The sequence below is a fragment of the Mytilus edulis genome, chromosome 5 (genome assembly GCF_963676685.1).
Source record: "Mytilus edulis chromosome 5, xbMytEdul2.2, whole genome shotgun sequence".
In the NCBI taxonomy this organism is placed as follows: domain Eukaryota; kingdom Metazoa; phylum Mollusca; class Bivalvia; order Mytilida; family Mytilidae; genus Mytilus; species Mytilus edulis.
Window position 1 is genome coordinate 31451638 of NC_092348.1, and position 144179 is coordinate 31595816.

The 144179-nt window shown below is 32.3% G+C and overlaps 2 protein-coding genes across 4 annotated transcripts; both read left to right on the plus strand.

The window, feature by feature from the left end:
* The first annotated feature begins 8232 nt into the window (after nucleotides 1-8232).
* Nucleotides 8233-13539, plus strand: LOC139523429 (ubiquitin-ribosomal protein eL40 fusion protein). Of its 2 annotated transcripts, none has more exons than XM_071317471.1 (5): nucleotides 8233-8251; nucleotides 9208-9320; nucleotides 10595-10681; nucleotides 12856-12958; nucleotides 13392-13539. In XM_071317471.1, exons 2-5 carry the CDS (start codon nucleotides 9218-9220, stop codon nucleotides 13483-13485), a joined length of 387 nt encoding a protein of 128 aa, XP_071173572.1. In that variant the 5' UTR covers nucleotides 8233-8251; nucleotides 9208-9217; the 3' UTR covers nucleotides 13486-13539. The 2 variants fall into 2 exon arrangements, with proteins under 2 accessions (XP_071173572.1, XP_071173573.1); XM_071317472.1 differs by having other exon boundaries at nucleotides 8244-8286.
* A 13426-nt stretch (nucleotides 13540-26965) lies between these two features.
* Nucleotides 26966-106822, plus strand: LOC139523445 (vitamin D3 receptor B-like). Of its 2 annotated transcripts, XM_071317492.1 has the most exons (5): nucleotides 26966-27053; nucleotides 33774-33959; nucleotides 86128-86283; nucleotides 98911-99028; nucleotides 104220-106822. In XM_071317492.1, the coding sequence occupies exons 1-5, from the start codon at nucleotides 27009-27011 to the stop codon at nucleotides 105593-105595; spliced, it is 1881 nt and encodes a 626-aa protein (XP_071173593.1). In that variant the 5' UTR covers nucleotides 26966-27008; the 3' UTR covers nucleotides 105596-106822. The 2 variants fall into 2 exon arrangements, with proteins under 2 accessions (XP_071173593.1, XP_071173594.1); XM_071317493.1 differs by lacking the exons at nucleotides 26966-27053; nucleotides 33774-33959 and adding an exon at nucleotides 60898-61131.
* Nucleotides 106823-144179: the final 37357 nt, after the last annotated feature.

Here is a 144179-nt window from a genome sequence, read left to right on the forward strand (position 1 = left end):
TACTGTAGTGTTTATCTGCCGTTAGACTTTATGTTCTACTGAAATGTGTATCTTACATTAGACACTATGTTCTACTGAAGTGTTTATCTGCCGTTATACACTATATTCTACTGAAGTGAATATCTAACATTAGGCACTATGTTCTACTGAAATGTTTATCTGATAATAGACACTATGTTCTACTAAAATGTTATTCTGACACTAGACACTGTATTCAACTGTCGTGTTTAACTGACATTAGACACTATGATCTACTGAGATGTTTATCTGACATTAGACACTATTTTCTACTGAAGTGTTTATTTAACATCATACACTATGTTCTACTGAAGTGTTTATCTAACATTATGCACTATGTTCTACTGAAGTGTTTATCTGATACTAGACACTATATTCAACTGAAGTGTTTATCTGACATAAGACACTATGTTCTATTGAAGTGTTTATCTAACATTAGGCACTATGTTCTACTGAAGTGTTATTCTGCCACTAGACACTAAATTCAACTGAAGTGTTTATCTGACATTAGACACTATGTTATACTGAAGTGTTTATCTGCCGTTAGACACTATGTTCTTCTGAAGTGTTTAACTGCCGTTAGACACTATGTCCTACTGTCATGTTTAACTGACATGAGACACTATGTTCTACTGAAGTGTTTATCTAAAACTAGACACTATGTTCTACTGAAGTGTTTATCTGATATTAGAGTCTATATTCTACTGAAGTGTTATTCTGACACTAGACACTATATTCAACTGTCGTGTTTATCTAACACTAGACACTATGTTCTACTGAAGTGACTAACTTACACTAGACACTATATTCTACTGAAGTGTTTATCTGACATTAGACACTATGTTCTACTGAAGTGACTAACTTACACTAGACACTATGTTCTACTAAAGTGTTTATCTGACATTAGGCACTATTTTCTACTGAAGTGTTTATCTAACATAAGACACTATGTTCTACTGAAGTGTTTATCTAACATAAGACACTATGTTCTACTGAAGTGTTTATCTAACATAAGACACTATGTTCTACTGAAGTGTTATTCTGACGTTAGACACTAGGTTCTACTGAAGTGTTTATCTAACACTAGACACAATGTTTTATTGAAGTGTTTATCTAACACTAGACACTATGTTCTACTAAAGTGTTTATTTGACACTATATGTTCTACTGAAGTATTTCTCTGACAATATGTTCTAATGCACTGTTTCTCGGACTTTATGCTCTACCAGAGATATAATATTGTATTATGTGTCTCTAGTTCTACTAAAGGGTTTCAAATTGAGACCATATATTTATAAATGAAAAATGTGATACAAAAACTTTGAATACGTGAATATATTGAGACATTATAAATATATATATATATTTCCGTTTTGCAATCGTCAATTTCGTTTAGATATGACCGTGAATTTGACCTGTGTGAAGTAGTTTTGCTTGGGTGATAGAACGCTAAGAGATACCAATTGGTGACATTAATACATAAAAAGATAATAATAAGTTATTTTATTAAAGTGTCACATACTTGTCTACAGATTTTTGTACAGGTTATATAATATACATTGCACAATAATAAAATAAGACAACTACCCAACCTAGATAGGCTTATGAGACATCATGGACTGACTGCGATAACCACTTATTAGCATCTCAAATAAATGTTTAACAGACCAGGACCTTTACAATGCTTTTGGTTATGAAAATTAAAACACCGAAAACTTCTTAGCTGATGTCTTAACTGGTTGCTGATTTTCGCTAATATATATGGTGGCCGGTTAAAACCATTTCGCGTTTATGCCCTTCTTATTCAGGCCAGTCTATGAGGCGAAAATGCGAAAATGCGAAATCGCAAAACACGAAAAACGCCAAATCGCAAAAAGACGAAATTGCGAAAACGCGAATTCGCGAACACGATAACACCAATCGCAAAAACTGACGATAACGCGAAATTGAAAAGGCGAAATCGGAAAGAAAAAAAATACACTTTTTCGCGTTTTCGCGTTTTCATCCTAAAGAACATGAAAAGTGAAAACGCAAAAACACGAAATGGCCTTAACCGGCCACCACAAATATAGTATATTCATTGAAACAAACATCATGGAATCCACTCTGTGTCTTTGTTAGATGCATTTCTATTTGTATCGACCTGATAACGGTAAGCCTTTTTCGACTGATTTTTATAATTTGTTATTATGTTGTACTGTTACACCACTGTCCCAGGTTTGAGAAGAGTTGGGATCCTGCTTACATGTTTAACCCTGCCACAATCTGTTTGTATGTGCCTGTCCCAAGTCGGGAGCCTGTAGTTCAGTCGTTGTCGTTTGTTGGTGTGTTACATATTCGTTTTTCGTTATTTTTTTGTACATAAATTAGGCTGTTAGTTTTCTCGTTTGATTTGTTTTACATTTGACATTTCGTCGCCTTTTATAGCTGACTATGTGGTATTGGCTTTGTTCATTGTATAGAAGGCCGTATGGTGACCTATAATTGTTAATTTGTCAATTGGTCTCTTGCGAAGAGTTGTCTCATTGGCAATCTTACCACATCCTTCTTTTTTATACTATGGAAACTCATTTTACAAAATATCATGTCATTCCAAAATAATAATACAATGAAGCATTATACCTGTAGCTTTCCTTTGAAACTAAAAAAAATTAAAAACAGTATAGGAGAAAAGTCTGTTGATCGAGTAAAGGCTACGATTTCGTCAATATTGTTTGTAAAAAGAGGCTATAATTATTTTTTATACATATCCACATATTATTGAGTATCTAACCACAATGTTCAATACTAACTCACAAAAAACAAAAAAACAAACAATATTTCAAGAGTTAGATATTTGCTATTATATATCTGAATGAAATTGAAAGGCTTCAGTCTTCATATAAGTCTTTAAACAAGGAATTGTACAATACGAAGGAGCGGATATTAACGAACTCTGCATCTGATCATGACAAGAAAATGCACTGGAAGACCTTAATTGCACATGTGATGCATATTTATCATTTCCTTAGCAAAGTATACAAAATACAACACATCTTCATGATATTACAACTAAACTGTCCTGGTGATGAGTAAAATACACTTAACGCATTCCGATCATGATCAAAGGTATCGAATTTGATATTCAAATTTCCTCACGTGTTCAGTCAATAATACATGCAAGCTTTAGATGACATATACGAATTAAAATGACCTCTCTGTTCATCCGGCAAGATTTCTATCAGGATTCGTCTACACGAAAATGATTAATTCCGCATTCAGAATTCATTAAAAATAGTAAAACTCTCACTCAATGTTTATAGTCTCTCCTTTCGTTTCCCAGCAATCGATTCACATGAACAAAAAGAACATGTTACCTTTAAAATAATTAGCTTCTAAAAGTTTATTATATATTAAACAAGGTCACATATATTTCATTGCGTTCATATTTTTGTTTGTTTTATATTAGACAGGTATTTTTCTGGTTTAATTGTTTCACATTTTTCATTTCCTTCGAAGCCTTCTATAGCTGGCAATAGGTGAATGGTATGGCAAGCCGTTCTCGTCAAACTATGTTTAAACCATTTTTCGAAAAATTTACACACTGAGAATTACAACAAAGCACACTGAGATTTTAAAACTTCAAAACGCACACTGAGAATTGAAAATTACACACTGAGATTTCATAAAGACGCACTGAGATTACAAAAATGAAAAACGCACACTGAGAATTGAAAATTACACACTGAGAATTGAAAATTACACACTGAGATTTCAAAAAGACACACTGAGAATAAATAAACTGAAAACACACACTGAGAATTTGAAATTACACACTGAGAATTTAAAATTACACACTGAGATTTATGCGCACTTTTTATGCGCACATATCTAATTAGCATACTTAATCTGAATCTATTACAAGCTTAAAACAACAAGGGGACAGAACTCGTTAGTCAACCAAATAAAAAGACAAATTGCTAACCACTGGGTCAAAGAAATATCAGTTATTGCCAACCTGTACCAAGGACTAAAATACCTTCAAACAGACAACTTCACGGCAGGCAGAATCCACAACATACTGAAGATAAAAAGATACACCAACAAAGACCGTTTTAGAATTCCAATCAAACTAAAACTCCTCACTGGAACCTACTCACTGCAGCCCCTGAGATATAAAATCTACAAAGAAGGAAACCAGGAGATATGTAACGCCTGCAGTCAGGAAGTGGAAACTGTTGAACATCTTTTGGTCAAATGTAAAGCTTGGGATAACATCAGAAGGCCTGTAATTAAAGAGATAGAGAATATACTAACAAGCAACAGCAAAATAGAGTGGGAGTCTCTAAATGAAGGGACCAAAATACAGATATTGATGGACATAACCATGGTACAACGACAACTTCGTCTGAACAGTGAAGAAGTCTCGAAGATAGAACACCAAGCAAAACGTCTCATATTCCTTATACACAGCGCCAGATGTAAACTCCTACTTCAACCATAGCTGATTGGAAGATGCCTTGGTCAGGGTCTATGGTAGGGTGGGGTCTGGGTGTGTAGGGCAGCCAATTCCAAATAGGTCGAGCTCACTGTGTAACATCATATAAATCTCAAACACTTCGGAGTTCCTGGGTGTATTTTGCCCATACGTGCAAAGAACATTATGCAGAATGCTGCAACAGATACGTAATATGTGTGTGCCGGTGCCAATATAGATGTGCGATAAAATCTTTTACCTTTTAAAGACAAGTTTTAGAACTATGTAAACAAACATATGACAATTGCCATTACATATACAGTGCGTGCCTAGATCGTAAACGTCGCACAAAGTGCTAATATATAGATACGACGAAATCTTAAAAATCTTGTTTGTTTTTAGATTTTATGATGTGAAAAGACAATTTCTATGCGTGGAATAAACTTTTAGACAATATGAACGTTTTATTCAATTTTAAATTAATGAAAAGAAAAGAAAGTGTTTTTAGCTTCTTTTAGATCCTTAGTCCATATTACGAAAAACGTACTATTTTAGATTTTACTGCTGCAAATCTGTAATTCTTTTTACCAGTGCGAAACGTGATAAAAGTAATTTATTTTACAACATTTATCTTTTAAGAATGAACTATTTTACTACGTAAACATATATAATCCCCCTGTATATATGTCCGGTAACTAGCCTAACAATTTTAAACGCAACTAAGAATACATACAACAAGATACATGTGCAACTACAAAAGTGATCCTGTATATATATTGGTGGAGGATAGCATTATTCAAAATATAGTGTACATATATTCCTACATTTATGGTGGTGGGTTTTGTTCTACATGCCTTAACGGTGTGGTTGTCCTACAAAGGATGTGAAGATTTGGAAGAAGTCTAAGAAGAAGAAGTTAGTCCTTCGATTTGGTCCCAAATTATTAATAAAAAACTTTAGAAATACAAGAACAAGAAAAATACCCACTTACTCTTATTACAAAATATAACCAAATGGTGAAAAACTTTATTAAAATCATAAGAAGACTTGGAACAATCTGCAAAAGAATGCAGTGAAATTTTTACCCAAGTGTCTATTATAGCATATAAACGTAACAAAAATATAAAACATTAACTAGCGAAACCACGGAAACAGTTTTTGAAAGGGGACCCACGGTTTTAAGTAAAAAAAAAATCATCCCGATACACTGGTAGTAATGATCTGAATTATAGGCAACAAACTTATGAATATGAGCGATGTTAAGTCTAGAAATATATTACGAATGTTGGTTGAAGGAATCGCATTTCATTATAATGACAAGAGTTTTTGAGATCAAGATATTAAACTGTTGAATTATTCATCTCATGAATATTCATTAGTAATTTGCATATTAATCTCAGTGTGTATTTTTGAAATCTCAGTGTGTAATTAACAATTCTCAGTCTGTGTTTTTCAATTTATTTCATCTCAGTGTGTCTTTTTAAAATCTCAGTGTGTAATTTTGAATTCTCAGTGTGTGTTTTTCATTTTTTTAAATCTCAGTGTGTAATTTCGATTTCTCAGTGTGTTATTTTAGGTTTTTAAATCTCAGTGTGTATTTTTTTTCGAAAAAAGGGTTTAAACATAGTTTTGACGAGAACGGCTTGCCATAGAATGGCTGTCTTATTGCATGGTAATCATATAACTATGCCTTATTTTTATATAGGGGAGGAGTGTTGCTCTTTGAAGAAGACCTTATACTGTGACCAAAGAGGATGTATGCAACCTTCTTGATGTGACCTATAATTGTTTATATCCACGTCCTTTGAACTCTGGTAGATAGTTGTGTATTTGACCATCATAACACATCTCCTCATTTATACATAAAAATAAAATCATGTGTAAATTCCATCATGGAATATTCCAAAAATCAACAAGCTGCGTCTTATTCTTATAATCACATATCTGTATATAAATATACAAATTACTCTCAAATGACAATATATATATATATGTTTAGTAGGCGGCACGTGTTAAAAACAAATAGTATATTTAGAAGGCTCAATTACTAAAAGAATACCATATCAGTGGCGGATCCAGAAATTTTCATAAGTGGGGGCCCATTGGCTGCCTAAGAGGGGGCCCGATTTCGTCACGCCTCGGTGATTCCCTATAAAAGCAACCAAACTTTTTCTCAAAAGGGGGGACCGGGCCCCCTGCCCCCCCCTAAATCCGCCTCTGCATATGTATTCTAAATGTAAAAATGAAAAGTTGTATTTTTTCCAAATAGAACTTAAAATATTTCAATGCTAGACCATGTCTTGTGTATAATATGTGCCTAATAACACACATTTATTTTCTCACACGATTTTTCCCCCATTGAATAACAAAAAATATTAAAAAGAAAACAAACTTACAATAACTTCATTTCAAAGACAGAATGTCAATAAATGTAAAAATATAGAGTATCAAAGAAAGACTGTTTACATTATTTTCTTTATTTACGAACCTTTACCGGAATTAATTGGCGCTAACATCAAAAGTACAAAATTGTTACGTGATTCCGGTTAAAGAAGAGGTGGTTTCATAGAGGTCCGTTTGTTAAATAATGACACTAACGTCAATTATACGAAACGTAAGATACAGTTTTCTCATTAGTGTTTCCTTAGATGATGTTTGAAAAAAAACCATTGTTCAGTCATATTACATTTATCACTTGTGCACCAAGGTCCATATACTTACCCAACAAGACTAAAATAAACATGATAACACAAATCTCAGCTTCCATGCGAAAGAAAAACCAACAAAAAAACTTCTAATTATGTTTTAAAAAACGTAGATAAAGAATGTTTTTTTTTTTAAATAAAATATACATAACTATTGTGCTAAAACGACCGGCGGAATGACACAACCTGTGCATAGTATAGGCGACAGCGGCAAGTGCATGTCACTGAATAAAAGTCAAGGTAAATAAAGCATCGAAAAATTTTCAGTTTTTATTTGAGAACATGACTATGGCGGCATACAGCTGCCATCGAAATGACCAGTTGCCCAGATAATTATTTCGGTAAACTAATATATTATCACAAGAAGTCGACATATTAGCACGAGAAGTCGACATATTATCACGAGAAGTCGACATATTATCTCGATATGTCGACTTTATTATCTCAACAAGTCGACATTATGGAAGCATTAAATCGAGATAATAATATGTCAACTTATCGTGATAATATATCAATTTACCGAAATAATTATATGGGCAACTGGTTATTTCGATGGCAGCTGTATGCCAACACTTTTAGGCATCTATAAAGTATTTCTCTCTCCTATAGTAAACATGTATGGTTTTCTTTGAGTATTCAGTGAACTTCAAGATAATACAATTTGATTGATTTTTTTCTATCATGCACATTTTTTTTACCCAATGCACGTCCTGAATTTCTGGGTATTTTATTGTTAAAGGTGTACATATTTTCAATAATGTATGTACCTAATTATGAGGCTCTGCTGTCCTATATGGTAGTTTTCTTGAATTAATCTTAGGAAAATACAAGAAACTTCAAACTAAACTGAATTGAACTTAAAAAATATATCTCCCAAAATATGCGCTTCATTATAAGATATAAATTATTTTTGAAATATACCTATGCGACACTCGAAACCTGCTATTACAATTAACAAAGGGTAGGTAAGTATAAAAAAGAACCCGAAAAAATGTTTGACGTGTCCACATTTTACAGCATATCTTTACAGCGACATCTAACGACAATCACGTGTTCTTCCTTTTCCGCAAAGGTAATGGCCGATACATGCTCCAAAAAATACACGTGGTGTTTATCACGATAAATTATACATATATCGATGTTAGAACTTAAATTCCTTATAACAAACGACACAATTTATATATAAGAACTGTAAAACATTAGAAAGTTCTTGTCTATCTGTCCTACTTTACGTCGTCTTGGCTCTTTTGAAGAAACCGATAAAAAAGGGGGGATAGAAACTGTCATCTGCGAGGTGAAATTTACACCATCCTTTGGATACTTAACTTACTACGTGTACCCAAACATACTTTTCTTACAGGCAGAATTATTATTTCCTTACATTGTATTTTTTCCTAAGACTTGAGTTAAATAAAAGCTTTCAGGAATTGTTGGATTATGCAAAGTATGTTTACACCATAATGGGAACATGTCAATAATACACAATATATATTCCTGCACCACACTTCAATGTAGTTACTTCTACTAGTCGCTATAGTCCGTATACAGTTATTAAGTTCACGAAAATTGTATAAATGCACAAAGTTTAAGCTGCAGTCTTCACGCTTGGCCGCAAGTCCTACAGCATTGGTGTATAAAATTGCTTTTAGTCTTGTAAGATTCTTCCCTTCAAGCCAACAGAAAACAACTAAAATTTTCAAACAAATGGTCTATTAAATGTTAATCGTGAAGGCTAAAGTAGGAATAGAATAATAGATGATTAAAAAGTTTCATTATCTTTTATGTTGACTGGTACTTGCCACGTTTCTAGATGGTACTTTTCAATTTATTCCATGAATATCTTGTATAAAAATTCCTACATTTAGGCGGTACTTGTCAATAGCATACATTTGTGTAGGAGGGTAAAAGTACCGGGTACCGCCTCCTAATGAATGGCCTGAGTATTGTATATTTATCTTTTTGTCATATATATATGGTATTTTTGGAAATTCTTGTTTTCCAATTTAAAAGATTTTATTTTACTTTTAGAACTGGCAAGATGCAGATCTTTGTTAAAACATTAACAGGGAAGACCATAACCCTAGAGGTCGAGCCCTCTGACACCATAGAAAATGTCAAGGCTAAAATTCAAGATAAAGAAGGTATTTAATTGATTTCGAAAAAAATGTAATTCCATTTCTATAGTGAGTCGATGACATTTTAGCTACATTGTTGAATCTGGGTCCGTTCGCGCCCATTCACGTTCGCACCCACTCATGTTCGCCCCCTTTCATTTTCGCACCCTACATGTTCGCACCCAAAGTCCTTTCGCACCCTACATGTTCGCGCCCAATTTTAATTGGTTTTGTGTTTAATAACTTTGTAATCAAGTTTTGGCAAGTAGTATTCTTATAAGTATAATTGTTTTCATGGTCTCAAAATAAAGTGAGACAGCATTTTTTTTGTGTTGAATAAATCTTAATCATGTTTTGGATAGTGTATTGTTAAATTTTTTTATATTCCTTTCTAAATAAAGTGGGATTCTGTCAACGTTTTATTTTGTGTTGAATAATTGTTTATCATGTTTTGGTTCGTGTATTGCTATAACTTTTGTTTCATTGACTTGTTTCAAAATGAAGTGAGATTCTGACTACGTACGTTTCTTTTTTTCTTTTTTTTGTGTGTGTTGATTAAATTTTATCATGTATAGTGATATATAATAGTGTATTGTTTCATTATTTCAGATCAAAGGGACCAAGCTGTTAAAAACAATAATCTTTTGTGTTTTTCATTTAAAATCTTTAATCTTTTACTCATACCAAGCTATAAATACATTCAGTATTTACACGAAAGCAATTAAAAACAACAATCATGATTTTCCAATTATTCAACTGGAATTTGAATTAAAATTGGGCGCGAACGTGTAGAGTGCGAACGGACCTTGGGTGCGAACGTGCGAGGTGCGAACGTGTAGGGTGCGAAAGTATATTGGGCGCGAACGGACCTGATACCTACATTGTTTTACAACTTCAATAACAAAGGAAGTGAGAAGAGTAACTTGCCCAATTTGGTTGTGAAATTTAAAGCATGTCAGTAGGTTTCTGATGAGCATTATTTTTTGTAAAATGTTGAATGAAGAGTAAATTTTTGCTTTTGCCTTCCAGAAGTATTTGCTGGTCATGCTCCCAATTGGCACAAAATGGTCTATTATTGGTCACTGGTTATCAATCAAACAAAAGTCAATCTAATAGTGGTTTAAATCATACATGTAAAAGTTGCAATTACATGCTTGATCATAATTGATCAAATAAAACTGGAAATAAGTTAAAAATTCTCTGAATGAGAGGATGATGTAACTGTTATGATAGATATTAGTAACATTATTTATATAAAAAATAAAGTAGCACTCATATTCAGTTTTTGTTATGATTTTCAGGAATTCCTCCAGATCAGCAGAGATTGATTTTCGCTGGAAAACAGTTGGAAGATGGAAGAACCTTGTCGGATTATAATATCCAGAAGGGTAAAGATAATTCCAATATTTGTTTTATTTTAAATAGAGAACACACCATTCGTAAAAAGCACATCTAAACAACTGATCATAACAGACAATTAAGGACACTTGATAAAGTACTGAAACATAGAAAGGTTTCTTGTATGCAGAGTCTTAAAGCTTTTAAAAGATTGAAAATGTCATTCTGTTTTGTGTCAACTTCAATCTCACTTTAGGTACATATGATGTCTTTCCCCCATCTTGGAATGTAAAAATATTAAAACATGATCAGTCTAGATCTTTTATAGAATAGAAACACTTTAAGATAGGCCTGGTAGCACTTTTCCTTTTTATTCAAGCGTCGCTGACAAGTCTTACGTAGAAAAACATGTTTGGTGTGTAATCCTCGTATCCACAATGAGTTTATTCATTGGAAATACTTTAAAAGATTAAATAGATAGAAATGTGTGTCTTATCTTTTTATCTTGAAAAATTCAGATTGAGAACATTCTATTTTTAACTTTGCCATTCAAGGGGGAGATAAGTTGGTTAAATTCAGAATTATGTAAAGTAAAAGCAAATAAAATTGAGAATGGAAATGGGGAATGGGTCAAAGAGACAACAACTCTACCAAAGAGCAGAAAAAACAAACAAAAGCAATCAATGGGTCTTTAAAACAGCAAGAAAATCCTGCACTCAGTGTGAGCTTCAGCTTACCCCTAAACAAAAATGTGTACTAGTTCAGTGATAATGGATCTCATACTTACCCAGAAATATATAAATGAACTCAAATTAAAAATCATACAAACAACTTTTTACAGAAAGTCCTGCAATTAACCTGATAGCAAAAATGCCAAACATCATACGGTAAAATTAACCCCAAACATATTGAAAGTAAGCCCTTTATACCTTAAAAACTTGACATCCCTTGCTTTCAAATTTTTGGGTTTGGGCGTTCCTGACGAAGAGATGAATGTAAATTTTATTATGATTTTTTTTCTATGATGAGAATTAATTCTAAGATTATTACAAAATTTGCAGAAAAAGGTTGATCACACATTACTGCTTGCTTTATAATAAATTCTTCAATCAGAAAAAAACCCAGTGAAAAGTTAGTTTGATGAAGTGTTCAAAGGGAAGTTACTTTGCATCAACTAAATTTCATACATATGTGCAATAAGGCCAGAATTTTTTAATTTGTTGGTTTACGGATCCGCCGATCCGATTTTGCCGATTTCCAGAATAAAAATAAAATTCACTTTTCATGCTTTTTTATTCCCGCCGACCGTAACAAATGCATTATCCCTAATAAATAATTAAAATACTCGTTTTTTTATGAAATGAAATGCATTAATCACTATCAAAATTGATGACACTTTCTGTAGTGAAAAAAATAAAACTTCCAGTTTACGTTTCTAAAAATAGACAAATCAATTATAACTGACCTTGAAATGTGGTTTGCGCAAATAATTTTGCGAAACGAAACCTGTGTTTAAAACCAATTACAAAATCAATTCGTTTACCGTATTTGTCATCAGTCCGTAAGATGCATCATCTGATAGAAATAGACTTGTCCAAATGTGGACAGGTAGAAGATGTCAAGTTAAAGTACTAAATATTAACAAATCATTTGAAATTTTCTTGCTTCATAGATCATAGAAAAATATCGTCCATTTGGCCAAAAAAACGGGAATGCATGACAACAAATTAATCCGATGTTCTCGTTTTTCCAGTGGACGAGTCCATTACGTTTGTTGACATGTGTGTTGAAACTTATTTTCGTACGAAGTTTTTACATTTTTTCTTCTTTTATATCAGTTTTCTACTTGAAGATCGTAATTCACCAAGCCCACCAAATTATCGGAAATTGATTAAGAGCTACGCGAATCTGTTTTTCATGTTTGTGAAATGACGATATCCGTGCAGTCCCCGTCCACTTTTTGTTTACGGGAAATTATTAGAATGTCATGCGATGTTTATGACAGCTGATTTCATCGAACTAAATCTAAGAAATGATGACAAAATAGCATATATTTTTTTCTTTTTTTTGCCAACCGACCGACCCGACTTTTTCATTGGTAAAATCCGTAAACCAACAAATTAAAAAACCCTGGCCTAACAAAATAAATTTAATAGTATATTTAAGAAAGGTGACCCAGAATAAAATTATTATGTTTAAATGTATGAATTTGACTTTTTTGTAGAGTCTACATTACATTTGGTGTTGCGTCTGAGAGGAGGAATCATTGAACCATCTCTGAGAATTTTGGCCTCCAAGTACAATTGTGACAAGATGATTTGCAGAAAGTAAGTTAATAGTACTAAGCAATGAAATATTTATTGGTACTTCAAAAAGGATTTGTGTTTACTGATTAATTGACCTTAATCATTTTCTTGCTCATCAAAATAAAAACGTTTTGAGAGGCTGCATAGTATAGATATATATCAAAACATTAAGTACCATAACTATCTCATGTGGCGCTTCTGTCAAATTTTTTTTTCTATTTTTCAATGCGTTTTCTGAAAGGAAAAAACCCAGACTTGATAGTATTAATGTTTATATCTAAAAAAAAAAAACCTGAAAAAAACATAGATCTGTTTTCATCTTTCAAGAATATTGATATATTAAACTTTCTGTTTTGGATGATACTTCTTCATTTATATTAATAAATAAAAAAGTTATTTTGAATTCCTGCAGCTGTCATAGCAAAGTATAACTGAATAAAAATTTGTTTTTCAGATGCTATGCTCGTCTTCACCCAAGGGCAACAAACTGCCGTAAGAGGAAATGTGGCCACACCAACAACATTAGACCAAAAAAGAAGTTGAAGTAGACAATGAACTGTTCTTGTATTTATTACTATATTGTAATAAATTTTTCCAGTAAATTGGGATAATATTATTTTTTTCTCTGCCCATTGACATAAATACTGATTGTTGTTTTCATTTTAATAGATTGAGGTTTGGTTAATGGAAGAAGAGAAAAAACTTGCTTGTCAAGTTTAGAACAGAATCTTAATACACAGTAATTAAAACCAACTTTATAAATAAAAAAATGGTGTGATAATTTAAAATCTCAGTTCATGATGTCTGATACATTAATACTTTTAAAAGAATCCATCCCCCTGTCAGATTCATAAATCAGAGGAGAAAACAGCTCCCTATATATTCCAATCATTCCTTGTTAGTGAAGAAATGACATAGGTGTGTGTTGCTTTTCTGGTATAGACATCGTTGATTGGGTTGTCATCCATTGTGAAGTTTTCTAACAGTTTGATAGGAAATATATGTGATAGATAAATGATATTTTCTATGCAGTTTCATCAATATCAGCACATCCAAGTTTGACGACCATTTCAAGATCCTGGTCCGGTGAATTTCAGTTAATTACCAATTTCCAATGTCAAGTTTTCTGCTTAAGTTAGTTTGACAGGATCTTCTTCTATTAAAAAAAATTAAGATAAAAAGAACTTTGAGAAAAATTTTGAAATGGAAAGTCTGTTAGCAAATGGCAAAACCAAATGCTCACACATCAAATGAATAACAACTGTCATATTCCTGACTTGGTACAGGCATTTTCTTCTGTACAATATCGTGGATTTAACCTAGTTTTGTAGATAGCTTATCCTCTCACTTGTATGACAGACATAATAGGTAAAAATGTCTAAATTGGGGTACAGGGGTACAGCAGCCAGCATTGTGTTTAAACCTTTATCAGTAAAAAAACGAACAGATATGTCAACAAAGATAAACAAAAAAGCATAATTTAGAAGCACATGATGAGCAAAACGAAAGACAAGAATTGATATGATGTACAAGTACCAAGCCACATCCAAATGGATATTCCCAAAAAAATACAAACAATAAAAGTAATAATTTACAAATAGTAAGTTAGAAAATATATTTCCATATGCAGGTGAAGTTGGTATATTGCTACTGAAGTTGCATTATTATTAATTATACTTAGTTTGATAATTTTTTACGCAATGCTGTTTCTATAGGCGAATTCATCAATGTATAAGGTCAACGATATTTGACCAGCAGTTTACCTAGTATTGGCATGTCTAATTTTCATTTAAAAACTTGTATTGTTTACATAATAGTTTGTTTAGGTCAGCTTATAGAGAACTACTTTTGATAAGTCGATGGTATTTGATTTGCAGTAAGTATAGATTATAACATGGCCTTTTCCATATTGGCCCTGGTATCAACTTGACCCATATCGGCCCTCGGCTAAAGGCCTTTTCCATATTGGCCCTGGTATCATCCCGAGACTCCCATATCTGCCTCGAGGGATGATACCAGGGCCAATATGGAAAAGACATGTTATAATCTATTTATCACATATTTAAGTTCTGCAGAATAGAGACACAAAGTTCAATTATTACAATTTAATGAAACATAACAGGTAAAATTTTAAATTTTGTATCACAAAAGTGTCAAGGACGCAATGATGTGACGTCATTTGGAATCGGGGCACAATATCAATATCTTCTTTTTTGCCCCGGGGAATTTTGAGGTTATTGCATATGCAAAACCCAACGTATTCGTAACAAACATGTGATAATAAGCAGTTACTTCTTTCTAAGTGTTGACGGTACTCATTGTGATGGATGTTATTGGAGTCTGGGCCTTGCATTTTAGTATTGCGATGTTTACTCTTGCCAAAATGAACAGCCTGACAAACTACAAATAAGTCTATTACCAAAATTGACCCGACTCCAAAAAGGTGTATTTGTACAAAAATGATTGCCAGGACTCCTCAATAAATAATATATCCCTAAATGGTAATTTCCATGCCCCACTTAAGGTTGATGTTTTTCGGTCAGTCCCTACACTGGCCCACTTCAGGTGATTGTTTTTTTTATCAAGGTGGTTTTTGATGAAGTTGCAAAGTCTAATAACATTGAACCTTAGTATACAAATATTCCCTATGATATGATTTTTCTAATATTAATGCCAAATAAGAGTTCTGACCCTTATTAGAATTTTCACGTTTTACAGTGCACTGAACATAGATTTGATAATCCGGATGGGACATCCGTGTACTATAAACACAGTTTTGGTCCAGTTCATCGTTAAAAAGATATAAAAAAACAACAACAAAAAACCCAGCCAAAACATTACTTTGACCTATAATTGTTAAAGGGGCACTAGCTACGAGATATATTAAAATCTAATATACGATTTTTTCTGGTTCAATCATTAATGAATGTGAAATAGTGAAATGATTATTCTTTTTTGGCAGCCAGTATGGTTCAATTTTGTCCAAATAAGCTAAGAAACATTGATGATGAATTATTCATTTGCGAGTGAATAATGCGACCTTATTGATTCATGTGAACTTCAATTTAACCCCTTAGCTAGAGATGATAACAAGTGAATAGTATGTGTAAAGTTATTTTTATACGACCGCAAAAATTGAATGGTCGTATATTGGTATCACGTTGGCGTCGTCGTCGTCGTCTGAAGACATTTGGTTTTCGCACTCGTAACTTTAGTAAAAGTGAATAGAAATATATGAAATTTAAGGTTTATGATCATAAAAGGAAGGTTGGGATTGATTTTGGGTGTTTTGGTCCCAACAGTTTAGGAATTAGGGGCCAAAAACAGGTCCTAAATAAGCATTTTTCTTGGTTTTTGCACAATAACTTTAGTATAAGTTAATAGAAATCTATGAAATTTTAACACAAGGTTTATTACCACAAAAGGAAGGTTTGGATTGATTTTGGGGTTTTTGGTCCCAACGAATTGGGGGCAAAAAGGGTCCAAAATTAAACATAAAAAAATGAATTATTGGGCTTCTTTGATATGCCAAATCTGACCGTGTATTCAGATTCTTAATTTTTGGTCCTGTTTTCAAATTGGTCTACATTAAGGTCCAAAGCGTCCAAAATTAAACTTAGCTTGATTTTAACAAAAATTGAATTCTTGGGGTTCTTTGATATGCTGAATCTAAACATGTAAAATTGAGAAAGGAAATGGTGAATATGTCAAAGCGACAACCACCCGACCATAGAGCAAACAACAGCCGAAGGCAACCAATGGGTCTTCAATGTAGCGAGAATTCCCGCACCCGTAGGTGTCCTTCAGCTGGCCCCTAAAATATGTACTTAGATTTTTGATTATGGGCCCAGTTTTCGAGTTGGTCCAAATCAGGGTCCAAAATTATTATATTAAGTATTGTGCAATAACAAGAAATTTTCAGTTGCACAGTATACCGCAATAGCAAGAAATCTTCAATTGCACAGTATTGTGCAATAGCAAGAAATGTTCAATTGCACAGTATTGCACAATAGCAAGAAATATCCAATTGCACAGTATTGTGCAATAGCAAGAAATCTTCAATTGCACAGACGTTACGCACGTTATTGCGTCAATACTGTGTATTCAACAAGTCCACCCTTATAAACAGCTTTTCTATAAAATCAGAACAGTTAAGATATATAAAACTTATATCCATAGACTAGACAGGTAAATACTATTTCGAAAAAAAAGTGCAAATTTTTTTATCATACATTACTGTAGTCTAAAATAAGGACAACATATTGACAAAACGTCAAAAATATGCGTGTCAGACGTAACAGACTATATACGCATAATAACTTTCGCAGGGGTGTTTGTGTTCTTCAAAACAGTGTTATATCCACGAAAATTCGAATGAATGATATGCTTTATATATAAAATATTACAATATTACTGAATATGCGTTCCTGTAACGATCAACGCTATTTTTTTGTAAAAACAAATAGTGGTCATTATGGTCAGATTTTGGAAAATGTTAAGTTATTTAAAATTTATAGGTTTTAAAATATAAGATTATATGATATTTCGTTTGTGTAAATTATGCTCACAAAAGTACATACATAGAACATATCAGAATCGATTTTTTGCAGCACTCACACTTCATATAAAAATGCAACGGCTTCTGGCAAATGTCTTGCAAGATGTCCAATGTCGGATTTTGCCGCTTTTTACAAATAAATTGGCATTTGCGACACTATTCATTGAAAAATTAGATTAGTTGCATGCTACATAGTGCTTTTCCGTAATTGTGCTTTAACTTTGCAAAACAGCTATATAGTTTTTAATAATTTGCGTAGTCAAAACGACTTCGTTTTCAAAGAAATGAAATGTCTTGCAAATTTGTCCACTGGACGATTTTCATACGTTTTCAACGTTGTCTATTCGGGGTACGCTATTTATGGTGGATCATCTGTATATTTACTCAGACAGAATTTTCTTAATGGTCAGATACTATCCGCATAAGACCACAAAATATTAAAAAAAATCCGATGACTGGGGTTGTTCGTTTAGATGAGGTTCTTTAGTTGAGAAAAAGTCAGTATCCTGAGAGGATAAAAGAATCCTCTTTTTCAAATTTTCAAATTTGGGAAGCGTAAAACTTTTATTACTCTGCAATAAGATTCATATGTATAGAACTTGAAAGTAAAAATGAAATTGGGCATAAAACGTGCCATTGGCCATATACACTTCTGCACATCATACAAAGCTTGTAAATATATGAGATGAATTATAGTAACCTTTTATTTCTGACAATCGTTTCATTTCTTAATCTAATTGTACCGCTATCAGTAAATTGAATTTTATAGGCAAGACCCGTTTAACTTGTAATTCCCGACAAACTTTTTATAGTTAAGCAAAATGTATATCTTCCTCCTTTTCGGATCTAAATGGGGAAACATTGCATTTTATTACGTTTTATGTCAATTGGTCTCTGGAATAGAGTTGTCTCATTGGCACTCATCATACCGTATATATCTTCTCATTTCATATAGATTTATGCATTACCCAAAAAATACGATATATTTTGTTGTTTGTTGCTTACGTTACTTTCAGTGGGAAATATTACATGCATATTCAGTACAACTAATCATTAAGAGGTATCGATATTGATATGAAAAACAAAAATTACAAGCGAAATAAAAAAAACTTATCCCAAATAATCATTAATCGCCGTAAAACGTAAAAAATTGACGTTACCATTTGAGACGCAATATCGTGCTTAACGTCACAGTATTGCGCAATAGCAAGAAATATCTAATTGCACAATATTGTGCAATAGCAAGAAATTTTCAATTGCACAGTTTTTATGAAATATTCTTTGAAAATTGGAGTTATCTTTCTTTGTCCAGAATAGTAGTTGAGTCAACTTAAATCATTGTTTTATACAACATACAATGTATATTCACTTTTACTACCAACTAATAAATTAAAACAATCTTTACCATTCAGTGATTACAATCACTTTTTTACATTTTAATATTTTATGATGTATTTAGATGAGTAGTTATTGTTGCAAACTCCATTAGAAATTTGAATTGAGATCAGTTTTGGAATAAGGGAAAGGGGGATGTGAAAAAAAGGGGGGGGGGCAATTTTTCTCATTTCAGATTTCATAAATAAAAAGAAAATTTCTTCAAACATTTTTTTGAGAGGATTAATATTCAACAGCATAGTGAATTGCTCAAAGGCAAAAAAAAAATTTTAAGTTCATTAGACACATTCATTCTGTTTCTAAAACCTATGCTGTGTCAACTATTTAATCACAGTCCAAATTTAGAGCTGAATCCAGCTTGAATGTTGTGTCCATACTTGCCCCAACCGTTCAGGGTTCAACCTCAGCGGTCAAATAAAGCTGCGCCCTGACAATATGAGTATTTTGACCGTACGCGTACGTGCCGGACCATATACGTATACTTTTTTGTTTTCTGTTTTGCTTTTTCCAATCATATTGTGTTGTAAAATGATGCCCTTTATGGGTTCTTGATTAGATTAATAAAATTCTTATCTCATCTTACTCTTATACTCGTACGGTCCGACCATACGCGTACGGTCGGACCGTATGAGTATACGCGTATGGTCCAGTACGAGTTGACCATACATGTGACTGATTGGATCATATGGGTTATATTTAAACAATTGATCACAATCTTTATTTTTAGTTTTACAAATTGTTATCATTACAATTAGATCACAGGCACTTGATTCTATCCATGCATGGAAGACCCACCATCAACGTATAGTTAGTGCTTGTGAATTAGATGGATAAACTGAACAAACGAACAATTGAAATAAAACATTTTGTTAAATTGTATATCTGAATCCTATTTTGGTACACTCGCCCAAGGTGACACTTGCTACAATACGTAACGTAATACTTTTTACATTTAAAAATGAACATGTTTGCAGTTGGGAAATTGTTTATTTCTATGGACATGAGCTCCCCTTCGGTTTTTTTTTATATACATTTCAGATTTTTAGTTTCTGGGTAATGGGGTTTTATTCAATAAAAATTGTGTTTTTTTAGTTTTCTGGTAATATCTCAAAAATGATCCTTTTACAAATTTGCAAGGAATTTTGATTAATTGTTTATATCTCTTGATATGAGCTCCCTTTGAATTTTTATAAATTTTAGAGTTAAGGGATTTTATTCATTAAAAACAGTGGTAGTTTCCAGTTTTCAGACAATAACTCAAAAATGTTTTATTGAATTCTTTTTTCAGCATTTATTTTTATACAGTTATAGAAACTCACACATGCTTGAAATTTAAATAGTGTGTAATCAAATTGAGAATGGAAATGAGGAATATGTCAAAGAGACAAAAATGATATCTAGTAAAAATCATAGGCGGATCCAGGTGGGGGCCTGGGGGGCCCGGGCCCCCCTTTCGTGGGAAAAATTTGGTTGATTATATAGGGAATCACTGAAGCATGACTGGAGCGGCCCCCCCCTTTAGGTCTGTCAGCGGGCCCCCCTTAGGCAAAGTTCTGGATCCGCCACTGAAAATTCAAGGGCAGTTCTAGTATCAAAGTAGGTCTAATTGACATAGTTCTTATGTTTGTTGCTACTAAAAAGTAAAATCACAAAAATACTGAACTTAGAGAAAAATTAATTCGGAATGTCCATAATCACATGGCAAAATCAAATAACAAAGCGCATCAAAAACGAATGGACAAGAACTGTCATATTCCTGACTTGGTACAGGCATTTTCAAATGTAGAAAATGGTGAATTAAACCTGGTTCTATAGCGCTAACCCTCTCACTTTAATGACAGTCTCATCAAATTCCGTTATATTTACATTGATGCCTCGAACCAATTTTGACACTCCAAAAGTAATTTATTACACTATTTTCAAAGGCTCAATTTGAACAATTTTTTATCAGGCTTTTGATTGCACCAAGTGTACTAGTAAGTAGAATACATAGTTTAGTAGGGGAACAATGGCTTGAAGACAACATAAATCTTAGTTTGTAATGAGCTATGAGCAGCTTTGGAACCCAGTACATGGATGGAACTTTCATTGTACAACGTGTTTGGTTCTGCTTTGAAAAGAATCACAGAGCTGAGTCAATGTACCATATTATATAAAAGGTTAACTGGTTGTAAGGACCTAGTCCTTAATTTAGATTCTTGTCAGATATTCCTGGCCATATATAATTTTCCTTTTTGCCATATTAAGAATTGTTCTGCGATGATTTAATATGACCGTACGGGAAACTAGGAACATTATCCTCAAGAGTCATACAAAACAGTAAGATATTTCTAAATACATGTTCAAAAAAAAAAAATGGAATTTATTACAAAGGATAATCATGAGATATACTCGAATTGTCCTAGACCTCATTTCTGTGATGGGTATATGTTAATGAAATCCTTTTTTTGAATACAGGACCAACATATTAGTAGTGGTAGACCCCAACGTCCAATGATCTTCAATTTCTACCAAAAATTTGCTGTAAAAAAAATGCTAACCTTCCAGTTTTCTGGCAATAACAGTTAACAGCAAATGCATTATCACAATAACAGATAACAAAAAACTAAAAGCCCAATAACAGCTAACAAAGAATAAGACAATAGCAGCTAACATCAAATATATTTTCAAAATAACAGATAACAAAGAATTGAATTGCCCTATAACAGCATAACAGTTTAACCCCTTGCCCCCCTCATGGTCCTTTGCATTTGCATTTTTTTGTAAAGTTGCTAAACATTCTAAAACAACTGTCCTCCCATAATATGTTTACTTCAGATATCTTCAATTTCAGGGATCATAATTCAATTAATGTATATAACTGACCGACATGCTTTAAAATACAAGAGATTATAACAGAGTTGATTAGCGTGATTTTTTTGAAATAGTTAGAATATAATATATAATATACAATTTAACTTTTTTTATATTGATTTGAAAGTTAAGTTATGTTGATCTGTAATATGCATTTGTATCTAATAAACTTGACCAACTTCTTAATATTAGTCAGACCCGTACGCGTACGGTCGGTCGGACCGTACGCGTACGGGTCTGACTAATATACGGTCCAGACCGTACACGTACGGTCCAAATACTCATACGGTCTGGAACATTTACATCGCTTATATATGGCCATCGGATGTCGAGTAGACAGTTAATTAGATGGCGTCTAGACTCAAATACACATGAAACGAAGCTACGTACATTATCATGCATGTGCCCTGTTAATTGTTTATTGTAGACTTTTAATAGTTGGGATAATTGTTAGACATGGTTATAAATCAAATATGAGAATTTGAGTCGAATTGGTGAACACAAATTTGACAGCTAGTGCCCCTTTAACTTTTTTTTCACATTATTTCTTCTATAAAGAGTTGTCTCGTACCACATCTTATGCCTCGGTGACACTTTATAAACTTACTTAAATTGTTTGCTAATTTCAAAAGATTTCACTATTCGTTGAAATACTATTTACTTAGAAATATTCGCCATATCGTTTATATAGATAATTAATGTTAATTCTGAACACTATTTGTCTTGGTCATTCATTTTTTACTGTTATTGCTATTTTTTCTAATCTGACAGTTGTCTTCTTGTATAAATTGGCAATTAGCAAACGTTTTAAAATGTTATTCTTTTAGTTGTTGTAAATTGGAAAATACTGACATAATTATTTATGAGATAACAAAATGCTGTATGATGATAACAACGCAATCGGCATAGTTGAGAACCTGTGGAATTTGGGCTCTATTCTTCAAAAGTCGAATACATGATTGCATGTGTTGTGATGTATATAGCTGTTTATAAAACTTTGAATTTTGAAATACTTCTTCAGGCGTTAAATTTCTACTACTGGAAAATTACCTTAGTTGTCTTTGGCAAGACTTTTAGGGATTTTGGTCCTCAATGCTCTCCAACTTCGTACTACTTGATCATGTTTTGGCATTTTTAAGGTGTTTCTTATACAACAGCAAACAGTTTGCGGTAATTATATTTTGGTATCAAGTCGTCGTCGTCAACATTTGGTTTCCGGACAATAACTTTAGTATAATGAAATATAAATATATGAAAATTAAACACAAGGTTTATTATAACCACAAAAGGAAGGTTGGGATTGATTTTGGGGGTTCTAGTCCCAAAAGGAAGGTTGGGATTGATTTTGGGGGTTCTAGTCCCAAAAGGTTAGGAATAAGGGTCCAAAAAGGGAACCAAATAATAAAATTGAGAATGGAAATGGGGAATGTGTCAAAGAGACATCAACCCGCCCAAATAAAAAACAACAGCAGAGGGTCACCAACAGGTCTTCAATGTAGCGAGAAATTCCCGCACCCGGAGGCGTCCTTCAGCTGGCCCCTAAACAAATATATACTAGTTCAGTGATAATGAACGCCATACTAATTTCCAAATTGTACACAAGAAACTAAAATTAAAATAACACAAGACTAACAAAGGCCAGAGGCTCCTGACTTGGGACAGGCGCAAAAATGCGGCGGGGTTAAACATGTTTGTGAGATCTCAACCCTCCCCCTATACCTCTAACCAATGTAGTAAAGTAAACGCATAACAATACGCAAATTAAAATTCAGTTCAAGAGAAATCCGAGTCTGATGTCAGAAGATGTAACCAAAGAAAATAAACAAAATGACAATAATACATAAGTAACAACAGACTACTAGCAGTTAACTGACATGCCAGCTCCAGACTTCAACTAAACTGACTGAAAGATTATGATTTCATCATATGAACATCAGGCACAATCCTTCCCGTTAGGGGTTTAGTATCATACCATCATAACATATATGAGAAGAACATAACCCGTGTCATGCCAACAACTGTTTTTAGAATAAATGTGTTTAGTTCCGATGCAAAGACCTTATCAATGACTCAATATTAACGCCAAAATATGCAATCTTTAATGACTTGACAACAGTATCGTAATTATATCCCTTCTTGATAAGTCTATTCAAAGGTTTTGTAAGTTTCTGAGGTGAATACTGACACATTTGTGCTTTATAAAGAATATTACCATAAAAAATTGGATGTGAAATACCTGAACGTATTAAAAGTCTGCACGTTGAGCTATATTTACGAATAATGTCTTTATACCGCAGCATTTTCTAGTTTCCAGACAATAACTAGTGGAACGGTGTATGGATCTCTCTGAAATTATACCACAAGTTTCCTTATCACAAAGGGATGGTTAGGATTAGCTTTGGATTATGGCTCAAACCGAATAGGAATAGGGACGAAAAAGGGGGAAAACAAGAGTTTCCTGGTAAATGGACAATTACTTAAGTACAATACTTAATGTATAAGCAGTGCAAGGGAGGTCATTCAAACATAGCATTTGAAGTTACTATTAAAAATGTTGATTAAGGTACACATATTAAGTTAAGCCATGATTATGTATGTCATTTTCTATTTTAAGACTTTTATGAAGGACCTCGATCTGCGCCGGGTCGTATTCAGCTGCGCTAGGCGCAAGGATTGGTGATGTGGTTTTTCCTCACTTCTTTTCCTGCATTTTATTTAGTTGTAATCTCAGTTCAGCTTTTTTCTTTTCTTTTTCATTCTATTCGCAAAATAAAATTATTTGTATTCGGTCATGCCTTTTTTGTTAGCTATTAATATAATAAATTCTGACTTTTTAAATTGTCATCCTGCATTTTTTGTCAAGTTGCTCATCCTGCATTTAAAAAAAACTCAAAACTGATTATTAAAACTCCTGCCTTGCCTTTTTCAAATTTCATCCTAGCCCACACATACCCTCAAAATCAATTGCATGGTAGCTGAGACCACAGTCGCTTGAATTTTAGTGATATATGCAGTGGCGGATCCAGTGGGGGTGCGCACCCCCCTTTATTTTTGCCGATCAATGCATTTGTATCGGGACATATGTTTTGCACCCCCCCTTTGCCCTGGGTGCCCTGGGTTAGCACCCCCCCTTTCGAAAATTCCTGCATCCGCCCCTGATATGTATGGGGAAAAAACCAACTGTTATATGTATAATATAGGGGCATATAACAGTGTTTTTTTTCATACATATTATATATGTCGTGTACATGTTGCGATTTTGTACAGGTTATAACATGTACAAAAATATTGTACATGTTATAACTTGTATAATGCAAACATACAAGTTATAACATGTACAAAAGTACCTCATACATGTTATAACCTGTACAAAATATTGCTTAAAAATGGTTTTAACTTGTACAAAATTTAAGATAAATCTTAATGAAGTAAAATATACATTTAAATTCACCAATGCATAAAGAACAACAATAAATAGGCCAGAACGTGTCTTTTTCTGTAGAGGATAATGCTCACAAAGTTTTTGAAATATATGTTTCATGACTTATGTTGGCAAAATGTGTTTTCATGTAACTGTATGTTTTATGCAGTCCATCATGGCTTAAATAAGTGTGACACTATTTACTAAAAGCTTGCATTCCCTCAATGACAATTACATTAGATACTAGTAACTAAATTCTTCCAAAAAATTTAAGAACGATGCCTAATAATTTTGGGTAATACTCCTCCCTGTTGTTTTATAGCATGCAAAGACTAAAACAATGTCTTATATGCTTACTCTGTAAAAGCAAGAGAGAGCTGAAATAGTTTTCATTGGACCACGCTTCATTATCAATATCTTTGGATCTACTCTTCAACATTTTTGGCCTTCAGCATGACTTGTGTAAATTTATAACTCAATTTTTTTTATATAAACTATAAGATCATTGCATGAGGCGAATGTCATTTTGATGTTTTAAATATATATCCTCTCCTTTGAAAGCATGTATTTGTGGCCTTTGATTGTTGTGTGCTCCATGGGCGGTTGTTGTCTTTAAAACACATACCCCATTTCCATTCCCAATTTTATTTGTAGACACATCTATCCTGGCTATTCTCTTATGTCTTTTAGTGTCACGGCACTAGAATGAAAGTATTTTACTATGCCTTTAAAGTGGACACTCACAATTATAATTCATCAAATAAAGATATGTCCATAGATAGTCATAAGAGGATCATAAGACATGTCCTAAGATATATCTTATGACAGGTCTTAGGAATGCTTCGTAATACCAACCCCTTGACATTAACTGTATCAAAAAAGGACAAAACACACTAACAAAGTTACATGAAGGAATAATAAAAAAGTTATGAAAATCATATTGAGGTCAATAACATCTGTTGCAATAATAGAAACATATCCTTATTTTTCGATTTTGTACAAGTTAAAACCATTTTTAAGCAATATTTTGTACAGGTTATAACATGTATGAGGTACTTTTGTACATGTTATAACTTGTATTTTTGCATTATACAAGTTATAACATGTACAATATTTTTGTACATGTTATAACCTGTACAAAATCGCAACTTGTACACGACATATATATCACTAAAGATTCATAAAAATTAAAAGATCTTAAAACGACTGTGCTGAGACTAGCTCCCTAAGGGAGCTACCATTTGATTTTTATGGGGGGGCTAGGATGAAAAATTTTGTCCTGCATTTTTTTTTAGCTGTAATTTCTGTCCTGCCTTTTTATTTTTCAATCTGTTCGGTCCTGCCTTTTTTTTTTTTTAGTTTATCCTGACTTTTTTTACCTAAATTGTCGTCCTGACTTTTTTTTTTTGCAAGTGTCTCATCCTGCCTTTTTTTTTACTCAAAACTCCTGTCCTGCCTATTTTTTTCAAATTTCATCCTAGCCCCCCCCCCCCCATAAAAATCAAATGGTAGCTCCCTAATTTAACCATGGAACAAATTGTTCCAAAATGCAAACATTTGTTTTTCGGTTAACTTTTTATTTAGTTTATTATTAAGTTCTTGAATATATTTATGAATATTTTAAAGAAACTGTAAGGGTTGTAATGTAAATGGGAAATTTATATGTTTTACGTGACTTACGTTTGACTAATCGTATTTGTGTTAAATTATGGGAAAATCCCCTTTGACGTCACTATACGTTTTTCAATTGACGTCGCTTTTCATTGGTTAATTGAAACTAATTACAGACTTCCGTCAACAGGAACATGCCACTGTGAGCAGCGAGAAACTGAAGATTTGATAAAATGGACAGTCATATGAGCAATGATTTCTTGATGAATTATTCAGAGGTATTTTCACTTGATTGAGAGTATTCGGATCACATATTTATTTGTTAAACACAGTGAAAGATAGAAATGTAGATGGAAAAACCGAAGAAATTCTGGACCATTTCATAAATTCAACCTCCGACGTTCCCTGTCAGTCACAACGTCCTCCTTATTGACTTGTGCTTGAAGTGCACTTAATTATGTTTACAAATATTACCTTTTCATTGATAAAATTTCTACGATATGGTGGTGCATTGAAACGTGAAAACATTATTAGACTCTATACGAAATTCTCAAATGCCATTTCTTTTTTTGTTGATTTTGCTTTCTGTCTGTGTGTGTTCACTGTTGGTAAAATATGCATTTAAAAGGCTATATGCCGTAATATGAACAATATGATATCAATAAAAAATTGCGTCTAGGCTTTCATACTTTTTTTTTGCTTTTATATCACTTTCAGAAGTTAGCACTCCTTCCTTTCTGTCTACTCCTGCGCCACTGACTGAGGTCTCGTGCATTATTCTCAATTTCAATTTATTAAACTTTATTTTCAAATACTTTAACGTGTGATTTAATAATATATGTTAATTTTAAAACTTAATTGATAAACTCGTGATTATACTAAATCCATCAACACCCAATGATGTAAAAGCACTTGTTTCTTTTATGATTTGTCAGAGAGTCATTAGAACTGATCACGAGGAAAGGAGACCAATGTCTGTTATTAATATATATATGTGTATTTGTTATTGCTGAGTTTTTGTTATTTTTGTTTTTGGATTGAAAGCCATCAACCAGTATCGCGGCCACCTTCCTGTTGCATATAGATGTCTATTTGGCATTGTTTGACTTGAAAACCACCAACCAGTATCGCGGCCACCTTCCTGGTGCATCTAGATGTGTATTTGGCATCGCCGCATTATCTGGCTTGAAAACCACCAACCAGTCTCGCTGTCGACTTTCTGCTGCATCTAGATGTGTATTTGGCATTGCCGCATTGTCTTGCTTGAAAACCATCAACCAGTCTCGCTGTCAACTTTCTGCTGCATCTAGATGTGTATTTGGCTAATGGTCTGGCTTGAAAGCCACCAACCAGTATCGCTGCCATCTTCCAGCTGCATCTAGATGTGTATTTAGCTTGCTTTGGTTTGAAAGCCATCCATCAGTCACGCTGCAACCTTCTTGCTGCATCTAAATGTGTATTTGGCTTGATCTGGTTTGCAACTTTCCTGCTATATCTAGATGTGTATTTGGATTGGTCTGGTTTGAAAGCCATCAACCAGTCTCGTCGCCACCTTTCTGCTGCATCTAGATGTGCATTTGACATGATTTGCTCTTTTAAGCCATCAACTATTCTTGCTGCCACCTTGCAGCATCCAGTGTATTTGGCTTGGTCTTGTTTGAAAGCCACCAACCAGTATTGCTGCCACCTTCCTGCTGCATATAGATGTGTATTTGGCATGGTCTGGTCTGAAAGCCACCAACCAATATTCCGGCCACCTTTCTGTACCATCTAAATGTGTATTTGGCTTAATCTGGCTTGAAAGCCACCAACCTGTCTCGCTGTCGACTTTTTTTTTCTGCATCTAGATGTGTATTTGGCTTGGTCTGGCTTCAAAGTCAACAACCACACTGTAAAAATTGTGCTTAGAATGTAAAGGTGTTGCAAGACATATGTGCTTATAGGAAAGTGTTTAATTTCAAAGCATAAAAATTGAAATATGTTTTGGCTCTCAGCATTTCGCACTATAGGCGTGTTGCTACATGCTAACTTGACATGTTTAGCTATTTCGTCAAGTATATAAAGCTTAACGTGTTTTAATTCTAAGCACTTTCAATATTTTAACACTTTCCTAAACACGTTTAGAATTACAACACATTTAGATCAAAGACAGCATTATCACGTGAAAATTTTGAGCGGGAAGAAAAAACAAAGAACCCGAAATCAAAGGCCACTTTATTTACTACTGACCATAACTGACCGTAACTTGACTGTTTCAGAAAGGTAAGGAGTTATGATTATGCTATCTTTTATTTTGTACTGCTAATTTTGATGATTATTGACAAATATAAGCATTGTTTATGTAACGGACCCTATGTTCCGTCAGTTACTTTGTTCCGGCGGAACTTTTCAACTAGTTTATATTTCGTTCCGATGGAACTTTCCAACTAGTTGTTTTATTCCGAGTGCAGTCGAAAAGTTCCGGAACAAAGTAGCTAATTGAAAAGTCCCGGAACAATGTAGCTAGTTGAATAGTTCTGGCGAAACAGAACAACTAGTTGCATCGTTCCGAATATACCATATTTCGTCCTTTTTGTAGAAAGAGAGGGAGGAATGAGTATCAGTATATATATATAAGAGCAAATCATTAATTTACAAGAATACCCAACGCACTGAAAGGGGTTTCTTTGGGGAGAAATATGAAAAAAGGGGCATGGAGCTTTATTTTTGGGGACATAATGAAACTGGATTTAAAATCAAATTCAAATTAAAATGTACTGAGGGGGAAGAACAAACTCCCCAGCAAAATTTAAGGTGTATTTCATAGCTCACATAAAACGGGATAGGTTGTATTATCATGCAAATTTAGTATTCATAGTACGCTCAAGAGAGGGAAAAATACCCCCCCCCCCCTTTTTTTTCCTCATATGGGTCATTGCATCAATTTTCCAAATAGGACTTTGTGCCTGGTTGATAAGTTCCGTTGGAACTTTAGTGCTAGTTGGTTAGTTCCGGTTTTGACTAATTTGGCAAAAAGGTACTTTCTAACTAGTTGATATGTTCCGTTTGAACTTTTCAACTAGTCACTTTGTTCCGGTGGAACTTTTAAACCAGAGGAAGAACAAAGTAACTAGTTCACAAGTTCCTCCGGAACTTTTCGGCTAGTTAGTTACCTTAATACCTTAACTCTGTATCTTTACCCCCTTCAAAAAAGAACCACACAGTTTCTGTGTGTTGAACAGGTGCTTTGGGTGGCGGTGCTCATCATTATTAGTTCTTTCCGCCCGGAACTTTCCAACGTCCAACAAAAAATAATTTACATTTACAAATATACTACCGTGTAGTTAATTCAGACAAAAAAGGGGGTGGGGTACCATCTCACGAAACAAGTGCGTGTAGAAGCTTTTATTGTTCAAACTATCTTGTGTAAAGCTATTAAGAGTTGTCAAATGTTCTATCATGCAAGTTTTCGATTATTTTTAATTTATGTGCTGGGAAAAGGGGTTTGTTAGGATATTTTTTTTTCGGTACCCCTCGTCAGATAACTACACGTAAGTTATGTAACATGAAGGGTAGCGGCCCCTACTGAATCTTACCAGGATAAGGTGCATCATTTGCATATCCAGCGTCATTTTGAGTTCATTGTTTTCGTAAGTACTCTCGAGAGGAACAATAAACACTTTTCTTCAAAATAAATAGATGATACTTGTTTAAATCAATAGTTAGATGAGGTTTTGCTTTTCTTATAATAATTTTATATACATGTTTTGTTTTATTCTAGATTGGTGAGAGAAGTGTATAGTAAATTGTCATTTATCTTGACCTACTATAAGTGGAGATAAGAGCAGTGACAAATCTGTTGCCAGGTGAGAATCAGAAGTGTATTTGATTTTTTAGAATGCCAATATATATATTTGAACAAATGAATAATAATTTATTGTGTTAAGCATGGCCATAGGTTTTATACTAAAGAGTATATATCAATTACCATCAGTTAATGTATGCTTTTATGCCACCTTGGTCTAAACGTTGTTATCAGGATCATAAATCCTGCTTTTACTTTTCGGTGATATAGTTCGTATACTTATATTTTAATATTTATTCTACTTAGTTGCTTATCTTTTTTTCTATATTCCAGGCCTGTGACCAGCAGTTGAGTAGTAAGAAAGGAAAAGCTCCATGATTTATTGTCCAGTAAAATGAAAATATCACAAATTGTTTTGTTGGATGGGATGTTGAAGTAGAAGAGAGGGACGAATGATACCAGAGGGACAGTCAAACTCATAAATCGAAAACAAACTGACAACGCCATGGCTAAAAATGAAAAAGACAAACATGAAAACAATGGTACACATGACACAACATAGAAAACTAAAGAACAAGCAACACAAACCCCACCATAAACTAGGAGTGGTCATTGACAATTTTCTGTACATGTACATATTATGTTCAAATTGATTGTGTTTTATGATTAACTGGAAATAAATGATAACATAAATTCCTTTGTTAATCATGTTGTTATTTTGTTTTAAAGCTAGGTATGGAAACCTGTTCTATTGATTATCTTTCATAAGAGTTTGACAGTCTAGCCTTCCGAAAAAATAGTTAAATTTAGGCCGAATCAAGTAATCCCACACTAAATGATAAGCATGTTTCGCCATGGATCTTTATGGTCTAAACATGTTTACATTCAAAACACTTCACAGCTGAACGTGTTTCCAGACAAAACACTTCACAACTAAACATGTTTCAAGACAAAACACTTCACAGATAAACATGTTTCCAGACAAAACACTTCACAACTAAACATGTTTCAAGACAAAACACTTCACAGATAAACATGTTTCCAGACAAAACACTTCACAGCTAAACATGGTAACAGTCTAAGCACTTTTCAGCTAAACGTGTTTCTGGTCTAAACACTCTACAGATAAACATGTTTACAGTCTAAGCACTTTAAAGCTTGATACGTTAAGGCTGTTACCACATTAAATATTAAACATGTTTAAATTTAAAACATATTAAAAATCGGTTTCATAAATGTGTTTAGGAAAGTGTTTAGGCTCTAAACACAATTTTTAGAGTGCAGTATCGCTGCCATCTTCCAGCTGCGTCTAGATGTGTATTTGACTTGCTTTGGTTTGAAAGCCATCAGCCAGTCACACTGCAACCTTTCTGCTGCATCTAGATGTGTATTTGGCTTGGTTTGGTTTGCAACTTTCCTGCTGCATCTACATGTAGATATGAATTTAGCTTGGTATGGTTTGAAAGCCATTAACCATTCTCGCTGTCACCTTCCTGCAGCATCCAGATGGGCCTTGGCAGATGTGTATTTAGCTTGGTTTGGTTTGAAAGCCACCAAACAGTATCGCTGCCACCTTCCTGCTGCATATAGATGTGTATTTGGCACGGTCTGGTCTGAAAGCCACCAACCAATATCGCGGAAACCTTTCTGTACCATCTAAATGTGTATTTGGCTTAATCTGGTTTGAAGGCTATCAACCGGTATCGCGGCCATCTTTCTATTGTATCCAGATGTGTATTTTGTATGCCCTGGTTGGAAAGCCATCAACCAGTCTAGCTGCCACCCTCCTGCTGCATCTTGATGTGTATTTGGCTTGGTCTGCTCTAGTTAGAAAGCCATCAACCAGTCTCGCTTTCACCTTTCTGCTGCATCTAGATGTGTATTTGGCTTGGTCTGGCTTGAAAGCCACCAACCAGTATCGCTGCCACTTTTCTGCTGCATCTAAAAGTGTATTTGGCTTGGTTTGGCTTGAAAGCTACCAACCAGTATCGCTGCTATCTTCCTGCTGCATCCAGATGTACATTGGCATGACATGGTTTGAAAGCTATCAACCAGTATCGCAGCCATCCCTTTGCTGCATCAATGTGAGTACTAGTATTTGGTATGATCTGGTATGAAAGCCATCAACCAAACTAGTCGCTACCTTCCTGTTGCATCTAGATATGTATTTGCCTATTTGGCATGGTCTGGTTTGGAGACCATCAACTAAACTCGGCGCCACCTTCTTGTTGCATCTAGAAAGTATATCAGGCCTGGTATGTTCTTTAAGCCATCAGAAACAGTTTGTTGCTTCTAGGTGTGTATTTGTCATTATCTGGTTTGAAAGCCATCAACAAGTCTCGCTGCCACTTTTCGCTGTTTTAAGATGTGTATTTGGCATGATCTGGTTTGAAAGCCATGCATCAACCGATGCATAAAGCATCGCAGTCATTGTAAGATCTAATTAGTCTGTAGGTGATAATAGTACTCAGTATAATACTATTATCAGCAAACAGTCAACACTCACTGAGTGTTAGTTTTTTTCGATGATTTCGGAAATTCAAGGCCGTGTAGGTGATTAGTTTATAATTATCAGGATTACCCACATCATCCATTTGGAAAAAAATTGACGTCCGGATAGTGACGATACTGAGTGAGATGACCACTGATGATGAGGATGATGATTATCGTTATTGTTATTGACTAATATCAGAGGGAAGACAGACAACTGCTAAATCAAACCAAGATCAAATCACCGAACTTTTCCACTAACTCGTCCCTCTTTCTAACCACTCATTTAAACAACCTCGCCCCAACTACGAAAATGAATAAATGTCTGCCAACCCGCCCCAACTATGAAAGATTGGCTAATCCACACTATTTCACCACCAGCTCATAGAAAAAATACCAACAATTGTCATACAAATTAAAAAAAAAGTGTAATGCATGATCATTGAAATTGAATTATGCTTTCATAAGTTGGCGAGTTGGTAGACAATTTAATTCTGTTTTCATTAGTGGGGCGAGTTGGTGAAAAAATGTGGCGATATGATCTGGAACGAGCTGTCATAAATTCGTATCTGTATAAGAAGTCCCTGTTATTATTATAAATTCTCTTCTAAATCTATTTTGTCCTTAAATGTAAGAATATTTTAATTATACCGTCGATTCATTGTGTCACTGTCAATTTTTAACATTACCCTACAAAATTATTTTGTAACTCTTTTTATTAAAGGTAGAAAGAGTTCTAGTCAACAATTTTCCAGAGCAATGCCTACCACCTGACTACGTTCTTCAACAGTTTGGTCATGTAAACAACGAGGAAATTTTATTTGAAGATGTGATTCTTGTACCTACACATTCTAGCTTGGTTGATTTACCATTCAGAATGAGTATGGAGGATGTAGAAGGACTGTATGAGGTAAGGAGAATATTGACCTACTTTGACGGGCACCTGTCAGCCTGCAGAACGTTGAATTTTTACAGTTGACTGGATAACAATTCAGTACATCGAGAACTAAAGATGTAATTCAAAAGAATTTATCAACCAACCATGAACGTATTAATTACTAACTTTTCCATTCTACCTATGAACGAATTTCTCCATTTTAATGACAATCAGACAATATTTAAAATTGATCAACATCTAGCTTCCTTGCCGTCTGCTACATGCACATGTATATGACACAGGTCAGACAAAAATAAGGCGACATTATCAACCTAAATCAGTTACCAAACTAATAAACATATTCAAATTTATTACAGATTTGATGGACTTTTATGCAAAAGTATTTATATTTCGCAGGAAATGTGTATATCCTTTTCAGTATGTTAATTAGGTACATTAAATTCAAACTGTCTACAAAAAAAGACTACTCAAACGAGACTCAAACTTTCATTATGTTCATAAGAGACAAATACATGATATAAATGTATTATATATGTCTCTGCTTTGAAATACCACTTAGACTGTTAGAGGATGTGACCATTTTCATTGGGGGGGGGGGGGGGGGGGGGGGGTAGACTTCTAAAATGAATATCTTGATCTGGAAAAAAGATAATCTTACAAACTTTAGACAAAATGAAAGTGATTTTACTGCATCACAAGCTGCATGAAAAATAATTGTCATGTGTAGTAAAAGATTAAAATGAATGCTCAGTATGCATACATGTAACATCCTCCTGTCCTTACTGTCCTATCATGTCTATATTGTGGCTTGATTAATTGTTGCTTGAAAGAGATCAATGAAGGATAAACAACTTATTCAAATAGTTTGGGGGTGGGGAGTAAAAATTTTTGCAAGTTTTGTTTAATTGACATCGATTTTACATGTATCCTTAATGGTCAATCAATTTTTCCCAAATTAAGTTAGTAGGGGGGTCAATGAAAAAACTGTGTGAATTAAGTTTTTTTTATCCTACATTGAACTTTTGATGTCTTCCCTTACCCTAATTTATAATAGATATCTCTTTGAATGAAGCACTTTAAAAAAAATATGAGAGGAAATTAATTCACGTTACCCCGCAAAAGATCAGTCATCTAAATGTAGGTTAGACAAGATTTCAGTGTCTGATATGTGTTTTGTGCTTTAATGGGGTTGAATGAAGAACATGAATAAATTTAACGAAATATACAATGTATTGTGTATGATGCAATAGCAATTGCTATTAAACATGTATTGGTGTATACACTGTGTGTTTAGCACGTCCAGAAGTAAAACATATTTTTTTTCTGTACATGTGTGCTATGGATTATCATGATTATTATTTATTGAATACCTATTTTCATGGATAAGTGGGAACTATTGATTTAAATATTTATACAACCTTTTACAAATTTTCTATATGACTGTGAGTGGGAAGAATATAAAATAATTGTGCAGAGATATTGAAAAAAATGGTTATCAAAGATACAAATTGCAAAATAATTCAACATGTAAAATGTAAATAAACAAATTCAGCTATTCCCTCTTTTCATTATGGAATGTAAAGTTTTTAAACATTATGCAATGAGTTGATATCAAATTTTATTTTTAAGAATTTAAAATCCCCATCAAAGGTGGATTTAGGGGGTTTTGTAAGAAAAAAAATGGTTGCTTATATAGGGAATCACTGAAGAATTACTGCAGAGTTCCCCCCTCTTACGCTGTCAGTGGGCCCCCATTTCTGGATCAGCCACTGCCAATGATAATTTAGGTTCTAAGAATGACAGATTTGGTTCTGCATCATTTGACATTTATGTTTCTTTGATTTTATTTTCAGATACATTTTTTCCAAACACCTTTTCTGCATATTTTTTTTGATTACGCTGAAGATGGATGAACATATTAAACTTTTACTAATTATTATTTCCTTCCTGTTGTCACATCAAGCATGTCAAGTCTGGCAGAGTTTATTTTTAAATTAAAAGTATTTTTTTACATTGTTTTAAGCAAACATCTCTGGACATTATTTTAAGTCACCACGTTTTTGCAGCCACTGGGCTGACACTAACTTTTTGTATACATTTTATTGGTCTATAGAAGAAGTCCTTACAAGGTCTGATATTTATTTTACAAGCCTAGGCTGCTGGCTAGCCATCAAGCATTGAGATGTAGTGTTCTCCACAGACATTTCATTTACCATCCTGTTAAACAGGGAAATTTAAAATACCATCTTGTTTCTAAAAACTACAGCATCAGGATTCACATTCGTAACACAATCTATAAGAAAACCAATTCAGATAGCTTCACATTCTAGCAATATAGCATCACATTACTATGGGGAGAACACTGATGATTGTATATATATGTCAGTATCATGAATGGTTAAAAAAATCATAAATTTGCAGAAATTATGTGTGTGACAATATTGATCATCAGTCCAGTTTTTGAATTATTTAAAATTTTAACAAATATATATACAATTTATAATATGTATTGGTGACTTAGGATTACTGAAAAGAATTATCTTATATAAAGTGGTCATTAAAACACATGTCAAAAGACAGTGTTCATTTTTCTTGTTGACTTTGTATTTGATTTGTTGTCTGTTTGAATGTATTTATATTTTTTTTTCGAGTTAGATTTGTTTCTTAAGTTCTCTGTGAACTTGAAATATTTTATAAAAATGAAGAACTGAGGAGTTATTTAATTGTGTGGGAACCAATATTTGTGGAATGAGGAAACCTTGAATTGTCAAAGATACGTTATTTAATGGTTTTGCCAAAATCTGTATACAACCTTATAATTAGAAAATAAGTGATTTGTGGAACATTTAAATTCTCGGTTCACCTGCACCAAAGAAATCCATGAAAATTGATATCCAACGAATTATGATGAATCCGCAGTAATTATATTTTTTTATATTCTGTCAGTACATGTATGCTACATTTGTACATGTACATGTAGTATGTTGTAACAAATGTCTTTTTAATGAAGAGTTTGTTTATGCGCCATGACATTTCAGAGGTACATACATTTATAAATAACCTGAAGTAAGTTGAAGGGTATAAAAAAATTAAATACCCAGATTATTTATAATAACAACCTCAGGGTGGGCTGGATGGATCACTGGACACTGGTTAATTAGTCGCTCAGTGGACAATTATAATTATATGGTCAAAGATCAATAATTTAATGTGAAAAAAATGAAAATAAGGTACTACCTTAGTCCATAATTTTGGTAAACTTCTAGCTGTTTAAAATGATTAACTAAAAGCATGGGATAAAATTAGGTTACTGAGCCCCTGCCAGTTTTCATCCCAGCAATAAAACTACCTTAAGGCTTTGGAAACCAATTAAATTGACAAGTGTATAATTTGAGCATAGAAACTATTCATTACAGGTTTATAAAATTTCATTTGCAATGTAACTTTAAGTTGTTTAAAATTCAATACTACATTTTCTAAATGTGGCTATATTAAGCACGAATTTTTAAACTGAAATTAACACCCATTCACAATACTGTTTTTGATACACATAATGACATATGGACAAGAACAAACAATTTTTATACCAAATAATCCGTTTATTATAGTAGGATTATGTTTAAAATGCATGCAGCATGGCTACAAATTATTTCCATTTGAAATCAATAACATGATTTTGGAGTGATCTCCCTTTATCCACATGTTGCTGCAATGCACATTTGACCATTCCAGCAAACACACATATTTTGTCTCTTCTGTGATGAATTTTCTGCAAAAGGGGAATATTGATAGTAAACATCTCTTTTCCAGTAGCAATGATATTATTACAGAAGTGTTGTAAAGTGTTTGGCTGTCTTGCTCCTGGCAATCTGATAAAAATCAAACCTCTCACTTGCTATCATTACTTATCCATGCCACATATCAAAAACAGAGCACTGAGAGGTTTTATTCTAATCAGACTATATTAATGAATTCACTTAATTATATTTTTGCTATTCTGTCAGTACATGTAGTATGTTGTAACAAATATCTTTTTAATGAAGAGTTTGTTTATGTGCCATGACATTTTAGAAGTACATACATTTATATATTATCTTAAGTAAGTTGAAGGGTATAAAGAAATTAAATACCCAGATTATTTATAATAACAACCTTAGAGTTTATTTAACTTAAAAGGGCTGGATGGATCACTGGACACTGGTTAATTAGTCGCTCAGTGGACAATTAAAATTTTATGGTCAAAGATCAAAATTTTAATGAAAAAAATAGTAAGGTATTTTTGTGCACTACCCTAGTCCATAATTTTCGTTAACTTCTATTACTGATTAACTAAAAGCATGAAGAAAAAAAAAATAGGCTCCTGAGCCCCAGCCAGTTTTCATACCAGCAATAAAACTGAACATGTACCTTAAGGCTTTGGAAACAAATTAAGTTGACAATAGTATAATTTTAAGCATAGAAACTATTCATAACAGGTTTATAAAATTTCAATTGCAATGTAACTTTAAGGTGTTTAAAATTCAAAACTTTTTTTACATGTGGCTATATTAAGCACGAATTAACTAAAGTTGGCATCAATTCACAATACTGCTTTTGATACACATACATGTATTAGTAAAGAATATTGTTTTTTACCAAATAATCTGTTTTTAAAAGGATTATGTTTGAAACGCATGTTTTTTTTCAAGGCTACAAATTATTTCCATTTGAAATCAATAACATGATTTTGGATTTATCTCCCTTTGTCCACATGAGCTGTATGCACATTTGACCATTCTATCAAACACAAGTTTTGACTTTTCTGAATTTTCCACTGATAGTATATATCTATGAATTTCCCTTGACTACGCTCATAGGGAAATACCCAAAAATTGTACCCCAAGAGGGAAATTCCAAACACTTCTTTTTTTTAACAATATTTTTTACATATTTTTTTTATTTTTTTATTTTTTTTATTTTTTATCAATTTCAGTATAAAGACAATATACGTATAGTGTCTTGAAATATGAAATTTATTTTTATGAGGCTTAGAAACAGGGGAAAATGCTCCGGTAAAACCTCGGATTTTTCCCCCGTTTCTAAGCCTCATACAAATAAATTTCATATTTCAAGACACTATACGTATACATGTATTTTCTAATTATCTGATTGTAGCAGTTTAAGATCTGTCACTTATCTACTTAATGTTTGCTACATACATGCACATGATGTATGTGTACGCTGATACTTTTGACATTAATGCAATTAGGCCAAATGAAGATGTATTGTGTGGTTCTGGTTTCCCCAACCACCTAATGTTAACCTCTTTGCACTTGTCGTTACCCGTCTCATAAAAATCAAAACTTCAAATTGTGATGGACTCTATTTTTAATTCAATGAACAGAAAGATTGAAATGATTCCTATATAACATTTGAGTTCAATAGCAAAATTAAACATTTTTTTTCTCAGTGACTGCAGGGCAAATTAAAGCTTCTTTATATTTGGTACCAATTCAAGTCTCATATAACAATATGTACCTAGTAGCCATAATGCGTGAAACATTTATAAAGCATGAAAAATCATAAAAAGTGAATGTAACTTATCTTCTTCCCTGTGTGGATATAAAACAAAATCAGAAAATGAAATTGTGTGGCTTATTATATGGAGTCAAAGCCAGTCCTTGATTTCTGCTTACTCACATCTGTTTTTCTTCTTCCGCATTCTTTTACTCAAAAGCAAGAGCAGGAATATAATCAAGGGAGCAGTAGCTCATAGAATATGTTATTTTTTTACATCCTCTATTTCCTGTGTCACTAAACTGTAATGGCATGTCTTAGGTCATTCTTGTAAACTATAATGACAGGTCTTAGGTCATTCTTGTAAACTCTAATGACAGGTCTTAGGTCACTCTTGTAAACTATAATGACAGGTCTTAGGTCATTCTTGTAAACTCTAATGACAGGTCTTAGGTCACTCTTGTAAACTGTAATGACATGTCTTAGGTCACTCTTGTAAACTCTAATGACATGTCTTAGGTCACTCTTGTAAACTCTAATGACATGTCTTAGGTCACTCTTGTAAACTATAATGACATGTCTTAGGTCACTCTTGTAAACTCTAATGACATGTCTTAGGTCACTCTTGTAAACTCTAATGACATGTCTTAGGTCATTCTTGTAAACTCTAATGACAGGTCAATGATTCTTGTAAACTATAATGACACATCTAAGGTCACTCTGGTAAACTATAATGACATGTCTAAGGTCATTCTTGTAAACTCTAATGACAGGTCTTAGGTCACTCTTGTAAACTCTAATGACATGTCTTAGGTCACTCTTGTAAACTCTAATGACAGGTCAATGATTCTTGTAAACTATAATGACACATCTAAGGTCACTCTGGTAAACTATAATGACATGTCTTAGGTCATTCTTGTAAACTCTAATGACATGTCTTAGGTCATTCTTGTAAACTCTAATGACAGGTCTTAGGTCACTCTTGTAAACTCTAATGACAGGTCTTAGGTCACTCTTGTAAACTCTAATGACATGTCTTAGGTCATTCTTGTAAACTCTAATGACAGGTCTTAGGTCACTCTTGTAAACTCTAATGACATGTCTTAGGTCACTCTTGTAAGCTCTAATGACATGTCTTAGGTCATTCTTGTAAACTCTAATGACAGGTCAATGATTCTTGTAAACTATAATGACACATCTAAGGTCACTCTGGTAAACTATAATGACATGTCTTAGGTCATTCTTGTAAACTCTAATGACAGGTCTTAGGTCATTCTTGTAAACTCTAATGACATGTCTTAGGTCATTCTTGTAAACTCTAATGACAGGTCAATGATTCTTGTAAACTATAATGACACATCTAAGGTCACTCTGGTAAACTATAATGACATGTCTTAGGTCATTCTTGTAAACTCTAATGACAGGTCTTAGGTCATTCTTGTAAACTCTAATGACATGTCTTAGGTCATTCTTGTAAACTCTAATGACAGGTCAATGATTCTTGTAAACTATAATGACACATCTAAGGTCACTCTGGTAAACTATAATGACATGTCTTAGGTCATTCTTGTAAACTCTAATGACAGGTCTTAGGTCATTCTTGTAAACTCTAATGACATGTCTTAGGTCATTCTTGTAAACTCTAATGACAGGTCAATGATTCTTGTAAACTATAATGACACATCTAAGGTCACTCTGGTAAACTATAATGACATGTCTTAGGTCATTCTTGTAAACTCTAATGACAGGTCTTAGGTCATTCTTGTAAACTCTAATGACATGTCTTAGGTCATTCTTGTAAACTCTAATGACAGGTCAATGATTCTTGTAAACTATAATGACACATCTAAGGTCACTCTGGTAAACTATAATGACATGTCTTAGGTCATTCTTGTAAACTCTAATGACAGGTCTTAGGTCATTCTTGTAAACTCTAATGACATGTCTTAGGTCACTCTTGTAAACTCTAATGACAGGTCAATGATTCTTGTAAACTATAATGACACATCTAAGGTCACTCTGGTAAACTATAATGACATGTCTTGGGTCAAGCCTGTACTCTATAATGGTATTACTAATATACACAAATATACTTGGCTTGCTATCACTGTCATATGAAATACTTGAGAGAAATACTCATTAATGACTACAGAGAAACAGTTTTCATCTCGCCTAGAGCATCTTAGCTGTGTTAATGACCTCATTTTTCCATTCCACTGGTTTCTGACTGGAGAGATCTAACTCATCTAAGCAGTTTTCCTCTCACCCAGAGCACCTAATCTTTGTCATAAAATGATGGCCTCATTTTTCCATTCTAGTGTTCAAGTTTTATATTATAAGGCCTTTTGGTACCATTAAAACATTTAATCCCGCTGCAACTGTTTGCACCTGTCCTAAGTCACGAATCTGATGTTCAGTGGTTGTCATCTGTTTATGTGGTTCATTAGTGTTTCTCGTTTCTCGTTTTTATATAGATTAGACCCGACGTTGGTTTTCCCGTTTGAATGGTTTTACACTAGTAATTTTTGGGGCCCTTTATAGCTTGCTGTTTGGTGTGAGCCAAAGCTCTGTGTTGAAGGCCGTACCTTGACCTATGATGGTTTACTGTTATAAATTGTGACTTGGATGGAGAGTTGTCTCATTGGCACTCATACCACATCTACTTATATCTATTCTACAGTCAGTCTTCATAAAACGTCAGTGGGTAGTGGTAGCTTTCATTCCTCTTGAGAAGCTTATGTATCAAGCTGTACAATTGACACTACACTAATGAATAAGTATGTAACTTGTTGTCCACTAATTGACACATGGAAATGATACAGAGAGAATAATAATATTATTGACTTTGGTTCCCTATCAATTATTGTAGTAAATAAACAATCTGGTCAAAGTTATACCTAACTGTCCTGACATGTTGGGTGTTTATCAAGAAATTGGTTAAGTACTTGTGACCCTTGCAGTGAAAAAAATATATATGCAGAAACTGACATACATGTATGGAATTGATATAGAGAATATTAAAAACACAGTAAATGAAAACAAGTCTAGTAAATTTGAAATAGGCTATGCTTCTTATGCTTGTAAGCTGCAATTGTCTTTGTTAGTAAATCTGAGATTGAAGTACCCTGGTCTGAATTGCCCCTCATTTAGATTAATAGTGATTTTTATGCCCCAACTGTTAAGCAGACCGGACATGGAGTTTTATCCTTCCCTCTTTTTTTGTCTATATGTCCCAAAATTGCTGAATTTTTTGTTTCATTTCTCTTACTCTTACCAAGTCTGCCTCAACCAAATGTTATGAAACTTATATTATACACAATGCTTATTTATATCACAAAGTAAGATCTAGTATTAATTTTGCTAAAGTCACATGTACTGTTCTTGAGTTATGTCCCTTTATAACATTATATGCAAGCTGGGGCATCATCAGATTTGCTCGTCCATGTTATATTTTAAAAAACACTTTTTAAGGTAAAATGATCGTGTAGCATAGGGTTATAACTGTAAAAGGAGTTGCCAATAGTTATATTCTATAAGGTAATCACATGGCTTCAGAAAACACAACATAGAAAACTAAAGACTGCACAACAAGAACCCCGCCAAAAATTGGAGGTCATCGCAGGTGATCCAGAGTGATGGCAGATTCTGCTCTTGATGTTGAACCTATATACTATAAAACTGAATAGTCTTAACCATGCTAACTTTTGATCAGTATGTGACGATACTATTTTTCTGATGTTTTAGGTTTTCAGTTTAGTATCAAAATTCTTTTAAAGTTTTGTTACTGAACCTTTTTCTTGTACTTTTTCTAATTGTATAATTCTGTGGATGATGATAAAACATTGATAACCTATAACCTATGCGGCAGGTCATATGTCCCTAAAGATATTTTGTTTCTAAATAATAAAGCCTATGAAAAAACAGGTGATGAATTACTTGATTAATCTACATAAAATATATGTATACCACAGAATTTAAATTAAATTCTGCAGCCCCAAAAAATAGTCTTTAAATATTTTTTAAGGTCTATAACCATGACTATTAAAAAACAATGAAAAAATAAATTATGATTATTGATATCAGAAACTATCAGAATTTTTTTTTCCTCAAATGGGTTCACAAATTTTCGGCTCTCCCTTGACACCGTCTGCGAGTATGGTCTTGAGGAAACGATGATAGTCCGTCGGTAGGGGACGATAAATGGCTGACCCGTGTAAAGAGAGAGCCATATCTTTTGCACGTTAAAGACACTATTGTAGATTTAGAAAAAGAGTAGGCTAATGCCGCTACAAGGCAGCACTCGCACCCGCAAAGTGGAAAGGGATTAATATAAGTTGCAAAACTTGTTTCCCAATCCACTATAAGTAAATATGTTTAAACAAATTTGTAATTTCAAAAGTGTTTTGAAGTGTCTGTTTTCTCTTGTTCCCCATTAAAGAGTTAATGCTGTAATAATTTTTTGACTTCCTTAGTTTAAATTGAAATAAACCCTTAGTGATGTTCTGAAGTACTTGTAAATTTTAATGATTATTTGAGAATATAAGTACACGATTTTTACTTATTTAGGAAAACAACAAGTTGAGTTAATTTATGCATATATTTCATGTGTCATATTGACTTTGTGAATCAGTTTGAAAAGTCAATAATCTATATATATATAATTAGTGTGATCTGTACATGAGTATGAAATGAATTAAAATTCTGTAGATACACGTGGTTAAACTGAATATGTAACCCTTCCATTTTATATATATTTTGTACATGTATTTGTATATTTGTATAATACTTTTTTCAGTATGTTGGTTTTAAAAATTTTGTAATAGGAAAGATATACGATCCTGACAATTTTTATCATTTTAGGGCCAGTAAAAAGACCAACATATTGGTTTAGAAAAAAGTAGTTAATGTTATTTTTCACTGTTACTTTTCATGAATTTAAGAATATGTGATTTTGTCAGTGGAGATAACTCTATGTTCACAGTGAACTAGGGGAGGTAATTCGTTTTTGATGTGTTTTGTCATTTGATTTTGCCATGTGTTTAGGGACTTTCCTTTTGAATTTTCCATGGAGTTCAGTATTTTTGTGATTTTTCTTTTTAAGTTTGATACAACTGCTAAGCTTATGTACTGAACTATTCTGTTAAAATTCAAGAAGCAAGAATAGGGCACTCATTGTTTACTGTTTCATGCAAGCAATTTATTTATAAGACCAATTCAGCAAAAAATTATCAATATGTAGTGATAAAATTTTTCTTTTTATTCCAAAGATTGGTTTAGCCTTCTGTGATGCGGCAGCACATGAAAACACCTTTAATTTTTGGTGGACTTAGTGTTGCTTTATCTTTAGTTTTCTATGTTGTGTTTATAGTGTATTTAAATGTCTAAATTTTTTCCCATTGATTTTTGTTTTTGACTTGTGATCTTGAATACCCCATTGATATCTTTAGCCATTTTTTTTCTGCAAATCATATATATTTAAAAAAAAGAATGAATATATATATATTTATTTACTAAATATAGATTTATATTATATCATCTTTTTTCTAATTACATCATTTTCATGGTTAGACACAGTTTGATCATTGTGGTAAGATGGTCGTACAAACCATATTTAACAGCTCAGTTGGAGGTCTTAAAAATCAATTTTTCATGTTATACACCAAGTTCTTAATGGAAAATCTTTTAAAATTTTATCATTCATTTTATCAGTTATTCCTGTTAATTTGGTAATTTTCTGTGTCAATTTGGACAATGCATGGGGGATTATTAAATGGATCTAATGATATTTGTCAGTGGAAAATTCAGAAAACTAGAATTTTTCAAAATGTCATTTTTTTGCTGTTTCGTTTGAAATTTCTACCATATTTAGAATAGTGTTCCATATATTATCAATCTCTGTGAAATCGATCTTTGTTATTTTGTTAATTATCCCTTGTAACGAGTGATTTACAATGCATCATGAATGATTTAACTTAATCAAGATAGATTGCTTCTGAGTTTCAAGATTTCCGTTTATACTTTATAGTGCCATATTTAGTCAGTTCTGGTCGTTTGCAACTCAAACTTTTCTTTGGTTGCCACATTTGATCTTCTTAGGTGAAAGTTGTTGCCTTGATAATGATTTAAAGTATTATCATTTTTCAGTACATGTATATGTAGATATGATAGTCAGTAAGTGAAGATTTTCGAATAGCCACATTGCTTCTACAAACAGAATTCATGGGGTACTGGACCTTTGCTTATATTATCATCCCTGGTGTTTAAAGAGAAAAAAAAAGGCTGTTGGGGGAAGATAATAAAACAGATATGTTAAAAAGTAAGAAAACATTAAAGTTCATAAGGTATATATCATATGGACTGTAATGCTGCCCTCTAGATGTCTTAATGTATATATCATATGGACTGTATGCAGTCTAGACGTCTTCTGGTTAATATTTTGGTCAATGAGTTGTTGTCTCTTTCTATCTCCTTTTATTTATAATTTATGAGACAAGCAATTGTTATTGGTACTGTAAATTCATAAATTATTGCAAGGTTTGTACTAATGTGAACAATGCACCTGTCAGTGAGTACATGTACATGTAATGCAATATTAAGAACTATTAACATTCTGATGCTGCATGCACCAGAAAGTCTTTGGTTTAACCTAGTTGGGGTATTGACCCACAACACCCTGCACTCAAGACAAGCACGCAACCCTGACACCACTGAGTCAAACAGAGTATGGTAAAAAAGGGAGTGTAAATTTACATGATGATAGTGATTGATGGCTACTTAATGTCCAGTTATTCTGACTCAGAGCCTTCCAATATTTGCTCGAACTTATAATTGCTGCATGCTTAGCAGAAAAGCAGCAAATACCTTTTAAAATACTTTCATACATTAGTAATTCTAACTAGTTAGGAGTCTTCCAATATTTGCTCTTACTTATAATTGCTGCATGCTTAGCAGAAAAGCAGTAAATATTTAGTTACCTTTCAAAAAACTTTCATATATATTAATTAGTAGCCTACCAATATTTGCTCTATCTTATAATTGCTGCATGCTTAGCAGAAAAGCAGCATATGTCCATTCAAAAAACTTTTAAATCTTTAGTTTGACCTTGTTTAGGGTTAACCCATGTCCTCCCGCACTTTCTGAGTAGACACACTTCCACAAGACGAAGCCCACCTATGAAGGCAATAAATTATAATGCTTGTAATGTGCAATGATTTAATATCTCCTGTACTTGAATATTAATAATACATCATTTGTTTTGAATATGAAAAATAAGTAGATCTAGCGTGCTTAAATATATTTGTACTTTAAATTTAATATATACATATATACCGGTACATCAATGCTGCACTCAAGTGATTTTGTATTTTTGTGAAGTAGGAAACAAATTTTGAATTGGTTAAACACAAAGTTCTTTTTTAAATGGAAAATCTTTTTTTTTGTTGAATTTGCATACATATTGAAAAACTACCAGCCAGCTCAGCATATTCATTATATAAGGCAATGCTTTACATTTAAATATCATATTATCCATTTGATTAATCAAAATCAATGTAAATGAAATGCTTCATTTCTACTTTATAAATCAATAGGAAGTACGTATATGTACAAAACGAATAAATGTACCAGATTTTTGCTGTCAACGTCTGGTTTTAAAAATCAGTCAAGCTATGCAAGGTGATTGAGTAAGCTCTTCTTCTAACAAGGATGTTGAATATTAATATGTCTTCTGTAAATCTAATCAGTGCAACCGAAAGGATTAAAATTAAAACTGATTTTGACTTTACACTTATAATTCTATTTGCTGCATTAAATTACCTTATAAGTAATTTTCCTAAGTCAGTAGCTGATTATATTAATGGTTGATGAATTAAGGCAGATCATTGGTTTCTTCATTAAATATTGATTTTTGATCAGCTTTGTGTCAGTAAAAACTTACAGTCTTATCAGATTTTTTTCCAATTTCTGACTCTGTTGAGGGGATAAGCACTGAATCAGATATCTTAAAATATCTTTGTGACATGAAGGCTTTCAGTAAAGTCAATGACATCAGTTTACTTTTTTTCTGTATTAGACATTTAACGCTAGAAGCTACATGTAACATATATTATATATATATATATGTATGTAACAGATTTTTTACCTTCTAATCAAGAACTCAGAAGTCTATTCTAAAACAAGATGTCTGAACAATCTTTTAGTTATGCCTGCATGATTGAAAACTGGCAAATTAAATTGCTTCCCTGAAATAATAGTAGTTTGTTGATTGTCAGTACAAAATGTACTAGTTCCATTTTTATTGTCTTAATTCAACATCTTGTATGGGACATACAAATACAGGGTGCCCAGTTATAAATATGGTCTTGCAGTTAGCACTCTCACATGTAAATTCTTGGCATAATTTTTAAAACATGTTGTCATAATATTATATCAGCATTGACATTAGATGAATCAGTGCCAATCAATAATTATAGAGTAATGCCCCTTTGAAAGATCACTTATATGGATAATTGCATTTATGAGTGCTGACATGTGAAAATTTTATCAAAATTAATGTCAAATTAAAATTAATGTCAAATTTGAAAATCAGTCATAGGGCTGATCAAATATTTTTAAAAGAGTTTATAATGCCCCTTGAAAATATCATTTATATCGGAAATTGCATTACATATATACTCTCAAGGCTTCGTTTCTCTAAGATATTTCTAAAATTTTGAAAAACAAAACAATTGTACAGATAAAATATGTGCAATGTGGGGGATCACAGTATTTGAACTCTGTTCTTTTATTTATTTGTATGTTTGTATATTATATAAAGTGTTGGCCTTCTGAAAGAAAGATTTAAGGTGATAGACCTATGTGAAGGGAAATAACTCTTAAAATCATCAGTACGTTTGTGTCAACCATTTTCAAAAACATATTCTAAGCTTCTAGGTTACATAGATTATTTTCAATCTGTTTCAGGTAAATGCTTAAAATACATTGGCGAACTTTACTTTTACAAACGCTTGACTGATTTAAAGAGTTATCTCCCTTAACCTAGGTCCACCTCCTTAATGAATACATAAATAAATTAAAAAGATTGCAACAAACGGAAGACATAAACCTTGTAATAACAATGTAATCCTTCTTTTCATTGCATAACTTTATTATCCCTTCTTTGCATATATTAGTACTAAGAAATATTCAGGTCTCTGACAGATAATGCACTAAAATATTTTACTAAAATCTAGATGCTCATAAAATGTTTTTCAACTGTAAGAAATTTAGAATTAAAGCATCCATATGAAGATATAGTATATATGTACTATAGCTATATAAACCAATGTTATCAGCATATAAAGGTGGTTTCACAAGAAAATCACTGAATGGCCGTTACTCATCAGTGTAACTGTTAAAACCCTTTTTAGCTCACCTGGCCAAAAGGGCCAAGTGAGCTTTTCTCATCACTAAAAATAGAACATAGGGGTAAAATGTAGATTTTGGCTTATATCTCTGAAACGAAAGCATTTAGAGCAAATGTGACGGGTAAAGTTGTTTATCAGGTCAAGATCTATATGCCCTGAAATTTTCAAATGAATCCGACAACCCGTTCTTGGGTTGCTGCCCCTGAATTGGTAATTTCAAGAAAATTTTGCCGTTTTTGGTTATTATCTTGAATATTATTATAGATAGAGATAAACTGTATACAGCAATAATGTACAGCAAAGTAAGACCTACAAATAAGTTAACTTGATCAGAATGGTCAATTGATCCTTTAAGGAGTTGTTGCCCTTTATAGTCAATTTTTATCAATTTTCATAAATATGTTAATTTTTTTTTTATACTGTAACTACTGGGCCAAGATCATTACAGATAGAGATAATTGTAAGCAGAAAGAATGTACAGTAAAGTAAGATCTACAAACACATCACCATCACTAAAGCACAATTTTGTCATGAATCCATTTGTCCTTTGTTCAATATGCACATAGACCAAGGTGAGCGACACAGGCTCAAAGTAGCATTTAAAAACACCAAAAATCAATAAGTTATTACATCTTGTTTACCAAAATTATAATTGATTTTATCCATAATAATAAGATGTCTAAAATTACTGACAAATAAAGTGAATCTAGTTGTTTGTTTTAATTTTTTTGAAAAGGAGCAATCAAATTCATGAGTTCTGCAAGACCTTCTAACCTTATATTACGCACCTGAGAACACCCCCAGTTTTAAGTGGGATTCGTGTCACGTAGTCTTTAGCTTTCTATGTTGTGTTTTGTGTACTGCTGTTGGTATTTTTCTTTTCTTTGCCATTGCATTGTCAGTTTTTTTACTTATAACTTATGAATTTGATTCTCTTTTTGGTATCATTTGCCTCTCTTTTTACAGTATTTGCTCACGCTGGAACAAATATTACAGTATTGTTCATTACAGAATAAAGGGTAAAGAATATTTGTTCCAACAGGAGCAGATAATATGGCATTGTTTATAACAAAGTTCGTATCAGAGATTTTTTTTGTTATGGGGAATATGTATAAGTTGACAATACAATAGCCAAAGAAAAACAGATACATGTACCTAACATCATCCCACTGTTTAGTTGCTAAATAAAGCAGTTTAAATTCAGTATGAACAATAACAGGAAATGTGAGTGGTAAACATCTCTAATTATCAGGAAGCCTTACAATGTCATCATGACAGTTAGAATAATAGGTGATTGGCCTTCTTATTGACAATGTTGATCAATCTAAAGCCTGAGATTTTACATTAGTGCTTCTGAACACTACTTATAATATCTCTGTAGATTATACATTCTAATGTAAATTTTTGTTTTTTCTTCTGATCAGCCTTTTTATTGACAATGTTGATCAATGCCCTGAGATTTTAACATTAGTGTTTCTCAACACTACTTATATCATTGTAAATCACATTCTAATGTAAATTTTTGTTTTCCCCTGATTAAAGTAAATTATCTTGTTAAGCTGTGTAACATTCATCAACTAATTCAAATCTCTATTACTTCCTTGTTCTCCGATCATTAACTTGTCTATTTATATATGGACAAGATTGAAACTTTTACTTTCAGACATTGTCATGTTACCATAGCGACCAATAATCCAATTAAGGCAAAGTGTACTTCAATACCTTGAATGAATATTATAAACCGCTGAAGCTATGTGCTATTTTTGGTTGTCAGAAAGGCGGAAAATTGATGATGTCTTTATACGTTCTAATGTACTTCAATTCTTATTTTAGTTCTACTTTAGAAATGGGTTTGATGTGTTTGTTGTCAATGCTTGCAAATTTATGCAATAGAACTGCAGCAGAAGCTTGTATTAGGTACAGATTTCCAGGTGAACTCTAATCATGGTGCAGCATATAACCAATCAAGTGTAAAAAGCTCTTATTCCTTTTGAGCATTCATTCTTTGTGATTAGAATAATTAAGTATGATTATAAAAAAAAAAAATGACAGTTTAAATCTATATTGCATAATTTAGATTAAATGTAAATTTCATTAAAACTTCAGTAACATTCTGCATGGAGAGAATATTAGTGTAGCTATAACTGAAATTAGACATGTCTCAACCAAAATGCTTGTACCTTGCCAATTTGTGTTTAATTTTGTCAAGAACCAATTACTTTTGATATCAATCATGAATGAGAGACGGCTTTGTCTCCAGTTGACTATAATCCTGAATTCTGTGTGACTAATTTTGGCTTCAGCATCTGCTCTTTAAAAACAGGTTTAGTAAATAAAAAAAATAGATTTACCAACTGCAAAGAAATTGGTAAAACCATGTACATTTTGGTAAAATCATGTACGTTACAGATTAAAAGAAACATTTTAATATTTCCCCAAAACCTGCTGTTGGTTACTTCAGCTCATTAACAAAAATTGCTGTTTGTTTCTAGCTCATCAACAAAATTGCTGTTGGTTTCTTGGATTCACCAACAAACAATTGCTGTTTAAGGTTTCTAGCTCATCAACAAACATTGTTGTTTAAGATTTCTAGCTCATAAAAAAAACTGCTGTTGGTTTATAACTCATCAACAAAAAACTTTTGCTCAAGTTTATAACTCACTAACAAAAATAAATGCTGTTTGACTTTTGCTCATCAACAAAGATTGCTGTTGCTTTTTAGCTCATTAACAAAACTGATGTTGCTTTTTAGCTCATCAACAAAACTGATGTTGCTTTCTAAAGTTCATCAACAAAACTGATGTTGATTTCTAAAGTTCATAAAAAAAACTGATGTTGCTTTCTAAAGTTCATCAACAAAACTGATGTTGCTTTCTTAAGTTCATCAACAAAACTGATGTTGCTTTTTAGCTCATCAACAAAACTGATGTTGCTTTCTAAAGTTCATCAACAAAACTGATGTTGATTTCTAAAGTTCATAAAAAAAACTGATGTTGCTTTCTAAAGTTCATCAACAAAACTGATGTTGCTTTCTTAAGTTCATCAACAAAACTGATGTTGCTTTTTAGCTCATCAACAAAACTGATGTTGCTTTCTAAAGTTCATCAACAAAAAACTTTTGCTCAAGTTTATAACTCACTAACAAAAATAAATGCTGTTTGACTTTTGCTCATCAACAAAGATTGCTGTTGCTTTTTGGCTCATCAACAAAACTGATGTTGCTTTCTAAAGTTCATCAACAAAACTGATGTTGCTTTTTAGCTCATCAACAAAACTGATGTTGCTTTCTAAAGTTCATCAACAAAACTGATGTTGATTTCTAAAGTTCATCAACAAAACTGATGTTGCTTTTTAGCTCATCAACAAAACTGATATTGCTTTCTAAAGTTCATCAACAAAACTGATGTTGATTTCTAAAGTTCATCAACAAAACTGATGTTGCTTTCTTAAGTTCATCAACAAAACTGATGTTGCTTTCTAAAGTTCATCATCAAAACTGATGTTGCTTTCTAAAGTTCATCAACAAAGCTGATGTTGCTTTCTTAAGTTCATCAACAAAACTGATGTTGCTTCTTAAGTTCATCAACAAAACTGATGTTGCTTTCTAAAGTTCATCAACAAAACTGATGTTGCTTTCTTAAGTTCATCAACAAAACTGATGTTGCTTTCTTAAGTTCATCAACAAAACTGATGTTGCTTTCTAAAGTTCATCAACAAAACTGATGTTGCTTTCTTAAATTCATCAACAAAACTGATGTTGCTTTTTAGCTCTGCTTTCTTAAGTTCATCAACAAAACTGATGTTGCTTTCTTAAGTTCATCAACAAAACTGATGTTGCTTTCTAAAGTTCATCAACAAAACTGATGTTGCTTTCTTAAGTTCATCAAATAAACTGATGTTGCTTTCTAAAGTTTATCAACAAAACTGATGTTGCTTTCTAAAGTTCATCAACAAAACTGATGTTGCTTTCTTAAGTTCATCAACAAAACTGATGTTGCTTTCTAAAGTTCATCAACAAAACTGATGTTGCTTTCTTAAGTTCATCAACAAAACTGATGTTGCTTTCTAAAGTTCATCAACAAAACTGATGTTGCTTTCTAAAGTTCATCAACAAAACTGATGTTGCTTTCTTAAATTCATCAACAAAACTTATGTTGCTTTTTAGATCTGCTTTCTTAAGTTCATCAACAAAACTGATGTTGCTTTCTTAAGTTCATCAACAAAACTGATGTTGCTTTCTAAAGTTTATCAACAAAACTGATGTTGCTTTCTAAAGTTCATCAACAAAACTGATGTTGCTTTCTTAAGTTCATCAACAAAACTGATGTTGCTTTCTAAAGTTCATCAACAAAACTGATGTTGCTTTCTAAAGTTCATCAACAAAACTGATGTTGATTTCTAAAGTTCATCAACAAAACTGATGTTGCTTTCTAAAGTTCATCAACAAAACTGATGTTGCTTTCTAAAGTTCATCAACAAAACTGATGTTGCTTTCTAAAGTTCATCAACAAAACTGATGTTGCTTTCTTAAGTTCATCAACAAAACTGATGTTGCTTTCTAAAGTTCATCAACAAAACTGATGTTGCTTTCTTAAGTTCATCAACAAAACTGATGTTGATTTCTAAAGTTCATCAATAAAAATATTGCTGTTGCTTATGTGTAAAGTTATTATGTGTGATTGTTACGTGATGCAAGTTGATTCTTTTTTGAAAATTTTATATTTCTATATTTGTAACTCATTGCTTGGGGATAAAAATGAGTGCACTTAAGAGTCATTTCTAAGGCCTCATTGTAGCAGTACAATAAACTTAATACAACATTTGAAAACAGGGATGTCAAACAGTACAGTACTATTATCAATACTAGAATTTCATAATTATTCCATATGCAACCACTTCAAATTGTCACTCTCTTCAAGCTTTATAATCATTTAGATTGTTAAAGAAAAATGTGTAGTAAATACCAGACTTCCTGGAGGAGCATTCTTTTCTGCAAATATTGTTTTTCTAACAACAGTTAGTTCTTAGACAAAAACAAACAAAGACAATTGTTGATTTCAGAAAACTGGGAAGGTAAAGAATGGAAATATTTTAAGTCATGAGTCTTAGTTTGTTGTTGGTTTTGTCCTCTGCATCAGTTAAAAATACCCATGGATCTTAGGGAGGAACATACATACAATGTCAGAGTAAATTATTAAAAGAAGATTCTCTTTTATATATGAAATTTAGTTTCCTTTCCTTTGATGTGTTTGAGCTTTGATTTTGCCATTTGATTGGGGACTTTCAGTTTTTGGTTTTTCTCAGGGTTCTTTCTGTATTTTTGTTGTTAATTTACTTTTGAGTGAGATCAGGGATTGAGGCAGTTGATTCAAAGGAGATAGTTCTCATTCTAGCTAGACATTAAAACTTATAACGGTTGAAAGAATGGATCCAACTATTTTTCATAAAAAAGAAGGATTGCCAAAAGACATGTAAATGTTATAAATATAAAGATCTTTATTTTAGTCAAAGCCAATCATACTTGTCGGTTATGAAAAACAACTCAGTTAGCATGGTTAGGGTTGGTTTAGTCAGTAATGGAACTTAACTATGACAAATGAGTTATTTTTAAATTTTCATAATGTACTTTCTTGTCTTATGTCAGAAACATTGTAGAAACACTCCAGCACAGATCATGCTATTTTGAAAAGGGTGGGCTCCTTTTCCCAAGAACACCACATAACACTGTGATAATTATAATAAAAAAAATATTAAAAAAGGTGTGTGATTCTAAACACCCCTGAATGACTGCCAATGGCACTTGTTTCTATTTCAAAACCTAGGTGCAGAGTAAGGAAATACACAATAACAGAACATACTGTGGTAATCTAGATAGTACAAGTCAGATATTGGTACCTTGAATAAAAATAAGAATTGAAAAAAAATGAGATTTAGTGACACTTCATACATTATGTTAATGTTGAAAGATTTGTCACGTTCAGTATACTGTAAATTCAGAAATTCATTGCGAGATTTTTATACGACCGCAAAATTTGAAAAATTTTTCGTCGTATATGTTGCTATCACGTTGGCGTCGTCGTCGTCGTCGTCGTCGTCGTCGTCCGAATACTTTTAGTTTTCGCACTCTAACTTTAGTAAAAGTGAATAGAAATCTATGAAATTTTAACACAAGGTTTATGACCACAAAAGGAAGGTTGGGATTGATTTTGGGAGTTTTAGTCCCAACATTTTCGGAATTAGGGGCCAAAAAGGGTCCAAATAAGCATTTTCTTGGTTTTCGCACTATAACTTTAGTTTAAGTAAATAGAAATCTATGAAATTTTGACATCAGGTTTATGACCACAAAAGAAAGGTTGGGATTGATTTTGGGAGTTTTGGTTCCAACAGTTTAGGAATTAGGGGCCAAAAAAGGGCCCAAATAAGCATTATTCTTGGTTTTCGCACAATAACTTTAGTTTAAGTAAATAGAAATCAATGAAATTTAAACACAATGTTTATGACCACAAAAGGAAGGTTGGTATTGATTTTGGGAGTTTAGGTCCCAACAGTTTAGGAATTAGGGGCCAAAAAGGGACCCAAATAAGCATTTTTTTTGGTTTTCGCACCATAACTTTAGTATAAGTAAATAGAAATCTATGAAATTTAAACACAAGGTTTATGACCATAAAAGGAAGGTTGGTATAGATTTTGGGAGTTTTGGTCCCAACAGTTTAGGAATAAAGGGCCCAAAGGGTCCAGATTAAAACTTTGTTTGATTTTATCAAAAATTGAATAATTGGGGTTCTTTGATATGCCGAATCTAACTGTGTATGTAGATTCTTAATTTTTGGTCCCGTTTTCAAATTGGTCTACATTAAGGTCCAAAGGGTCCAAAATTAAACTTAGTTTGATTTTAACAAAAATTGAATCCTTGGGGTTCTTTGATATGCTGAATCTAAAAATGTACTTAGATTTTTTATTATTGGCCCAGTTTTCAAGTTGGTCCAAATCGGGGTCCAAAATTAAACTTTGTTTGATTTCATCAAAAATTGAATAATTGGGGTTCTTTGATATGCCAAATCTAACTGTGTATGTAGATTCTTAATTTTTGGTCCCGTTTTAAAATTGGTTTACATTAACGTCCAAAGGGTCCAAAATTAAACTAAGTTTGATTTTAACAAAAATTGAATTATTGGGCCTCTGTGATATGCTGAATCTAAACATGTACTTAGATTTTTGATTATGGGCCCAGTTTTCAAGTTGGTCCAAATCAGGATCCAAAATTATTATATTAAGTATTGTGCAATAGCAAGAAATTTTCAATTGCACAATATTCAGCAATAGCAAGAAATCTTCAATTGCACAGTATTGTGCAATAGCAAATATTTTCAATTGCACAGTATTCCACAATAGCAAGAAATATCTAATTGCACAATATTGTGCAATAGAAATTCCAATTGGATTTCAATTGGAGTTATCTTTCTTTGTCCAGAATAGTAGTTGAATCAACTTAAATCATTGTTTTATACAATATACAATGTATATTCACTTTTACTACCAACTGATAGATTAAAACAATCTTTACCATTCAGTGATAACAAGCACTTTTTTTACATTTTAATATTTTATGATGTATTTAAATGAGTAGTTATTGTTGCAAACTTCATTAGAAATTTGAATTGAGATGAGTTTTGAAATAAGGGAAAGGGGGATGTGAAAAAAAAATTGGAGGGTCAATTTTTTTCATTTCAGATTTCATAAATAAAAAGAAAATTTCTTCAAACATTTTTTTGAGAGGATTAATATTCAACAGCATAGTGAATTGCTCAAAGGCAAACATTTTTTTTAAAGTTCATTAGACCACATTCATTCTGTGTCAGAAACCTATGCTGTGTCAACTATTTAATCACAATCCAAATTTAGAGCTGAATCCAGCTTGAATGTTGTGTCCATACTTGCCCCAACCGTTCAGGGTTCAACCTCTGCGGTCGTATAAAGCTGCGCCCTGCTGAGCATCTGGTTATTATTGCGAAAAAATCCACAGAGTTGTAAACACAATAATTTAAATCGCAGTTTGAAATACATGTATTTTATTTGATTTAAAAAGGATTTTCCTAAAAAAACATAAATATTAAAATCGCAAATTTAAGTCTAAAAATTACTAAATCGCAATGATAAATAAATTCACACAATAATTTCTGAATTTACAGATTGCTGCCTATTTGTATAAAAAATCTCTGTCTAAAGATAGAAATCATCTGTTTTGAGTAAATTTTTGTTCTCAGATGTTACAAATGCATGTATGCTGACGTCATGCAGTTTTAATTTATGCATTATATCGATTTTAAAACAAACATGTTGAAATAATACTTAAATTGTAATAATTCAATTGTAGTGAAAAGTTATGTCCTGTTTGTGGTAGTTAAATATAAAAGTGAAACCAGTCTTGTACCAAAGCGATATTCAACTTACAACTTACAAGCATATATATAGTTAGTTTCCTGGGAACTATTTTTTAGTACAATTACATCTTTTTACAAAATAATTCACTATTATATACTCATGATTCCATAATCAAATAATTTGTCTAATTCCCAATTCCAAAGACTAATTTACAATTATTTATAAAAGTTTAATCTAACATCTAATTTTATATTTTAAAAGTATTTTTTGCTGTCTGAACTCATTTATAGATAATCTGACTAAATTTACATGAAAAACTGATTGAAATATGATTGCAATTTAAAGTGTCATGGTTGGAAACATTTTTTTTGTAATAAATCATAGAAGCTGCAATTATGATACATTTGTAATTTTTTTTTTATATATAGCTATTATAAATAAGTCCTATGTATTCAAAAAAAAATGCATATTAATTTCTTTGTTAGGGAAACCTGGTTGCACTAATAACTATTTTAGTGGGTGTATTAAAGTCGAAATGGACCAGCTGCTTTCTTTTTTTTTTACCTAGAAATAATGTTTGACCTATATTATCAAAAAAAATAGAAATACATTTCCAGCTGGCTTTAGGTTTTTTGGTCTTTTGTGTACCTGAAGCAGGTGAAGGAAGTCAATTTTACAGTACTGTGAATTTTTTTGGGTTAATTCATTTATACAGTCTTCACGCTGAATGGCAGCCCAGACTTGTTAAATTACTCTCGGGCCTGCAAAAATCATATCTACAGGCCAACAGAATCTAACTGAAAATTTTCAAAAATTGAGCTCCAGTTCTGTAGATTTAACAGTTCATCGTGAAGACTGTTTGAAGAGATGAATAAATGTCTTGTGATACTTGCAATATGAATTTTGAAACATGGACATATTTTCCTCAAAATTAATATTACTTCCCTTTCAAAAAATAAAAATAAAAATTAGAAAGCTTTAGTGACACATCTTTTTCTTGTCTATCTATCCTATCAATTCATTCATTTGTCTGTCAAAATCACATCCTTTTCTTGTCTATCTATCCTATCTATTCATTCATTTGTCTGTCAAAATCAAAAAGTCTTGTTACCAATTATTAATAATCTTGCTATTTTGGTGAATTTGTAGGGAATTTTTAATAGCTATATATTATATAAAGGTCATATTATAAGGAATAAATGCATATATATTAATGTCTTTGTTAGTGAAAGCATAAGGTTGCACTTATAACTAATTTAGTGGGTGTAATTAGTTCAAATGGACCAGCTGCTTTCTTTTTTTTTTTTACTTTGAAACTCTATGACTTGATGCAAAAAAAAAGTAGTATTACATTTTGATGGCTTAAGGTTTGTTGGCCAATTGTGTACCCAAAGCAATATTTTCTTGTGGCAAGACCTTGGAAAATTACTGTGGAGTCATTATTATTCTTCATGGTTTTCAAGTGTACAGGTGAACCACAAATTTAAATGTTGAAAGAAGTACAAATTTTCTATCAGTTTGTATGCAAAACCACAAAATTATATATCAATTTTCCACAATCCACGAAAATTGGTACCCAAGAAAATAAATGAAAACACTTAACATTCCAACCAAAAAAAAAAATAAAAAAACTAAAAAAATACTAGACAGCATATTATAGCAGCCTTTGCTTGTCTATCTAGTAATTCATTTAGTTTAAACATTTTTATTTATAGTAGATTGGGAAACAATGTATCACAACTTATATTAATCCCTTTCCACATTCATTTGTCTGTCAGAAACAGAAAGTCTCCTTACCAGTTATTTATATTAATTTTGCTCTTTTGGTAAGTTTGTGAGGGACTTAATTTCTACTATAAAATGCAGGACTTAATTTCTACTATAAAATACAGGTTGATGCACTGTTGAATGTTGCAGGGATTAAATACTTTCCTACACTATTTATTGATTTAATCAGTCTAGCTAAGTGTTCAATATATGTAAGAGTTTGAATATACTTTAGTAGCTATTTTAAGATGTCAATGAACTTTCATATAGTTTAGGCCAAACTTTAAAAATATTTTGGTTTGCCCAAACCCTACCAGAAGCCTGAGAAGGTGAAGACAGTCGGTAGGTAGGTAGGCATTTTCTCTTTTTTATTTCAACAAAGAGAAATTTAAGTGTCAGATGTTTAGTCATGACGATCTAATTAAAAAAAACTTCTTCAAATCAAGGCAATAAAAGATTTTGAGTAAGCAGCTATTTTCTGGGTAGGTTGAGAGTTAGGGCAAACATTTATATTCTTTTTATGGCCTTAAATAACAGTTTTTCTTGTATAAGCTTCCGGTACAAAGGTTTGAAAATTTGTAAAAATATATGAAAATTTTAAAGATCTATTTTTTAAGAATGGATATATCTTTTAATAAAAAATCTATTGCGTTTTATTGTAAACTTGTTGATTTTGAAAATATCTGGGCTATTTTTTTTTCTCAAATCATTTGAATGCATAATAATGCACAATGAAAGGTTTTAACTAAATATCTGTCTAGTAATGCATATCACCTTGTCTTTTGACTTATTCTTAGATTTAGGACATTAATCATGATTAACTATATATAGCATTAATCACCTTTCCTTTTCATCTGTGCATCTTTTTTCTCAAGGTTGTTTTGGTCTTGTTGATTTTTTACCATAATAACATGTAATTTTTTTAGTTATAAGATATAGCATTAATCACCTTTCCTTTTCATCTGTGCATCTTTTTTTCTCAAGGTTCAGTTTTGGTCTTGTTGATTTTTTACCATAATAACATGTAATTTTTTTTAGTTATAAGATATAGCATTTTATTAATCACCTTTCCTTTTCATCTGTGCATCTTTTTCTCTCAAGGTTGTTTTGGTCTTGTTGATTTTTACATGTAATTTTTTTAGTTATAATTTATTGCAATGCATTTTATTATGATCTTACATTACAGCTTGGGTTCATGGCTCTTGACTTTTCTATACCTAATGGATCATACCCTGTGAGACACCTTGTGACAATCTATGACAAGATTAATCTGTTGTATTTAGCAGTCTCTTTTCAATGGTTTCTCAAGATGAGGTGACATTTTGTTGCAATCAATTATTTTTTCAATGTCACCAGGTGTCTCTGAATGTGTATGTTTTTTTTCCAAAAAAAAAAAATATTCTGATCCTCAATTTGATGAAGTAAAAAATGTTTTGGTCAAGCACTTAAATGACAAAAAATTTATCTTAATCCATTCCAGATATCCCCCCATACCTTATAGTATTAAATTTGAAAAAAAAAAATTATTTATCAGATTGATATTAAGCTTGGAAAAAAAAAAGTGCTATTGTATTAAAGCTTAAAAAATTCCTGACTCATACAAAAACCATATCCCCCTCTCCCTTGAAGTTAAATGGTTGCTCCCTTATATAGAGTTTATATACAAATTTGTTAGGGGAAAATTAAATATAGCGCTAGGATTAAATTAGCATTTACAATTTCTCGAACTCAGATCAGTCATAACGAATAATGATTTTTTTTTAACCTTTTATCACTATTTTTTCTAGAATTCACAGATTTAGTAATAAATTATATATCGTCATGGATATATATTCACAATATCCTGATATAGATGTTAAAATACATATAAATGGATCCATATTATTAAGGTCAATGTCCTCAATGGCTGAGTGAACTAAATTATGTATGATTGCATCAGGACACCATCTTTAAGCTAAGGAATTCAGCTAATACTAACGGAGACCTACACAGCTGATGAGGAAAATAGTAACAATCAATAGTGAAATATTCTGTGGTGTTGTTATTTACCAGGTCACGGAGATATAGCAATGTAAAAGATGTGGGGAATTTTTCCTTCGCAATCGACATCATATTCCTCTTATATTAGATCTAAGGTAAATAATTTTGTCAACTGTGTCTGGTGGGAAATTATAAGACATACAGAAGGTTATTTACCGTAGTAAAGTTATTTATAGTGTGATATTAAGGTGTTAATTGTATTCTATGGTGTAAATTGAGGTATGTCATTTTTATTAACGCTTGCTAAGATGTTACACATCAGAAGTACTTTTACTCATGCGTTTCTTTTAATTGATGTATATATATATAATGCTAAAAGATAATAATCATAAGAATAATTCATTATCTTGGTGAAGTTAAATGAACTATTAAGATATGATAACCTTGGTAATAATAATAGCATAAAGTAGACTTTGTAATTGGAATGGGTTTATTACTGTATTGTAATAACTTCATATGATTACAAGATGTCAGGCAGTACATTTGTTACAGCATTTGTTACATAAATAGTAAATACATTTGTTACTAAGTAAGATATGAGTACTGCTATTTGTTGTGTATGCATCAGAATTTTGAAGTGAAAAACTTACATATAGTACAGGAGAAAAGATTAGCAAATGCTACTAGCTGAAAATTGGACATGGTCCTAAAACCTAAATTCCCATAGTGCTTACATTAACTCTAATATTGTGGCTGGTTGTGCCCCTTGTCCCCTTGTCAGAAAATGTTTATCTTATTCCCTGCATATAGTATGATGATTTCGGGGTGGGGGTTGACAGATATGTAGGCAGGTAGGGGAAAAGGGTGTACCTGTATTGTGTTAGGTCTGAACCAATACCTTTTGTTTCTGGGGTATAAACTTATAATCCTGGTTTTTTTGATAGGCTTCTACAGAACCATTCGGGCTGAGGTGATGCCACTGCTGGTGGACATTTCATCCCCGATGGTCACTATCAACAGCCCTGTAGTCATGTCAGTTATCAGATCGTTTATGTTGACATGAAATATCATTGACAGTTCATTTTCTGTAAATTTTCAGGTAATTTTAGCATTATTCCAAATTAAGGAACTTAAGCCAGTTTCAGCAAATTTACGTACATGTCCAGAATTATCTTGGGTGATCTTTCAAAGCTAAATGATGCTATATAGATCAACTATAATGTTTCCAGTAATTCATTTCTTCAAAAGTATTTTTACATTTACATGTAGGTGTTAAAATTTATTTCTGTTGTTTTTCCCTCAAAACAATTCATCACTGGTAATTTTTTGCCTACATTTGATTCACCTAAGGAAATAATCCAGGCTTGTGAGTAAATGTTAATAAATATATTGGCTACATGCTTACATGTGTGCTTGTCTGACTGGTTGAAAAGTAAAAATGGTTACATCAAGCAAAAACAAACCAATGTTTAAACTTTAATCATGTTAATTTTGATTAATTTTTTCTTATAACTGTTTTTCATCTAAGATTTATTAAGGAAATGCACTCTTTCATTATTACATAAATCGCACCTACTTTTATGTGCATTCATTTCAGAAAGAAAACAAAAATAGCTCACATGTAATTTGTCATTATTAAGACTACAACTTGTAGACATGAAATCAGAAATGGTCACACATGTAAACATTTTTTTCCAAACTTGACATATTATTTAATCTTGTACATTTGTACATGTTTCTAAAGGCAGGTTTATCATAAAATCAAAATGTGTGCATCAAAAATATTTAATTACAGGTTTTGATGAAATTCCTAATTATCATGCCAACAATATCAAATATATAATTAAATTTTGTAGGAAATGGTAATTAAAACAAAATATCATTAACATGCTTTAAATTTGCAGCAGCACTTTTTGCTTTTTTTTTGTTGCTGAAAATGTCTTTTCTGCAGTCATCAAAAATTCTAGCTTTGTCATGATGAATTATAACTTTTCTTCTTAAATTTCATATTTTTGTAAACATTTGTCAGTTCATTTGATTGTTTTTTGTTATTCTGTTGGATTGCAGTTCTCTTGCAAATATTCCTTGCGCTTTTGTGTACCTTGTAAGTTTTGACAACTCATTTAATGGTGGTTGATTAGAGCATGGTCGTTACCATGGTCACAAAAGTGGGAAACCATAGTTGACCATGCATGGTTATCAATGGTCAGCGATGGTAACCATGGTCAACCATGGTTGCATTTTGACATGGGTAATATGTTCTAGGCCCTGAAATCAAGAACAAATTGTGTTCTAGAACAAATGTTCATGAACTTTCTTAGTTATTCAAGAACAGTTCTTAATGTTCTAGAAAAGTTCTACAAAGTTCAAGAACTAGAAACCTGTTCTAGAACATTTTTGGCAGGGGAGGAGATTGGTCTGTTTGATAGTTATTATTTACTGGTCCAAAAACTTAAAATTTCTCAAAATACATGTAATCATAAAAATATAACTGTAAAAATATCTATATTATTTAATGGACTTAAGTATAAATCTCCTTTTACAAGTCCATTATGCATTTTACTGATTTCAATTATTGGACCTTTCGCAAATTCAGCTTTTGTGCTAAAATGTACTTGATGACTGCTAGTGGATTTGAATTACTATACAAACCCTTGATGACAGTAATGATTCTATTTTTAAAACAAAGAAAACATCTGCTTGAAAAATAAAAAAAATAAAATAAAATGGAAGTGTGCAACATGTGAAGAAAATATAGATGAAAAGTTTTTTTTTATTATATAGGTTTTAAATGTCAATTCTACAACCTACTCTGAGCCCCTGGCATTTAAACTTTACTGCTTTGTTGCCACAAAAGTACTGGCAATAACTGATACATAGATATAGCTTTTTTGTGAGGTATTGGGCATTATATCGGACATCACTTTTTGATACTTAGGCACGTTCATTTTTGTCTGACCATCTTCTAAATAAGTGAAAGTTTCCACTCATCAATACCAGAGATGACTTTAATAATCAGAAAAAAATCTTAAATGTTGTTTTTTTCATGAGGGGGACAAATGTGAAAGATATGAGCTGCGTCGGATAGAAATCGACCTTATGCAAATTAATATCAATACTATTTGCCTCATTTGGGTTGAAATAATTCTCATGTGGAAGTCTCTAACTGTTTGAAAACTGATTTGTTATAAGAGCACTTCAAAATTGACCAATATTCACCTTTTAATTTCTTATTGAAGTGTACCAAAATCATTCAAAGTCGTATAGATGTACATGTTAATGTACACTTGCATAAGGTCGATTTCTATCCGACGCAGCTCGTATGTTATACTTATTATATTTGGTATTGAGAATGAGAGCTTGCTTGCTAAAGGTTCTTTCACATACATTGTTACATGTTATATCATGCTGCATAAAAACTCTGATATAATACAGATATATGTCAAATTTGTATTTGTAAGGAATTATGCAATATCAGAATGTTAACCGGAATCACGGGTATTGGCATTGCACAAGACAAGTCTGATTAACAGATCAAATGCATGGCTATGACAAGATTGTGGTTCTTAAGTTTTACTGAAATGGATGTTATGGTTATTTAACACATACATGTATGGGGTTCACTATGTTTGGCTTTGAATTTTTATTCTAGCTTACTTAAAGCTGCTATCATCAGTTACTCCATAGGATTTATTTGTGTGCTTTATTGTGTGTTTCTCAACAGTTGTTATGTCTGCAACAAATTGTGTGATATTAGATTCAATCCCTCCAGTTTTTAGACAGATATCTACAAATTTTATATGTATATCCTATTTATCAGATCATGAATGTCATGTCAGATGGACATTATAAACAGAGATGTATCAGAGGCTTATTGCTTTGTATCACGGTGCGGAGCTATTAGTTTCAGTAGACATACATGCCATCTTGAAATAATTACTGATCACTGATTGGTTACGTTATGATGCGACTGAGAATCAGCAACAGCCATTGGTTTAAATGAGATAATTAATGAATTACAGACTTTTCTCGTTCAGGATAAGTCATTAAAAGCCGGGAAAATTAACTATGTGTATATCAGTCATTAATTCATGTTTGTTTTATTATACAAATATAGCCTTTGTATGAGGTCGATACAAGGATATGTTGACCTGAAAGAAGTGTATTGACTGAGGATGATCTGGGAATTCTTTTTTCCAATTTCAAGATGTCAGGAGTTAGATTTCTTTAAATTCAGGTCCTCAGGATTTCATGTTTTTAAGCCCTGGATTTCAGGTTCTGAGTGAGTGAGGAACCCCCTCCCCCTGGGATATATATCTCAAGTATTATGTCATGAGTTATGTCAAATGAACAGATCTCTGACTTATGTCATGAGTGTTATAAACAGATCTTTGACTTAATATGTCATGAGTGTTATGTCATATAAACATCTCCAACTTATGTCATGAGTGGTATGTCATATAAACAGATCTCCAACTTATGTCATGAGTGGTATGTCATATAAACAGATCTCCAACTTATGTCATGAGTGTTATGTCATATAAACAGATTTCTGACTTTTGTCATCTGTGTTATGTCATACAAACAGGTCTCTGACTTATGTCATGAGTGTTATGTCATATAAACAGATCTCTGACTTATGTCATGAGTGTTATGTCATATAAACAGATCTCTGACTTTTGTCATGAGTGTTATGTCATATAAACAGATCTCCGACTTATGTCATGAGTGTTATGTCATATAAACAGATCTCCGACTTATGTCATGAGTGTTATGTCATATAAACAGATCTCTGACTTATGTCATGAGTGTTATGTCATATAAACAGATCTCTGACTTATGTCATGAGTGTTATGTCATACAAACAGATCTCTGAGTTATGTCATGAGTGTTATGTCATATAAACAGATCTCTGACTTATGTTATGAATGTTATGTCATATGAACAGATCTCTGACTTATGTCATGAGTGTTGTGTCATATGAACAGATCTCTGACTTATGTCATGAGTGTTATGTCATACAAACAGATCTCTGACTTATGTCATGAGTGTTATGTCATATAAACAGATCTCTAACTTATGTCATGAGTGTTATGTCATATAAACAGATTTCTGACTTATGTCATGAGTGTTATGTCATATAAACAGATCCCTGACTTTTGTCATGAGTGTTATGTCATATAAACAGATCTCTGACTTATGTCATGAGTGTTATGTCATATAAACAGGTCTCTGACTTATTTCATGAGTGTTATGTCATACAAACAGATCTCTGAGTTATGTCATGAGTGTTATGTCATATAAACAGATCTCCGACTTATGTCATGAGTGTTATGTCATATAAACAGATCTCTGACTTATGTCATGAGTGTTATGTCATATAAACAGATCTCTGACTTTTGTCATGAGTGTTATGTCATATAAACAGATTTCTGACTAATGTTATGAGTGGTATGTCATACAAACAGATCTCTGAGTTATGTCATGAGTGTTATGTCATATAAACAGGTCTCTGAGTTATGTCATGAGTGTTATGTCATATAAACAGATCTCTGACTTATGTCATGAGTGTTATGTCATATAAACAGATCTCCAACTTATGTCATGAGTGTTATGTCATATAAACAGATCTCAGACTTATGTCATGAGTGTTATGTCATATAAACAGATCTCCGACTTATGTCATGAGTGTTATGTCATATAAACAGATCTCTGACTTATGTCATGAGTGTTATGTCATATAAACAGATCTCTGACTTTTGTCATGAGTGTTATGTCATATAAACAGATTTCTGACTAATGTTATGAGTGGTATGTCATACAAACAGATCTCTGAGTTATGTCATGAGTGTTATGTCATATAAACAGGTCTCTGAGTTATGTCATGAGTTTTATGTCATATAAACAGATCTCTGACTTATGTCATGAGTGTTATGTCATATAAACAGATCTCCGACTTATGTCATGAGTGTTATGTCATATAAACAGATCTCCGACTTATGTCATGAGTGTTATGTCATATAAACAGATCTCTGACTTATGTCATGAGTGTTATGTCATATAAACAGATCTCTGACTTTTGTCATGAGTGTTATGTCATATAAACAGATTTCTGACTAATGTTATGAGTGGTATGTCATACAAACAGATCTCTGAGTTATGTCATGAGTGTTATGTCATATAAACAGGTCTCTGAGTTATGTCATGAGTGTTATGTCATATAAACAGATCTCTGAGTTATGTCATGAGTGTTATGTCATATAAACAGATCTCTGACTTATGTCATATGTGTTATGTCATATAAATAGATCTCTGACTTATGTCATGAGTGTTATGTCATATGAACAGATCCCTGACTTATGTCATGAATGTTATGTCATATTAACAGGTCTCTGACTTATTTCATGAGTGTTATCAGGCTTTTTTATGAGTACTGTTTCAGAGATCTCAGACTTGAATCTTGAGTGTTGTGTAAGATATAATTAGAGATATCAGGCTTATGTTATCAATATCATGTCAGATTGACAAAACATCACACTTGATTGAACATGAATATTCATAAATCTGATGTTAATTTAAAACAGAATTTAGTTTGATTATAGTCCTCACTTCTACTTTATTATCATAAAAACTGAATTATAACATAAAGAGGGTGTTGTACCATGACTTTTAATTGGTTCAATCACCTTCATTTAAATAGTTACCAATATATTACCAAATCACACATTAGGGTGAAGGCTGGTGAAAAACTGTTAATGAGAACTATTCATAATGTAACAGTAGATACCTCACATATAGGAGGATTATATTACATGTAGTAATTGTTTACCTTCCTTAAAATTTTGATAAATGGCTTTAAAACCTTCATCTTTAACATGTTGAAGGAAATTTGTTGTATTTATAGTTTATGGAGTGAAATTTAATGAGATGAAAGTTACTAGACCATTATGAAAAAAATGAAGGCATGATTATCGATTTCATGGCAGTTAGGCCATGCAAAATTTTTTTATGCTGTCCCCTGAACCCTGCCGTCTCTTATTATCCTCTGAGTCAATATATTTTTTTAAATAGATGAACAAAATAAAACAAGACTCTGAAAGACTGTTATAATTTAAATGATGCTTTCATTGTCTGACAATTTCTTAAAAAAGGTTTCGTGTATGATTTTTATAAGTTAAGATTAGCTTATATCAGATATTTATCAAGATCAATCATTGTCACATAAGTTTTTTTCTAAAATTTCCTGTCAGGGGTTCATGAAGTTTTTTTCTGTACAGCAAAACTCCATGTGCGTTTGTTAAGTTTGTCACGAAAAAAAATACATGTAATTCAAATAATAAGTATTTCCTGTCTAATTGAATTTAAAAAAAATTGTGTTTGGGGAAACATTTTAGCATTTGATGTCACTGGCCTTACTACGATTTGTCACAACTTTGGGATTAGCTATCAAAATTTGAAAGGCCTTGGTGGCATCTGGCTTTATTACCATGTGCAGAATTATTATATGTTAATGGATTTAACATAATTTTCTACTTTTATTATGTAATGGCTTTTTTATTTTAATATAAATCTGAAATTAAAGCTTTTAATTTGATTTTGTGAAATAGTCATTCAAGAACTGTCATTATTCCTTAAGTAAAATTTTCTAGATTGAAATATAGTATTCCCTAAAAATATAGTATATATACCAATACACATAATTAACAGCGCCTGGAGGCTATGAAACATCACCACACGCTGTTAATTATGTGTATTGGTATATATATACTATATGTTTATGCTTTTACATTTCTCTCACTGATACACATACTTAATATGGCTTCTACTAAGGAAATCTCCATTTGGAGCTAATGTGTTTAGAGACTACTTATGTCAGTACACCTTTCCTATATTGCCTACTGAAATATAGTATTCCTTCATTCTAGTAAATTCATTTTTTAATGTTTTAGGTGGGCCTTTTAGACAAACTGGCTACTAAGACCAACATGTAATGTAACTTATATTGAATATATTCATTTGTAAAAGGAATCAGTAAAGTTTATATTGTATTGTACTTACTGAAATTTTGAAATTAGATAATTTCACAGTTTGGGGTTTAAAATGAACTTGATATTGCTACTGAAGAAAAATAAAAGTGGGAATAAAAAAACATTTCAATTTCAAATATTAGAAAAGATAACTCAAGATTAAATATTAATGTATTTAAAACTATAAATCTTAAAGCTTTCAGGAAATATATGCTTTCGTGACACAATTTTAAAGGAGATTTTCTTGATATATATTTAGCCAAAATGGGCTGATTTCAGTATTAATTTGACTATAATAGTAACATTGAACTTATAATTGCAAGATTATTACTGTTTTGTAGAAATGATTCCTTAAATGGATATTCATTAAACACACTGACTGAATATCTTTTGGGTAAGAATAATATGCTCGATCTATATTATTTGACCTGTAAATATTGATGTTGTTGTTTTGAAGGTGAACAAACTATTATCATCCAAATGAAGGAGAACACATTATCATAAGTTTCAGTCAAATGTTTTCAGGTGACCTTTAGACATTTCTCAGGTTAATTTCAGTTTATACTGCCACATGACCATGACGACTGAGGTATGAGAATGTTGATATAACCCTTTTCTGTTGACGATCTAGCTTCCATGATTAAAAGATATAAAGAAGGTTGGGTTGACCTTCTGAAGGTTGACCTTCTGAACAGATGACTTTTAATAATGCTAAAGGTGGAAAATGTACATATTTCCCGACCTACTTTAACCCCCCCCCCCCCTTTTTATACGACCGCAAAATTTGAAAATTTTTTCGTCGTATATTGCTATCACGTTGGCGTCGTCGTCGTCGTCGTCGTCCGGCGTCCGAATACTTTTAGTTTTCGCACTCTAACTTTAGTAAAAGTGAATGGAAATCTATGAAATTTTAACACAAGGTTTATGACCACAAAAGGAAGGTTGGTATTGATTATGGGAGTTTTGGTCCCAACATTTTAGGAATTAGGGGCCAAAAAGGGCCCAAATAAGCATTTTCTTGGTTTTCACACTATAACTTTAGTTTAAGTTAATAGAAATCTATGAAATTTTGACACAAGGTTTATGACCACAAAAGAAAGGTTGGGATTGATTTTGGGAGTTTTGGTTCCAACAGTTTAGGAATTAGGGGCCAAAAAAGGGCCCAAATAAGCATTATTCTAGGTTTTCGCACAATAACTTTAGTTTAAGTAAATAGAAATCAATGAAATTTAAACACAATGTTTATGACCACAAAAGGAAGGTTGGTATTGATTTTGGGAGTTTTGGTCCTAACAGTTTAGGAATAAGGGGCCCAAAGGGTCCAAAATTGAACTTTGTGTGATTTCATCAAAAATTGAATAATTGGGGTTCTTTGATATGCCGAATCTAACTATGTTTGTAGATTCTTAACTTTTGGTCCCGTTTTCAAATTGGTCTACATTAAGGTCCAAAGGGTCCAAAATTAAACTTAGTTTGATTTTAACAAAAATTGAATCCTTGGGGTTCTTTGATATGCTGAATTTAAAAATGTACTTAGATTTTTAATTATTGGCCTAGTTTTCAAGTTGGTCCAAATGGGGGTCTAAAATTAAACTTTGTTTGATTTCATCAAAAATTGAATAAATGGGTTCTTTGATATGCAAAATCTAACTGTGTATGTAGATTCTTAATTTTTGGTCCAGTTTTCAAATTGGTCTACATTAAGGTCCAAAGGGTCCAAAATTAAACTAAGTTTGATTTTAACAAAAATTAAATTCTTGGGCTTATTTGATATGCTTTATCTAAATATGTACTTTGATTTTTGATTATGGGCCCAGTTTTCAAGTTGGTCCAAATCAGGATTCCATATGAAATATTGTGCAATAGCAAGAAATTTTCAATTGCACAGAAATCTTTAATTGATTTGTAAAATCTTGACATTTGTTTTGTGTAAAAAAAAAACATGTAATGTCAAAAATTTGATCACAATCCAAATTCAGAGCTGTATCACGCTTGAATGTTTTGTCCATACTTGCCCCAACTGTTCAGGGTTCGACCTCTGCGGTCGTATAAAGCTGCGCCCTGCGGAGCACCTGGTTTTTTTTACCTTAACTTTCATACATACCCTACATAGGCATCTTCGTAAACCATTGGTAGTTACACAATTTTTATGAAATCGCTTCACTTATCCTAATCATTACCTAACCCAATCCTCATGTATTCATCTGGACAACAACAATAAGAATACAGTGGTTTCATTATTATTCTTTGGATACCAATTTCCATGGATTTTGTGGGTTCAGGTTAACCATGAAATTAAACGTTCAACGAATTTCAAATTTTATATAAATGGTTTTATGAAGAATAAGGCAAAATCACAAAATCAAATATCAACGGAGTTTTCTTCAGTTCACCAAAATGGTACCCACGAAAATAAATGAACCCACAGAAGTATACAAAAATATTAAAACAAAATTATAATATTTATTTAATATTTAATATAAAAAGTATATTTTGGTATTAATATCTCAAGTAAATCAATGTTGAGCAGCATACATATGTAGGACTTTTAAGTGTGATGGTCACGCTAAAGTGCGATTGTCTACGCTAAAGTACAATGGTGTCTTACCAGTGGCGGATCCAGAAATTTTGGGGGCCCACTGACTGACCTAAGAGGGGGCCCGCTCGAGTCACGCTTCAGTGATTCCCTATATAAGCAACCAATTTTTTTCCTAAAAAGGGGGGGCCCGGGCCCCCTGGGCCCCCCCTCTAAATCCGCCTCTGCTTACCCTTAAGTGCGATGGTTGTTTGTTTAATGCTAAAGTCTAATGTGAATACCTCCTTACAGTCATCATTTTAAATTACAAATACAAAATTTGTTCATTGTCGTGATGTGTAAAATTTATTTGTATATTTAAATGCAAGAGAAAGGTGATGTTCGCCGAGCTTTCTCAAGTTTCTTAGTGAGTACAAATACTAGTTATATTTTCTACAATGTACAAACTGAATGTTTTAGCCGACAATTTATAATTTACGCTTGAAAACATGTACCTTTATTTGAAGGACAGCAAAGTAAACTGCAACTTAAAAAATGATTGTTTTTAAAATGTATTCGTTCGCCAATAGAAAGCAGGATACAGAATACCTATGTGTATATACTAGTTTGTATCTGCAGCTCGTCTAAACATCAACCCAACAATGTTAGATCTGTAAATTTGCTTTTGCAAATTTTTTGTTCTTCCCTCGCCGGGATTCGAACCCATTCTACTGAGATATTGTGACACCAAATCGTCTGCACTGTAACCGGCGCGCTAGACCACACGACCACCTTACGTCTATACATTCACGGACCATCAGACTTTAGCATATGGCGGCATCACACATTAGTGCAGAACATCACACATTACCATGACCAGCGTACTTAAGGCTTACTTTAGTGTCCCCATTGCACTTTAGAGTCCTACATATATAAGTAAGAAATCATGAATATTGTATATGCTCTCAGAACAGTTCAATCAAGCTAAGACTCAAATTATGCCATAGAAAAAACCCAACTGAGGGAATAAATTAATCTATATTGCAATCAATGGAATATTATGTTCATGAACAGTGAATGTCAAAAGGTACTTAACACGAAAGTTCATTTTAACAATATTTTGTTGATGTTTATTATAGCATGGCCTATACATGTATTCATATACATATACCTTTATGGAAATTGGTACATCATGTAATGTTGTTATTGTAACATAAGGAATTTTGTAAAATGTTTTTTATGGATGAATGATTGCTATCAAGTCTAGCATTAAATGTATTTTGCATTATACAGTTTCAGTGCAGAAAGGTCAACCAGTATATTTATTGTTATGTACTATGGAGTATATGGCCAGTGGCCAGATTTTGTAATTGGAAAACAGGTTTGTAATTATATAAGAGTACATTGATGAAAAATGACAAAACTTTTACATGTTATTGTTAATTTATCATCCACAAAAATGTATGCATAATTAAAAAAGAATAACGTGAGAAGGTATAGGTGAAATAAATTGGCTTGATGTCCTTCATCACACAGCTAGCTTGGTATGTACCTTTGTTATAGATAAAGCCTATTGTTATCCCAAACTTGAATAGTTAACTTAAGAAAGACCATTGGACTCTGACCACTGTGAGGGGGGAAATGAGTAGAATTTAATGCTTATAATTTTTTTTATTCATACTCAGGGATGTGTGAGGGAAATTTTAAGTTCGATCTTAGGTATTCATGCTATTGTGGATTCATTAGTTCTGGCCCAGAACCTGGTTACCAAATCGTGGATTCATTAGTTTTGGCCCAGAACCTGGGTCCCAAATCATGGATTCATTAGTTGTGGCCCAGAACCTGGGTACCAAATCGTGGATTCATTAGTTCTGGCCCAGAACCTGGGTACCAAATCGTGGATTCATTAGTTCTGACCCAGAACCTGGGTCCCAAATCATGGATACATTAGTTCTGGCCCAGAACCTGGGTTCCAAATCGTGGATTCATTAGTTCTGACCCAGAACCTGGGTCCCAAATCATGGATACATTAGTTCTGGCCCAGAACCTGGGTTCCAAATCGTGGATTCATTAGTTCTGGCCCAGAACCTGGGTCCCAAATCGTGGATACATTAGTTCTGGCCCAGAACCTGGGTACCAAATCGTGGATTCATTAGTTCTGACCCAGAACCTGGGTACCAAATCGTGGATTCATTAGTTCTGACCCAGAACCTGGATACCAAATTGTGGATTCATTAGTTCTGGCCCAGAACCTGGGTACCAAATCGTGGATACATTAGTTCTGGCCCAGAACCTGGGTACAAAATCGTGGATTCATTAGTTCTGACCAGAACCTGGGTACCAAATCGTGGATTCATTAGTTCTGGTCCAGAACCTGGGTACCAAATCGTGGATACATTAGTTCTGGCCCAGAACCTGGGTACCAAATCGTGGATTGAGGAAAAACTGAAATTTTTGTGGATAATTGATTTCATGTTAATATATGACAAATTCTAAATACAAGCCTAAGAAAAACTGTTAATTTGTTGAACTTTTGAACTCATAGTTCACCTGTATCCAAGAAATCCACCAAAAATTGGTATTCTACAAATTATAGTGAACCCACAGTATTTAAAAATTTAGATTTAATCAATTTTGCCATCCAAAGTAACAAGAATAGAAATATAAATGTTGTACAATAGAGAATAAGCCAAGAATGCAAAATTCTTTTTTTTCTTGACACAAGTTATGTGATGATTTAAACAGCATGTCTGGACATGAATTATTTTGATTTTGAACACAGTTAACTCTCATTATATCATTGTTAAACTTTTCTCCTCAATTTCTTCTGCTTAAAGTGGTGTATGAGGTACAGTGTTTCCAGTTATGCATTGTTTAATCCTTATGATAATCAAGTTTGTTGAAATAATATTGATTTAAAATAGTCTGAAATGTCAATCACCTCAAATTCGAATAGAAATTTCCTGACAGCTACTTCCTTAAAATAACTGAAGAATATAAAATTGAATTATTTAGTAATGTCTCGGTAAGTTCTTTGATCAAGTGAAGTTTAACATGATAATAAAGTCTATAGTACACGGAAGACATGTTTCATGTACTTGTAGGTACACATAAAAGTCATTTTCTTTACACACTGCAACATTTCTTGAATTGTGACTCTGAGGCTGTCCATTAAACCCTTTTGCTATTCATAACAGCAGTCTGTTTTTTCATAGAAATCTTCTACTGGTTAGTTTGGGCAGTTTGCATCAGAATTGACTTGGTTTTTTTTCAGTTTTTTGTAACACTATATATCTTTGAAGCTCCTCATAAAAAAAAATCATAATTACTTATTTGTGCTTATTCAGTAGGCTTTGGAGTATTACAATAGCAATGGATAAAACAGTTTACAAAATTGCAGTTTAATTTCTTCTCCCACCAACTAATCAACTGGTAATATATTTGAACTTTAAGTCAAAAGTTTTAAGTATGAAGTGAGTGCTGTGAAAAAAGTAATGCTTATCCAGCTCTAGTTAGCTCATACCCATAGCCAGGGGGTAGGGGTTTATGGGGTTTGGACCCCCCCTTGAAAACAAATAAGCACTGTTAAAGTCAATGTTCTGTTTGAATTGTGACTGTTAAAGTTGAGTTTGTGAGTCCAAATAACCCCTCCTTGGAAATTCCTGGCTACAGGCCTGTAGCTGATGTCTTTGTCATGGATACAGAGTTTACCATATTTTATCAGTCAAATGTCTCAATTGTTGCTGTATTGAATTGTTGACCACTCAGTAAGACCTCATTATGTTTTTTTTGTTTCCATGCACTTGTTGTCTAAACTTATCTTTCTGTTTTAATTAATTCCCTCTCTACAATTAATTAAAGCATTTAAACTTGAGCTACTTATTCAATTTTGTAATAAATCATATAAAAATGATGAAATAAATCATTTTTGGAGTGTTTTAGATAAATCGTGTGCTTTTGATTGTCGATTCAATTAGTTTGGCATAAGCAGAATGTCTTTTTAACTGTCTGCTCTTTTCTTCTACACAAACTTTATAAGTATCAAACAGACATTTTCTTGTTTAATTGAATGGTCCTACTAAAAGCTGATTGCACATTTATTTGCTGCCACTCATAATTTAAGCCTTCATCTGTAATGAAAATGGTAAATAAGCTAGATATACTGACTGAATCTATGATGGATGATTAAAGCTGTAAAATTTCTACTTGACAACATCTATGTATGTTTTCTGAAGAAATTAAACTTTGTTTATCAACAGGTTGTAGGTGTTTCTATGGGCACCAATTGTGCCCCTTTAATAGCAGACTTGAGTTCTGGAGCTAGCATGTTAGTAACTGCTATTAGTCCTTTGATTTATGTTTATCATTGTCATATTTTTGCTTAGTTTCTTCTGTTATCTATTCTAACATCAGACAACTTAAAAACTTCTTTCAAAATGAATTTTACTTTGCATATATATGTTTTTTAATCTACATATATGGCTAGAGGTATAGCGGGAGGGGATAGATTTCACAAAACTGACAAAACATGTTTTGCACCAGTCCTGAGTCAAGCACCTGAGTGACCTAAAATAATAATTAGTCTTGAATTTTTTTTTAATTTGAGTTCAATTATACATTTCAGTGTCTAATGAGTAGTTCAGTTTTGCTAGACTATAGTTCAATTATTTACGGGGCAGCTGAAGCCCACCACTGAGTCTGACCAGGGTTTGAGTTTTTCTGAAGATCCATTAGTGACCCTTGTCAGTTTTCTGCTCTTTGGTTGGGTTGTTGTCTCTTTGACATTTTAGACTTCAATGAACTTAATCTTGAGTGTTACCATTTAATTTTCAAATTGCGGTTCCATATTTTCCATATAAGATCAAAATCTCTACTTAATTTGTTCAAAGATACAAAGAATTGGTTTCAAAGTTTTTACCTTAAAAACCTTATTACAAACAAGATATCACATTATAATTTTGATGTAAATGACTTTTTTCAAAGGAGCCTATAAATTTTTATTAATAATTCACATAGACTTATTGACATTTTCAATGAACTTTATTTTCAATTTATTGCTGAATCCGTCTTGAATCTATATCTGTCTAATATTGTGCTGACCGATATATTTGCTTGGAGAAAAACATGACTTGTTTAAGGTAAAAACTGAAATTGTCGTTTAACAAATTTTCAGTAGGAACAGTTGCAACTTGTCTAATAAAATTGAGAATGGAAATGGGGAATGTGTCAAAGAGACAACAACCTGAACATTTAGAACAGATAACAGCCAAAGGCTACCAATGGGTATTGTACTTTGTGTCTTTTGTCTTATTGTAAGATATTTTTTGTGCTTTTGGTTAATCTAATAAGTTTATCCTTTTCCTCTTTTTTTTTTAGTTTTATCTGCCAACATCTTTATGTTTCTGTCCCAAGTCAATTGTGTGTATTGTTGGTTGCTGTCTCTGCCAATTTAGTTTTTAAAAACTTTTTTTTAGCATAAATCAGACGGTTGTTTTTCTCTTTTGAAATGTTTGCCAGTGCTTTTTAACAGCTGACTTTATGGTATGTGATTTGTTTATTGTTGAGGGTCGTAGAGCAGCCTATAGTTGTTAACATTTCCATCCTTCGTTATTCCAGATGGATAGATCATAATGCTTGATAGTTGTCATTCCACATTGTATTTACTATGTGTGCACCATATTGGGCCATTCCAGTTAATTTCTGATAGGTGGGGATGGATGGGGAGATTTTTTTTTTATACATATCAGAATTTTTTTTATAAACTACCTATCAGATCTTATGATTAAGACCTATCAGATGTATAGTTTGCTTAGATGTAATTACTTTTACCCTGAAAACTCTACTGCTGCAAGACCCCCTTGAAGTTTTTTGCATATGATTGTATCATGTAAGATGAAAAAAAATAAAAAAAATACACCCCTCAGAAAGGACCATCCATCCCCCTTTAACAGACATTAACTGGAATGGCCCATTAAGAGAAAATTGGTACTTAAATTATCTGGGATATTTGATTAAAAAGTTTTACATTTAAAGTCTTCATAGACGAACAGTCTTGTAGAAAATGTGTTCTTAGTTGAACCTATAAATTTGGGGTGCACCTAGCTGTCCTGATATCTATATCACAGGAACGATAATAAATCCACAGTACATTATAATCTTACATTAACCTATATCTCCTTTTATCCCTTTTCTGACTTAAATCAAAGTTAAAAAAAATGCATAGAATTAAATGATGGAGTTTATTGCATTGCTGACTGTGTAGTACATTTTAAGAGTTGTAATATTTATTCTCTGTTATAAAGATACCTGTTGTGTTTGTGTTATGTATAATACCTACATGATGGAAAAGAAAATGCATTGAATAATTTATTGTTATTTTGTGTTTGAAGAAATATTTACAATAATAACACAAGGATTATAAATGTACATGTGAAAAATCTTTCAAGAAATTGCATTTACATAAGAGTTGCATTCATGATTGAACTTGGAATAAAAGCTTGGAAAAAGGTATAGATGTTAATTTGAAGATAGAAGTATCAAAGGCTTTGTAAGTTCTTAGATTCCATTTTCTGCTTCCTTTAGTTATATACAAGCTTTGAAGAATAGTTGAATTTTACACAAAGTCAATTAAAAAAAAGTTGATAAAAAAACTATCTTTGAAAGATTATAAATGACTTTCAGTACTTTTTCAACATTTTAAAAAGAAAATATTTAACTTGTCTGAGTCGGAACTAGTTTAGAGTTAGACTCTATATGATGTTCAAGAACTTGAGATTTATTATGAGGTCTCTTGCCTATTGTTTTAAACAGCATTTTGATCATTTATTATGAGATCTCTTGCCTATTGTTTTAAACAGTATTTTGATCATTTATTATGAGATCTCTTGCCTATTGTTTTAAACAGCATGTTGATCATTTATTTGCAGTAATTTGAATAATATTGTCTGAAAATTATTGACTATCAAAATCACAAAGAAATATGATTGTCTTTGTGATTTTTTTTAATAACAATTAACCAATATACATATATCAGTCTGTGGCAAAAAATTTTGAATTTATAGTGAAACCTGACTAAACCGAACCCTTTCGGGACTTGAGATTTTGTTCGGTTTTGGCAGGTATTCGGTTTGATCAGGTTCACAATGCATAAAATGTCATATGATTGGTCTTCAGAACAAGTTTGGATTAGACAGGTTTCCGGTTTATTCAGGGTTCGGTTTTATCAGGTTTCACTGTATATGGCTTGTGAAGACTCTGCATGATAATTTCACTGACTCAACAACATTTTAATCGGCCTTGGCCGTAGGGCTTGTGGTAAATCATGAAGGTAAAATTATTAAAAATGATTTTAACGGATTTGTGAAGACTTTGAAGTTTACCTTGACATGTATGTTATACAGACGTTACATAACAGTCCTTATCTGTTTTCAATCATATATATTGGACAGTAATTGCATATTTATTTATAGTTTACTGTTATTCAATTGTAGTGTAAATATAATGTGCAGCAGATAATTTAGAATAACAGATCATTTATTAAATTGTGACTGATTAATAATGATAAACTTTGTTTTTTTTTTCATAAATGACTTTCTGCATTCTGCACAAATGTGCATGTTTTTCTATGATATATACAGACCAACGACCGACTGGTGATTAATAATGATAAACTTTGTTTTTTTTTTCATAAATGACTTTCTGCATTCTGCACAAATGTGCATGTTTTTCTATGATATATACAGACCAACGACCGACTGGTGATTAATAATGATAAACTTTGTTTTTTTTTTCATAAATGACTTTCTGCATTCTGCACAAATGTGCATGTTTTTCTATGATATATACAGACCAACGACCGACTGGTGATTGATAATGATAAACTTTGTTTTTTTTTCATAAATGACTTTCTGCATACTGCACAAATGTGCATGTTTTCTATGATATATACAGACCGACTGGTAATGTGTACAAGATAATGGAGGTATCAAGCTATATCTTTATTGAACATATCTGACAAGCATAGTTGCATGAAGATTGGTTGAGATTGCTAAATTGTGACGAATTGTAATTAAACTTCTAACAGTTTGCAATGACATATTGACATCAGATTTAAGAAAACATATTTGTTACTTAGCTAATTTGAAAAGGATGTTATTTTGGAGGAAAAGACATATTGAATTTATTGAATAGAATTACTGTTTATAAATTAATCTAGCTGTGAGCGACATTTATGTCACATGTAGGATGGCAATACATATATTTGTTCGTCTTTTGTAGTGAAAAAGAGATAAAATTGTGTTTACTTGCAGTCAATTAATTTGTTTTTTTAGAGATTAAGGAAAGAGAAGATGGTCTGAGCTTTTTTTTTTAGAGATTAAGGAAAGAGAAGATGGTCTGAGCTCCTTTTTTTTAGAGATTAAGGAAAGAGAAGATGGTCTGAGCTCCTTTTTTTAGAGATTAAGGAAAGAGAAGATGGTCTGAGCTCCTTTTTTTTAGAGATTAAGGAAAGAGAAGATGGTTTGAGCTCCTTTTTTTAGAGATTAAGGAAAGAGAAGATGGTCTGAGCTCCTTTTTTTAGAGATTAAGGAAAGAGAAGATGGTCTGAGCTCCTTTTTTTAGAGATTAAGAAAAGAGAAGATGGTCTGAGTTCCTTTTTTTTTTAGAGATTAAGGAAAGAGAAGATGGTCTAGTTCCTTTGAAAGATTAAGGAAAGAGAAGATGGTCTAGTTCCTTTTTTTTTTAGAGATTAAGGAAAGAGAAGATGGTCTAGTTCCTTTTTTTTAGAGATTAAGGAAAGAGAAGATGGTCTAGTTCCTTTTTTTTTTTAGAGATTAAGGAAAGAGAAGATGGTCTAGTTCCTTTTTTAGCTCACCTGTCCCGAAGGGTCAAGTGAGCTTATGCCATCACTTGGCGTCCGTCGTCGTCCGTCGTCTGTCGTCGTAAACTATTTCAAGAATCTTCTCCTCTGAAACTACTGGGCCAAATACTTTCAAACTTTAACTGAATGTTCCTTAGGGTATCTTATTTATAAATTGTATCCGAAGTTTTGATCTATCAACAAACATGGTCGCCATTGCTAAAAATAGAACATAGGGGTCAAATGCAGTTTTTGGCTTAAAACTCAAAAACCAAAGCATTTAGAGCAAATCTGTCATGGGATAATATTGTTTATCAGGTCAAGATCTATCTGCCCTGAAATTTTCAGATGAATCAGACCTGTTGTTGGGTTACTGCCCCTGAATTGGTAATTTTAAAGAAATTTTGCTGTTTTTGGTTATTATCTTGAATATTATTATAGATAGAGATAAACTGTAAACAGCAATAATGTTCAGCAAAGTAAGATTTACAAATAAGTCAACATGACGGAAATGGTCAGTTGACCCCTTTAGGAGTTATAGCCCTTTATAGTCAATTTTTAACCATTTTTCGTAAATCTTAGTAATATTTTACAAAAATCTTCTCCTCTGAAACTACTGGGCCAAATACTTCCAAACTTTAACTGAATGTTCCTTAGGGTATCTAGTTTGTAAATTGTATCCGAAGTTATGATCTATCAACAAACATGGTCGCCATTGCTAAAAATAGAACATAGGGGTCAAATGCAGTTTTTGGCTTATAACTCAAAAACCAAAGCATTTAGAGCAAATCTGACGTTGGGTAATATTGTTTATCAGGTCAAGATCTATCTGCCCTTAAATTGTCAGATGAATCAGACAACCTGTTGTTGGGTTGCTGCCCCTGAATTGATAATTTTAAGGAAATTTTGCTGTTTTTGTTTATTATCTTGAATATAATTATAGATAGAAATAAACTGTAAACAGCAATAATGTTCAGCAAAGTAAGATCTTCAATTAAGTCAATTTGACCAAAATTGTCAATTGACCCCTTAAGGAGTTATTGCCCTTTAAAGACTTTTTTTCACAATTTGTTCATCATGTTGACTTACTTTAAAAAATCTTTTCCTTTGAAACTGCTGTATCAATTTCAGCCAAACTTAGGCTAAATGAGTTTCAGAGTATCTAGTATAAATTTTATATTTTATTTCCTTGTATGTCAAGAAACATAGCTCCTATGGCTAAAATAGAACATAGGACAAAATGATTATTTTTTTTGGCTTTTAAAGAAAATAGGACGATCCAAAAAACATTTAAATAAATTGAAAAGCCAAAATAATCATTGATGAGAGATTTAACCAAAAGAATTAAGGTGAGCGATTCAGGCTCTTGAGAGCCTCTTGTTTTTTTTAGAGATTAAGGAAAGAGAAGATGGTCTAGTTCCTTTTTTTTTTTTTAGAGATTAAGGAAACAGAAGATGGTCTAGTTCCTTTTTTTAGAGATTAAGGAAAGAGAAGATGGTCTAAGTTCCTTTTTTTCATATTTAAATGTCTGTACATTGGCAATCAATTGTCCTTCATAGAATAATCTGTTACAAGTGTATAATCAATGCATATAGTTGCTTTTGTCCCTTGGTATTTGGTCTCTTGAGGATATTTGTCAATTTATCAATCACATTACATTTTCCAATCTATGTTATTTGGTTTATGACAATCACACTATATATATAATTTTTTTATTATGGTTTCTGGCATAGATAGTTTACATAAAAATATACATGATGTATAAACTAAATGTATGTCAATGGGACAGCAATCCAAAAACCAATGAAAGATTAAAGTCGATGCCGTATGAAAAGTTATTGCTGTAAAGGAATTAGGCAAAGAGAGTCGACTCAACTAATTTAGATTGCATTTATAGCAAGTAAAAAAAAGACAAACAAGTTGTTGAAAGTTAGAAATATCTATTCTGATATAGATAATATGGATAAATTGGTTTTATGTCTTTCTTGTCCTTCAATTATGCAGTATGCTGCTTCATTTGTTAAAAAGTCATGGTCACTGAGGAGGGTGGACTCAACAGCTGCATGATAGATACATATATGTATATAATGTTTTGTTCTTTTGTTGGTTTTTTTTTGTATGATGTATTGGAAAATTATTATGTTGATTTATGTATGCCTTCAACCCATATGGGTAAAAATGTGCATTTATATATATTCAATAAAGTCTGTAACAATTACCATTTGGCAAAGTTTTAATGGTATTTGTTAATTTGTATATATATTGTATATTATAAACATTTGTTCTGTACAAATTTAGTTTCTTAGCCTGATTGATTAATTTTTGGTTTACTGTTTTAGCAAAAGTTACATTGTCATTGTGTAAATAGAGTTTTCGCCCCTATCAAAATGCAACCATGGTTGACCATCATTTTATCATTGCTTACCATTAATATTGGCTGGATGTGCTTTACACCATAGTCAACTATGGTTCTCCACATTTGTGGCCATGGTTTATACCATCATTGGCATCAAGCTCAAATCTTATGTAGATGGCCACTGTCAAACCATTGTTGGTTGTGCTTTACACCATGGTCAACTATGGTTTTTGACCTTTGTGGCCATGGTTTATACCATCAAGATCAAATCTTAAGTGGTTGGCCGCTGTCAAACCATAGTTGGTTGTGCTCAACACCGTAGTCAACTATGGTTCTCCACCATTGTGGCCATTGTTTATACCATCAAGATCAAATCTTAAGTGGTTGGCCACTGTCAAACCATAGTTGGTTGTGCTTTACACCATAGTCAACTATGGTTTTCGACCTTTGTGACCATGGTTTGACAAAAAACTGGGTAAATTTTAATGTGCTAGTTTACAAGAATATGACCAATTGAATGAAAGAAGATATGACAGAGTACTCTTTGGACATTCTGACCTTTCTTTTCGCTTTATATATAACTTCTAAATGTTGTGTACATCATGCAGTACTTGACAAAAAGACACAAACAGTCGATTTTTAAAGGTTTTACTTAAACCCTCAATCTCCTTCTACACTCAAGGATGGAAAAGGCAATAGTTGCAAAAATATTCCTGTATGGATTTGAGCCCTAATTATGCGTATATGAATGTTTTGGTTGTGTTGGTTATTTGGCATGCAATTTCCATGAAATCATTCAGGTATCTCCTTCACTCAGTGATCTTAATATCAGGATATCGCTTTGCAATTATCAGGATTATTTGATATAATTTATATAGAAGAATTATGACTCTACTCAAATATAATACAGCCATCTAAAAAATCATAAGACAAATAATGGGGATGAAGATTTTCTGAAGGAACATGATTAAAAGATTTATAACCTATTAAAGCAATTTATCTCCCTTTGGCTTTATAAGGTGATAAATATTGAGGATTGTAAAAAAATAAAATCTTTTTACATGTTTTGCCAGCAGTCTGGAAAGAAAAAAGTGGGTGTTTTAAATGATTGAAAGTGAAGGATAAATATCACTTAGTACATATGTACTAGACTTTTTAAATGTATATATCTTATTCTATTTTGTGTCTAGAAATTTTGTTTAATACAAAATTATAAGATCTCTAGAGGTATAGAGAATGCTAATATATACCAGGTCCTAGCTTTATTGAACCGGCCTACAAATATCTTAATTGAAAATACAATATTGAATAATATTACATGATATGATATTTAATGTTTTAAAATGTTTTAGATTAGCTTTTCCCTATCAAACAGGAACAATTTATAGTGTATACACTTTTTATAAGGACTTATAAAGGAAAATGAAAGAAAGATTACAAAGGTCTAGTTTATATGCCCCATTTATGGGCATTATGTTTTCTGGTCAGTGTGTGGTTTGTTCTTCCTTTTGTTCATCCATTTGTTCGTCTGTCTGTCTGTCCCACTTCAGGTTTAAGTTTTTGGTCAAGGTAGTTTTTGATGAAGTTGAAGTCAAATCAACTTGAAACTTAGTACAGATGTTCCCTATGATATATTCTTTATAATTTCTGTTGAATACCAAATTGACTCTAATTTCATGGTCCACTTTACATAGAAAAGGATAGTGTTAGTTGGGCATCCATGTAATATGAACACCTTCTTGTATATGTTTGCAATCTACATAGAGCAGATTATTAAAAAAAAAGACAAACAAAAAATTGGGAGAAATGGCAGATGGCAAAGGTACTTTTAAATATAAAAATAAGATGATGTGGTATGATTGCCAATGAGGCAACTCTCCACAAGAGACCATAAATGACATAGAAATTTACAAATATAGGTCACCATACAGCCTTCAACAATAAGCAAAACTAAAACTGTCTAGTTAACTTTAAGAGGCCTTAAAATATAAAACAACTGAAACAATAAAACCTAATAGCCTGACTCAGTTCTATACAAAACAATGAACAAACGAAACATACAATATACAGCAACAAACAACAACTGAATTACAGGCTCCTGACTTAGGACAGTCATATACAGCAACAAACAACAAAACAGGCTCCTGACTTAGGACAGTCATATACAGCAACAAACAACAACAACAGGCTCCTGACTTAGGACAGTCATATACAGCAACAAACAACAACAACAGGCTCCTGACTTGGGACAGTCATATACAGCAACAAACAACAACAACAGGCTCCTGACTTGGGACAGTCATATACAGCAACAAACAACAACAACAGGCTCCTGACTTGGGACAGTCATATACAGCAACAAACAACAAAAACAGGCTCCTGACTTGGGACAGTCATATACAGCAACAAACAACAACAACAGGCTCCTGACTTGGGACAGTCATATACAGAATGTACTTGTCTATTTTTGAAGACTGTATTTTATAGTTGGGTTGCTGTCTCACTGATATTTTTTTGTTCAAGTTATAGAAAGTATTAAAGTATTGTGTGCTTCTAAATCACTAGCAGTTTGAAGACTGGATTTCTTTTTTAATGGGTTGAAGAGAATCAGCTCTCATATTTTTTTCTTATATTGAGAGAAAAAAATCTTGATGTATGTTTTTGTACCAAGATATAAAATATATGTCACTAACCCTAAGTCTTTCTTAGAACATAAATAATTGTAGACATATATTGGTTTCTGGGACATTTGTACACTGTGGAATAAATTGATTGATTCAACTTTTATTTCCTATGGCAATTCCTGTTTTATGAACATTAAAAAAAGTAAGATGATATTCTGTGCACTTATGTTGCAAGTGTTCAACTAAAAAATGTCTAGAAGGAAGATTGCCTTTTATTGTGCTGCCTATACGATGTCTAAGGTATTATTTCAAATTTTGAATTTAATTTTATTTATATGTTTTTGACACCACTGTTTAGCACCCCTTATCGGTTATTTGGTGCAGTGGGCAGTTATTTTTTGGTGGAAGCGGAAGTGCCCAGGGAAAACCACAGACCTACTATAGGAAAACTGACAATCCTAGTCAATTAAGATTTGAGTTGAGTGCACCTGCAAGAGGGGGGTTCGAACTTACAACCTTATAGTGCTGATTGGCTAGTAATTACAGAAGAAACTACTTAGACCACTCAGCCAACTAGGCCCCCCTCGTATTGTGAATTTATCATAAATATCCATTCATATCACCTTAAAGTAATAATTTAGGATGACTGCATTTTTAATACACATGGTCATTGAATTTATACGAGCTTCACAAACTTACACAACTTGATGAAAGAAAACGAGAATGACTAATTGTTGCAATTTTATTAAATTTCGTTCTTTTTCAATTTCAGGATGTTGAGGCAGAAACAGCTGACTCTGTTATGTCTCTGTCCTTACAGAAGAAGGACAAGATATGCCTAGTGTGCGGGGACAAGGCCCTTGGTTATAACTTCAATGCCGTGTCCTGTGAATCATGTAAAGCATTCTTCCGTAGAAATGCTCATAAGGTACTTAATTTATTATGTAAAGCATTCTTCCGTAGAAATGCTTATAAGGTACTTAAGATAGTGCTATTCAAAATACAGTACTGTTGCTTTTTATGCTCGTAAGGTTATTAAGATTGTTAAATAACAATTTAAAATACAGGACTGTCACTTTTAATATGCTTATAAGGTACTTAAGATATTACTATTCAAAATACAGTACTGTTGCTTTTTATGCTCGTAAGGTTCTTAAAGATATTACAATTTAAAATACAATACTGTTGCCACTAGTGACTAATTTCAAAATGTATGAACATAAAAAAACGGAGATGTATGTTGTATGGTTGCCAATGAGACAACTATCAAACAGAGTTCAAATAAAGAAGAAAACAATTATAGGTCACCATACGGCCATCATGACAATAATGAAAAAAAAACATATAGTATTGTCATTAATTAATGGCCCAAACACAAAATGTGAAACTAACAACCTAATTAATACAATACAATTTATTCCAAAAAAAAAATATAATAGAAAGGAACGAATGACAACCATTGAGTTATAGGCATCTGACTTGGGACAGGCAGATAATAAATGTGTCCCAGTTAAACATATAATGTTGTTAGTGAAAGCTTATTTGTGATGTATACATATGGATATATATACAATATAAGGCAAAGGCCAGAAGTTTTTTTTCGTATGAGGATCAAAAACTGGAGAATATTAAGGCAAGATATATTTCAGACATCCATCTAATATTGTTTTTATAATAACTTAAAGCTCAATTTTAGTTATTTTAACATAGAAATAAAACCTTATTTTCTACACTATACGAGCCCTATATTGTGAAGAGAAGTGAGGTGACATGAAATGGTCATTACACGGAATTTAACTTTGTTACTATATTTGGGAATGAAGACAACAGGAAGTTAGCTAGCCTCAGTATGCATGTTTGTATTTTAAAATGAATTGTTTATATTGTCCATAAACAATAGATATAGGAAGATGTGGTGTGAGTGCCAATGAGACAACCCTCTATCCAAATTACAATTTATAAAAGTAAACCATTATAGGTCAATGTACGGCCTTCAACAGGAGCCTCGTCTCACACCGAACAACAAACTATAAAGGGCCCCAAAATTTCTAGTGTTAAACCATTCAAACGGGAAAACCAAGTTTGTTTTAGTAAGTGAAAAATTACAAGGATATAAAGTGTTATTTTTTTTTAGAATGATATGTTCACATTGTCCATAAATAAGTTTGTTTTTTTAAACACAAGATAAAAGGTCATTGACCTAGCCAATCCTTCCATGTACAGTTTGATGCAAGAAAAATACATTATTAATGATTAAAATGTCTGACGTTTTGACATTAATGTGAGGGATGGTATTTTATTGCAAAGTGTTAGAAGCTTGGAAATACCATATAAGTTTTAAAATAAAGCCAGTCGTCTGACCATGGAATAGCTATATTGTAGGCTTAGGGACTATTATGATTTATAATATTACATTAGTTCCGATGAACTAAGCCTAAGGCAATTTCAGAGTCCAATTAAAATCTTACATATAAAAAAAAAAAAGATGTGGTATGATTGCCAATGAGAAAACTCTCCTCAAGAGAACAAAATGACACAGAAATTAACAGCTATAAGTCACCGTTAAAACATTCTTTGTATAATGCTGCCGAACAATGCCTTGTAGTTGCTTTTTTTTTTACCAGCACCATGGGTTACTTTTTTCAGGATCAGAAAACAACGTAAGGGTAGGGAATAAATGTTTTAAAAAGGAATTTGAGAGAAAAACATGCATACAATGCTGATAATTTACTGAAACGGACTGTACATCTCACTGATACACATAGTTAATATGGCTTCTACTAACGAAAGCTCCATTTGGAGTTAATGTGTTTAGAGACCACTTATGTCAGTACACCTTTCCTATATTGCCTATTGATTTTTCACTGACATAGGAGCTCTAAGTATAAGCCTAGCGATTACCTGAAATTGATGTATATATGTAATACCTACATTACAAACTTTTAAGGTGTTGAAAACCTTTTAACACTGAGGATTAATATTCATCTACCTTTGATCTTAAAAGGAGTACTAAAGGCTTAAATGAAGCATTCTCTCAATAAGAACCCCCCCCCTCCCTTTTAACCAAATTTTGTTTGGTTAGGGGGGGGTAATAGTTTTGACTTTATGTTTTGGCGTATCACAAGCTAAAACGTCAAGACTGCATGACCACCATGAAATACTATTATTAGACTTGATATTCAGGTGTATGATAAGCCAAAGATCAAGACTGCATGACAACCATGAATTACTATTTCATGACTTGATATTCAGGTGTATCATAAGCCTGAGATCAAGACTGCATGACTACTAGGAAGTACTATTTCAAGACTTGATATCTAGGTATATCATAAGCTAAAGATCAAGACTTAATGATAAACATATACTTCTTAAATTATTAAAACACCCTTTACCCAATGCTAAAGCCCAAATCTGGTTATATCATCAGGTCACATGTTTACTGTATAATGTCAAAATGTTTACTGTAACATGTCAAAAAGTTTACTGTAACATGTACATTTAGCTAATTAAAGATAACTGTAACTATGGGAAATCCCACTGGGATTTACTGGGATTTTCCACTGAAAGGATAATTGAACCTGTTTAGATATCAACCACTGGATAACTTTGGTCCACGGTACTGTTAACTCTGAACCGCTTGTTAACTCAACCACCGGTTAAATCTGAACCGCTGGTTAACTCAACCGCCGCTATATAAAAAGGGTGCAAACATTAATCCACCATTCTGCCTCTGATGAAGGTCCTTTTTGGAATGAAACTGGTCAGGTTATGAAATATCACCAGGCGCTGTTAATTATGTGTATTGGTATACATACTATATTTTTAGGATTTAAATCTACTTTATCTACATTATAAGTCAATGTTATAAAAACAATGTTTAATCCAAGAGTTTCCTGTTAGCTCTTAGATACATGATACTATAATGATAAATGATATAAAAGATGTTGGAGATGTCTAAATATTAGCATGTTATCGTCAATAATTCTTGTGACATACTGTGTTGCAGCATTAAAAGATGCACCAGAGATACTATTTTTAGTCACATGATTTTAAGAATGTTTATTTCCATTAAATGGGCTCACAAGGAGCATAGTACAATATAAGACATAAATAAGACAATAACAAGAAGAAACATGACAATAGTCTAGTATACACACAGTTTGAACATCATGAACTGCACAATACATAAATATATATATATTTCCTCCTTCTCAGGCACACCCAAACATGAAAATTTTTCTAAAATAAATTGGCAGTGTGTTGGATCTTTAGCTTAAATGTAAAACTAAAAGCCACGAAGGGATGGTGCTGCATGGCAAGGTGGGAGATAGACTCACATGGAATACATGAATGTAACATAGATAATTTGGTTATGATTTTAAAATTAAAATTTTATTGAAAATCTATAAAGGCGTTGATGCAAAAAGAACTTGAAAATCAGACTAGAATTATGAATATTAATAAAGGACATTTTAGATTGGTGATATTTAAATATCTTTAAAGAGTTCATTTTAACTATGCTTTTGTTAAATCTGAAACAAGATAATTATATACATGATATGATATAAATAGTTATGTCAAGGCTTATGAAGTCAAGGTTTCTATAATTTATGAGTATAAATACTTATCTGAAATAATAATAACTTATAAGATTAATCACCTCATGCTTATAATAAATGTATTTTCTTGTGTCTTTCTAATAATAATTGAAAAAAAGAGGACTTTTGCTTAATAAAATATACAGCCAGAGATTGAGTGACACTCATATATGTCTATAGAAGATGTGGTATGAGTGCCAATGAGACAACTCTCCATCCATTTAGTCACAATTTGTATTTTTAAGTTAACAATTATAGGTCAAAGTACAGCCTGCAACATGGAGCATTGGCTCACATCGAAAAGCAAGCTATAAAGGGTCCCAAAAAATTAGATCTGGCATACTTTACCCTCCACAAGAGACCAAGTGATGTTAGGTCACTTTGCACTTCAACAATGAGCAAAAACAATACCAGTACCTCAAAAACTATGCATGAATAATTTGGTTTAATCATAATTTTCTGAGCTAAATCAACTGTAGACAAAGTTTAAGTTAGGATGCAGTATCCTGAAAGTATTGATGATGTCTTAAAAAAATTTATGCACACAAAAATTTTATATTATAACTGTACCTTAATTTCTTGAGTTTTTAGAAATAAAGGATAAAAATGTTGATAAAAATTTGACTTTACCTTATTTTCTTAAGTTTAACATAGATTTGAAGAAATTATAATGTATATAAAGATTGAAATGTGACTTTTCTTATATCCCACAAATGTAAGAAATGTAAAAAAACACCTTATAAAATTTTTCTACCTATTAAATCTTTTAAATTACTTAAAGTCCTTTTGTTGAATTGTCCATTAAAATGTTTTGAAGAAAATTTGACCAAAATATCAACAATAATTAACATGCAGTATATAAATATATGAGCTGTGACTGTCTATAAGCCAGAAGCAGTTGTAAACCTAGTTTTCCAAAGTATAAGTACAAATATTAAAATGGTGAAGTACGGTGTGCAGGGCAACATTTTCTTTGCAATTAATTATGAACCATAGTCCATCCAACCAATGCTTGTCAAATTTGGAGGTAGAAGATTGATATGAACGATTTTTTCATTTATGGTTCAGGAGTTATGGTCCTTGACTGATTGAAATATGATGTTTTACATCATTTCCAAGCAAATTTATAAACTGTTCAACCAATGCTTTTAAAATTTTTAATATGTCATTAAAATTACTGATGAAAAATGGGGGTCAAAGTTTCATATTAAAATTTTCACTTTTTTTTGTTCAGGAATTATGATATTTAATTTTTGATAGATTGTTAAATAATAAATAGACACAGAACGTGGCAGGTTAAACAAGTTTAAAGTGCTGTTCATTTGAATACATCAATTCCATTCTGCTGTAAACAATGGTTACCCTCAAATACTCCCCCCCCCCCCCCCCCCCAAAAAAAAAAAAAAAAACCAAGTTTGCTTTCCTGTCTTTGACAGCTACTTCCAGTTCTTGTTTTGTTGTTGACATTGTTATTGTAATTGGGCTGACATGTATCTTAGTTTTCTCATGTAGTGATAAGTGTGTTAATCACTATTGTCTTTCATAGGAAGGTGTCATAGAAAAATAAAAAACTAGCCTTTCTAGACGTCATAATTATTTGGACTAGTTCCATTCCTCTCCATTCTTGTTAAAGAATACACCTTGCAACTTCCAGGCATACTTCACACTGTATCTTCTGTGAGTCAGTTCAAACTGGTCAGAAACAAGAACCAATTCAGGGGTTGAATTTAAGCTTTTTTGTGTACTGGTCAGCCGGACCAGTTGACTGAAAACTCTACTGGTCCGGCTCCAAATCTACTGGCCCTGCAAAAATGACATTCATGATTTGACAAACGCTAATACAAAAAAATGTATAAATGATAGATGTTTAATTTGATTTTGATGTTTACGTTTACATAAGTTAGACAGGAACAAAGGGATAGTCTTGATTCTGATTTTGATAAAGGCTTTTATAATCTCTATGATTTCTTTATCAAAATCAGGATCAAGGACAGAAAAGATATCAACATTGTCTTCCACGTCATAGCAATCCTCACGACGACCATAAGGTGCCTGACTGGGTCGTCTGGAGCACTGTCCAGAAATTTTCCACATTTTAATAGCCAGGACCGGATCAAATGATGCTTTATCTTCAGTGTGAAACATAATGAATAAAAGATCTGATCATAGATGTAAGATATTACATCTATGATCTGATAGAACAGTTGGACGCAATTTTGATCGCCAATCATTCTTTCACATGTTGTACAGTTCATTAAATTCGGATCTATTATATAATTCAACCATTCATGATCTTTTTCCCATGATTTTTGGTATTTGCGTTTTCTTTTGTCAATTTCATATACTTAATTTCGGTCTTCCATTTGATTTTCACTTATTTGATTTTTTTTTTGTCCGCCGGTTTATTTACTCCTTCCAAAAATTTCCACATTTTATATTGTTGTGAAGGACGCTCACCCGAGATATTAATTAACTTGATCAATTGTAATACCCCCAGTACCATGTATTTTATTTCACAGGTAAATTGTTTTGTAAACAAACGAAGATTGCGATGCAATCAGTGATTTTTATCGCCAAAGGAGTAGAGGCATTAAGGTAGTACCTAACACTACAGGGAGATAATTCTGTAAAAATGACGTTGTGTTCATAAGGGGAAATTAAGCTTCTCAATGATCAAAATAAGTGTTTGTCAAACTGCTATATAACCAGTGTAATTTTTCTGATAAAACGGTTGGTTCAAATTTTTTGCAATTTTTATACTTTTGTCAAACGGTTAAAGTAAATACTTTGTCAAAATTTTTAAAAAATTAAACAAGCCAAACTAATTTTAGTTAAAGTGTTGGGTACCACCTTAAGGCCTAGTTTTGGCCCAAGAAAATAAAATGTTTGATAACCATTTCAAATTGGCACATAATGTTTAGAAATGCATTGGGTCAAGAAATATAAATGAAAAACTTAAAGATGTTTATCTGATGACGTAACAATTACGTCATAATATGTACTGTTTTCACAAAATCGATGAAAAACTACAGAATTTATGCAGTTTTCTATCTTTATTTCCGTTGCGGAAACATCATGCGCAGCCAAAAAACAACAAAATAATTTAACTGAAGCTTTATTATAACTATTGGCATAATCTCACCAAATATAAAGTTGTTTCTTTGGTGTGCACATACTTTTTAATCTAAAATATACTTAAAATATGATGAAAAAACAAGGAAAATCACGAAATTTAACATATTATGCAAATTAAGTCATGATTTGTTGCCATGGTAACTTGTTTGATGTCAAATTTGTTTTGTTTTTCTTAGTTCCTTATACCTTAGTCAAGTTTTCAGTTATTTAAGAATATGTATGATAACTTATAAATTTGCAGTAATATTTGGGCCAAATAAGGGCCTTATTGCCCCTACTCCTTTCTACTGGTCCGCCTGACCACCAGCTGACAAAATCTACTGGTCCGACGCACATTCTACTGGTCCCGGACCACCGGAGCAGCGCTAATTTTGACCCCTCCAGTATAACAAAATGTGTAATTACAAAATTTGAAGCACACATATTATATTTTTGGTGGGGATTGTTTGTTAGACATCTTTTTTCCTAATTTTTTGGGGGTAATTTTGTCCTAAAAATTACTAAAACCAAAAGTATATATTTTCTTGCTGAAATGGGTCTTCAGCTGTTTTTTGGTGATGGTCATATTGTTGTCTCTTTGACTCAATCCCCATTTCCATTCTCTATTTTATTTATATTATTTAAAAAATTTGAGGATTTGTAGATTGTATGTGATTTATACACACTTGATCAATTTAGAAATTTCGCTTTAAAGACTTATATCATTTCTGTGTCAAAATGATATAAGTATTAAACACAGAAAGATGTGGGTATATTTTAGGAGAAAACAAGCCCCTGACACAATAAATCAAAAGGCCCCTAGAGGTTGATATGCTGTCTTCAATAAAAGACATGTTGTAAAGCCCACAACTCATTTGTTCATAATAAAATTAATGAATAAAATTGTACTGCAATCTCATTACAATTTCATTGATAAGTTTATTCCTTCTGGACAGCTGATGCAAATTAATTGGTAACAGTTTTAGAATTTAAGAATTGAAATGTCACCATTAGAGTCAATGAAATTGAGAGCTCAGAATTCCTCTAGGGGCTTGAAACCACAGATGCTTAACTCTTAGAGTACAGATAGCTGAAACATTAATGAAGATTCATTGATACGACTGTTAAATAGTCACTAATTAGATTACATACTTCATTGATGGTAATTTACATAATGGCTTACTGACATAAACCATTGGAAAATTAAGTCTGAGGTGGGTGGATTTGTGTCACTTTGACATATTTAGTATTGACAAAATGGTTTGATATCCCTGAAACACAAAAACTATGAAATAAAAGTAAATTCACCTGATTTTTAAAGTATCACTATAAGTTAATCAAATTAAAAGGTCTAGTTTTAGCATTGAAGCAAATTGAAATGTACAATTTAAGAATTAAAAGTTTTAAAATAAGTTATATAAGTTCAAGGACTTTTTTTATGAGTAACTATATTTATTTAAAATAGTATAAGAATTGAAATGTCATCATAAGAATCAAGTTTTTTGAGAGCTCAAAATTTCTCTAGGAGTTTGAAACCACAGATTTTTAATTCTTAGAGAAGAGAGTAAAGATAGCTGAAACATTAAAGAAGATTCATTGATACCACTTTTAAATAAATTTTTAATTTAATCACATGCTTCATTGATACTAATGTCATATAGTGGTTTACTGACATACCAGTGGAATATTAAGTTGGGAGGTGGGAGGATTTGTGTCATTCTGACAAATTTAGTATTGACAAAATGATTTCAGAAACTAAGAAATTAAAGTAAAATCACATGATTTATGTATCACAAAGTTAATCAAACTAAAATGTCTAGTTTTAGCATTGAAGCAAATAAAGAATTAATTTATGAATTAAAAATTGTAAAATAAGTCTTTAAGTTCAGAGACAGTTTTATGAGTATAAATATTTATTAAGGAAATTTCAAGTCTTTTGCTGTTTTGCATTCTCCATGACTTTTTATGAAGGCTTTGATATTTGTTGACAGTCCTAAATTAGGGAGATTTTGGCTAGAAAATGAGGATTGATTTTTAAAGCTATAAATAATTAGATGTGGTATGAGTGCCAATGAGACAACACTTAAGTTTGAAAATAAGTTATATTGATAAATGCTGTGAATGTTAAACTGATTGACACCACTGGCACTCAGACTACCCAAACTAAACTAGGATAATTGCAGAATCCTGTCACAGACTTGCTGTATACAAACATGCTGCATGCAAACATCATAACTTTTTTAGCTCACCTTGTCCGAAGGGCCAAGTGAGCTTTTCCCATCACTTTGCGTCCGGCGTCCGTCGTCCTGCGTCCGTCGTCGTTAACTTTTACAAAAATCTTCTCCTCTGAAACTACTAAGCCAAATTTAATCAAACTTGGCCACAATCATCATTGGGGTATCTAGTTTAAAAAATGTGTCCGGTGACCCCGCCAACCAACCAAGATGGCCGCCATGGCTAAAAATAGAACATAGGGGTAAAATGCAGTTTTTGGCTTATAACTCAAAAACCAAAGCATTTAGAGCAAATCTGACATGGGGTAAAATTGTTTATCAGGTCAAGATCTATCTGCCCTGAAATTTTCAGATGAATCGGACAACCCGTTGATGGGTTGCTGCCCCTGAATTGGTAATTTTATGGAAATTTTGCTGTTTTTGGTTATTATCTTGAATATTATTATAGATAGAGATAAACTGTAAACAGCAATAATGTTCAGCAAAGTAAGATTTACAAATAAGTCAACATGACCGAAATGGTCAGTTGACCCCTTAAGGAGTTATTGCCCTTTATAGTCAATTTTTAACCATTTTTCGTAAATCTTAGTGATCTTTTACAAAAATCTTCTCCTCTGAAACTACTGGGCTAAATTAATCCAAACTTGGCCACAATCATCTTTGGGGTATGTAGTTTAAAAAATATGTCCGGTGACCCGGCCATCCAACCAAGATGGCTGCCATGGCTAAATATAGGACATAGGGGTAAAATGCAGTTTTTGGCTTATAACTCAAAAATCAAAGCATTTAGAGCAAATCTGACGGAGTGAAATTGTTTATCATGTCAAGATCTATCTGCCCTGAAATTTTCAGATGGATCCGACAACCGGTTGTTGGGTTGCTGCCCCATAATTGGTAATTTTAAGAAAATTTTGACGTTTTTTGTTATTATCTTGAATATTATTATAGATAGAGATAAACTGTAAACAGCAATAATGTACAGCAAAGTAAGACCTAAAGATAAGTCAAACATGACAAAAATGGTCAGTTGACCCCCTAAGGAGTTATTGTCCTTTATAGTCAATTTTTAACAATTTTCATAAAATTTGTAAATTTTTACTAACATTTTCCACTGAAACTACTGGGCCAAGATCATTATAGATAGAGATAATTGTAAGGAGCAAGAATGTTCAGTAAAGTAAGATGTACAAACACATCACCATCACCTAAACACAATTTTGTCATGAATCCATCTGCTTCCTTTGTTTAATATTCACATATACCAAGGTGAGCGACACAGGCTCTTTAGAGCCTCTAGTTATTTTGCAAGATACCTGTTGCATTCTTTGAAAAGGTTGTTGTACTTTCTGCAACAACCTTCATGCATGCTAGACTGAGACATTTATAAAGCTTGTTACAATTATCTAATACATGTCTTAATTTTTGTTTTGCTCAATGCATCTGTAAGAAGCTTCAAACTAATATATAATACTCATAAGATTTTTTTTTTATTGTTTCCTCTGATAAAAGTCCTGTATGCAAGAGATAGATGTTCTTATTTCTGTCCATGTCATTGTTTAGGTGTTATTTTACAAAACCAAAAACAGTTAAACAGTGTCATTAAATCTATTTCAATTTTTGTCAGTTTTATTTGCCGTGGACACAATTTCGCCGTTTTATGATTTTGAGGTGTAAAAACTTCAAAGGATGGTTGAAATTGAAGAAATATGCCGGTAAATTATATATTTATAACAAATATGATTATTTTTGAAAATGAGACCAAATTTCGGCACATACCGCAAAGGACCGAAAAACGGACAACGATTTTCAGCCAATTTCCTGAATGAAAAAAACCTGATTTCAAAGAACTATTTCTTTAGATATTCTTTGACTGATTGCCCTAAATTTCATTTTTTTACACCTTTCAAATGTCTGTTTAATATTTCATCTATAATGAAATTTATTTGATAAATATTGTTTAAAGCTGCAGTTATTTGGTTTTAAATAGATGTGTAACAACGGCGAATATGTGTCCCCCATTGACAAAACATCAGGAAATTTCAAACACCCTTTAATCCAACATTTGAGATGATTTTTCTCAAAACAAACACGTTTTAAAGCTTAGAATATTTTGCATTTGAAGTTATCTTCATATAGAAATATCAGTATACCTCAAAAACATAAAGACCTGAACATAAACTGAAGAAAACATGGAAAGATGTGGCGAAAACGAGCACCCCACTCACTCTAACTAAACTAGTTTTTTTTCTCAAATTAATATTTTTTTTTAACACTTTTTTTTGTAAACCTATCTAATAAAGTTTTTACAATTTGATTGAATGATGTGTTAAATCATTTAAATTTTAGGAAATTTTCAAGGCTGGTGAGAAGTAGCTTTGATGATCAAAATATTATATAAAAAACAATGTGAAATTTAGCAAAGGTATTTTCTGTTTTCTTATTTCCTTGTGAATCCTGGAGAGCTTTTAATTTTCGTGGTAAAAAGTGAAATATTTTACATGTTTTACAAATTAGGCAACCCCTGAAAAGCTCCACATGATGCCGCTTCATCAAAAGAAAAATTCCCTTAATTTTCACAGAGTTTTAAAACCAGTTCTTTTTATACATTTGATAACTTCAAAGTTTTAACAATAACATGTTTATAATTAAGTCTTTTTCTCTTCTAAAAAGCACAAAATGGTATTAACAGCTCATTAAATTAGTAAAAATAGTGTTATGCATGTTCATTATTATTGCTCCAGGTTTTTTTTTCATTTCCATTTATAGTTGAGTATCTCACTTTGAGGCACAATTAGAGATATTGAACCCTATATATTTATTAATATATGGATACATACATAAATTGTATGTTTTCAGTAGAAGCCAATGTATTGGCTGGCTTTAAATGTCATTCTAACTCACTTGAACAAGGCCCGGAAGGCACTATACTTTACAGTAAATGTCAATTACAAAATTTGTCAACAGAAATTTTGAATAAATATGTCAAACAAACCAACACCTTCTGGCAGGGACATACTGGTTAAGTTATCAGGATGGATACCGAAGTATGCTCCAGTTATTTAAAAAATATCATAAATCCAAAAATATAAAAGGACAACATCCTGGTTTTATATAAGGCAAGGAAATATTTTATTGTGGTTTTCATGTTTTGCCACTCAGAAATTTTTATAAGTTGCAACCATCCTCCTGCATTTGTATTTAAAAGTTGAATGCTTCTTTTATTGAGATGTAAATTAAAAGCGTCTTGTGTATAAACACTTCATTCTAAAATGTGTGCCAATCAAAACTTTTAAAACCCTGCACAATTACAGAAGACAAACCTTCATTTTTTTCTAATTACATTGTTTATGTTACAACCATGAAAAAACAATTGTTATCTTGAAAGCTTTTACCATTTTTCTCTGTGCTTTGTTGTGATGTTGTCATAGGAAGCACATGCAGTCAGGCATTTTGCATTTTATTGAGAAATGAAATGTCATTTTTGAATGCCTCATCTGATCATCATCAGCTAAACAAAGGTACAGATTCTTATGAAACATATACATGTAATGTAATATTGTAGATATATCTGTAGGCTAATAATGTTGTATGATTTTCTTTTTTTCGTAGACAATACGAGGGCGCTGTGAAGGAACATGTGAGGTCACAGTAGACTCAAGGTCATTCTGTAAAAAATGTCGTCTCAACAAATGTTTTACTGTTGGGATGAGAAAAGATATGATATTAAGTAAGTATAAAATTAGAATGAGGATAAATAACTGTTATTATTGCTCTTTTGTGCATTTTTCCTTTGATCTTTTTTTGTGATAATTTTTCATATCATGCTACTCGCTTAAGATGGAAAATTATCGCTAAAAACTAAGGAGGCATGTGGCGTTGCTAATGAAATTGACATGAAATTGACATAGGCAAAATAGCGATAAACAGATTATCATTGGTCATCTCAACTCGACTGCTTTTCTTGCTTTCGCCATACAGGCTCAAGCGAGAAAATCAATCTCATTGAGATGATAAACGATAATCTATAAATACATTGGTTTCAATGAAATAACATGATTTCTTCGTATTTTCAAATAGGATTATTTTTGACGTGAAATTAATAGTGAATATAATAATGGCTTTTTCAATATCTGAGACATCCTTTTCAACTCAAAACACTATTAGAATTCTAAGCCTGTTGATACAGTGTGTGATATTGAAAAAGCCATATAAGATACACTTTATTATTTATACTGTTAATTCACAAATTGTTTAGATTTTTGGAGAATGGAGAAAAAATTTGATTTCATGAAAATCTTCATAAGGATACTTGTATCATTATTAGAATGCAGGATGTCATTTGGATCCTTACCCATTCACATTATTCACACTAATAAATACCTCACAATAATTTCTGAATTATTACAGTATACCTCAAGTAGACGTTTTTTCACCATCTGGGGTTCAATAAAGTAATTTAAATCGTGACTGATCTCAATATCATCAGGGATGTCTGATACAACAAGATTACCATTGATCCTATTACAAATACAATTAACCTATATCTACAGAAAAGTAAAATTGAGAATGGAAATGGTGAATGTGTCAAAGAGACAACAACTCGACCATAGAGCAGACAACAACTGAAGGCCACCAATGGGTCTTTAATGCAGGGAGAAACTCTGGCACCCGAAGTTGTCCTTCAGCTAGCCCCTAAACAAATATATATACTAGTTCAGTGATAATGGACATCATACTAAACTCCGAATTGTACACAAGAAACTGAAATTAAAAGTATATTATAAATCCTATTTTTACACTCATCTGAGGTCATACAACAATGGGTGTTGACAAGACATAGTTGATGACATTATATGAAATAAATTGAGAACGAATAGAAACATGTAGTTTCCATATAAAAATAAAGAGATTTGGTATAATTGCCAATGAAATAACTCATCTACCAAGGTTTAAATGAAATGGATGTAAGCAATTATAGGTAACCATATGGCCTTCAGCAATGAGAAATACCCAAACTATAATGTATACCGAAGATTGATGATCTGAGTCCTTGATATTGAAAACTAAGGGATAAAATTACTGAAGCATGTCTAGTGGTTTATGGTCCCATTCCTCAACAAGAAAATATTCCCTTATATATCTTAGATATCATTTATGCACATCTTATTGACTTGAATCAGATCAGAGTTTATGGTATTACAGTAAAAAGAAACCAAATTATATTTATGAATGAAAGATATAAATGATTCATATACTTTTATTTCTGTGTGTACTCATTAGAAAAAAAAAGAAAATCATCACCAACACGTTATGCTTGTATTCACATGACGTAATTGAAGAAAATGTTGTAGTGAACTCTATATATTCGGTACATTTTCTTATTGGAAAAAATGACAGCATCTGTTACTGACCTGCGTCATCTCATAGACCAGCTTATGTCTATTTCTGAACTGAACGACATCTGGTTTCAAAATACTTCCTGCTTGTGAAATTGAATAATCATACATTTTTGTAATTGAAAAAGAACTTCATATAAAGAAAACTTATACATATTTGCTTAAATCTGAATCTAGTTTTGTTTTGGCCAAGACATTAACCTTTGGAACTTCAGCGAGTAGTATAAGTCAATGAATTTTTTATCTTAATGGTATGCTGCTTTTTTCAAATTTGACAATTGATGCTTATCTGATTTTGAAAGTGACTTGAAAAATCCTAATGTTTCTTTCTCTACTTATGAAATGTGTGAATTTTGTACAAATTATTTAAATATGTTTCATTTTATCTGTTTATTTATACAATAAAATAGATAGATTTAAAATGTCCATTCAATATATGCAGTTTTATAAGAAAGGATACAAGATGTGTCTTCAGAGTAAATTAACATAATTGATTATGCAAGTTTATTACATGCATGGTTTTCACTTGCAATTTCTAAGAATTTGAATTGAATAAAATTTCATATGATAAAAATGCACACTGAAATTAATATTCTCCTGGTATAAACCACCCATCAATGTAGACATAAAACCAATACTTGCACCAAATAACCAAGTATAGTCAATACTTGCACCAAATATCCAAGTATAGCCAATACTTGTACCAAATATCCACGTATACATAAACACTCTGAATATACACGCCATAAAAGGCTATAATAAATACCACATAAATAAGACTTTGTAAAGGGGATAGTCGCACGACAACGCCGATGCTCTATATTTAATAAGAAATAAACAAAATTCATACATATATATCTACACATATAATATATAGTTCAAACAACAGTATCAAACAAAAAACTCTCCAAATGAAAAGCTTAATAAACTTTAACCAGAATTAAAATTTACCAAAAAAATTCGACAGCTCAGATTGACGATGTCGTGTTGAATGATTACATAGGCAATAAAATACCGCGAAAATAATTTTGAAGCAGGAAAACATTACGCCCTCTATTCTACATATGATGAAGGCCAGGAGAAATTAATTTCATTCTGATGCACTGCCCGTTTAAACGAATGAAATTATAATTCTTTTGTTTACATTGATAATATTAATAATGATGTGATAAATATATAAAAAAAAAAAGGAGATATGGTATAATTGCCAATGAGACAGCTATCAAAAGTACTTTAAAGCATAACCAATATCGAACTTGTTTTCATATTTAAGTTCACTTTTGTAAAAATGAATTAGGCTAGATATTTTTAGACAACAGGGGCATTAAGTGATATGTCCATCCTTCTGTCGTCCTGTTTTTTTCCTCCTTTTTTCTGTCTTGTATTTTGTTTCCTTCTGTCTCTGTTGCTGTCTTTCTTTCCTTTCATCTTTCTATCCTTCCATCTTTCTACATTCCCATCCCATTTTCATTTGTTTTAGAAAGCTTGAGCAGGGAAATTTATGTCCTCAGACACAATTTCTTTGATTTTTATTTGTTGAAGGAAGCCTTTGAAAAATATGCAGAAAAAGTTTCTGCCACGTCAGATGATTGATGCAGGCTTGTTTCAGCCTCTTTTCTAAAGTAATTAGGATTGTACATGTTGTTTGTATTGCCTTGAAACATGTAACCAATAATGAGGTAATATAATCAGAACTTTATTGTAATGTTATACAGCACAAACTCATTATTTTCAAAGACCATATAAGCTTTAAAAAAAATCAATTATGTTGCTAATATGCATGCTTATGATAGTTCACATGCAGCTGATATAAATCTGATTTATACAGCTGCCTTGAAAGTAAGGCAGCTTATATATTGGAAAATTTTCATTTTTTTCTTACTTGCTGATAATTTAAAAACAAACAAACCAGGAAGTAGATGGTAAATGCAAAAAAGATGAAAAAACAACCAAACCTGACAAGGAAGGCCAATGAGCTACATATATGTAATGCTGTCAAGTTTTTTCTATAACTTATGTCACAAATCAGGTAGAAAAACATGAAGGCTGCATCGTGTATTAATAAACTCATCATACATACCAGGATTGAAATTTTGTATTTGAGCCAGACACACACTTTGTCTACAAAAGACTCATTAGTGACGCTCAAATCTAGAAATGTTAAAAAGGCCGAAAAAAGTATGCAGTTGAAGAGCATTGAGTAATTTTGTATAAAGATGGTCACCATTTTACTTTCCACATGAAATAGTCTTAAGTACGGTCACCATTTTACTTTCCACATGATATAGTCTTAAAGTACCTTTTAACCAAATATGTCTAGATTTAAACACTAGCATGAACTATTAAACACAGGTCAAGTTGTTTTTTTGATGCTATGGACAGGGATGTTCTAAGAACCATAGCCCATTTGACCTACCGAAATATAATACGTGACCGTAATGAATAATAAACTGGGATTTCTTTTCTTAGATGATAATTCATTCAAGTACCTTTTGGCTGTATTTATTGAAATTTCAATCTCAATGTCATGAAATATGTCAAGTTCTACTCCGAATGATTTGACAAACATGTTTTCGTTTAAAAGACAATTACCATTGTTACCGTAAAAATGGGTGATAATTCATGTACCTTTTGACTAAATCTTTTTTTAATTTTAATACTTGTTACATTGTAATGTAATGAACCATGATTGGAAATCTATTAATAATTTTACAAGCTGTTGTACACTAGAAAATACAGGTCATAAGTTTGATTTAAATGGTCTTGGCATTTATTGCTCAAGGTTAATGCCTGTTGGTTATTTTTTATCCCCCAGCCTATATATGATAATGGGGGTGCATTATTTTTTTTAAATATTTTGAGGCTGTGAAAGTTAACACCTAATTTAAGTTTAATTTTGATTTTAATAACATCACAGCTAGCCTTTTTTTAGTTTTTTATTTAGAATTTAATAACCCCTTCAGCAAAATTGATCAGCAATACAAGATCAACAAAAACAATATAATATATTTAGTCATAAAATAAAAACAACAAGGTCAGTAATAAACGGAATGATATATTAAAGGAAAGGAATTTAAATGTGCATACATCTGATCAAAATCAATTAAATAATCACAATCTTCTTAAACAAAAATTACTTTAAATCATCAGAATACTAACTAACTAAAGTTTTGTTCAAGTAAAAATGACAGCCAACTTATAATTAGACTACTATATATAACTTTATTTCCTCTGTCATATTATATATGTTTATAAATTATATTCATATTTTCGGTTGTATTAATTGGTCTGTAATGTATTAGAGTGGCTACTGTTGATTTTGCACATAGATCCAGTCAAGAGTCACATACTATATATATACAGTTGTTAGCCAATTCCATTTAATTCTAATCTCATTTCTGGAAAATACAAAATTTTTCGTTTATTATTATTATTTTTTTTTAACAGATGAGGAACAAAAAAAAAAAAACAGAAAAAAATACAAAAAATATAGCTTATAAATTATTTTTCTTTATTTTGCAGACGAGGAACAAAAGAAACAGAGAAAACAAAAGATAATTATCAACAAATTACGTAAACATGGTCAACTACCTCCAGAAGACACTTATGCTGCTTCTCCTCAGGACTTCGCTGATACATTTCAGGACCAAATTAAAAATCAGTCGTTCGAGGATCTTCGTTCCACATTCCCAAGGTTATCAGACAGTGATTTGTTAATGCTCATGAAACTGAAATCAGAAAATGAAAATGTATCGTGTTCCGTAACTGCTGACATTTCCAATAAGTATCCAGCTTGGAATGAAAGTCAGGAACTTGTTCGCGATATTATATCACAGTTTCCTGATATGGAAAAGGGAATTATCATAGAATTGAGACGAGCTCATGAACAAACTGAATTCTTGGGAAATACACAAACAGTTTTGAAAAACTCCCCAAAAAATACTACCGATTTTGTTAATGTTGCTGAAGGCTTTGTTCGTAGAATTATCAAGTTGTCCAAATATATAGAATTTTTTAAGATGATAAATAAAGAAGATCAGATAGGATTATTAAAAGGTAGTGTTGTAGAAATTTTGATGTTACGATCAGCAGTCAACTTTGATGTTCAGACTGAAACATGGTCTTTAAATACTAAAAATATTTTATCTGCGTCTATGAATGACAGGAAATCATCCACATCCACATCTACATCCACAATGAGTTCTGAGATTAACTCCCCTGTCTCTCCAGATTCTGCCTCTTCTTCAGTTTCCGAAACTAAAAATTCTTTTTTCCCAGGTAACAGCGGAGGAGGTGTTGATATGAGTATGATTAATTCTATGAGAGAGCATGCCCAGAGAATGGGTTATGACATAGAGAGTCTAAGGGAACGCGCTGCTAGTTTTGGATTTGATGTATCAAAAATGGCGGGAATGGGAGTTTCTGAATTATCAAGGAGTGCTGATTCACCTGCTCAAACTGTTGGAATTGATCTCTCCAGAAAATCTGGAAACGTAGAAAAAGAAGAATCGAAAATAAGTGCCAATATACTCAAAATGGGAAACCCTGAAGCACAGAGCATGTTTTTGACATATTCCAAATTTGTGAAGTCCTTGATGAGAGTTATACATGGAGATTTGTTAGTTCTGAAACTGTTAATTATGTTATCTTTATTTTCTGCTGACAGACCAGGATTACAACAGCAGGATAAGATTCAAGAAATACAGGAATGTTATGCTAAAATTCTTCAAAGATACGTCAAAGATAGGTTTCCAGAGGATAGTACATTGTTTGCCAAGATTATTATGAAGCTGACGGACCTAAGGAATATAAATGAAGTTCATACTAAAATGTTACTGAAAATGAAATTAGATTCTATAGAACCTTTATTGATAGAGATATTTGACTTGCCAAGTTAAGAGAACATTTGCTCAATGTGATTGGTGTTTTTCACAAATGTTGGGATAGGATGAAAGGGTTTATTTTTATTGTTATTATTTTACATTGTTTATGTGCTATTTTCATTGACAACATTTCGTTCTATAGATTGATATACCAAAAGTTTTGTGTAAAATACACATACATTTATTTAAAGTTAGGGGAAAGGATTTAAATTTGACTTTGAATTTTGAATATAGTAAGTTTAATTTTGACCTTGATATTAAAAATGTTAAGTTCAATTTTGACCTTGATTTTAAAATATTACTTCACGTTATACTTGGTCTGCGTCATATCTTTCTGTGAATACACAACAACAAACATCAATAAGCCATAGATATATTGCATAATAGTTATAGCATAAATAAGTTCGGGAATATTGCCCATTCAAATGTACTGAAAAAATAATCTTTGTCTTGGTTTACAATATATAGCAAAACATTTTACTATTATTCCACCATACTACTTTTTGACATTGAAACTGACATCAATTATTTTTTTTAACAAATGATAAAATCTCTATTTATTTTACAATTCACTGATTTAACCCATTGACGTCTTTCTATACAAAAAGTCTGCTCTAAATTAAAATATTAAAGATCTCACAATAGAAAATCGTACGTAGACACTAGGAATAACATTTTGCATAATAACAACAAAACTTGTTTACTTGCTCAGAGGAACTCTGCTGATAATTAGATATATAAATAGATAGTTTTCTTATGATTAATTAATGAGAAGGAAAAATATTGGGTCATTTTACAGTAAAAATGTATTGATTTGTTTAATGGGTCTGTCATGGCATGCATGATACTAAGTACATGTGTAGGTACCTAATTAATAAGGGGAAAGTTACGGATTCTAAGGCTTCAAAAGCTTCTCTATGTTATATGCATGAACGTTTTCTGAAATTTGACAGATTAACAGATTTTGACATTTTGTTACATTCCTTTACTAGATATTTAGTTTTTCTGCAGTATCTGATTTTGGTTGAAAATCCATGATGATAAAATTCCTATAAAAAAGTGAAAAAGCAAAATAAAAGGAATTCTATTTCTTATTACAAAGTGAAATAAAAGATAAAAATCTAATAACATGATGAAATAATGATGAATTCAGATAATTACTTGAAACAATAGAAATTTTTTGATTACTAAGTAAAACAAACCTTACTTAGAGATAGATTTAGATAACAAAATGAAACAAAACTAGATTTGTAATTGCTAGCAATAACGGATGGCACCCTCGTCCCCCCATTGCCAGGCGAGCGGCAGCCATTTTTGGAAATTCCAAAGTCAAAGAAGGCATCTACCCTTGCAAGTTATCATTTTTGCAAAATTTCATTAAGTTTGAAGCATTTTGAAATTTTGGACAATTTTGCTGTTTCCATGGTTACGGCGGCCATTTTGGAAATTCCAACTTCAAAATGCAACTCCGCACATGTCAGTCACTATTCCTGTAAAGTTTCATCCAGTTTGCAGCACTTAAATTTTTTTGGAAATTTTGAACATTTGTGCTGCAACCATGGTTACAGTAGATAATTCCAAAATTCTAAAAGCGTACATCTCATTGCCACATGTCATGTTATATCTCAGTACAGTTTCATTTACTTTGATGCACTACTCTCTGAGAAAATGCTGATTTTATGCATTTTTCCATAGGGTCAATGCAAAACTTGGCCCTAGTTTCCATGACAACGGCGGCCATTTTGAACTATCCAAATATTGTCTTGACATCTTGGCTTACTGGAGAACATTTTGATAAAGTTTCATCAGTTGGATCTTATAACGAAAGAGTTAGAATTTTTGATATTTTAGCTGTTTCCATGGTAACGGCAGCCATTTTGAAAATTCCAAAGTCGAACTGGAAATCAGCACATGCCAGTTAACATTCCTGTGGAGTTTCTTCCACTTTGGACCACTTTGATTTTTTTCGCATTTGTGCTGTTTCCATGGAAACGGCGGCCATCTTTTACCATTCCATAGCAAGGTGCACAACTTCAAATGGGGGTCCTTATTATGTTATAGTTCCAACAACATTGGATCACTCAATTCTTAGAAACACGATGGACAAAATGTGTGGAAGAATAATAAAAATAACTAGATTTGCCATTGCAAGCAATAGCGGATGGCACCCTTCCCCTATTGCCAGGTGAGCGGTAGCCATGGTTACGGCGGCCATTTTGGAAATTCCAAACTCAAAAATCAAGTCTACATTAGCTGAGCAACATTTGTTTTAAATTTCAATAAATTTGAAGCATTTTGAAGTTTTTCGTATTTTTGCTGTTTCCATGGTAACGGCGGCCATTTTGAATATTCCAAAGTCAAACCCCCGCTGCAATTGTTTCCCTCCACAATCATATACCATTTAATGTCTCTAGAACAAATTAAACATTAATGTTCTAGAATGTTCTGTGAAAATTCAAAGTTTTGACCTTTTTGCATTGTTTCCATGGTAACAACAGCGATTTTGGAAATTCCAACGCCAAATTCCACATCTTCCAATGTTGCTCATCGTTACTGTGAAGTTTCATTAAGTTTGGAACATTTTGAGATTTTTGAATTTTTTGGAGTAGTTTCCATGGCAACATAGTAGTTCCAATGAGTGCCAAAAATCATCCAACACCTGTATATAGTGGGCACCTACATTGTATTAAAATATAATGATTCTGAGTTAAATAGTATCCAAATAGTTCACCAAAACAAAAAACTGGATTTTTTCACATTTGTTCCGTTTCCATGGTAACGGCAGCCATCTTGAAAGTGCCAACCCCAAAAAGCAAATCTTCATCTGGTGGTTAACATTATGGTATAGTACCATCTTCTTGGGTCCATTCACATTAGAGTTCCAGACTGGACAAAAATGTGTGGAAGAAAAATAATAATAAAAATAAAAACAAAAAGAAACGTAGAATAACAATATGTCACCCAAACTCCGTTTAGGGTGCCATAATAAGAAAAACTAGATTTGTAATTGCTAGCAATAACGGATGGCACCCTCGTCCCCCCATTGCCAGGCGAGCTGCAGCCATTTTTGGAAATTCCAAAGTCAAAGAAGGCATCTACCCTTGCAAGTTATCATTTTTGCAAAATTTCATTAAGTTTGAAGCATTTTGAAATTTTGGACAATTTTGCCGTTTCCATGGTTACGGCGGCCATTTTTGAAATTCCAACTTCAAAATGCAACTCTGCACATGTCAGTCACTATTCCTGTAAAGTTTCATCCAGTTTGCAGCACTTAATTTTTTTTGGAAATTTTGAACATTTGTGCTGCAACCATGGTTACAGTAGATAATTCCAAAATTCTAAAAGCGTACATCTCATTGCCACATGTCATGTTATATATCAATATAGTTTCATTGACTTTGGTGCACTACTCTCTGAGAACATGCTGATTTTATGCATTTTTCCATAGGGTCAATGCAAAACTTGGCCCAAGTTTCCATGACAACGGCGGCCATTTTGAACTATCCATATATTGTCTTGACATCTTGGCATACTGGAGAACATTTTCATAAAGTTTCATCCAGTTGGATGTTATAACGAAAGAGTTAGAATTTTTGATATTTTAGCTGTTTCCATGGTAACGGCAGCCATTTTGAAAATTCCAAAGTCAAACTGGAAATCAGCACATGCCAGTTAACATTCCTGTGGAGTTTCTTCCAGTTTGGACCACTTTGATTTTTTTCGCATTTGTGCTGTTTCCATGGAAACGGCGGCCATCTTTTACCATTCCATAGCAAGGTGCACAACTTCAAATGGGGGTCCTCCTTATGTTATAGTTCCAACAATATTGGATCACTCAATTCATAGAAACACGATGGACAAAATGTGTGGAAGAATAATAAAAATAACTAGATTTGTAATTGCTAGCAATAACGGATGGCACCCTCGTCCCCCCATTGCCAGGCGAGCGGCAGCCATTTTTAAAATTTTAAAGTCAAAGAGTGCATCTACACATGCAACTCATCATTTTTGTAAAATTTCATTAATTTTGGAGCATTTTGAAATTTTGGAGAATTTTGCTGTTTCCATGGTTACGGCAGCCATTTTGGAAATTCCAACTTCAAAATGCAACTCCGCACACGTCAGTCACTATTCCTGTAAAGTTTCATCCAGTTTGCAGCATTTTGATTTTTTTGGAAATTTTGAACATTTGTGCTGCAACCATGGTTACAGTAGATAATTCCAAAATTCTAAAAGCAGACATCTTATTGCCACATGTCATGTTATATATCAATGCAGTTTCATTTACTTTGTTGCTATACTGTCTGAGAAAATGCAGATTTTATGCATTTATCCATAGGGTCAATGCAAAACTTGGCCCCAGTTTCCATGACAACGGCGGCCATTTTGGATTATCAAAATATTGTTTTGACATCTTAGCTTACCGGGTAACATTCTTATAAAGTTTCATCCAGCTGAGTGTTATAACGAAAGAGTTAGAAATTTTGATATTTTAGCTGTTTCCATGGTAACGGCAGCCATTTTGAAAATTCCAAAGTCAAATTGGAAATCAGCACATGTCAGTTACCATTCCTGTGGAGTTTCTTCCAGTTTGGAACACTTTGATTTTTTTCGCATTTTTGCTGTTTCCATGGAAACGGCGGCCATCTTTTACCATTCCATACCAAGGTGCACAACTTTACATAGGGGTCCTCATTATAGTAAAGTTCCATCAACATTGGTCCATAGGATTCCGAGAAACACGACGGACAAAATGTGTGGAAGAAGAATAAGAAAAATAAGAAAAAAAAGAAACGTAGAATAACAATACGTCACCCCAACTCCGTTGAGGGTGCCATAACTAGAATTGCCATTGCAAGCAATAGCGGATGTCACCCTGGTCTGCAAATTGACACTCAACAGCAGCCATTTCGAAATTGTCCATCAGTAAATGCAGATTTTTGCATACATTGTATCTTCTGTTTTAAATTCCAATGAATTTGGAGCATTTTGATATTTTTTGTATTTTTGCTGTTTCCATGGTAACGGCCGCCATTTTAAAAATTCCAAAGTCAAACTACTGCTGCATATTGTTCTCCCCATGATAATATACAGTTATATAACATTTAATGTCGGTAGAACTAGTTTAACACTTATGTTCTGGAATGTTCCATGAAAAATTCACCCCCCCTCAAATTATGTCTAGAGACCCCCCAGTTTAAAAAAAAAAATGTATCATGTTGAAGTGTGCATGGGTCTCTTAATATCATAGAAGTTTCATATAAATTGGAACACATTTCTATTTTTCACATTTTTGCTGTTTCCATGGCAATGGCAGCCATTTTTTTAATTCCAAAGTCAGGTGCAAAACTACACATGGTGATTAACATTATGTTATAGTTCCATCAACATTGGTCCATGCAGTTCCGAGAACTAAGCTGGACAAAAAGTGCGGAATAAGAATAAGAAAAAAAGAATCGTACAATAACAATATGTCACCCGACCTCCGTCAGGGTGACATAATAAGAAAAAAAAGAAACGTAGAATAACAATATGTCACCCCAACTCCGTTGAGGGTGCCATAAAAAGAAACGTAGAATAACAATATGTCACCCCAACTCCGTTGAGGGTGCCATAATAAATTAAAATGGGTAACAAACTTGCAAAGTGTTAAAAACAACATTTGGATAGAGAAAAGAAGATTTTAATATTAGATTGAATTTAGATATACCAAAATGAAATAAATTAGGATTAACTAGATTAATAAAATGATAGATTGGAAAACAATATTTTTGTCAGAAGACATGATAAAACAGAAATTAGGAGGGAGATGTCAGAGTTATCTTTCTTTAATAGTTAATAAATATATTTACATGTAAGAGGTGCTCTTTGTACTTGCCAACAACCACCAATTATAGCTAAACTAAAATAAGGGACATATTGTGATGCATTATGGGTAGGATTCAGATGAATTATGGGTAGGACTATAATGAATTTTGGTTAAGGTTGTGATACTTTTATAGATGAAAACAGATACTATGAAACACCTTCATAGTGTGGTGTTATATTCCTATTTTGGGTCTTCTGGTTATCGGGACTGCCTCACACAATTTATACATTTAGGTCAGAAAACGTGGAACATGTTTTAGCTTTTGTCATTACATTGAGTTGTCGTCTGCCAGTGCAGAGAGCATGGAGATTAAATAAAGATTGATTTAAACAACGTAAAGTTTATTCGTCGCTCGTTGCTTGTGCTTGCCATAGTCCCCCAGCCAAGTACACGATATGGTGGAGGATTTTCAAAGACGATAAACAAGTTTACAGACATTTTTTTTCCGTTTCATGAAATTTTGAGTAGACGAGCAGGTAACAATTGATTGACAGTTTGTTTTTTTTACCGCACTTCGTAACCAGGTTAACATTTTACATGTGAGATTGACGCACCCGAATTTTTACTGCATAGTTTTTGCTTCTTGACATTTAATCAAAATATAGATGAGTTTTTCAAAGTTGGAGAAAGAGATTGACAAATTGAGGACAGTGTCCCGTGTGGCATTATCTAAAACACCAATAATATTATCCGACAGCAAGGCTAACTATTTATCGAACGAGATTCAGAGAGGTTTCGAACTAGATATAGTCTGGTGGAGTGAGGCCGGCGCTTCAACAAGGCATCAGTATAATTGGCTTAAAGATCACCTTGAACGTGAGCTGCGACAGTTTGGGTCAGTTGTATTATACGTTTGGCTGGGCACTTGCGACCTGACAGTCAAAGATACAGACAGTCCGTTTATAAGATTGAAATCCAGCGATTCTTCTACAGCTAGGGAACTGATTAACCTTTTTCGAGATCTTTATTCATTTGTGAGAGGCTTTAATAGTGTGAGCTTAGTCTTTTTAGAGATTCCACCCTACTCAGTTTATCATTGGAATAAATCCCATCAACGCAGACATCATACTTTGACACAGTCCGATCTTGCTGGGTTTAAAAGAGACGATTTTACTTTGTGTGGTCAGATCGAGACAGTAAACCAGTTCATCAGAGAAACAAACAGAATTTTACAAAAACATTCCCCTCGTTTTGGTTTAGATCTGCAAAATTCTCGACGAGACAGATGTATTGACTATTCACACCATCCATACAGAACGGTGGCAACATCAAGATATACGTACAGATTTGGTGCTCTATACAGAGATGGAATTCACCCTTGTCGGGTTTTAGCTCGCTACTGGTTACTACGAATTTGCAAGTTTATTGCAAAAGACTGTGCTTAGACTAAAAAAAAAAAACACAAACCAAACGCTATCGCTCTTTAATTTGTGTTTATTTTGATGTTATTTATCATGATTGTTAACTGGTATATAGATGATATTAATTGGTGAGGACTGCCTCGCCAAAACTGTTTTAACACTGAACAAATATCCGTTTAATGTATTAATTGGTGAGGACTGCTTCGCCATTCCGAATATTATATTCCACGTCAAATAAAGTGTGTTTGGTGAGGACTGCCTCGCCACATATTATTAGGCCATAATTTGTATAAAACATATGTGAATATATCTGTATAAACTTAAAGGAAGGATTGTATAGTTGGTGAGTATTGTCTCGCCACACAGGCTGATCATGTGAAATGAATATAAGTTTTACAGTCCCTTTAAACAGCAATCTTGATGATGGTAATTCTTCCGTTTTGAATGATAGTTTTATTGAGGAAAACGAATTTCCAGACCTTGATCAATCCGAGTCCTCTGTTGTTTCTGCAAAAATAAATGATACTGTTCCCACGCCAGGTGGCGAAGGCGAATCTACCCCTCAACCATTTAATATAGTTAAAGTCCCAGATACGCCTGTACCATTACCGTCATTTCCTAAATTGTTAACTATGGATAAATTGGCTAAATGTAGCACATTTTCGGGGTACCCACAGGATAATGCTAAGCGGTTTTTAGCAGAATTTGAATCTTATGCATTACTTCACGACCTAGCCGAGCAGGACAAACGCCGAATAGCCGCTTTTCACTTACATCTGAAAGGACCCGCACTTACATGGTTCAATTCTTTAAGTGATGAGTCAAAACAGTCTTGGCAAAATATTTGTGTTTTGTTTAAAGAAAAATACATTAATTTTAATTTACATAGCGCAACTGTAATAATGGAGAGCGAGTTATTTCAAAGTTTGGTCTTGTCCCCTGGTCAGTCGCTCGAGGATTATTATAGTCAGATACTAGAAAAAGCACAAATTTTGCAAAAGCCAGATCATGAGGTAGTAGCTAAATTTATTAGTGGGCTTCCAGATAAGATGTCATTTTTTGTCCGTGCTGGCCAACCGATTGATATTCAAAGTTCTCTAACAGCAGCTAAAATGGCCGAGGCATGTGGATATCGCCAACATAATGATGTTGTTAATGCAATAAAACATAAGCCGCAACATCAGCATGTGGGACCACCCGAGAAAGCTTCAGAGCTAAGCGAAATGAAGGAGCAAATAAAGCTGCTTACAGATCTTGTGTCTAAAATGAATACTAGTCAGCAATCAAATACACGAAATGAAATGCCCCCAAACAATGGCTTTTCCCATCAATCTAGGTTTGATAACGCAGAATGCAGAAAATGTAAAGGGTTGGGTCATTTTCAACGAGTGTGTAACTGGAACAGTGCCGGTCCGTCACAGCCGAGCGCTAAATGTCAGCTATGTCACCAGTTTGGTCATACCGCAGCCTTTTGTTTTACAATTAGCGCTATAATTCAGGGAAACCAAATGAACCCGGTCGACAGGCACAGCCGTCCGGGGTTTCCGTAGTAAGTGCCGGCGATACTGCTAACTCTCAGTTTTTGTATATGCAAGTTGTTTTTGATCAGTTAAATGTAGCTGCGCTTATAGATACAGGTAGCTCAATCAATGTCATTTCAAAGAACCTTTTTGATTCAATTTCTGATAAACTGAAAATTTCTTTTGAACAATTATCCGATCCTGAAATAAGACTAGCTAATAACGAAAAGATTAAAGTGTTCGGAACAGCGAAATTAAAAGCAATCATTCATGACCAGGAGCAAATTATTGATATTTACATTCTCCCAACTGTTTCGCATCCGCTTATTTTGGGGACTGAATATTTACGGACTCATAGAGTGTTGTTAGATTTTAGTGATTTTTCTTATGGTGTAAAGAATATACATGTTCAGACTACAAAGAAAATCTTCATTGAGCCAAACACTGAGCTTTTGACGTACGGCAAAGTGCCAAATTTTGTAATGGTAGGGTTACAAGGGGTGTGTTCGAATAGTCAATTTGCGGTACATCAGGGACTTATGATAGCAAAATCGCTTGTTGTTGTACCACCTAATCACAGGGTTCCTATAAAGATATTGAATGCAAGTAATGTTCGTATTACACTGCCCAAAGGCAAAAATATTGCAGAATTTACTGTTTTATCAAATGATAATTCATATGTTAGGATGAGTGACAATACGGAAAGTTTAAAAGTACAAAATATAGAACTTGTGACTGAACGCAATGATATTGTTGAAGGACAGGACGTTCCTTTCAACTCGAGTAAATCAGATGATTCAAGTGTGAATATGGTTGCCGAGTTTTGTAAAGAATTTCATTTATCCGAAGATTTGACTGAAACACAACTGCTACAACTACAGCGATGTATCTATGAAAATCGAGATTTGTTTGTCACGAAAGAGAACCCAGATCTCGGATTTACATCTCTTATTGAACATAAAATAAATCTCAAACCAAATGCGGTATCGAAACATCAGAATCCATATAGGTTACCACCGTATAAGCGTGAAATATTACGGGAACAATTGGACGATTTATTAAGACAAGGTATCATTACACCCGTTAGTGAATCAGAGGAACTGCCAATCACCAGCCCCGTTGTTTTAGTAACAAAACGCAGTGCAAATGCCGATAAAAAGGAATCTCAAAATTTTAGGTTTTGCTGTGATTTTCGTCATTTGAACGCCCAAACAGAGGATTTTAAGTACGTAATTCCAAATTTGCAAGAGTTAACTGAATCTATGTCCGATTTGGTACCAAATTTTATAACATCTATTGATCTCTCCAGTGGATTTTTCCAAATGGGAATATCACCCGATTCAACTCGTTACACGGCTTTTAACACTTGCTTCGGCACATACAAATTTCAGAGATTACCGATGGGTCTGAAAACTGCCCCTAATACTTTTCAGCTTTTAATGGACAAGGTGCTCCATGGATTAAAATTTAAAACATGTCTGTGTTACTTGGATGACGTTCTGCTATGCTCTGAAACATTTGAGAAGCACTTATACGACTTGAACGAGATTTTCGAGAGATTTCGATCAGCAGGGTTAAAGTTAGGTGCAAAGAAGTGTTACTTTGCAAACCAGAAGTGCGTTTTTCTTGGACATGAGCTATCAAAGGACGGTATACGCCCTCCCAAGGACCGTGTGCAGGCTATAACAGATTACCCGGAACCGAAAAATGTTAAACAGCTCCGTCGTCTTATCGGCATGTTCAACTGGTTTAGGAAATTCATTCCAAATTTTAGTGCCCTGATTTACCCACTTAATAGACTTTTGCAGAAAAATCAACGTTTTGAATGGAAATCTGAGCAAAGAATGGCGTTAAATGATTTGAAAACACGTCTCGCTAATTCTGAAATTTTAAGTTTTCCGTCTTTTGATCTACCTTTTCGGTTGGCAGTGGATACGTCTTCTCGAGGCATTGGATATATGCTTTACCAAAAAGATTCACAAATTAGTAAACCGAAAATAATCCGCTTTGGTTCAAAATCTCTCAAGCCTTGGCAACAATCATATGGACCGACAAAGTTGGAACTCTTAGGCATGGTGACGAGCGTACTAGATTGTGCCGATTATTTAAGGGGTGTTAAATTCATAGTCGAATGTGACCACCAGGCGCTTCAACCTCTTTTTCAGAAACAATTTAAAGGGGCCATTTATGAAAGATGGCTTGCCGTTTTACAACAATTTTCATTCGTTATTGAGTACAAACCTGCTGAGCAGATGCAGGTTGCGGACGCTTTGTCTCGTTGTGAAAACCCACACAATTTACAAGCTGAAAGTCCAACGGAAGAAGATCCTTATTTCCCGTATATAACTGATGAAGTCGGAGAAATTGAATTACCAGGTGGTCAAGACTTCGCGGAATTATTTAAAAATCAGAAATATACGTCTAATGATATGTCCGACAACGATATTGTACATACTGCAAAGAAAATACCGGTAGTTCAAGTACTATTTTGCGACAAAAATCAGGACCCATATGACGCCGACACTGATGAGCTTACAGCCACGGAAAACAAAAAGAAAATTACACGGAAGCGCATTATCAAAAATAAGACCACAAGTGGCAGTGCTAAAAGTGCAAATTCTGCGAAGTCGTCAAATGAGGAAAAAACTGACGATCAGAATCATAATGATTTGTGTAATGGCTTAATGGACATGGCAAAAGTGAAAAATGAACAACGAAATGATTTTGAATATAAACATATTATTGCTTATTTGGAGGACAACCAACTCCCTCTGTCTCAAAAACATGCACGGCGCATACTACTAGAAGCTCCGGATTATATATTGATAAGTGGTGTACTGTATCGTTCTAGAAAAGCTAAATCCGATCGAAATAAGAGAAAGTCCGCCTATCAGTTAGCTGTTCCCCACAAAATGATCGATATGATATTGTGTATGGTTCATGATTCGCCACTAGGTGGTCATAGCGGTATTCAAAATACACTAGATCGTTTGAGAGATGATTTTTATTTTCCTAGGATGGGAAAAATTGTTACAGATTATGTTGCGTCATGTCATGACTGTCAATCCAGAAAAGTTACGAATCTTAAAACAAAAGCCAAGATTGTTCCGTATCGTACACCAAGTGAGCCATTCCAGGTATGGCAAGTTGATTTGTTTGGGCCGCTCAAAACATCTCCGAACGGAAACCAATATTTATTCACTGCAAGTGATATGTTCTCAAAATATCTATTTGTGTTGCCTATTCGAAATAAGGATATGCTTACTGTTTCAAATGCAGTATTTAGCCTAGTATCTCAATTTGGAGTATGTGAAACACTGATTTCAGACCAAGGTTCTGAGTTTATTGGAAGTTGTACACAAGAAGTATGTAAAATGTTTGGTGTTCATCAGGATTTTATACCGAGTTTTATGCATCATTGTCTCGGGCTATGCGAAAGAACACACAGAACACTGGCGGAACGCATTACCCCATATATAGAAAAATGGAAAGAGTGGGAATTCATATTACCCGCTGTTGTGTTTTCAATCAATGCATCAATCAATCAAAGTACAAAGTATTCCCCTTTTGAAGTTTTATACGGCAAGAGACCAGCCTTCCCGTTATCTGCATTTCCGTCAACAGATTTGAATAATATACCCGCCGATACAAAATCATACATTGTGGCACAACAGAAGCGTCTCGACACAATTCGAAATTCAGTGAAAGAACATTCTATTGAGGCACAAGATAGGATGGAAAAGGCGACAAATGCAAAAACAAATGAATTGGAATTATCAGTTGGCGACTACGTATATTTGCAAATTGAGCAACAAGGACAAGGCAGAAAATTTAAACAAACATACGATGGTCCATTTGTAGTCACGAACATACCGAGTGATCATTTAATTCTTTTGCGGGATCCAAACGGAAAACGTAAATTCAAACAACCAGTACATATCAATCGATTAAAACTTGCCAATATCCGGGAACCTAACCCTAGACCCTATTTTCGAAATGACAGCACATCTAGCTCATCTCACAGTACGACAGAAGCTGCAGTGTCTCAGTCCGATAATTTGTCAGCATCACAAGGCAATGATAGCCCGGATGAACTTAATCCGCAACATGTAAATGAACTTAGACGTTCTTCTAGAAATATTCGTTTACCGGCAAGATATCAAGATTCTGATTTTACAAATTTAGATTCTGTTGCGTCGGAAACAGACAATGGTGGCGTTTTTAAAGTCAAACGTATTTTGGCGAAAAAGCGAAATAAGGGAGGATTTCTTTATCTCGTGCAAAAAGTTGGTGAACCCGCCGAACATGCGGAGTGGCTTACAGGTTCACAATTACCACCGAAAGCTCAGGAACTCATGATTAAACGACCACCTCCTTTAATTGAATGAGGACTATGTAGTCAAAATATGTTAGATTGCGCTATGTGTAAATAATGTGTATCAAAGATCTATTCCCATTGAAATTTACTGTATTTTGGTGATAATTGTATCGCCAATGTTATATTATGCTGATGTACAGTCGGAGAGAAAATACCGTTGTTATAAGATATTGGTTTCCGTTTTTGTTTGGTGATAATTGTATCGCCAATATCAAAATAAGTGTTCAATTATGCTGTAGTACAGTCAGAAAGAAAAACCCGTTGTTATAAGACTATAGTTTCAGTTTTGTTTGGTTATAATTGTATCGCCAATATAAAAATAAGTGTTCAATTATGTTGTGGTACAGTCAGAGAGAAAATCCTGTTGTTATGTATATCAAAGCCGTTGGTTTCAGTTTTCGTTTGGTGATAATTGTATCGCCAATAATTTAATAAGTGTTCAATAATACTTGTGTGTGCAGTCAGAATGAAAATCCCGTTGTAATAAGACTTTACTTTCCGTTTTTGTTTGGTGATAATTGTATCGCCTATATTATATGTTCAATTAGGATGGATTATTGTCAGAGAGAAAATCCCGTCGTTAAGACATTAGTTTTAGTTTTATTGGTGATGATTGCATCTCCACGATTTATATGAAAAGAAGACTGCGTTAAGCTACAACTACCATTATGCCGATATTTTATTACTGTATACTAACTGAATTCAAGTCAACCAAATTTACTTGCATTTAAGACATATATTGTGGAACATAAAATTGTGCTTGGTACTTAAGTTCATGTGCGAGTTAGACATAAAATCTACTGTCTCATATGATAATGTTGATCTTGTATGTGTGTGTGATTGTGAGTGATGCATGAGTGTCTGGTTGTAAGCTTTTGTAGTTTGATATTTTCATTTGAAGTCAATTTAAGAGTATAGATCTCTACTAATTTCACAAAGATAGGAACGCAAAGTTACCATTTCAAAATATACAATATCATGAGTATTGACACATCAATTTTATAATTATCCATAGACATGTATGCTAATTTAAGCAATAATAGCAAGAAATGGTATGAAATATCTTAGAGTATACTAGAGTATGAAAGTAGAAATATATAATGGAATAAGGAAGAAAGCAGTTATTTAAACTATATTGTAATGTGTTCGGCACTTCCGTTAACCAGACAAAATTTTCCAAATTTTATAATTTGGGGCGGGGATGTTATATTCCTATTTTGGGTCTTCTGGTTATCGGGACTGCCTCACACAATTTATACATTTAGGTCAGAAAACGTGGAACATGTTTTAGCTTTTGTCATTACATTGAGTTGTCGTCTGCCAGTGCAGAGAGCATGGAGATTAAATAAAGATTGATTTAAACAACGTAAAGTTTATTCGTCGCTCGTTGCTTGTGCTTGCCATAGTCCCCCAGCCAAGTACACGATAGTGGGACAGTGTCCAACTATTTGTCTGACTGTTGACTATTATACCTTTGTTTATTAATGTAGCTATTTTGAATATCCAGGGAAATTTTTGGCATTGATGATTTATCACATTTTTGCTGCCATGTTATAAAAAACAAGAATCTCAAATCACTGCAGGTATACATATATATATATAAAACCTTTTGATTGCTCTCAGGGGTTTGAATAAGACCAGGAAGCTGGTTGATTCCTAAATTTAAATTGAAGAAGAAAAATATACAGAACAGCAATAAAAGGACTGTTGGCTTGCTTTGAATTTTGAATAGAGATTTTATGTCGAATTAATTTACCAAATCACTTCTTTTTCCTATCATAATTCTCTTATTGTCTTAACTATTTGTTAGGTTGTCAATGTAAGCGATAGATATCAGATTACGTGCTCAATACCATTAGTTCTTCATTACTGTTGGTGTTTTCCAAACATTGATTCGTTGATCAAATACTTCATTGTCTTTAGGATCAATACATTAATTTGATGAGCCTACCTATTAAATTTGTTGTTACTGTATTGTTAGCCTAAATATGCATGAAATTTTTTCTGTTGAAAATATTAAATTATTTATTTCGGTTAGCATTGGTTTATATGTTTTTGTTGAAATGGAATAAATTAAAAAGAACAGAAAAAATTAATGACAAGTAAAATAAAATCTTAATGACATGTATACAAGATTAGCATGTCAGAACTCTTTAAATGAAAAGCTGATTTTTGCATAATGTATATATATAACATCCCCAAGGTTCATTAATAAAAATTTATGTATAGTTAATTGCATTTTCCCAACAAAATACTCAAATGAGGCAGTAATTTAGGGCATATAAAATTACATATTAACCTAGTTTGTCACACTGGAGATATTTTTCTCTATTGCTGATCATTTATGTTTTAAAATCAATATGTATTAGGTTATTGTATACTTAAAAATCTTGCCATTAATTTGTAGATTTATATAAAGCCTACATAATTAATAAAAAGTATAATAGTGTTCATTTTAACACAGTGTGTAGTACCGTAAACGCAAATGTTTAAAAAAAAATTGTTTTAACATAAAATCCAAAAGAGGACTAACTTGATATTACATGGTTATTTTGGGTCAAAGGGCATATGGCAACATTTATGGTAGAACAAAATAGAGGTATGGGGATTACTCCCAAGACATATTTTTTATGGAAATTGTAAAAATCTAATTTCACAAAGTAGACATATATCAGAAATATATCTATTATTTTTTAGAATCTTCCGATTAAAATGTTCATACTAGATTGACATCGTTTTTTAAAGAGTTGATCTCTTGCCTTAATGTTATTGTAAAGGTGTCCATATATTTGTTGTTTTATTGAATTTGGGCTGCCTTAATTGGTTTGACTACAAAATATATGTTGTTTCTAATAAACTATGTTCATAGCATTCAAAGATATTTGGGATCTCATATCATACAGAACAAAAATGATTAATTTGAGAGGATTTTGATTTTCTCTGGTCCACCATTTCAGAATCTATTGCATTCTGGGTACTTATTTCAAAAGGATACAACTAAGTATTTGTTAGAGGCATGACATCTTGTATTAGAAACCATATATGTATGGTTATAAATGGTGTAAAATGTGGGACTGTGATTTCTGTGTTATATTGTGAATACCGTATTATTGTTATTTGAATTATATACATGTATGTGTACATGTAATTGTCAACAAGTGTTATTTGGTAATTAATTAGTAAGACTTCAAGGTTTTATTTAATAATGATAGCTTTTTATTTTAAAGTACTATGGAGTATAATTACACAACTTAATGTGCAGTTTCAGTATGTTTTCAAGTTATAATAAGCATTTACTGTATGATTTTACATGATTAACAGGGCCTAGCTGTTTATTTTCATTTAGAGATTTCTATCATTTTGGGAGAATTTTATCTGTATTGAAACATTTTATTATTCTTTATATTAAAAAAATGGTAATCGTTCATATATCTTTTTGGTTTTCATTCTGAATTATACATAGACAAGAGAGAATACTAACTTCAAAGTAATTTTTAAAATACATGCAAGTTTAATTTAGAATGTGTAGCTACATTGCTTTTAAGTTAAATGCTAGAACAGAAACATTGTTTTCTTTGATAATTTTTAATTGAGAATTCTTGAGTTGCACACAAATATTATTTGAACTTCAAGATGTAAAACAGTATAAAAATTTAATATTGCTTTTACAAATTTTTATGAAACTTTTTATTAATGTTAAAGTTATAACACCTTAAATTAAGATATAAAATGTGAAATTAAAAACATACAACTAACAGCCAAATATAAGCTATCTTGTTTATTCAAGATAACTGATCTTCTAAAATTAACATTTGTTTTTTTTTTAATTATAGGATGATAAATCTTGATATTTTCTTCTCTTTTTGTAATTTTCTTTGGTAAAACAGTGATTTTTACATGTCAAGTTCTCTAAAATTGATTTTAATCTCTCAAGCTTGCAGTTACAGCTGTTTATTCAGATATTTTACAGTTTTTCAAACAAGCTGCTTTCCTTAGATATCCTCCTCATATGGATCTTTGTTACAGCTTAGTAAGTAAGCCATATGTGTTATGCTAGACAGTTATTCTATATAAAGCTGTCAGCAGAGATATTACAACTTAATACCTTAATTCAGGGCCATTAGTTATTGTTTTTGAATTGTGTCACATTTTATGTATCCAAAGACCACTTAAAAGTCGCAATAAGATTTTCTAATTTTTAAGACCATCATGTGACCTGAAGTTATATACATAAGTGATCTTTTGTGGATATATATCTCATTGGCAACCATTCCCCATTGTCTTATTACTTATATTGGCATTTGTCATAAATTTGATTTAACAAACAGTCAAGTGATGAAAAGAGTTTATAGCTGGAACAGAAAAGTGCATAGAGTAAATTAATTTCAGTTTACTTGAGTTACTTGTATCCTTTTTTATTCACGATAGTCTGTTTTTATGCTCCTCTTTACATCTTATTGTAGTCTGCCATTTGAAAAGTAAAGAATATTAAATTTCTTCTTAATGTCACCGAATTCTGTAAGAAAAGAATGTAAGGATTTTTTATTTATATCAATCCATATAGATAGGTTAAAATAAGAAAGGTTATATGAATCAATTAATTATCTTGTTAACCGACAAATACATTGACATATTTAAGAAAAAAGAAATATATTGGTTAATTTATATGTTTGTCATATGAAGTCTCGTCAAATTATTGGAAACCCATGGTTTCAGCTAGCTGAAAAGCCGTTTGATCTTTCTCATCTTAAATAATCCAATGAAATTGTAAGCGTCAATTACCATCCAATTTATAACAACTTTTTCCGAAATGTCTCTCAATTGTGTTATTATGTAAATTGAGACTTAATATAATACCTTATCAAAAGCTTACGATATTTGTCAGATATTCCTGCAGGAAGATTTATCATGAAATATTTTATTTGTCATTGTATCATTATGGAAATTATTTTCCTGTAAAACATCAGCGCTACATCCAGTTGTCATATATCAATAAAAATCAATAGGCATAATGTTAGATGTGAAATATATTTAGAAAAGGAAGATGCCTTGAGGAGTTATTTGAAGGACATATTTTACAGTGATTTCAATTTATTTTGGTATTATTTGCTGTCTGCAGATATTTAGTTATTGAATTCCAAAATTAAGTAATGTTTTATTCAATACTTAAAACACAGATTTTTACAAATTAAAAATGAACACTGGCAAATTTAAAATTGATAATGTCAAGTTATCTTTCAAATTTAATTCATTTGTATTCTTGAGGAAAAGAATAAAAAACGGTAAGATATTTTAAAAGAATTTAAAAAAAAAATTCTTCTAAAACTGGGCCAGTTGAATACCATATAGTTGAGTCACATTTTCTCCCTACCAATTTAAATGCTTTTTCCCTTTTCATGTGATAAGCTTGTACCCTTTTTGTTGTCAGTTTGGACAAGGTTATGGTGGATGTTTTAAGTAAATCTGAATTTAAAATTAGTTTTAAATGAAAATTAATATTATTTAGGTATATTTTTGTTTGTGTTGTTAAGTTGCTGTCTCCCTGACACATGACCCATGTCATTTATTCTTATAAAACTATAAATTCAATATTCTAGTTTGGTGGGGTGCAATTACTTGTGTATTTTGATAACACACATTTATCACAAGAAATAGAAGTCCTTATTCAGTTGAAAACAACTACCCCCCATAATTGTTGTCCTTTCAAAATTATAAGCCTGGTATCAATGATAAGTACAGTTTTCCAACAATAAAATATTGGTCAGAGAACATCAAGCAATCTTACATTTTAAAAATACTTTATGCCGTACTTTTATATCCTTGCTTGCTATTCAAAAAATGAAGTGAAAGCTAATTGTATGAAATAACAACACATCTTATAAAAGTACAATTGAAGTTCGAGTCATATCAGTGATCTGAATAAAAGTTTATGTCTCAAGATGTAAATTTATTTTATATATCATCAATTCCTAATAAATAGTCATGTCAACAGATGGGGAAAAGGCCAATGTTAGATTGATTATAAGATTATATGAGGAAAAGAAGGAAGAACAAGAACTTGTTAAGTCATTCATTTCCTTCTGGTTAATTAAATCTTCATTACAATCTGAATAGAAATAAAAGTTAATGACTGCACTGTTAATTTACATATTTTCTGCAAAAAAAATTCTAATGAAATTCTGCAGATTGTGCAGACTCACTACTTTTATGTCATAAAATGAGAATAACATAATCTCTCTTTTCATAACCAATATTGATGAAAATTGTTATTTGAATCCTTCAAACGGAGATTGTGAAAAAGGACAAGGCAATAAACCAATCAGTCTTAAAACCCACTGAATTTTTTTTTAGATTTAGCTGAAATGCAAAATTGACAACCTATAATTCTCTCCAGGGAACAAATTTTGCCCTTAAATCAGTAAATTTTCCTCTTTTCTTTTTTGTTAAAACTTAAATAAACAAAGTAAAACATTTTCTATTAAAACCACTTTTAAATCTGAATGGATGTAAATAAGTGTTTAATGATTTATTCAGAAATAAGTGTCCCTATTTGAGAAAAAATGTAGTTGCTATCAGCCATTGACATTTTTCACCGACTAGAATACTTCAAAACTTGTCTAACTTACTATAACTAAAATCTTAGGCAGTAACAATGCTTTTAGTCAAGAAGAAAATAGAAGACATGCAAATCAGCTAAGTTTCTTTGATTCTATTTTTATCCGATTTTACTTTAGTTTAATGTCTAATACCTTCATACCACCATGAACAACGTGGCAAATTTAATTAAGATTTTGACCATAAAATTTACTAATTTGAATTTTAATGATCAAGAAGATGGTTTCCCTTGTAAAAATCATTTTTAACACCTACTTCTAGTTCTTACATATTGATTTTAGCTTGGAACTTTTTTTGTGTCGTAATTAGAGAGAATTTGATTTCAATATTTACTGCAGCCATAATGCCACTGGCGGGTTATAAATAGGACAAAATAGGATTGTTTACTTGTATAACTTCAGGTCATATATTCTTCGGCTGGTGATATAATATTGCTGGTAATTGGAAGAAGCCACTAGGAAATTCCACAGTCTCTGGAGGATGCTACAAATATCTAAAAAATATATAATTACACAAAAACTGTAATGACCAATTTTATTTGAATGGAAAAGAGAATTGAAGAATTTTAAGACAGATTCCAATATTTTGATCGTGCACTATCACACAATATCCCTCTAACATTACAAGTGTTATACATTTTTGATATTATACAGAGCATTATGTTGTTAATGACTATTCTTGTTAAATATTTTTTGTATTACAATATAGCCTTAGATTGGCTGACTGAACCTCTTGCCCTTCTTTCCCAAAATTTGTTATTTTATTAAACATGTTCATGACCTTAGCTGTAAGCTACATCTATAAGAGTTTGAAAACCAACATTCTATATATTATTATCAAATTAAGAAATTTTTATCTAAAGCTGGTGTTCCTTTTTTTTGGGGGGGGTTTATTATGATAAGTAATTCATTTTATTGTACAATTCTTTAAAGGCATATATTTTTAATTAAACATTAAGTTAATTGCTGAAAGCTACAGGTATTTTTTTCCACAATAATCTTACTTTGTTTTCCTATAACATTGACTTGGTATATTTGTATTTTATTTAATTTGTACAAGATAATACTGTAGTAGTTTCATTGTAGATATTATACTGTGGCAGTACATTTATCAAGTTCAAGTTTTCAATAAAATCATTTAATTTTTGTCTTAGACTTGACACATGTTAAAACAAAGGTGAAAAACATATTTTGGTAATGAAATTCATGGTTTTTCTCATGATACAGAATCAACTAGGTTTACTCCTTGAAAAAAAACCATTGAAAATTTGAACCACTTGAATAAAAGTACTTTTACAGTAACCACATTTGCTCAATATTCCTTATTCCCGGTGGAATCAAATTATTATGTATATATTGACTTCATTTTAAGATTTAAACAATTGCTTTTAATACTGTCTTTCAATTTTAATGTTATTTCGATGTAGACAATTTTATTTTATTGTAAATGGCTAGTTTAATTAGAATTGAAACAGGGTAAAATAATCAATTGACCTCATGGTTTGAATGGTCTAGAGGGTATGCCAATGTAAACATGTTTATAAGGAGAGGGACCTAGGTTAAGGGAAATAACTCCATCAGTACTTTTGTGTCAACCATTTTCATAAATATATTCTAAGCCTCTAGGTTACATAGATTTTTTCCAATCTGTTTCAGGTAAAAGCTTAAAATAAATTGATGAAATTTGTCTTTGACATACGCCTGAATGATTTAAAGAGTTTTTTTCCTGAACCAAGGTCTCCCCCTTAAAACCCCAACTTTACTACAATGGTGAGGATTTGAAGCCTTGTTCCTTTATGAAAATATGAAGATTGACCTGACCTACCCATACATGTATACGGTACAACTTTTCTTATACTTGTCAATTTGTGTCCTGCACATTATCATTTTCTCCAATGAATTTATAAAAATGTGATTAAGGTATACAAATGATACTCCGTCAAATCAGACACAAAAAAATGTTATAAACACTGTTATTTGCATTGTACATAAGAAACATACACTCAATGATAGTTTTGAAGTATGTGAACTCAATGAGCAAAGATTCAAGAAGTTTATTCAGTAAAAAAATGTTTTGCTTTTGGGAATTTCAACTTGTAATTTTTAAATTTGAAATGAAAACATTTTCAATTATTTACAATTTGTGTCCAAGGTTGTTCTTTCACAACCTATACGAAAGAATTTGTTGATTTTGTAATTTTCAATCAATGTCCCTTTGATTATTGGTATTAACAGCTTTCAGAACTACAAGTGAATTAATATATTTTTGTTTTGATTTTATCTGGGTTCAATAAACTCTTGATTAGCACTCTCAGTATTTCCCTGTCCAATTAAAAGTACCATATATTTTTTTGGCAATGCAAAATTGATCTTTTTGAATGTTAATAGCTTATTTTGAAATTGTTAATGTTCATTGCAGAAAACATTTGTTACTGTAATAGCAATTAAAACTTAAAACTTAAAAATTTTATTGAGTTCGGCTTTATTGTTTTCAGAAAACACCAATTCCACAAACACTTAAAGCTAATGGATGATATATTTATTTGGTATTTTTACTGCATATAAATCCCATACAATGAGAGGAAGATTGTTCAAAAAGGAGAAACATACCATAGAATTTATGAATATTTATAAAAAAGGGTTGTTACTAAGATGAGGAATCTAGTCCAGTATCCAAAATATTATAAATTGGTCACAATAACAAATCAGAATCAAATGTGCTAATACATGTAATGACTGAATTGAAACATGAAAATATCATGCCCTGGTTCAGGAGATTTCAATGCTCTTTAAATATCAAATATTACTTTTAACATTTTTGCCCAGAAGTCCAACTTATGTTAATTTCAGACTGGGGAAAATTCTCCAGAATGTATGAATATGTTTTCAACTTTTCTTAAGATGTTTTAATTAACAATGATATCTGAACTGAAATAAAATTCAAGATGATTTCATCATCTCAAAAAAAACAACCTTGCACATGGCATTTTGTAATCCTTAAGTTTTCTAATGTTTGTTGAGGTTGTCATTGGGATAAAATATTTGAAAATCTATAAACAACAAATTCAGAGCAATGTTTGCACATATTAGAGGTAAAATCATCTCTTGTTCCAATTTATTTTTACATTATTTGATTTTGCATTCTCATTGTTATTTAACAAAGGTATGTATTGGAAAGGGGGAGGGGGGTCTGCATTTTTGGGGATTTAGCATTTAGGCCTTTTTAAAATATGAAATATTTGTAATTTACCTTAGAGATTAAAATAAAGCGAAATTGTCAGGTATATCATTGTAATACTAAATTCTGCCAAAATAGTTGACATTTGTATAAAAAAAAATCATTATTTTAGATATTGCACATACAGCCATACTTGAGACTCCAATGTTTTCCCTTGGATTTTCAAACAACTCAATTTTATATGAAATAGTAGTGTTTTCCTTAATTTATAGCACCTTATTTATGATGTATTATACAATAAAAACTATTCATAAAGTCCATGGGAATTGAATTTTCAATATTTCCCTAAATATTATAGCTCCACATTTATAAAATTATATCGTAAATATCTATATAGAGCACCATATGACAATGGTGCTATCACACCACATAACAATGGCGCTATCAAGCCCTGGAAGGACCATAGTAACTCCAGTTATTTTGATTATTTGTATTTTATGCTACCTTTTGATTTAAAGCAGCTAATAGGAGGAATTGATTTTATTTTAATGATATTAAAGAATGTTTCCACTTTATAGGTGTACCTCAAACATACTCTACCTCAGGTTTATTATCTGTAGTGGAACACAATGGACAGTATAACACAATTAGTGCTAATTAATTGATATTCATTTATTTATGTTTGTAATTTTAATTCCATGCATGGTGTGCATTTTAAAACAAAACTGAAGTGGGATTTTGTATTAATGTAAACCGTTAAGATTGTATTGTATATGTAAATAGGGTCATAGTGTGAAAGGGCAGCTTGTCGTCTGTAATTGGCTGTTCTGTTCATTCAAATTGTGAAAAATGTGTAAATCTTGCCTAAGTTAGAAAAGTACATTCGAAATACTCCCTACACTGTAATAAATATATACTTAGAAACCATAGCAAAACAGAAAGAAAGAAATAAAAAAACTACCTGCTTTTGGCAAAGATATTTGCTATTTTCCTGAGTAGATTTTAAAAAAAAGTTTCTTGCCAATAATTATTTGCTGTCTGTTCTGTCTAGGTTATCTTTTGTTTTTGAATTTAGCATTTAAGGCTTAATTGTTCTAAGCTAAGGGGCTTGTTTCTTTATTTTAATGTGTATGGACTTTAAATAATAGAAATGAAAGAAAGGAAATTTAGAATGGTTAATCATTTAAAACAAAGAATAGAAAGATATAAGTTTATAAAAAGATCACATATTTGTAATTACCTCCTTTTCTGATACAAGTAATCAATTTTGATTTATTAGTATTACTAAGATATTTCTTTAACACTTCTTAGTAATTCATAAAATGGAACTCAAGAAAAAAGTTCAGTTTTTAAGGCACAGTGTATGACATCGTGTACAAATTCAAGAATTTTATCAAATGGAAATAATAGAAAATTTATCAAACCATAAAAAAAAAATATATGTATTTTAGATATTGTTTTAGATGTTTTAGACGCTTCAATTGTAACAGCTCAGGAATATTAAAGAGTTTCCCTAAATGTACATTCTTTCATGTTTGTGTGTTTGTTACAGTATCTATTATTGATAATGATCAAAATGTACCTATCCCAGTGATTTAAAACTAAATATAGGAGCCTTGGTAACAATATTTCTTTTATTTTCATTCTTGTTAATTTAAACCATATAAATTGTAAAAAAATATGGTTTAATTTTTTAACATAGAAGAATACAAGTGAAGGAGTTTATGAATGTACAACTATATATTTTTAACAGGAGAATGTACAGTCAACGATAAGATGTACAACGAAAGGTTGTGCATATTCCATATCAGAAATAGTAGCTTTTGTTATCTTGTTGAAATGTGCTTTGTTAGAAGCTCAGAGGATCTATTTCTGTTGTATAATAAAACTGCAATAATTTAATTTTGTTTTTGACTTATCTCCCTTGATATGATCAGGTTTTTGCGTTGACAGTTTGCAAGCACACATTGCTTATAGATTCAGCAATTACAAAACAATAGACAATTTTCAAGAAAGCAATATTGATGAGCCTTTTTAAAAACATGAGACCAAAAACCAAAATTTATAAATTAAAGAATTAAAAACATGTCTTTCAGAATTGTATGAATCTATGACTTTTCAGACAGAATGTGAAAGAGTTTGCACTGTGACTGAGTTTCAGGAATATAGACAATCTAACCCTGTTGAAAAATATTCTAAAAATACCAAAAATAGGCTGCTTCGGCGATTTAAGTCCGGTGTATCAAAATCTGGAGGAGAGATGCACACATGCAACATTTGTATAGACATTTTAAAATGTTGGCAATGGAAATCTCAATCATTTTCAACAAAACATGACACTTACTGAAAAGTGCACACGGATTTCATGTAAAAAATCCTACGAAAGAATCATTGAAATTATAGAAAAAAAATATTTGGAAAACAATTAAACTACTAGATGCCTACAGCTTTTGTTCTGCAGAAATCTTAGAAAGGATTTGCTGTTAAAAACTCCAGGGAATTTTTTTTTAACCTTTTTATGATAAAAAAAAATACTTGAGATGTAAAAAGGAAAATCACAAAAATATTGAACTTGGAGGAAATTTCAAAGAGGAAAGTCCCTAATTAACGACATAACTTAAAGCTAAAACACAACAAACGAATGGATAAAAACGGTCATATTCCTGATTTGGTACAGGTATTTTCCTTTCTGGAAAAAATGGTGGAATAAACCTGGTTTGATTGGAGTGATGGGCTTTTTGGGCTGTGCTTACACATCGGAATATTAAACTTTTGGACAGGAGAAATAGCCCGGTCTTTGCATTTCGTTCTGTAAATTCATTAAAAGTATTTGAGGTTTTTATGGTTGACTTCCACATAATGATGATGAATTTATCAATTTGTAAGAAGTATTTTCAATGTGATTCTCTTACCAATTACACGTCAATAGTCGGATTTAAAAAAACGCGAGTATAAGTAGATTTTTCTCAGCAGTAATGCATGACAGGTCGACAACTCCATATTTGAATTTGCGAAGAGGAGTTACTGACCTACTTAAAATGTGTCATTTGGTTTTAATCTCATATTTATGCTAGAGTGGACATGTTACGTTTTCTAAACTAAGGCTGCTGCTTATTGATTATGTTGGTTTGTGAGATTTTTCATTTTCAACGTCGTGTCGCAGGTTAATATTCATTGGAAAGGTATGTTACCATGGACTCCTTGCATGCTAGGTGAATACTTACATGGAGTTGTGTGAATATGTCAGGTTTTCATATATAAGGGTCATCATGGTCGTAACATCATTTTTTCACCAGTTGTTCGGTTTTGTGCAGGTCTTGTGAGCAGATTAACAATCTAATTAAAATTAAATCTCTCACTCGCTCATTTTTTAATGCTTGGTCGCTGCGTGGGACGCAGCGACCAAGCATTAAAAAATGAGCGAGTGGGAGATTTAATTTTAATTAGATTGGATATTGGTAATATGCAAACTCTCCGTAAACAATTGTTCATCTAAACATTAAAACACACTACTTTACCTTATTTTTCGACGTAGTGATCACGATTTGAATGACCTGTGGTTAGCTATGTGCACAACTATTACAATCCGTTTTAAATTGAATTTGAAAAAAAAAAACGAATGAAGTCTTCCAATTTAAAATCCCATTGAAAGTAAAGATAGATAAATGTAAACAGTGTTTGTGCTCGAGAGGGATGAAGCATAAATATGTCAAATAACGTCTTGTTCTCTTTCTAAATTTCCTGTTACAAAACTTTGAATTTTTTCGAAACACTAAGGATTTTCTTCTTCCAGAAATAGATAACCTTAGCCGTATTTGACACAACTTTCTGGAAATTTGGGTCCTCAATGCTCTTTTCCAACTTTGCACTTGTTTTGCTTTACATATTATGAACTCACCGCTATTGATGAGTCTTATGAAGACGAAACGCGCGTCTGGCGTATTACATGATAATCCTGGTACATTTGATAACTATCTAATACAAAGTTTCACCAGAAGATACCTAGACCTTGTTGATAAAGATTCCTAATCAAATTCACAAATAATAAACGATGGTCTTGAAGTATAGATTCTAGGTATTGCTGTTGTTTATCATCTTAATTGCGTGTTATGGCGTTCTTTTAATTTGTTTTTTCGTATATCTATAACCTTTACTGTTTAGTCCATTTTATTTGACGTTGCTCAGTATTTATACATCACGCCCTTTGGTAATTTGTTATAGTCTCTTCTTTCATTTTTTCTCGCTTGATAGTGTCAAACCGCGAGAGAAAGGTATGCTGTTTCCGGCGTCCGCGGCGTCAACAATGTATTAGAATCTGATAAGGTCTATTTTATGGTGAACCACTAGTGATAAGTCAAAGATATTTGGTATGCAGTTGTATTAGTATTGGCACATCTCATTACCATGAAGATTATTTGGCCCCGCCCCCTCAATTATAGTCTATCGACTTTGAATCTTTTGCTTTGTTTTTCATGTATTAGTTTCTGGTTAGGTAGGTTTATGGGGAACCACTAGTTGTAGGTCAGTGATATTTGGTATGCAGTTGTATAAGCATTGGCACATCTCATTACCATGGAGAATATTTTATGCCGCCCCTCAGTCATGGTTTATTGACTTTGAAATTTTGCTTAGTTTACATGTATTAGTTTGTGTTTAGGTTTGTATAAAGGGAACTACTTATGATAATTCAATAGTTTTTTATATGCAGTTGTATTATCATTAGCACATCTTATTTCCATGGATACTGTTTAGGCATGTATCTTCAGTCATGGTTCATTGACCTTAAATATTTGCAAAACTTACATATCAAAGTGTTGCTATTTTAATTTCCAAATTTGCATGATCGACATTACAAAAAAGCGAGACATATCAAATCAAAAGATCAAACTCATCAAAGTTTATTGTATGTTATGTCTGATCGTTTTGCTGACACATTGTTGTCAATATAACGAATCAATTTTGTACATAAGGAAATGCATGTACCGAGACAGGAATATAACAGTTGTTTTCCATTTGTTTGATTAGTTTGATCTTTTGATTTGTATTTTGATAAAAATCTTTCTGTTTTAAATTTTTCCTTGGATGTCGGTATTTTTGCTATTTTACTTTCTACTTGATTAGCCACTTAACTTAACCTAACAAGCAAACACACTATAATTTTAAGGGGTGTTTCTCATTATAATAAATGACGACAGAAAACGTATTTAAAACTTTCAATGTAGTGTTTGTGTTTGTTTAATTCGATAGTAAAACAAAAAAGATGGCATCATCAACCACTTTTGTTTTCAAGGCTTTATTCCTAAAAAGTAAAGATGGAAAACAGAGATAATGGTTTTTAAAGTGTGAATAAATAATGAGGTTATTAACATTGCAAAAGTATTTTTTTCATGATGTTACACATTTTTTGAAAAATAACAAATTAGGTTAACTAACAGAATACCAATTATAATTTAATTATAATATATTGGAATTATTCGTCACGTATTTAGCTACATAATAAAAGAGGGGCGAAAGATAGCAGAAGGGCATTCAAACTCATAGATAAAAAATAAATTGACAACGCTATGGCTAAAAAGGGGAGAAAAGACAAACAGACACATTTACGAAATTGATTAATTAAAAGATAACTTGATATTGTTTCTGTCGACATACGTTTCTAAACGAACACAAATACGGAATATGTTTTAAGGGGCACTAGCTCCGAGTAAATTATTAAAAAATGAAATATGATTGTTTTTTTTAAATTATAAATGAAAGTGAAATAAAATAATGATTCGCTTTTAGCAGCCATTAAAGTTAAATTTTGTCGAAATAACCTGGTAAAGATCGATGATGAATTATTCACCTCATGAATCCATATTCATGTGACCTTCAATTTAACCCTTTAGCTAAAGATGGAATACGCACGAATTATGCGTGATCATTTATTTAAATGAAAACAATGTCAACATTGAAAGTGAAACAAAGGGAAATAATTTGATTGACAGATTCGATCCACAAAAACTCATTCTTATACAGGTAAACACGATTATCAACATATCTTTTTAACTATACTATGAAAATAAACAGACATAGAAAAATCAAATTGCACAAGTTCGCTATCTATGTATATCCATACTTATGTTTATATCGCTTATTTGATCGTCAACAGTCATCGAAGGTCACCTCGATAATAAATTTGAAGGCGTCTAGACTAAAATACACACTTAACGATGAAGCATATTATCGAGTCAACGCCTCATAACTTGTTAATTCTATAATTTATAAGTTAGATATACGTTTTAGTATGTTATCAATCAAATATGAGAATTTCTTTCAAATCAGTGAACATGAATTTGACAGTCAATGCCCTTTTAAAAGTGTTTGTGCAGTACACAAAACGAGTTATGATGAAGAACAACTGTAGTCGACACTACATAGGTCTTTCCAAAGTCAGGACCCTGTAGTCCAGTGGTAAACGATGATTCATGTCTGTCATTTTTGTTTTTTGTTTTTCGTTAATAGTTTTGTTTTTAGTAATGATGTTTTCTCAATTGAACGGTTTCGGTGGTCCCATTGGCAACAATACCTCATTTCGTTATTTTTGTATTGGACAGTCGATTCAGATATAATATTCTTTAATTCGGTTGTTGCTTTTATTAGTACATATTGAAGAAAATAAAAACGCAATATTAATAAAACTTAACTGGAGGGTTGGTACCTCTTACCATGCTTTGTCAAAATTGGAGAACAAGATAAAAAATGATTTAGATGTTTGACTGTGCCATAGCACATATGTTTGCCGAAATATAGATCGCTAGGAGCAGGGCTGTTCATTCAAAGTTACGATTAAATTTGATTCAGATATTACGAAGGTAAACAAGAATAAAAAAATTAGGGGCAATCTGAGTGGAGGCTGCGGTTCAATCACTTTTATATGTGGCGGTGTCCAAATTGGAGAATCTTTTAAAAAAAAAGAGATTTATAATTTGGTGTCGTTATCGACCTCATAATCTGTAGATTGAGCGAAGAAAGTGTCATAAAGTCAAGAACTGTCTTTTGTAATTAAGGATGCCAGCACTAATAACCAAAGCATCGCATAACATTAATCGAAGAGAAATAAGGTAATTACCAAAGATTACCAAGGTTAAAGTAACATTACCTGTCAAATAAATGTCACCAATTTGACTCAATATTCGGTTATATAACCCGAAATAGAAATAAATACAGATATGAACAGATAGCGATCTTGTGTAATTGGATTTTTCTGGGAAGGTTTGATTTTATGATAGAGATAAACATATAAACAAAGCACAAAAATGTCAGTACTCACCTCCGAAGCTAACAAAACCTTTAAGCAGACTTATTAGGAAGGGATATAACTACGATACTGTTGTCAGGTCATTAAAGATTACATATTTTGGCTTTAATATTGAATCACTTATAGGGTCTTTGCATCTGTATTTAAACACATTTATTTAAAAACCAGTTGTTGGCATGACACGGATTATGTTCTTCTCATATATTTTTAAATGGTATTATACTAAACCCCTATCGGGGGATTGTGCCTGATATTCATATGATGAAGACATAATCTTTCAATCAGTTTAATTGAGGTCTGGAGCTGGCATGTCAGTAAGTGCTAGTAGTCTGTTGTTATTTATGTATTATTGTCATTTTGTTTATTTTCTTTTGTTACCTCTTCTGACTCGGACTTCTATCGAACATAATTTTACAATGCGTATTGTTATGCGTTTACTTTTCTACATTGGCTAGAGGTATAGGGGGAGGGTTTGAGATCTCAAAAACATGTTTAACCCCGCAGCATTTTTGCGCCTGTCCCAAGTCAGGGCCTCTGAGTTTTGTTAGTCTAGTATGATTTATAATTTTAGTTTCTTGTGTATAATTTGGAGTTTAGTATGACGTCCATTATCACTGAACTAGTATATATATTTATTTAGGGGCCAGCTGAAGGACGCCTCGGGTGCGGGAGTTTCTCGCTGCATTGAAGACATATTGGTGACATTTTGCTGTTGTCTGTTCTATGGTCGGGCTGTTGTCTCTTTGACACATTCCCCATTTCCATTCTCAATTTTATATATATTAATCATTGTTTTTAAATATAAAAATGAGTTTTTGTGGATCGAATCAGTCATTCAAATGGTTTATCCTTCTTTCACTTTCAATGTTGGCATTTTTTTTCGTACTAAACACGCACAAATTAAGCGTTATCCATTTATAACTATAGGGTTAAATTGAAAATGACATGAACACGGATTCAATGAGGTCGAATTATTCATTTGCAAGTGAACAATCTTATCAGCGATGTTTTTTTTTTTATTTTGACAAAATCGAAGCATAGCAGCTAAAACAGATTTATTATTTCACTATTTCCCTATTTCACTTCATTCATGATTAAACCAAGAAAAATCGTATTTTGTTATATCGTGGTACATGCCCCTTTATGTTATATCCTGATTGCATGTGTTTCACCTTTCTAGGTCAATTTTCAACCAATCGCTTTTTGCAAATTTGCTTATTAGTAAGTAAACAAGGACACCAACAACACTATCTGTTTGTCAGGGACAAGATATCCCTCTTTGTAAAAACACCTGGCAGCATCTGATCGGTATGAGTAAACAATCATACTGGTTTGGAGTATGTACAAGCTTGCAGAATAGGTTAGTTGGTATTTAAAAGAGGGACGAAAGATACCAAAGGGATAGTCAAACTCGTAAATCTAAAACAAACTGACAACGCCATGGCTAAAAATGAAAAAAAGACAAGCAGAAAAACAATAGTAAACATGACACAACATAGAAAACTAAAGAATAAACAACACGAACCCCACCAAAAACTAGGGGTGATCTCAGGTGCTCCGGAAGGGTAAGATCCTGCTCCACATGTGGCACCCGTCGTGTTGCTTATGTGATTACAAATCTGGTAAATAGTCTAATTCGGTAGGTCACATTCATGAAAGGGAAGGGGATTGTAGTTACAACGTAAGGAACATATCCGATATCATTTGTCAAACAGTTATTCCATAACGGTCAACCAACTCGTGACGGCGTCCGTAAAATTTACGAAGGGATGATTTCAACTTCACCATTTGAAACTCTTGGTTTAATAGCTTCCTTGTGAGCAGCAACCCTCTATCAAGAAAATCATGATAGGAAATGCAAGCACGGGAATATTTTATCAATTGGGAGATATATACCCCGTATGCAGGTGCTGCTGGAATGTTGCTACTTAGAAATGGAAAGTTCACAATTAGAAAGCTGAAATCATCTCTTTCGTCGTAAAGTTTTGTTTTCAACCGACCCTCATTGTCAATTTCTAGATGTAAGTCAAGATATGAAGCCGACCTAACTGTATCTGTAGTATCCTTTATCTCTAGTTCGATGGGATAGATGCGTTCCACATAGTCACCAAATTTGAATTGTTTAGTGAAAGAACATCATCTATACAGCGGAAAGTAGAGTTAAAGGTAACAATTAACCTCATGATTATGTTTTAATCCTATTTATAATAACCTTCTATTGTTGTAAATAATGCAAGATCGTTGTTGTAAAAGGCCAAAAAATAGTAGCCTCTGAAAATTGAAAACACTTTACTATTGGCATTTGTTAACCACTTGTTTAACAGTTAAAGCAGTTAAACCGTCAGAATAAAAAGTCAAATTATGTCTTTTGATTTATCAAACTCTTTTAAAAAATCTGTGCTGACTCATATTACTATTCAGATAATTGTTTGTCAAATAAATTTCAATACTAGTATTTTAATTAGATTAAGATCGTGATTATAGTACTGGAAGAATTATGTAAGATTCAATTTATGTTGATGTTATATCATGAAATAATTTTACTTTTCAATGTTAATAACCTCAATAGTTATTTGTACTTTTGCAATCACTATCTTTGTTTTTCCATTTTTTTCATTTTAAGAATAACCTCTTTAAAGCAAAATCGATGCATGATGCCGTTTTTATCCAGCACTTTCGGTATAAGAAATAAACACACAGTAGCAGTAAATTGAGAACTTGAAATAATTTCTTTATATTTCTGTTGCTATTTGTTATAGTGACTAACTCATTAATAGTGAGAACTCCTTAACAGTATAGTATTTTCGCCTCTAAAGATAAGTTTAGTGGCTTATTAAGCAGTTTTCACTTTTTAAAGGATGCCAATTGGATCTGATTTTTTGAAAGGGTTGGATGTATCAATTCTTCAAAGTCAATTTATCTTTGGTATTAGGCAACAGAGTCATAGAGCTTCACCAAAGAGGTTACACATTATGCATCTTATTTACCAACTTTTGCTCAAGTTAACCGATAATAAACTTTGCATATTAGATTGTAATTGATAAAACTCAAAGGTGAAGATAAAACCGGGGTAGTTGTTTTTTTAAATAATTTGTAGTTATAAAATTAAGAATCAATTGGAAATTATAAGCCAGGAACTTTTATTTATGTCACACTCCTGTGGCGAGGTGTTATGTTTGAGCTTTGTAACACTGATTTAGCTGTCGTTTTGGTAAATCTATTTCTGGAGTTTCACTCAATTGGTTATTCATCAAGCATCTTGTGTACAAACTTCGGCACAAATTGATTGACAAGAACGGAAAAGGTTGTACAGTTTATATACAGTATACTACAGAAACATGTCAGAAAAAAGTAAAATCACAAAATACTGAACTCCGAGGATGATTCATTCAGGAAAGTTCCACATCAAATGGCAAAATCAAAAGTACAAACACATCAAACAAATTGACAACAACTGTCATACTCCTGACTTAGTACAGACATTTTCTTATGTAGAACATGGTGGAATAAACCTGTTTTTATAGGTAGCTAAACATCTCACTTGTATGCCTGTCATATAATATAACATTATCATCAACGCCTGCAAGTGTTTTATTACAATCCCAGCGTATTCTCATTCTTCTTCTTCACATCCTTCTCTTCTCCTGGTATTGACTCAGCCGGATGACTTCAAATTAGAATCCACGACACATATCAGTATTTTCTAACTTTGAAATTGTTTATGCAGTAAATAAAGGCAGCAGTAGTATATCGATGTTCAAAACTCATAAATCGATAGAAAAAAAATCCGGGTCACAAACCAATACCGAAGAAACGCATTAAATATAAGAGGAGAATGACGACACAGCATTAAAATGTAACACACACAGAAACGAACTAAGCATTAGACAAAATTCGATGAGAATAACAAATATAACATACGTTCTGCTCTATAATATGGCGTTAACATATATCAATTGGAATGCTAGGTTCATGCATATTCACACTTATGGGTTAACCTTAATGATATATATGTTTTCCAACTCACTAGAAACATGTTTTGCAGTCTTTGATAAAATACAGAATTGAATCTGGTTATTGGCCAAAGAGACAAAACCCTTATCAAAGAGGAGAATACAGCTGTATCATCTTTATTTATGAGAATACTCTGTAAATTTGCCAAATGTTTCTTATCCCCAAATGTGACGTATTAGAGCTCAGTTAAAATATCAAACTATCGAGTTATTAAACTTCTTCGTTTGTGCGCCTTAAAGCAAGGATCATAAAACAATAAAAGGCAAAATAATGATTGTATTATATTGAAGTTTACTTTGAAATCGTGCTGATGTATTGAAATCTAAAAATAATAAATAATTGCGGTAAATATCAAAAGAAAATAAAGAAACCGTTTAATCTGTAGAATGAGAAAAGATGTAAAAATCAATTTTTATCTGGACACTCTTTTCCAACATAACAAAATCTAGTCAAAAGTTTACCTGAAAAGTACTAATTTTTGAAAGAAAAAAATCCTTTATCTATTGCAGGGGTCCTGGGAATACAAATGAATAAATAGAAGTGAAAACTATCGTCTATCAAATATTGGATTACTATTTTAGAAATGAAAATTTCTTTAACAATAGGAACACTAAAATCATACATTTTGTCATAATAAGACTCATTATAGATACCAGAATTAAAACCCAAGATAGAAGTTGAACTTCAGTGTTAATTTTAAAGATATGAATTATTCTTGTCATATCCTCAATTTAAGTTTGTCAGTGCTTAAACGGACATATTTGATATGCAAGAACTACTTTAAAAATGAACACATGGTTGTTTGAAAGAAAGGATTCTCTATCTAACATTGAAATTAAATGAACAGCTATAACTAAAAATAAGTACGTGTTGTGAGATTGCTAGATAACCAACTATTTCCAGAGTTCAAATGACGTGGATATTCGGGACATGGGTCACCATACGGCCTTCAACACTGACAAATATTCATACCATGTATTCAGATATAAAATGTTCTGACATTTACAAATATATAACAATTCATTCGAGAAAACTAACGATTTTTTCGTCTGGTGAGAGGGTCTTTTGGAAGATTTTGTATATATTGTTATATTCTGATGCATAGAGGTATACATGAACAGCTCATCTGTCAGAAACGCCCTAGTAGTACCCACTGATATACTACTGGGACCTGAAATTAAGAAATATTCGATCAATATAAGCAGCTTTTTAATCGTTCTAACTTTAGTGTATTATAATAATTTGAATCAGTGTTGTCCCTAAACAAAGTAGAACAATACTACATCAGTTATAAGTCCAACATGGAATGTATCTTTTCTCCAGTTAACATTTAATATATGATTGTTTAATACACATCAAAAGCATTGGGCATTATAGTTATATCGTCTTCATTATAACCAAATATTTCATATCTATATATACATTATTTTTCACTCATACATACCTTCTTTTTAGCGTTAATACGGATAAATAATATTACATATAAATACTTTGTTCTTTTTTTGTCTATCGAGAGATTGAATCATTCTAGTCAGCTAATCTTGGTCGTAGATGTACATTACTTAATCATCATAATGTATGGCGACTCTGAAATATGCTTTTGTTATTAGTATAATTACACTTTTTCGTAATCTTTATTTTATCCAAATAGAACAAAATTATTTTTTACATACAACAAAGCTGATGATTGGAATTAGTATATTTAAAAACTGAATTTATAGTAATAACTCGATCTGTACAAAACAAGCAAATATTTCAGGTGCACTAAGGGTGCCACTTATGTAGCATTTGCTGCTTTCCATTCAAGAGAGAGTGAACGAAGCCAGTGTTTGATAGATTTGCGGATTTTGCACCTTCACTCATTTCAAATGTGTGTTGATATATAATAACTTTATACGGTGATGTGTTGTTTGTCCTTGATGAATGTTAACACATTTTTGACTGCCGAATCCCTGTTACTGCCACATTAAACTATTATGTCTGTTTGGGTTACTCATCAATTATTTCAATACATCTATAAATAATTCTCGCACAAGTAGGAGGTTTATCTAGCTATTAAATCAGGTTTAACCCTCCATTTTCTACGGACAATTCATGTACTAAGTCACAAAAAAATGGAGTGCGTTTGTAATTTCCAGGAAACTATTTTTCTGAAAGCCATTTCCGGTGATATTCCGTTTTCTAGCATAAAACAGCTATAATCTAAAGAACTTTTGAAACAGAATGTATAATGGTCAAAGTTAATGCTCTTCTCAAAATATTTTAACATACTTGATGTGATTTATAACGCATATAATTTCTAGGTATGTGAATGCCGCAACAATATACAATTCACATGTACAAACTATGTAAGTTCGTTGAACCTCTTGTTTCTATAAAGTGTTAATTTTACATTAAAAAAGTTAGAATCCCTTGAAAAAATAAATCAAATTCCCTGTTTCTTTTTGTGCTATAAATAAGTGTAACCAGGGAATAAAACGTTAAAAAAATAGACTTTAAAGTCATTAACTGACAATAAAATAAACAATTACAAAAATCATTTTGGAAAATAATTTCAAAACTGAAGAGGAATTCTTGGCTATTCATTTCCTCAGTGAGCAACTATATTTATCGTGTTTTATATCATATTTATCTTTATCGTTGTTTTGAACAAAAGTGCAGAATTTTTTCAGTATAATTTTGATATAGGTCACATATTAATATGAATAACTAAATGGAATAATAGTCAATGTCACAGCAACTAAACAGTCCAGTCTAAATTAAAAAAATGTTTTAAAGTTATATTTCATGATATAGAATAACCATGTACTAAGAACCGGTTTTCAAAAAGTGTCGTATATAATATACAAAGTACAGACATTTATGTTACTTTATTGAATGCTTTATTGTTCTTTTAGTTCATTAATCATGTTAATCGCGATTAAAAATAGGAATATTTAGACAAAAAACTAGAGTTCAACCTCACGCCATATTCCTCTGTCTCTTAAAAATCATTTCTAGAGCTTCACGAAAGAAAGAGGTTTTACATTAAACATCTTGTTTATCAACTTTTTCATAAATTGATTGACAAGAACGGAAAGGGTCACACAGTCTGCATACAACTAACTACAGAAACATGGCTGAAATGTTTCATTAAAAACCCAGCTTTTTTTTCTCATTTCTCTGCTTCATATCTTGATCTATTCTTGGTATTGGCACAGATGGATGTCTTCAAAATAGAATATACGATGATAAGTTCAACGGTTTAACTATGTTATTCTCCTTTCTGAGTAGTACGATGTAACAAGCAGAGCGCCCAATCATATGGCGATTATATATATAATATATATATATATCAATTCATACTCGTGAACATGTTCATACTATAACTCTTAAAGTCGACACATACGATTTTTATCGGTCGGTGTCACAAATCGGTTGACATACACAATTAAATAGTGTTCCATTTGACTAACGAAATATTTTCACAGAGTTTGATTTTTGAAGAACAAGGTACTCGTCATATTTATAATTTTGCAGATTGTGTTCTATTGGAGGTGTGCATTTTTACTGTATGAAAATTTGCCTGGCGTATCATGCATGTATGGTTGTAGTTTTCCCTGTCTACGCATCCGATCTTGCTTATTTTTGATTCAGTTAAACTATAAAAATATTTAACTATTAAACTCTTCGTTTGTACAGCGTAACTACAGGATCATTAACATCAAAACGCAAACAAGTGATTACGTTATAATTAAGTTTTCTTTGAAATCGTGCTTATATATTGAATTATCGTCAAAAACCTTGTAAAATAGATTGTGGTAAATATTAAAAGGAAGAAAAGGAAGCCAATTAATCTGTAAAATGAGAAAAGGTTTTAAAAAATCCATATTAAAACCGGATACCCTTTTTTCAAATGGAGAAACTTCTCATTGAAAGATTACAGTAAAATGACTCATATATGAAAAAAACATGCTCATTTTCTTTTGCATAAGTCTTGGAATGAAAAAAAATATTCGAAGTAAACATCTAGGAGATAAAATATATATGTATGTCATCGACAGGGTAAGCACAATCTGTCATAGAATGGGTTAATATCTACGAAATAAAAGATGACAATAGGAACATTAAAATAATTGATTTTGTCATAAACTCTTATCAACGGAGTCAATCAGTGTAAATTTTAAAGATCTAAATATGATTTTTCTTCTTGTATCCTTAAATAAATCAACAAGCTGAAACGGAAATGTACGAGATAGGGATGGGTGTTAACTTACATTAAATGAAATGAACAGCTAGATCTATAAACCAGGACATGTGGTATGATTGTTAATGAAGCAACTATACACCAGAGTTAAAGTGACATGGAAGTTAGAGATTATGGAT

Excerpts from the sequence above, each read along its gene's own strand:
- LOC139523429 (XM_071317471.1), top strand. The coding sequence starts at position 9,218 with ATGCAGATCTTTGTTAAAACATTAACAGGGAAGACCATAACCCTAGAG. Across the intron at positions 10,682-12,855 it reads GGATTATAATATCCAGAAGG|AGTCTACATTACATTTGGTG; the intron begins GTAAAGATAATT and ends ACTTTTTTGTAG. Across the intron at positions 12,959-13,391 it reads GACAAGATGATTTGCAGAAA|ATGCTATGCTCGTCTTCACC; the intron begins GTAAGTTAATAG and ends TTTGTTTTTCAG.
- LOC139523445 (XM_071317492.1), top strand. The coding sequence starts at position 27,009 with ATGGACAGTCATATGAGCAATGATTTCTTGATGAATTATTCAGAG. Across the intron at positions 27,054-33,773 it reads TCTTGATGAATTATTCAGAG|GTAGAAAGAGTTCTAGTCAA; the intron begins GTATTTTCACTT and ends TTTTTATTAAAG. Across the intron at positions 99,029-104,219 it reads GAGAAAAGATATGATATTAA|ACGAGGAACAAAAGAAACAG; the intron begins GTAAGTATAAAA and ends TTTATTTTGCAG.